This window comes from Pristis pectinata, chromosome 5 (assembly GCF_009764475.1).
Source record: "Pristis pectinata isolate sPriPec2 chromosome 5, sPriPec2.1.pri, whole genome shotgun sequence".
Taxonomy (NCBI): Eukaryota; Metazoa; Chordata; class Chondrichthyes; order Rhinopristiformes; family Pristidae; genus Pristis; species Pristis pectinata.
The window spans coordinates 1,894,516-2,016,411 of NC_067409.1; the positions used below are offsets into that span (position 1 = coordinate 1,894,516).

General features: G+C 54.5%; 3 protein-coding genes across 3 annotated transcripts in view; all 3 read left to right on the forward strand.

Annotated features, from left to right (window-relative positions):
• The window catches only part of LOC127570468 (tonsoku-like protein), a 41,599-nt gene extending 8,729 nt beyond the window's left edge, over positions 1 to 32,870 (forward strand). The window contains exons 7-22 of the mRNA XM_052016079.1: positions 1,119 to 1,171; positions 3,335 to 3,424; positions 6,644 to 6,733; positions 7,375 to 7,447; positions 8,222 to 8,385; positions 11,323 to 11,443; positions 12,203 to 12,840; positions 14,198 to 14,304; positions 14,843 to 14,999; positions 15,808 to 15,886; positions 23,019 to 23,326; positions 27,798 to 27,963; positions 28,573 to 28,748; positions 28,989 to 29,062; positions 30,154 to 30,287; positions 32,581 to 32,870. Of these exons, the coding sequence (XP_051872039.1) occupies positions 1,119 to 1,171; positions 3,335 to 3,424; positions 6,644 to 6,733; positions 7,375 to 7,447; positions 8,222 to 8,385; positions 11,323 to 11,443; positions 12,203 to 12,840; positions 14,198 to 14,304; positions 14,843 to 14,999; positions 15,808 to 15,886; positions 23,019 to 23,326; positions 27,798 to 27,963; positions 28,573 to 28,748; positions 28,989 to 29,062; positions 30,154 to 30,287; positions 32,581 to 32,651 (2,501 nt within the window). The 3' untranslated portion in view covers positions 32,652 to 32,870. The remainder of the gene's footprint in view (positions 1 to 1,118; positions 1,172 to 3,334; positions 3,425 to 6,643; positions 6,734 to 7,374; positions 7,448 to 8,221; positions 8,386 to 11,322; positions 11,444 to 12,202; positions 12,841 to 14,197; positions 14,305 to 14,842; positions 15,000 to 15,807; positions 15,887 to 23,018; positions 23,327 to 27,797; positions 27,964 to 28,572; positions 28,749 to 28,988; positions 29,063 to 30,153; positions 30,288 to 32,580) is intronic.
• Positions 32,871 to 42,701: 9,831 nt separating this feature from the next.
• On the forward strand, positions 42,702 to 90,759 carry tonsl (tonsoku-like, DNA repair protein). The gene is made up of 26 exons (XM_052016461.1): positions 42,702 to 42,843; positions 44,639 to 44,734; positions 46,369 to 46,511; positions 49,726 to 49,909; positions 51,675 to 51,804; positions 52,750 to 52,921; positions 55,305 to 55,419; positions 56,339 to 56,484; positions 58,251 to 58,403; positions 59,410 to 59,535; positions 61,940 to 62,120; positions 63,515 to 63,573; positions 67,270 to 67,359; positions 68,474 to 68,546; positions 69,910 to 70,073; positions 71,248 to 71,380; positions 72,227 to 73,215; positions 73,648 to 73,754; positions 77,087 to 77,243; positions 79,354 to 79,432; positions 83,761 to 84,068; positions 85,771 to 85,942; positions 88,872 to 89,047; positions 89,204 to 89,277; positions 89,821 to 89,954; positions 90,443 to 90,759. Exons 1-26 carry the CDS (start codon positions 42,819 to 42,821, stop codon positions 90,640 to 90,642), a joined length of 4,386 nt encoding a protein of 1,461 aa, XP_051872421.1. The 5' UTR covers positions 42,702 to 42,818; the 3' UTR covers positions 90,643 to 90,759.
• Positions 90,760 to 97,999: 7,240 nt separating this feature from the next.
• Positions 98,000 to 121,648, forward strand: LOC127570703 (probable flap endonuclease 1 homolog). The gene is given in 16 exon segments (XM_052016490.1): positions 98,000 to 98,238; positions 99,491 to 99,533; positions 99,536 to 99,577; positions 100,513 to 100,615; positions 102,802 to 103,057; positions 104,098 to 104,177; positions 105,161 to 105,206; positions 105,832 to 105,914; positions 110,136 to 110,272; positions 111,330 to 111,390; positions 114,009 to 114,035; positions 114,037 to 114,102; positions 114,104 to 114,142; positions 115,399 to 115,550; positions 120,336 to 120,480; positions 121,301 to 121,648. Coding segments are annotated over 16 exon segments (1,704 nt in total). The 5' UTR covers positions 98,000 to 98,156; the 3' UTR covers positions 121,643 to 121,648.
• Positions 121,649 to 121,896: the final 248 nt, after the last annotated feature.

Below are 121,896 nucleotides of genomic sequence, written 5' to 3' on the forward strand. Positions count from 1 at the left end.
GAAACCTCCAGATTCAAGGGGATCTGAGGGACGTGTTGCCCACGCGCGGGGCGGTGGGGACAAGGGACGTGTTGCCCACGCACGGTCCAGTGGGGACGAGGGACGTGTTGCCCACGCGTGGAGGACAAGGGATGTATTGCCCACGCGCGGTCCAGTGGGGACGAGGGACGTGTTGCTCATGCGCGGGCCGGTGGGGACGAGGGACGAGGGATGTGTTGCTCACGCGCGGGACAGTGAGGATACGGGGCATGTTCCTCACGCGCGGGGTGGTGGGGACGTGGCCTGAGGGACGTGTTATTCATATGTGGGGCAGTGGGGCCGAGGGGTGTTTTGCCCACACGGGGGGCGGTTGTCACACAGAGTCCGTCCCTGCCCTACTCCCTCCTGCCCTGGGTGTACACATCCCTCAGATCCCCTTTGAATCTGGGAGGTGATGATGTGGGGTTTGGGTACACAGGGTGTTGGGGACGTGGGTGCACAGGGTGCTGGGGACGTGGGTGCACAGGGTGTTGGGGACGTGGGTGCACAGGGTGGTGGGGACGTGGGTGCACAGGGTGGTGGGGACGTGGGTGCACAGGGTGGTGGGGACGTGGGTACACAGGGTGGTGGGTGCACAGGGTGCTGGGGACGTGGGTGCACAGGGTGCTGGGGACGTGGGTGCACAGGGTGCTGGGGACGTGGGTACACAGGGTGCTGGGGACGTGGGTGCACAGGGTGCTGGGGACGTGGGTGCACAGGGTGCTGGGGACGTGGGTGCACAGGGTGCTGGGGACGTGGGTACACAGGGTGCTGGGGACGTGGGTGCGCAGGGTGGTGGGGACGTGGGGCTGAGGGGAATGTTGCTCACACACGGGGTTGGGGACGTGGGGCTGAGGGGAGTGTTGTTCACACCCGGGGGTGGGGACGTGGGTACACGGGGGTGGCGACATGGGGCTGAGGAGAGTGTCGTTCACACACGGGGTTGGGGACGTGGGGCTGAGAGACATGTTCACACATGGGGTTGGGGACATGGGGCTGAGGGGAGTGTTGTTCACACCCGGGGGTGGGGACGTGGGACTTGCTGCCAGAGGATGTGGCTGAGGTAGCACAATTGCTAAGTCTATGCTCCTCCATTTCAGAGAAGGGGAAGGAAGTCCCAACATGCAGACCAGGGCAGGCTGTGAGCGTGCAGGTGAGGCAGATCCCAGCGCCGTGCCTGACTCTCCTACCCCCATTGTCCTTTCTGTCCTCACAGCCCCTGGGGACTCCTTGACCTCACAATCTGCCTCGTTGTGACCTTGCACCTTGCTGTCTGCCTGCACTACACTTTCTCTGTAGCTGTGACACTTTGCATTCTGTAGTGTTTTACCCTGTACTACCTCAGTGCACTGTGTAATGAATTGACCTGCACGATCGGTATGCAAGACAAGTTTTTCACTGGACCTCGGTACAAGAGACAATAATAAACCAATTCCACTGTCCAGGCCAGCATTTATTGCCCATCCCTGCTACCCCTGAGCAGGCAGGGATGAATGGCCTTCTGGAGTAGCTGCAGTCCTCCTGGTGCTGCTGGGGAGGGGGTTCCAGATTCAGACCCAGTGCCAGTGAAGGAACAGCAATACATTCCCAAGTCAGGACGGTCCGAGAGTTGGTGGGGAACCTGCAGGCGGTGGTGTTCCCTCCCCGACTTGCTCCCTCCTGGTGGGGTTGTGTGGGGGAGTGGGTGGGGGGCCAGCGGCGGAGGGAAGGAGGCGGGAGGGGTGGAGGGGGTCAGGTGACTGGGATGTCACGTGCGCTGGCGTCCCATGACAGTCTGCGTTTCCGAGGCAGGTGGGGCGGCTGCTGAAACCACATCCTGCCATCACACAGAGTCTGTCCCCGCCCCACTCCTTCCTGCCTTGGGTGTACGCGAGGTGAACGACCCCCTCTCCCACACACAAACCGGCTGCCGGCACCAACACGAGGAGGAGACGCACTCAGTGCAGGGGGAGCAGGCCAATGCGCACTCTGGGGCAGGAACTGTGATGGTGAGTACAGCCCACAGACTGACAGAGAGTCAGTCATACAGCACAGAAATACACCCTCCGGTCCATCTCATCCATGCCAACCAAGGTGCCTATCTACACTAGCCCCATCTCCCTCTAAACCCTTCCTATCCATGTACCTCTCCAAGTGACCAGTGGTGTTCTGCAGGGATCTGTTCTGGGACCCCCGGTCTTTGTGATTTTTATAAATGACTTGGATGAGGATGTGGAAGGGTGGGTTAGTAAGTTTGCAGATGACATGAAGGTCGGTGGTGTTGTGGATAGTGTAGAAGGTTGTTGTAGGTTACAACGGGACATTGATAGGATGCAGAGCTGGGCTGAGAAGTGGCAGATGGAGTTCAACCCGGACAAGTGTGAAGTGATTCACTTTGGGAGGTCGAATTTGAAGGCAGAATACAAGGTTAATGTCAGAACTCTCAGCAATGTGGAGGAACGGAGGGATCTTGGGGTCCACGTCCATAGATCCCTCAAGGTTGCTGCGCAGGTTGATAGGGTTGTTAAGAAGGTGTATGGAGTGTTGACCTTCATTAGTCGGGGTACTGAGTTCAAGAGCCGCGAGGTGATGTTGCTGCTCTATAAAACTCTGTTTAGACCACACTTGGAGTATTATGTTCAGTTCTGGCTGCCTCATTATAGGAAGGATGTGGAAGCTTTAGAGAGGGTGCAGAGATTTACCAGGATGCTGCCTGGATTGGAGAGCATGTCTTATGAGGATAGGTTGAGCGAGCTAGGGCTTCTCTCCTTGGAGCAAAGGATGATGATAGGTGACTTGATAGAGGTGTACAAGATGATAAGAGGCATAGATCGAGGAGACAGTGAGAGACTTTTTCCCAGGGTGACAATGGCTAACACAAGGGGGCATAATTTTAAGGTGATTGGAGGAAGGTATAAGGGGGATGTCAGGGGTAAGTTTTTTTTTGCACGGAGAGTGGTGGGTGCGTTGAATGCACTGCCGGCAGAGGTTGTGGGGGCAGATACATTGGGGACATTTAAGAGATTCTTAGATATACAAATGAATGATAGAGAAATGGAGGGCTATGTGGGAGGGAAGGGTTAGATAGATCTTAGAGCAGGATAAAATGTCAGTACAACATTGTTGGCTGTAGGGCCTGTACTATGCTGTAGTGTTCTATGTGTCTTTAAAGCACTAATTGTACCCGCCTCTTCCACTTCCTCTGGCAGCTTGTTCCATATCACCACCAGCGTCTGTGTTCTGTCTATATTTTCTGCTGCCTCAGGAAAGCAGCTGACACAATCAAAGACCCCACCCACCTCGGACATTCTCTCTTCTCCCCTCTCCCGTCAGGCAGAAGATAGAAAAGCTTGAGAACACGTACCACCAGGCTCAGGGACAGCTTCTATCCTGCTGTTATAAGACCATGAAACGGATCTCTCACACGGTAAAGGATGAGCTCTTGATCTTTCAATCTACCTTGTCGTGTACCTTGCACCTTATTGTCTGCCTGTACTGCACTTCCTCTGTAACTTTATTCTGCATTGTTTTCCTTTTGTACTATTTCAGTGTAGTTATGATCTGTCTGGATGGCATGTTTTTCACTGTACCTCGGTACATGTGACGTAGAGAACAGTACAGCATTGGACAGGCCATTCAGCCCACTGTGTTGTGCTGATCTTGAAGCCAATTTATGCTGTGTCCTCCTCCTGTGTATCACCCACATCCCTCCATTCCCCTCATATTCACGGGTCTATCTAAAAGCCTCTTAAGCTGCCTGCTTCAACTACCCCTGGCAACCCATTCCAGGCACCCACCACTCTCTGCGTAAAAAAAAAACTTGCCCCTCACGTTGCCTTTAAACTTTCCCCCTCTAACCTTAAAAGCACCTCCTCTGGTGTTTGACATTTGTACCCTGGGGAACAGACTTTGGCTGTCTACTCTATCTGTGCCTCTCAATTTTAAAAACCTCTATCAGGTCTACCCTCAGCCTCCGACCGTCCAGGGAGAACAACCCAAGTTTGTCTGACCTCTCCTTATAGCTCCTGCCCTCTAATCCAGGCAGCGTCCTGATGAACCTCTTCTGCACCCTCTCTGCAAGTGACAATAGACCAATTCCATTTCCAAAACTTACCCCTCGGGTCCCTTCTAAATCTCTCCTCTCTCACCTTAAGCCTGTGCCCCCAAGTTTTAGACTCCCCCACCCTGAGGAAAAGACTGCAACCATCTGCTTATCTGTGCTCCTCATGATTTATAAACCTCTGTCGGGTCACCCCTCAGCCTCCTACACCAGGGAAAACAGTCCCAGCCTCTCCTGATAACTCGAGCCCTCCAGTGCTCAAGAGACTGCAGATGTTGTTATTTAGAGCAAAGGGCAAACTACAGGAAGGACTGAATGGGTCAGGCAGCATCTGTGGAGGCAAAGGGTTGATTGATGCTTTCACCCTGAATTTCTGCACCGTCAGCAGTACGGTGACCGGAACTGCACACACACTACTCCAAGTGCAGTCTCACCAACTGTTCCATGATGCCCCAAGTCTTGTACTCGACGCCCCGACTGACAAAGGCAAGTGTGCCACCCTCCTTCACTCTCATCCTGTCTATCTGTGTCGCCACTTCCAGGGAACTATGTCCCTGTACCCCATGGTCTCTCTGATCAACAGCAGTCTCCAGGGCCCTGCCATTCACTGTGTAAGTCCTGCCTTAGTTTAACTTCCTAAAATGCAGCACTTTGCACTTGTCCGGGTTAAATTCCACCCGCCGTTCCTTTGCCACTTTCTCAAGTGATCTGGATCCTGCTGTACCCTATGACGACCGTCCACTATCCCACTGATTGTAGTGGGATCTGCACTTACTAATCATGCCGTCTACATTCTGATCCAAATCATGAATATTTACGACAAACAACAGAGTTAAATGTGCCTGCCTCAGTCACTTTCACTTTGGAAGGAAAAATAGAAGATCAGGTTATTATTTAAATGGTGAAAGATTGCAGCCTGCTGTTGTGCGGAGGGACTTGGGAGAGCTTGTCATTGAATCGCAAAAGGTTGGTTTGCAGGTGCGACAGGTTGTCAGCAATGCAAATGCAATGTTGGCCTTCATTGCTGGAGGGATTGAATTTAAGAGCAGGGAGGTTATGCTGCAACTGTACAGGGCGCTGGTGAGGCCGCACCTGGGGTACTGCCTGCAGTTCTGGTCTCCTTACTTGAGGAAGGATATACTGGCTTTGGTGCAGAGGAGGTTCACCAGGTTGATTCTGGAGATGAGGGGGTTAGCCTATGAGGAGAGAGTGAGTCGCCTGGGACTAGACTTCCTGGAATTCAGAAGAATGAGAGGGGATCTTATAGAAACATATAAAATTATGAAAGGGATCGATAAGATACAGGCAGGAAGATTGTTTCCACTGGTAGGTGAGACTAGAACTAGGGAACATAGCCTCAAGATTCAGGGGAGTAGATTTAGGACGGAGATGAGGAGAAACTGCTTTTCCCAGAGAGTAGTGAATCTGTGGAATTCTCTGCCCAGGGAAGAAGTAGAGGCTGCCTCATTTTTCATAGTCGGGGAATTAAGGTTTGTGGGGAAAAGGCAGGCAGGTGGATCTGAGTCCACGGCCAGATCAGCCATGATCTTATTGAATGGCGGAGCAGGATCGGCGGGCCTGATGGCCGCCTCCTGCTCCTATGTTCCTCTGGCAGCTCGTTCCAAGTATGCACCATCCTCTGTGTGAATTTAGATCTTTCCCCTCGCCTTTAAACTGTGTTGTCTAGTTCTTGATCCCCTTTCCCTTGGAAAAAGACTGTGTGCATTCACCCTGTCCCTGCCCCTCATGATTTTATACACCTACATAAGGTCATCCCTTTCTCCAGAATTATGTTGAAACTCATAGAATTACAGACACTGGTCCCAAAGTGCTCCTTGACTGACACCTCGGTCACCTGTCCGGCCCCGGTCACCTGTCCAGCCTCATTTCCGCACAGGAGATCCAGTGTTGCCTCTGTCTAGTAGGGCCATCTACATATTTTCTGGGACACACAGCAAATTCTGCCCCATTTAAGACAAGATTTCTTTATTAGTCACACGTACATTGAAACACACAGTGAAATGCATCCTTTGCGTAGAGTGTCGCCATGCCTTCAGCGCCAACATAGCACGCCCACACCTTCCTAACCCGTACGTCTTTGGAATGCGGGAGGAAACCGGAGCACACGGAGGAAACCCACGCAGACACGGGGAGAACGTACAAACTCCTTACAGACAGCGGCTGGAATTGAACCCGGGTCGCTGGCGCTGTAATAGTGTTACACTGACTGTTACACTACTGTGCCTGCCCCCTTAGTATTTAATGTGGGCTCTGCACTGTCAGCACGGGTGAGGGGTCAGCACACAGTACTGGGTGTTGCTGCCGTGGGTCAGTGTCAAGCCGGCTTTGTTCCCCCGGAACAGAGGAGGTGGTGAGCAGATCTGGGAGAGGGATTTGAAATCATAAGAGGTAGAGAGCGAGGGAAACCGTTCCCATTGGCGGAGGGGCTGTGAGGAGGGAGCACCGCACTGTGGGAGGGTCGGTATTGAGAGTCTGGGGTCAGGGGTCAGGCCTGGGGTCAGGGGTCAGGGTGAGCGCCCCAGCCCCACTCGGTCCGAACCTGACTGCGCGTCCCTTGTCCCACAGAAGTGGAAGCGAAATGCGAAGGGGGAGACCCCGCTGCACCGGGCCTGTATCAGGGGGGACACCCAGCAGGCACAGTCCCTCATCCAGCAGGTAGGGGCGCGGAGGGAGATCCGCACTGTGGGAGGGGTGGGGTGTGTGGGGAGGGTGGGGGTGTGTGGGGGAAGGGAGGATAGGGTGGGGGTGTTTGGGGGAGGGGAGGGTGGGGATGTGCGGGGGTGGGGTGGGGGAGGGGTGGGGGTGTGCGGAGGTGTGTGGGGGAGGGTGGGGGTGTTTGGGGGAGGGGAGGGTGGGGATGTGTGGGGGTGGGGTGGGGGAGGGGTGGGGGTGTGCGGAGGAGGGGTGTGTGGGGGAGGGTGGGGGTGTTTGGGGGAGGGGAGGGTGGGGATGTGCGGGAGTGGGGTGGGGGAGGGGTGGGGGTGTGCGGAGGAGGGGTGTGTGGGGGAGGGTGGGGGTGTTTGGGGGAGGGGAGGGTGGGGATGTGCGGGGGTGGGGTGGGGGAGGGGTGGGGGTGTGCGGAGGAGGGGTGTGTGGGGGAGGGTGGGGGTGTTTGGGGGAGGGGAGGGTGGGGATGTGCCGGGGTGGGGTGGGGAGGGGTGGTGGGGAGGGTGGGGGTGTGTGGGGAAAGGGAGGGTGGGAGTCTGTGGGGGAGGGGTAGGGGGGTGGGGGGGGGTGTTCTCCGGCTGGGTGGGGAACTCACCAGTCCCACACACGAGCTGCATCCCCGTCCCCAGGGCCACCCGCTGGCCGAGCGGGACAATGCTGGCTGGACCCCGCTGCACGAGGCCTGTAACCACGGCTGGCTGAGTAAGTGTCCCCCCCCCCATCCCCCGCCTGCCCTCCTCCCCTCCCCTCCCTTCCCTGCCCGCTCCTCCCTCCCTCCCCTCCCTCCCTCCCCCGACCTCTGCCTCTCTCTCTCCCCCCCCTCCCCTGCAGGGAATGGAGGGAACTGGACCATGTGCAGGAGGATGGGATTAGTTTATGCATCATGGTCAGCACAGACATGATGGGCCGAAGGGCCTGTCCTGCGCTGTAGATTTCTATGTTCTATATTGAATGGCGGCCGAGTGTCCTGCTCCGGCTGTTTCCTTGGGTTGTGGGTGTGCAGGTTGAGGGGAGACCCTCGCCTGTTGAGGGAGTGCCCGGTGAACCGTGTGGACCCGGGGGTTCAGGAGTAGGGGTGTGGGTCTGCAGAGGGAGGAAGTGGTGTGGGACCTGTATGAAACGGGACACCACTGGAGCGTCCCGTCCCGTCCCACTCACCGCACTTCAGGGAGGTCCTGAAGAAGATGCGGAGGGGACTTACTGGGGTGGTTCCCAGCATGAGGGAGCCCAGCTCCGCCGGAGAGGCCAGGATTATTCTCCCAGGGGCAGGGAAGGCTGAGGAGGGATTTGACAGAAGGGGTAGGTGGGTGACGGCCTGTGAGGCAGCTGGAAACAGTCACTCGGGGTTGGATCGGCCGTGGGGGTGGTGTAATTCACAGGGCTGGGGATGGGACCAAAGGGGGTAGGACAGGGTGGATGGGCAGAACAGCCAGAGGGAGGAGGGAGCTGGTAGCAGTAACTGAGCTCTGCTTCCAGAGATTGTGACCCTGCTGCTGGACAGCGGAGCAGCTATTAACAGCGAGGAGGACAGCCTGTGTGGCGGCACCACCGTCCTTCACGATGCCCTCACCAACGGCTGCCTGGACATCGCTCAGCTCCTCATCGACAGGGGGGCATTGACCAAAGACAGAGATAATAAGGTGAGACAACGGGCAGTAACTCACTGGTGGCAGGACATCGCACCACGCAACCGGTACAGGGACACTGCCAATTGGTTCATTAATGTCACACGTACCGAGGTACAGTGAATAGCTTGTGGGTGGGTGAGTGAGTGTGTGTAAGGGTACGTGTGTGTGTGTGTGTGTGAGTGAGCATTGAAATCGGTTGATTATTGTCAGGTGTACTGAGGTACAGTGAAAAACTTCTCTTGCACACCACTCGTACAGATCAATTCATTACACAGTGCATTGAGGTAGTACAGGGTAAAACAACAACAGAATACAGAGTAAAGTGTCACAGCTACAGGGAAGTGCAGTGCAGGTAGACAATAAGGTGCAACATCACACAAGGTAGATCATGAGGTCAGAGTCCATCTCATTGTATAAGGGAACCGTTCAATAGTCTTATCACAGTGGGGTAGAATCTGTCCTTGAGTCTGGTGGTACGTGCCCTCAGGCTCCTGTATCTTCTGCCTGATGGGAGAAGAGAGAATGACCTGGGTGGGTGGGGTCTTTGATTATGCTGGCTGCTTCACCAAGGCAGCGAGAGGTAAAGACAAGAGTCCAAGGAGGGGAGGCTGGTGTCCGTGATGCGCTGGGCTGTGTCCACAACTCTCTGCAGTTTCTTGCGGTCCTGGGCAGAGCAGCTGCCGTACCAAGCCGTGATACATCCAGATAGGATGCTTTCTATGGTGCATTGATAAAAATTGGTGAGTGTCAAAGGGGACATGCCAAATTTCTTTAGCCTCCTGAGGAAGTAGAGGCGCTGGTGAGCTTTCTTGGCCGTGGCATCTACTTAGTTGGACCAGAACAGGCTATTGGTGATGTTCATTCCTAGGAACTTGAAGCTCTCAGCCCTCTCAAGCTCAGCACCGTTGATGTAGACAGGTGCATGTACACCACCCCCTTTCCTGAAGTCAATGACCAGCTCTTTCATTTTGTTGACATTGAGGGAAAGGTTGTTGTCGTGACACCATTCCACTAAGCTCTCTATCTCCTACCTGTACTCCAACTCATCACTGTTTGAGATACAGCCTACAACGGTGGTATCATCTGCAAACTTGTAGATGGAGTTAGAGCAGAATCTGGCCACACAGTCGTGAGTGTATAGGGAGTAGAGTAGAGGGCTGAGGATGCAGCCTTGTGGGGCACCAGTGTTGAGAATAATCGTGCCGGAGGTATTGCTGCCTGTCCTCACTGATTGCCATCTGTTGGTCAAAAAATCAAGGATCCAGTTACAGAGTCCAAGGTCTCAGAGTCTGGTGATGAGTTTGCTTGGAATTATAGTATTGAAGGCAGAGCTGTAGTCAATAAACGATAGTCTAACGTAGGTGTCTTTACTGTCCAGATGCTCCAGAGCTGAGTGTAGGGCCAGGGAGATGGCACCCGCTGTAGACCTGTTTCGGCGGTAGGCGAACTGCAGTGGGTCGAGGTTGTCTGGGAGGCTGGAGTTGATGCGTGAAATGACCAGCCTCTCAAAGCACTTCATGATGGTGGATGTCAGAGCCATTGGTCGGTAGTCATTAAGGCACGTTGCCTTGCTTTACCGGGATCATAGTGGTCTCCTTAAAACATTCCATGCGTAAGTACATCAAGGTGGTAAAATGGAAAACAGAATGCAGAAAATAGTGTTACAGTTACAGAGAAAGTGCAGTGCAGGCAGACAATAAGGTGCAAGGGCCACGACCAGGTAGATTGAGAAAGCAGAAGTTCCCCCAAGTTCAAGTCTAATGTCGTAGGCATTGGTACCCAGCAGCAGCACTGTACTTTACAGACAGTGATTACATGAGCTTAAATTAACATAAATTGCATAGACACAATACACAAAATTAAACATAACGACATTAGTGCTAGCTGAGGGAATACAACCCGAGGTGGTGTTGGGGTGTTTCAGGTGGGTTCAGGAACCTGACGGCAGTGGGGAAGAAGCTGTTGTTGAACGGTGAGGTGTGGGTCTTCAGGCTCCTGTACCTCCTGCCTGATGGCAGCATCGAGAAGAGGGCACGGCTCGGCTGGTGGGAGTCCCTGATGATGGATGTCGCCTTCCTGAGACGTCGCCTCCTGTCGATGTCGACGGTGGGGAGAGCTGTACCCATGATGGAACCGGCTGAGTCCCACCGCTCTCTGTGTGGCTTCTTACGTTCCTGTGCACTGGAGATCCCACACCAGGCCATGATGCAACCAGTCAGGATGCTGTCCACTGCTCCTGCACCTGTGACGTGTGGGACAGGTGTACATGCTGGTGTCTGCGCCTGTGACGTGTGGGACCGGTGTACGTACTGGTGTCTGCGCCTGTGTTGGGACCGGTGGACGTGCTGGTGTCTGGGCCTGTGTTGGGACCGGTGGACGTGCTGGTATCTGGGCCTGTGTTGGGACCGGTGGACGTGCTGGTATCTGGGCCTGTGTTGGGGCCGGTGGACGTGCTGGTGTCTGGGCCTGTGTTGGGACCGGTGGACGTGCTGGTGTCTGGGCCTGTGTTGGGGCCGGTGGACGTGCTGGTGTCTGGGCCTGTGTTGGGACCGGTGGACGTGCTGGTGTCTGGGCCTGTGTTGGGGCCGGTGGACGTGCTGGTGTCTGGGCCTGTGTTGGGACCGGTGGACGTGCTGGTGTCTGGGCCTGTGTTGGGGCCGGTGGACGTGCTGGTGTCTGGGCCTGTGTTGGGGCCGGTGGACGTGCTGGTGTCTGGGCCTGTGTTGGGGCCGGTGGACGTGCTGGTGTCTGGGCCTGTGTTGGGGCCGGTGGACGTGCTGGTGTCTGGGCCTGTGTTGGGACCGGTGGACGTGCTGGTGTCTGGGCCTGTGTTGGGGCCGGTGGACGTGCTGGTGTCTGGGCCTGTGTTGGGGCCGGTGGACGTGCTGGTGTCTGGGCCTGTGTTGGGGCTACCTTTAACCACACCCCTCCTCTGTCCTGTCTCCACAGGGTCGCTGCCCAGCTGACTGTCTGAACACCTGGATGAAAGGTCTGAAGCACCAGCCAAGCCCAGAGCTGAAGCAGAGGGTATCACGGATGCTGACGCAGCTGCAGAACCCCGTCAATGCACGTGAGTCCCTCACACCGGTGTCCTGTGTCTGGGCGCACCTCGCTACCAGCCACTCCCTCCCGCCCCCTCCCGCGGCCCTCGGTCCCGCCCCAAGACTCTCGGTATGGGCTGGGCGTTGAGGTCTCTGGAATGTGATTCCCACTCCCGATATCCGAACTTGGGGAATGACTGCGTGTGTACGGGAGGTCTGGCCCTTCCCTTGTGATGTCCCCAGCGTTTGGGTTCCTGCGTAAAACCGCGGATTAACCCCGGCGTTCCTCACTGTAAACTTCCCTTATCCGGCTGCTGCTCTCCTGGTGCCTGCCCCCCAACCCCGACCTCCGCCCCTGCCCCCGACCTCCGCCCCTGCCCCCGACCTCTGCCCCTGCCCCCGACCTCTGCCCCTGCCCTGACCTCCGCCCCTGCCCCCGACCTCCGCCCCTGCCCTGACCTCTGCCCCTGCTCTGACCTCCACCCCCTGACCCCTGCCTCAACCCCGACCCCTGCCCCCGTTCCAGCCACCCCCAAGCCCCTGCTCCGACCCCCGCCCCCTGACCCCCACCTCGACCCCCCACCCCTGACCCCGGTCCCAGTCCCTGACCTCCTCCCCCCTTCCCCTAACACATCCCACCAACCGAGCCACCCACCGCCCCTGCCCCAGTCCCCACCCCCACCCCCAACCTCCACCCTGCCCCCCCCCCCCCAGTCCCCACCCCTGCCGCTCCACCACCCCCACCCCCAACCCCACCCCCAGTCCTGACTCCCTGTTCTCTGCCGCAGATTCCGAGCTGAGGATCAGTATCTCGGACGTGCGTTCCCTGGACCCGACCACCCCCCAGGCCGACCCCCAGGTCCCGGGGCCGAGTGGCTTGGGGTCCCGGAACGTGGCCTGGCGGGGGAGAGACAACTCGTTGTCCCGCAGACGCTCCTCCCAGCCGGGGGGCCGGCAGGACTGGAAGCGCATCAGGACCGAGAGTCGCAATTCCAGCATGGAGGACGACGAAAGCTTCGCGCCCTCCCCTGGTCCTTCGAGGACCAGGCAGGGCACCCAGGCCCGGACCTCGGCAACCGTTCGGACCCCTCCGCCGGCTGAGGGCAGAACGGCCTCCTCGAGAGGGAGGGTGGAGGCCAAGTCGCTGGCGGCGGCTCAGGCAGAGGAGCGGCCGGACCCCGGCAGAACCCCGGAGGGCGAGTGGCTGGAGGTGGACCGGATCGAGGAAAGACAGGCAAACAGGGGAGCCTTCCGTCCGCCGGAAGCCGCCTCCCGGATCAACGGGCAGCCCGGAGCAGCCACACCGAGAGAGGAGACCGCCGGCACCCCCCCACCCCATCCCTCCCGCTCACTGTTGGCGGATGGGGTGACGAGTCAGGACCTGGGCAGCAGCAGGACCTCGGTGTCCCCCCACCCCAACACACAGGTGAGCCCCTCCTCCCTGCCTGACCCACCTCCCCTCACCATGGGGCAGGCAGGCCCCCAGAAACTGCCCTGGTGGTCTGCTACACCCTGCCCAGTGACCCCAGACAAGCTCCAGGCAATGACGGTATCCAAGAGGTGCACTGGGGGCTGTCAGTCACATCGAGTGCACGGGTGCAATGAAAAACTTACTTGCTGCAGCATCACAGGCGCAGAGCGTCAGATACACAACAGTCGCCAGAAAAATGTAAACATAAACAATTTTTGCAAGAAAGAATACAAGTAGAATAAAAAAAAGAAAGTCCATTGCAGTGCAAAGTGGCCATAGTGTTGCTGTACTGAGGTAGTGATCAGGGTTGTGCCGGTTGGTTCAAGAAACAAATGGTTGAAGGGAAGTCGCTGTTCCTGAACCTGGTGGTGTGGGGACTTCAGGCTTCTGTACCTCCTGCCCGAAGGGAGCTGTGAGAAGATGGCACGGCCCGGATGGTGGGGATCTTTGATGATGGATGTTGCCTTCTTGAGGCAGCACCTCCTGTAGATACTCCCGATGGTGGGGAGGGATGTGCCCGTGATGTATTGGGCTGAGTCCACTACTCTCTGCACCTTCTTTACATTCCTGCGCCTTCGAATTGCCGTCCCAGACCCTGATGCAACCAGTCAGGATAACTTCAATAATACATCTGTAGAAGTTTGTTGGTGTTCGGTGACGAGCTGAACCTCCTTCACCTGTCAGGGTGGGTGGTAACATTTCATCCCTCTTTGTCTTCCGTTCGAAGCCTGCATAGAATGCATCAAAGGTACAGTGACAAGCTGCAGGGAAAAACTTTGTTTTGCATGCCATCCATCAGATCAATTTGTTACAGATCAATACTCAATTCAGTGCACTGAGGTAGTACAAGGGAAAACAATACAGAATGCAGGATAGTGTTACAGTTACAGAGAAGTTACAGTGCAGGCAGACAATAAGGAGGGAGGATGTCCTTGGTGGGTGGGGTCTTTGATTATTCCTGCCTCAACCACTTTTCTGGCAGCTCATTCCACAAACACACCAAACTTGCCCCCTGGGTCCCCTTTGAACCTTGCCCCTCTCACCTTAAACCCATACCCTCTAGTTTTAGACTCCCTACCCTGGGGAAAAGGCTGTGACCACTCACCCTCTCTCTGCCCCTCTGTCAGGTCCCCCCTCGGCCTCCCTCGCTCCAGGGGAACAGTCCTGGCCTGTCCAGTCCCGGTGGTGGGGAGGGTCTTGGGTCAGACCAGCTGCACGCTACACCAGGCCGGAGGGGACGAATAGCCGTGCCCGGGTAACACGCGGCTTGGCTCAGGCGTGCAATGTTACGGCGTGTGTCTGTATTCTGCAGGCCGGCGTGTCCCGTGCGGGCGGCTGGTGCAGCACTGCCTCGCCCGCGCTGATCCGCGTCAGGGTCCGTGTCAAGGACAAGCTCTTCCTGGTGCCAGTGCCTCACAGGTAGGGGGAAGTCCGTCCGCGCCATGGGCAGGGCGGGGGGCACAGGGGGTGCGGAGGGCACGGGCAGTTGTTCCAGGATCGGGGGGGGGGGGGGGGGGTGGCTGGTGGGGATCAGGGGTCGGGCAGAGGATGTGTCGGGGTCAGTAGGGATTGTGCCAGGACGGGACAGGGGTGATGCTGGGGTCAGGTAGTATCTTGGGGTCAGTCAGGGTTGCGCTGGGGTCAAAGCTAACATGGGGTCAGGGGTTGCGCCGGGTTCAGAGGTTACACTGGAGGTAGAAGGTTACACCAGGGTCAAGGGGTTGCGCCAGAGTTAAGGGTTGCACTGGGGTTGGGGTGGCTGTTCTGGGGTCAGAGGTTACGCCTGGGCCAAAGGGATTACACGGGGTCAGGAGTTGTGCTGGGGTCAGAGGTTATGCTGGGTTTGAGGGGTTACACAGGGTTGTGCTGAGGTCGAGGGATTACGTTGGGGTCCAGGGGTTACACTGGGGTCGGGTCACTGGGGTTGCCAGCTCTCAGCTCTCTCCTGCCGTTACAGACCCACGGACCCTCCCACCGTGTCCTGGCTGGCCTCCGAGGCAGCCACCCGCTACACACAGACCTGTGGCACCAGACCCCGGCTCTCCCTGACCAGCAACGGGGCCCTGCTCTCCCCCACCGACCCCCTCCTGCACGTCCTCCAGGACAACGAGGAGGTGAGCGGCTGGGACCCCTGGGGGGAGAGAGGGGTGGGTGTTGGGGGGAGAGAGGGGTGGGTGTTGGGTGGGGGAGAGAGGGGTGGGTGTTGGGGGGAGAGGGGTGGGTGTTGGGTGGGGGAGGGAGGGGTGGGTGTTGGGGAGAGAGGGGTGGGTGTTGGGGAGGGAGGGGTGGGTGTTGGGTGGGGAAGGGAGGTGGGTGTTGGGTGGGGGAGGGAGGGGTGGGTGTTGGGGAGAGGGGTGGGTGTTGGGGGGAGAGGGGTGGGTGTTGGGTGGGGGAGGTGGGTGTTGGGGGAGGGAGGGAGGGGTGGGTGTTGGGGAGAGAGGGGTGGTTGGGGGGAGAAAGGGGTGGGTGTTGGGGGATGGAGGGAGGGGTGGGTGTTGGGTGGGGGAGGGAGGGGTGGGTGTTGGGTGGGGGAGGGAGGGGTGGGTGTTGGGGGAGGGAGGGGTGGGTGTTGGGTAGGGGAGAAGGTTTGGGTTCTGAGAGGGGTGAGGTTGTGGGGTGGGGGTTGTGGGAGGGGTGAGGTTGTGGGGTGGGGGTTGTGGGAGGGGTGAGGTTGTGGGGTGGGGGTTGTGGGAGGGTGGGGTTGTGGGGTGGGGAAGGCACCAGGTGGACTGGCACGGGCTCCCTTCAGGAGGTTCTAAAGCAAATGTCCGGGCACAGTGTCGGTGCCAGTCATACAGGGCAGTGCCGGCTGCATTTAGTGGGCAGGTGGGGGTGGTTCACTGCCTCCTCTGGGTGGAGGGGGATCACTGCCTCACCCCTTCACTGGAGCGGATACACTAAGAGTGTGTGGATGTTTCCCAGGTTGAGGCAGAAGTCGTGTCCTGGGACCTTGATCCGATCTCCACCCGGTACAAGAACGCCTGTCGGAGCCTGGGACTGGGTAAGGACGTCGGCAGTGTCACTGCCAGACACGGGACTGGGAGCAGGAGCAGATCACTCACCCCTCAAACCTGCCCCGCCGTTCAATCTGACCCACACTGGCCTCAGCTCCTCTTCTGTCCCAATTCCCCTTCACCCTCAGTGACTCAATCTTTCAAATATTTATCTACCTCCACCTTAAATATATCTAGTGATCTGGCTTCCAGCACCCTCGGGGGCAGAGAATGCCAGGGATTCACTGCCCTCGGAGAGAAGCAGCAGTTTTGGGCCCCATATCTAAGGAAGGATGTGCTGGCCCTGGAGATGGTCCAGAGGAGGGTCACAAGAATGATCCAGGAATGAAAGGGTTAACCTACGAGGAGCGTTTGACGTCTCTGGGCCTGTACTCGATGGGAGTTCAGGAGGATGAGGGGGGATCTCATTGAAACCTACTGGATACTGAAAGGCCTGGACAGAGTGGACGTGGAGAGAATGTTTCCATCAGTGGGAGAGTCCGGGATCCGAGGGTATAACCTCAGAATAAAGGGACGTCCCTTTAGAACTGAGATGAGGAGGAATTTCTTCAGTCAGAGGGCGATGAATCTGTGGAATTTGTTGCCACAGACGGCTGTGGAGGCCGAGTCATTGGGTGTATTTAAGGCAGAGATTGATCGGTTCTCGACCGGTGGTGGGGGTTAAGGGCTACGGGGAGAAGTCAGGAGAATGGGGTAGAAAAAATCAGCCATGATTGAATGGCAGAGCAGACTCGATGGGCTGAATGGCCTAATTCTGCTCCTAAATCTTATGGTCTAATACATTTGTACACACCTAAGTTTTAAATGACCGGCCCTTATCTTGCACCTGCGTCCCCTGTTGATGACTCCCACTGGTGGAAACAGCCCGACGTCTCCCCTATCAAACTCCCTCAGGATCTTAAACATTCCAATAAGGTCACTGCTCATTCTTCTAAATGCCAAGGAGGACACACCCAGACTGTCTAGCCTTCTTGATGAGACAACTTGACAGGTAAATTGGATCCAAAGTTGGTTTGGTGATCGGAAGCAGAAGGTGGTGATTTTCTGACTGGAGGTTAGAGACCAGTGGTGTTCCACGGAGATCAGTGCTGCGGCCTCTGTGTCTGTGATATCTAGAACAGTACAGCACAGGAACAAGCCCTTCGGCCCACCATGTCTGTGCCAACCACGATGCCTCCGCGTGGTCTATATCCCTCCCCTCCCTGCCTGTTCATGTGTCTGACAGCTTCTTAAACACCTCTATCGTATCTGCCTCCACCCCCACCCCCGGTATCCACCGCTCTGTGTGTGTGGGGGGAAACATTGCCTTGCACATCTTTAAACTTACCCCCCTCACCTTAAATCTATGCCCTCTCGTATGTGATGTTTCCACCCTGGGGAAAGACTCTGCACTTTCTCTGTAACAGTAACACTATAATCTGCATTCAGTTTCCTTTCGTACTACTTCAGTGTAATTATGTACAGAACGATCTGTATGGGTGGCACAGAGACAACAGCTTTTCTCTGTGTGACGATGATGACGTGGTGATATCTTTATTAGTCACATGTACATCGAAACACACAGTGAAATGCATCTTTTGCATAGAGTGTTCTGGGGGCAGCCCACAAGTGTCGCCACGCTGCCGGCGCCAACATAGCACGCCCACAACTTCCTAACCCGTGCGCCTTTGGAATGTGGGAGGAAACCGGAGCACCCGGAGGAAACCCACGCAGACACGGGGAGAACGTACAAACCCCTTACAGACAGCGGCCGGAATTGAACCCGGGTCGCTGGCGCTGTAATAGCTTCACGCTAACCACTACACTACTGTGCCTGCCCCCTCCAGATAGGATGCATCCAGATAGGATGCTTTCTGTGGTGCATCTCATGAATATTTATAGTGTTGTTATGTTTACTTTGCACATGTGTGAGTTATGTATAATTTATGTTAATTTAAGTTTCGGTTAACTATGTTTGCCCTCATTTTGTAATGTGTGTGCTACTGCTGCAAACAGCTGGTGTTGCTGGCATTTGTACCCTGGGTTCATATCCCTATGACAACAATAAGCTTGGACCTGCAGGCCCACCAACCCCTGTGGTGGGGTGGGGTGAGGGCGGGGTGTTAAATATGCCTACAATATTATTGTGGTTAAACTACTGGGCCAGGGTTCTAGACCCCTGACCTTGGGACCTCAGTTCCAATCCCACAAGGACAGTGGGGAGTTTAAATTCATGGGATGAAATCCCGTGGTCTGGCTGGACAGAGTGCAGGAAAGATCTATGAGGATGTTGCCAAGACTAGAGGGCCTCTGTAGGGAGAGGTTGGCCAGGCTGGGTCAGCATAGGAGAATGAGGGGCGACCTTATAGAAGTGTTTAATATTATGAGAGGCAGAGATAAGGTGGACGGTAACAGTCTTTTCCCCAGGGTAGGGGAGTCCAGAACTAGGGGCATAGGTTTAGGGTGAGAGGGGAAAGATTTAAGAGGGACCTGAGGGGCAACTTTTTCACTCAGAGGGTGGTGAGTGTGTGGAACGAGCTGCCAGAGGAAGTGGGTGAGGCAGGTACAACAGTATCGAACACAGGAAATTGGGACTAGCTGGGTGGGCACCGTGGTCAGCATGGACTGGTTGGGCCGAAGGGCCTGTATCCCTGCTGTATTACCCTATGACCGGAATTGAAGCCGTTCTCGGTACCGGTGACCACGGAGTGACTGGATGGTGGTAAAAGCCTGCAGCTTCGCTGGGGTCCCTGCCTCCCCAGTCCAGTCCGTACGTAAGTCCAGACCCACTGGTGTGTCGGACTTTTCACTGCCCCTGGTGAGGGCCAGTAAACACTGGCACTGCCACTAACGGCTGTGCCCGGGAATTCCTCAATAAAGACCCAACTGAATGACCCATAATAATGAGGCCATTCGGCCCATTAGGTGCATGCCCCCTCCGCAGGGAGCAATCCCACCTGTCCCACTCCCCCTCTCCTTTCTTCCCTGCAGCCTGGTAACTCGTCCCTCACGCATGCCCAACAATCTCCTGCCACCCCCTACACACGGGGGGCAGTTTACACTGGAGCATCCGAGGGAAGCCCCCGCGGCCTGGTTTAGAGAGTATGCATTATGAGGAGAGACTAAGGGAGCTACTCGTTGGAGAGAAGGGGGATGAGGGGAGACATGATAGAGGTGTACAAGATATTGAGAGGAATAGATAGAGTGGACAGCCAGCGCCTCTTCCCCAGGGCACCAATGCTCAATACAAGAGGGCATGGCTTTAAAGTAATGGGTGGGAAGTTCAAGGGAGATATCAGAGGGAAGTTTTACACCCAGAGAGTGGTTGGGGCATGGAATGCGCTGCCTGGGGTGGTGGTGCAGGCAGGTACATTGGTCAAATTCAAGAGATTGCTGGATAAGCATATGGAGGAATTTAAAATAGGGGGATATGTGGGAGGAAGGGATTAGATAGTCTCAGGTGAGGTTTAAAGGTCGGCACAACATTGTGGGCCGAAGGGCCTTATTGTGCTGTACTGTTCTATGTTCTATCTCACAGGGAGAACTCCAGACAGACAGCGCCGGGAACTGCAGCACCACCTGCAATAGCTTTTCCTCCATCATGGGGTACCCAGGGCCAGGATACCCTCCACAAGGGCAGTCGGGGTGAACCCTGCCAACCCTGTAGGTCATGGTTCACTGAAAGTGGTGTCGCCAGGAGGCAGGGTGGTGAAGAAGGCATTTGGCACGCTGCCTTCATCAGTCAGGGCACTGAGTGTAGAAGCTGGGAGGTTATGTTGCAGTTGTACAGGACGCTGGTGAGGCTGCACTTGGAGTACTGTGTACAGTTTTGGTTGCCCTGCTGTGGGAAAAATGTCATTAAGCCACAAAGAAGATTTACAAGAAAGTTGCTGGGACTCCAGGGCCTGAGTTATAGAACCATAGAACACTACAGTGCAGAAAACAGGCCATTCGGCCCTTCTAGTCTGTGCCGAAACTTTATTCCGCTAGTCCCATTTACCTGCACCCAGTCCATAACCCTCCAGACCTCTCCTGTCCATGTATCTATCCAATTTATTCTTAAAATTTAAGAGTGAGCCCGCATTTACCACAGAGAGGGAGAGGTTGGGAAGGCTAGGACTTTATTCCTTGGAATTGGAATTGGTTTATCATTGTCACTTGTACCAAGGTACAGTGAAAAACTTGTCTTGCACACAGATCATACAGGGCAATTCATTACACAGTGCATTGAGGTAGTACAGGGTAAAACAGTAACAGAATACAGAGTAAAGTGTCACAGCTACAGAGAAAGTGCAGGCAGATAATAAGGTGCAAGGTAGACCGTAAGGTCAAGATTCCATCTTATTGTATTAGGGGACCATTCAATAGTCTTATAAAGGCGGGATAGAAGATGTCCTTGAGCCTGGTGATACGTGCTTTCAGGAGTGTAGAAGATTGAGGGGTGATCTTATAGAGGTGTATAAGACCATGGAGAACAGTTTTTCCCAGGGAAAGGGAATCTAAAACTACAGGGTTTCAGTATGAGGTGAGAGGGGATAGATTTAAAAAGGACTAGATGGGATTGAGTTTGTTAAATGTGTTCTGGAAAGTTTCCTTAATCAATATGCAGAGGTCCCAACTAGAGACAGCACGATACTGAATCTCCTCTTAGGGAACAAGACAGGGCACGTGACAGAGGTGTGTAGGGGAACACTTTGGATCTAGTGATTATAAATCCATTAGTTTTCAGGCTAATTCTGGAGAAGGATAGGACTGGTCCTCGGGTTGAGATTCTAAACTGGAGGAAGGCCAATGTTGATGGCATCAGGAGGGATTGGGCAGGTGTGCATTGGGATAGGCTGTTTTCTGGCAAAGAGATGCTTGGTAAGTGGGAGGCGTTCAAAAGTACGGAATCTGTATGTCCCTGTTGGAATAAAAGGCAAGGCTAACAGGTTTAGGAAACTTTGGTTATCAAGGGATAGTGAGGCCCTGGTGAAGAAAAGGGAGGTGCATATCAGGTACAGGCAGTTAGGATCAAATGAGGCACTTGAGGAGTATAAGAAATGCAAGAGAACACTGAAGAGGGAAATCAGGAGGGCCAAAAGAGACACAAGGTTGCTCTGGCAGACAGGGCGAAAGAGAATCCCAAGGGTTTCTACAGCTAAATTAAGAGCAAAGGATAGCAACGGACGAAATTGGCCCTCTTGATCAGCGTGGTCATTGATGCATGCGGCCAAAAGAAATGGGGGAGACCTTAGATGAATTTTTTGCATCTGTATTAATTCAAGAGACAGACACAGAACTAAGGAAAAAGAGTAGTGAGGTCATGGACCATATCCGGATTACGGAAGAGGAGGTACTGGCTGTTTTAAGGCGAATTAGGGTGGATAAATCCCCAGGGCCAGACAAGGTGTCCCCTCGGACCTTGTGGGAGGCTTGTGCAGAAATTGCAGGGGCTCTGGCAGAGATATTTAAAATGTCCTTAGCCATGGGTGAGGTGCCAGAGGACTGGAGGATAGCTAATGTTGTTCTGTTGTTTAAAAAAGGCTCTAAGAATAAGCCAGGAAATTATAGGGCTGTGAGCCTGACATCAGTTCTGGGTAAATTATAGGAGGGTATTCTGAGGGTCAGGATATATAAGTATTTGGAACAGGGCCTCATTAGGGATAATCAACACGGCTTTGTGCGTGGCAGGTCATGTCTAACCAATCTTATAGAGTTCTTCGAGGAAGTTACCAGGAAGGTTGATGAAGGGAAGGTGGTGGACGTTGTCTACATGGACTTTAGCAAGGCCTTTGACAAAGTCCCACATGGGAGGCTGCTCCACAAGGTTAAGTCGCTCGGCATTCAGGATGAAGTAGTCAATTGGATTCAACATTGGCTTAGCGGGAGAAGCCAGAGGTGGTAGCAGACGGCTGTCTCTCTGATTGGAGGCCTGTGACTAGTGGTGTGTCGCAGGGATCGGTGCTGGGTCTGTTGTTGTTTATCATCTATATTAATGATTCAGATGATAATGTGGTAAACTGGATCAGCAAATTTGCAGATGACACCAAGATCGGGGGTGTAGTGGACAGCGAGGAAGGCTGTCAAAGCTTGCAGCGTGATCTGCACCAGCTGGGAAAACGGGCTGAAAAATGGCAGATGGAGTTTAATGCAGACAAGTGTGAGGTGATGCACTTTGGGAGGACAAACCAGGGTAAGACTTGCACAGTGAGTGGTAGGGCTCTGAGGTGTGCGGTAGAACAGAGGGACCTGGGAATACAGATCCATAATTCCTTAAGTGGCATCACAGGTAGATCGGGTTGTAAAGAGAGCTTCTGGCACATTGGCCTTCATAAATCAGGGCATTGAGTACAGGAACTGGGTTGTTATGTTTGTTTACAAGACGTTGGTGAGATTGAACTTAGAGTGTTGTGTGCAGTTCTGGTCACCTACCTACAGGAAAAATATCAATAAGCTTGAAAGAGTGCAGAGAAAATTTACACGGATGTTGCCGGGACTTGATGACCTGAGTTACAGGGAAAGGTTGAATAGGTTAGGACTTTATTCCCTGGAGCGCAGGAGAATGAGGGGAGATCTTATAGAGGTATACAAAATTATGAGGGGTATAGATAGGGTGAATGCATGTAGGCTTTTTCCCCTCAGGTTGGGTGAGACTAGAACTTGAGGACATAGGTTTAGGGTGAAAGGTGAAATATTTAAGGGAAATCTGAGGGGAAACCTTCACTCAGAGGGTGGTGCGAGTGTGGAACGAGCTGCCAGCGGAAGTGGTGGATGGGGGTTCAGTTGCAACATTTAGGAGAGGTTTGGATAGGTACATGGATGGGAGGGGTTTGGAGGGATAGGGTCCGTGTGCAGGTAGATGGAACTAGGCAGAAAAGCAGATCGGCATAGTCTAGATGGGCCGAAGGGCCTGTTTCTGTGCTGTAGTCCTCTATGACCCAAGGGGCAAGAGAGTGGTCCGTATGTGGAACAAGGAAGTGGGTGGGGTGGGCACATTAACAACAGTTAAGAGGCACTTGTACAGGTCCATGGATAGGAAAGGTTTAGAGGGATTTGGGCCAAATGCGGGAAAATGGCTTAAGTGGCATGGACCAGTTGACCAAAGGGCCATTTCCCTGCTGTATTACTGACCTCCAACCTCTGTGCACCCCCCTGTAGCCGAGGACCCGTCAATCTCGAAGATCCTGCAGCTTCAGGAGGACCAGCCGACGGTGGACCTGTGCAGCCTGTCGCTGAGCCCCGAGCGCCTGATCCCCGTCCTGCGGGCTCTCCGGCTCCACACCGCCACCCGAGAGCTGCGGCTGTCCGCCAACCGCCTCACCGACTCCGCTGCCGAGGAGCTGCTGGAGAGCCTGCTGACCATGCCCAACCTGACCCTGCTCGACATCTCCTCCAATCAGATCACGGGCCAGGGACTAAGGAAGCTCAGCGAGGGAGCTCGGCGTCCTGGCGACACCCCCTTCCAGGTGAGCGACTGCTGGGTCCTCGCTGCCACCACATCACTTCAGGGGAAGTGGGGAGATAGAACACTGAACCTCAGCAGGAGGGGAGATAGGACCTAGGGGAGGACACTGAACCTTGGGAGAAGGGTAGGTAGGACCCAGGGGAGGACACTGAACCCCAGGAGGAGGGGAGATAGGACCCAGGGGAGGACACTGAACCATGGGGAAGAATTCTAGGAGGTGTTCTCTAGATCCGTGTGTTGGGAACCAGGGAAGGTACGGGCTGATTTAGATCGAGCCCTGTTCAGTGAGAAAGGGTTCACTGATGATCCGGGTGTGCAGAGTCCTGTGAGGAACCTGATGAATGGAGCAGTAGCTCATGTTGAGAGAGTCACTACATAGGCTGCATGTGTAGATCCTGGCAAAGTAACAGCACCGGAAATTGGTTCATGTGTGGCAACAGAGAAGGTCTGTGAGATCAGGGGAATAAACGCTAATATTCTGGGGCACGTTAATTATCGAGGTTGGGTGTTGGGTCTCTTGAAGAGCATTAAATGGGTAAGTCAGAGACACCAGAGACGGCAGATACTGGACTCTGGAGCAACACACAATCTGCTGGAGGAATTCAGCGGGTCGGTCGAGCAGTATCGCTGGAGGGGAATGGACAGTCGATGTTTTGGGACGAGACCAGATGAATCGAAACACCGACTGTCCATTGCCCTCCTCAGGTGCTGGTCAAAGATGGATAAGTCCCCAGAGCCGGATGGGATCTATCCCAGGTTATTGAGAGAGGGAGATTGCTGGGGCTTTGACAAAGGGCTTTGTGTCCTCTCCAGCCATAAGATACAGGAGCAGAATTCAGCCATTCGGCCCATTGAGTCACCTCCACCATTCAATCATGGCTGGCTTTTTTTCTAAGTTTCCGTTCTCCTGCCTTCTCTCTGTAACGCTTAACTCCCTGACTGATCAAGAACCTGTCAATCTCTGCCTTAAATACACCCAATGACTTGGTCTCCACAGCCGTCTGTGGCAATGAATTCCACAGATTCACCGCCCTCTGGCTGAAGAAATTCCTCCTCATCTCTGTTCTAAAGGGACGTCCCTTTATCCTGAGGCTGTGCCCTCGGATCCTGGACTCTCCCACTGATGGAAACATCCTCTCCACGTCCGCTCTATCCAGGCCTTTCAGTATCTGGGAGGTTTCAATGAGATCCCCTCATCCATCTGAACCCCATTGAGTACAGGCCTAGAGACATCAAACACTCCTCATACGTTAACCCTTTCATTCCTGGGATCATTCTTGTGAACCTCTCCAGGGCCAGCACATCCTTCCTTAGATACAGGGCCCAAAACTGCTCACACTACTCCAAATGCAGTCTGACCAACACCTTATAAAGCCTCAGCAGTACATTCTTGCTTTTATATTCAAGTCCTCTTGAAATGAATGCTGACATTGCATTTGCCTTCCTTACTACCGACTCAACCTGCAAGTTAACCTAAAGGGAACCCGCACTAGGACTCCCAAGTCCCTCTGCACCTCCGAATTATGAAATACTCCCATTTAGAAAATAGTCTACACCTTTACTCTTCCAACAAAGTGCATAACCCCGCACTTCCCTACGCTGTGTTCCATCTGCCACTTCTTTGCCCACTGTCCCAGCCTGTCCAAGTCCTTCTGCAGACTCCCTACCTCCGCGACACGACCTGCCCCTCCACCTATCTTGGTGTTGTCTGCAGACTTGGCCACAATGTCATCAGTTCCTTCATCCACTGGTGAGGTCCCAGCCAATGTTGTTTCTTTGTTTAAGAACAGCATTGGGGATAATCCAGGAAATTGTAGGCCGGTGAACCTCGCATCAGAGGTTACTGGGGAAGATTCTTCAGAACAGAATTTACTCACAAGCATGGACTTATTGTGGACAATCAGCATGGCTTTGTGAGGGGCAGGTCATGTCTTACAAATGATTGGGTTTTTTGAGGAGGTGACGAAGATAAAGATAGGATAGTGGACGCTATATATGGAAGTGGACTTTAGTAAAGCATTCGACAAGGTCCCTTATGGTCGGCTTATCCAGAAACTAGGTGGGGGGGGGGGGGTACAGGCTTAAGGTGAGAGGGGAAAGATTTAAAAGGTTCCTGAGGGGCAACTTCTTCACACAGAGGATGTTGTGTGTACGGAACGAGCTGCCAGAGGACATGGTTGAGGCAGGTACAACAACCGAATTTAAAAGATATTTGGATAAGTACGTGGATAGGAAAGGTTCAGGGGGATATGGGCCAAACGCGGGCAAATGGGACTGGCTCAGATGGGAATCTTGGTGGACGTGGACCTGTTGGTCCAAAGGGCCTGTTTGCTTGCTGTGTGACTCAATGACTCAATGTCAGGAGAAAGTATACAGTTAATGGCAGGATGCCTGGGAGCACTGATTATGGAGGGATCTTGGGGTGCAAGTCCGTAGTGCCCTAGAAGTAATGCCACGAGTAGATAGGGTGATATAGCAGGTGTACGGCAAATTGCTATCCACCATCAGGGCACTGAGTATAAAGGTCATATTACACGCTGCATAAAACTTTGGTCAGGCCACATTTGGAGTGTCGCTTGCAGTTGTGGTCGCCCCATTACAGGAAAGATGTGGAGGCTTTGAAGAGGGTGCGGCATGACTGCCACACATGAAACTCGTGGTAGTCCAATCCTCTGCCTATACAAGGTGAGACTACAGTAGACCCTTTGGTTATTTTGCTTAATTGTCCATGATGTTTTAGTGACCTAAGTACGTTGAACCTCCCCTCACCTCGAGCCCTTCACCAACCCAAGAAACTTCTCTTCAGAGCTGTGTATGTGGCCGTGCTCTCAACACATAATGTCTCTGTAGATGTTGCTGAGGTAGAGAAATAAACCACATTCTATTAGTTGTCAGACACACAGTCAAAGTTCACAGCTTGCACCTTCCGTAAGATAACATCTTTGACCTTCCCCTCCCCCATCCCCCCATGCATCTTCCTCTGAAGACAGTGTAAGGGCTGATGATCTCTCAGTTGCAAATATTGACATTTAATCTTAGAAAACTGTGATAGATTAAGGATGTGAAGGTTATGATACATCCGGGAAGGATGTGGAGGCCTTGGAGAGGGTGCTGAAGAGGTTCACCAGGATGCTGCCTGGATTGGAGGACATGAGCTATAAGGAGAAGTTGGACAAACTTGGTACAGCAGGTTTCTGCATTGTGTGACTTATTCTGTGTGGTTAAACAAATATTTTGCCTCTTCACAGAGGAAGACATGGAAAACCTCCAGAAAAAGTGGAGGGTGACCATAGAACATAGAACAACAGCACAGGACCAGGTCATCTGGCTCACTATATCTGTGCCGACCGTGATGTCTATCTAACTACTCCCGTCTCCCTGCACAAGGTCTATATCGCTCGATACCCTGCCTGTTCCTCTGTCTGTCTAAATGCTTTCATATCTGCTTTCACCACCACCCATGGCAGCACATTCCAGGCACCCACCACTCTCTGTGTAAAAAAACTTGTACTATAAACTTTTCTCCTTTCATCCTAAACCTATCCCTCTATTTCACATTTCCACCCTGGAGGAAAAGACCCCATCTATGCCTCTCATAGCAAGATGGCGACTCGTTGCAAGCTGCTCTCTACAGATCTACTCATTACCCTTGCTATAATCGTTCTACACTTTTAAATTTAAACTCTATGTCACTAACTATTACTAATAATGTTCTTTTAAATCTTCTGATCTACCTTGTTGTGACCTTGCACCTTATTGTACTGCACTTCCTCTGTAGCTGTGACACTTTACTCTGTACTGTTATTGTTTTTACCTGTACTACATCAATGCACTCTGTACTAACTCAATGTAACTGCACTGTGTAATGAATTGACCTGTACGATCGGTATGCAAGACAAGTTTTTCACTGTACCTCGGTACAAGTGACAATAATAAACCAATACCAATAATTCTATTACCATCACTCCAGAGAAAACAATGCAAGTCTGTCCAACCTCTCCTTATAGCTAATACTCTCTCATCAAGGTAACATCCTGGTAAACCTCTTCTGCACCCTCTCCAAAGCCTCCACATCCTCCCTGTAACGGGGTGACCAGAACCGCACACAGTTCTCCAGATGTGGCCTGACCACAGTTTTATACAGCTGCAACACCACCTCGACGACCCAATCTACTGGTGTTGCCATTTTCAGGGGGCTGTGGTCTCACATCCCCAGACCCCTCTGTACATCACTGCTCCAGAGGGTCCTGCCACTTACTGTAGCCCCAGACATTTGACCTCCCAAAGTGCAACACCTCGCACTTGTCCGGATTAAACTCCTGCCATTTCTTAGCCCACATTTCCAACTGGTCTGTATGCGGCTGAATCCTTCGACAACCGTCCTGACTGTCCACAGCTCTGTCAGTGTGTGTTGTCTGCAGGCCCACCGATCGGCTCACTGTTTCTGTCTCATTCCTTTCCGTGTGTTGCAGAGTCTGCAGGAGCTGAACCTGAGCCACAACCCACTGGGCGAGGGCAGCTCGCAGTCGGTGGCTGCGCTGATTGCTGCCTGTCCCGTGCTGAGCACACTCCGACTCCAGGGCTGCGGTCTGACCACTCGCTTCCCGCAGGACGCGGGGCTCAACGGGGCGCTCAGGGGTAAGGGAGCCGGTCGGGGTGATGCCAGGGTCCACACCCCACACCCGAATCACCGGGCACCCCACGGTCAAACAACTTCCTCCTGTGGTGTGACCCCCCCCCCCCACAGACGCCCCCACGGTGCAGTGACCCCCCCCCCACAGATGCCCCCACGGCACGGTGACCACACCCCTCACCCGAATCACCGGGCACCCTGCGGTCAAACTACTTCCTTCCGTGGTGACCACCCCCACAGCCCCTCCCACGGCACGACCCCCTCCCCACGGCCCCTCCCACAGCCCCTCCCACAGTGGTGGCCCCTCCCACAGTGCAATGACCCCTCCCATGGCCCCTGCTGCGGCATGGTGACCCCTCCCCCATACGGCCCCTCCCGCAGTGCAGTGACCCCTCCCACGGCCCCTCCTGCAGCCCCTCCCACGGTGCGGTGACCCCTCAAGCAACCCCTCCCATGGCTCCTCCCACGGTGCGGTGACCCCTCCTGCAACCCCTCCCACGGCTCCTCCCACGGCGCGGTGACCCCACCACATGGCCCCTCCCGCAGCACCCACCCCCACCGGGGCACGGCCCATCCCGCCCCTGTCTCAGCCTTTGCCCTCTCTCCTCCCCCAGGCTGCAGCAGGTTGGAGACCCTGGACGTGTCCGGGAACCCCCTGGGACCCCGGGGTGTACAGGCCCTGCTCCGCGCCCTCCAGCACCAGGGGCTGTCCCGGCTGGAGCTCAGCACCGTTGTCACCCACGCACAGGACGGGCCCCTCCTGGACCCACTGCTCACCTACCTGGGACAGGTGAGTGGTAGCTCACAGGCGATCCGTCTTCCCCTCCCCACCCCTGTCAATCCATCTCTCTCTTTCTTTCTCTCTTTCTCCCTCCCCCTCTTCCCCCCTCCCCTCTCCCCCTCTCTCCCCCCCCTCCCCTCTCCCCCCCTCTCTCTCCCCCCCTCCCCCCTCCCGTTGGTTACTGCTGTATCTCCAGATTCAAACCCTGTGTCAGTTCCATCAGCTCACACCCTCCCCTCCTCCCCACAGGGTGGCTGTGTGCTGACTCATCTCAGCCTGTCCAACAACGGTCTCACCAACGACAGCGTCACGGAACTCGCCAGGTACTTGTCTCCAACCTTTCACCGATCGGAATACCAGCCCGTTCCATCTCTGCCGCCTCTCTCGGGGGGAGATCTGTACACTGACCGGTGTCCCTCAGTCCCTCTCTCTCAGGGGGAGATCTGTACACTGACCGGTGTGTCTCAGTCCCTCTCTCTCAGGGGGAGATCTGTACACTGACCGGTGTCCCTCAGTCCCTCTCTCTCAGGGGGAGATCTGTACACTGACCGGTGTCCCTCAGTCCCTCTCTCTCAGGGGGAGATCTGTACACTGACCAGTGTCCCTCAGTCCCTCTCTCTCAGGGGGAGATCTGTACACTGACCGGTGTCCCTCAGTCCCTCTCTCTCAGGGGGAGATCTGTACACTGACCGGTGTCCCTCAGTCCTCTCTCAGGGGGAGATCTGTACACTGACCGGTGTGTCTCAGTCCTCCTCTCTCAGGGGGAGATCTGTACACTGACCGGTGTGTCTCAGTCCCTCTCTCTCAGGGGGAGATCTGTACACTGACCGGTGTGTCTCAGTCCCTCTCTCTCAGGGGGAGATCTGTACACTGACCGGTGTGTCTCAGTCCCTCTCTCTCAGGGGGAGATCTGTACACTGACCGGTGTGTCTCAGTCCCTCTCTCTCAGGGGGAGATCTGTACACTGACCGGTGTGTCTCAGTCCTCTTCTCTCAGGGGGAGATCTGTACACTGACCAGTGTCCCTCTCTCTCGGGAGGAGATCTGTACACTGACTGGTGTCCCTCAGTCGCTCTCTCTCGGGGAGATCTGTACACTGACTGGTGTCTCACAGTACCTCTCCCTCAGGGGGAGATCGACTGGTTCGACACCGGTATCTCTCAGTCCCTCTCCCTCGGGAAGATCTGTACACTGACCGGTGTCCCTCAGTCCCTCTCAGGGGGAGATCTGTACATTGACCGGTGTCCCTCTCTCTCAGGGGATATCTGTACACTGACTGGTGTCCCTCAGTCCCTCTCCCTCGGGGGGAGATCTGTACACTGACGGGGCGATTTGGGTGTCTGGGAGGGTGGTGGATGCCTGCTGCTGATGAGGGCTGGACTACTCTGACGGAGCTCCCTCCGGTTCCCCTGCAGCTGCCTGCCCTCCCTGCACTCGCTGGCATTCCTGGACCTCTCCCGGAACCCGGGCATCAGCTTTCCAGGGCTGCAGATGCTTCTGGAGGCCTTGGACCAGAGGGATTGTTGCCTGGAGCTCCTCGATTTATCAGGTCAGTGGGAAGGGCCAGCATCAGACTCACAGGGGGACAGGTGGGGTTCCTCAATGGTCAGCGCACGACCACCACACCCGCTGGGTCATCGAGCCTGCCTGAGCCAGTCACAAAGCAGTCTTGTCGCTGACTGGATGATTGGGAAGGCAGTGAGCATTTGCTCGGGGGTGAGAGGTGTCCCTGAGACTGGTTCTTTCAGATCTGCAGAAGCGGGCCCTTGTTACCGACTGGGGTTGTTCTCTCTGGAATGTCAGAGGCTGAGGGGAGACTCGATAGAGGTTTGTAAAGTTATGAGAGGCCGAGACAGGGTAGATAGTATTTTCCCCAGGGTGGAACTATCAAACACTGGAGGCCATTGGATTAAGGTGAGAGGTGGGAAGTTCAAAGGAGATGTGCAGGACCTGGCATGGGCTGCCAGGGGTGGGGGTGGAGGCAGATACGATAGAGGTGTTAATAGAGGCTGTTCGATAGGCACGTGAATGTGCAGGGAATAAAACCATAGAACTATACAGCACAATACAGGCCCTTCGGCCCACAATGTTGTGCCGACCTTCAAACCACACCTGAGACTAACTAACCCCTTCCTCCCACATATCCCTCTATTTTAAATTCCTCCATATGCTTATCTAACAATCTCTTGAACTTGACCAACGTATCAGCCTCCACCACCATCCCAGGCAGCGCATTCCATGCCCCAACCACACTCTGGGTGAAAAACCTCCCTCTGACATCTCCCTTGAACTTCCCACTCACTACCTTAAAGCCATGTCCTCTTGTATTGAGCATTGGTGCTCTGGGAAAGAGGCGCTGGCTGTCCACTCTATCTATTCCTCTTAATATTTTGTACACCTCTGTCATGTCTCCCCTCATCCTCCTCCTCTCCAAAAAGTAAAGCCCGAGCTCCCTTAGTCTCTCCTCATAATCCATACTCTCTAAACCAGGCAGCATCCTGGTAAATCTCCTCTGCACCCTCTTCAATGCCTCCACATCCTTCCTATAATGAGGCGACCAGAACTGGACACAGTGCTCCAAGTGGAAGGATGTGGACCATGTGCAGGCAGAAGAGATTTGGTTTAATTCAGCATCGTGTTCAGCACACACATGGTGGGCTGAAAGGCCTGTTCCTGGGCTGTACTGTTATGGCACCTTAACCCTTTAACTGCCGCTGCCCTGCAGTTATATTTTCTTCGGAGTCTATCCTGGCCCTCTGAGCATTCCCACCAATCCCACTCCTCCCAGATTCCAGCCCTGACCCACACACTGAGGGGGACTTCACAGCAGCCAGTTGACCCACCGACCCCGCACGCCTCTGGGTCGTGGGAGGGAACTGGAGCCCCCGGGGGAAACCCCCGCAGTCACAGGGAGAACGTGCAGACTCCACACAGACAGAGGTCAGGATCGAAGCCAGCGCTGCCCGAGCCTGTGGAACGTTGTCAGTCAGGCCCCCGTCACTGGGCCTGAGCTGCCAGATCCAGGCTCTGGGGTTCCAGGGTCAGCCTGCAGCCTTCAATCTCTTCCCCAGTTCATTCAGTGACTGCCCCATCACACCCTGTCTACCACCGTATTACACCATTCACCTACTTACGGTCAACAGCTTCAAATTACAACACGCTCATCCCTATCCTGAACACACTCGAGCCCTGTGGTGCCCACTGATCCCAGAAATCCCCCACTGTATCCATGGATACCGCGTGCTCCTTTTCCGGGGACACACGGGCATGGACGTAACCCTGGGAGGGGGGGCAGGCAATCCCCTCAGCTGCCCGTTGCCCGGACCCGTGGATGGCCACCTTGGCAAGGCCCAGGAGCAAACCGACCAGGAGTCCCCCCGATCACACCCCTCCTCCCCCGCACCGGGTGACTCCACCGGCCTGGGGCTGAAGTACAGCCAACACTTGAGGAGCAGCCCCTTCAGATACGCAGAGCGGCTGCGACCTCTCGCACTCCGTGTGTACGTGATACACCGACTGCTCCCGGCCACAGAAGCGGCAGGCGTCTGGGGAGCCCGTGAACCGACATGGGAATCCGTTACACGGCCCTGCCCTGGGCAGCACCCTCCACCCCATGCCCCCGGTCTAAAGGGGGAGGACTCCCACAGGAAGAAACCTCCACTGGGGACCCTCCCTCGTCAGGGCCAGGCTCTCTGGGTTCTCAACAGAGGGAAGGTATTGGGCAGGGGTCAGGGTGCGGTGAGGTGTGGAGGGACAGGGGGAGGTGGGATAGGGTTTGGAGGGAGGGAGAGGGTCCAGGGGACAGGAGGGAGAGAGGCTGAAGCAGATGAACTGTTTTGCAGGATGCTCCGTCCAGCAGGAGGACGTTAGTGACATGACGGTGAGGTGGTACCTGAGGGAACTCCGGCTGTGAGGAGTGGGCTGGGGCGTCGGGGGACCACAGGAAGGGGGGCAGCCTGGACCCCAGACACTGAACCCGCACACGTTTCACGCCACGACCATGAGGGATGAAGGGCTGGCACGGGAGAGGATCCTGTCACTTGGCTGGGATGTACACGACCTTCCCATCCATGTACGGGACTCTGGGAGGGGATGAACCTGCTTGGTGACCCAGTCGCTCACTGGGAAGGTGGGGAGGGGAGGGGAGGGGTGGGATTCCATTTGAGTGGGGAGTGGGACCCCACGGCGGTTCTAGTGGGGGTCAAAGGTCCCAGCACAGAAACAGACCCTTTGGCCCACTATATCCGTGCTATCCATCTTCACTAATGACAGTCTACAACTACAGGTCACAGGTTTACAGTGAGAGGAGGAAGGTTTAAGATATCTTTATTAGTCACATGTACATTGAAACACACAGTGAAATGCATCTTTTGCGTAGAGTGCTCTGGGGGCAGCCCGCAAGTGTCGCCACACTCCCAGCGCCAACCTCCCAGTGCCCACAACTTCCTAACCCGTACGTCTTTGGAATGTGGGAGGAAACCGGAGCACCCGGAGGAACCCACAGATACGGGGAGAACATCCAAACTCCTTACAGACAGCGGCGGGAATTGAACCCAGGTTGCTGACGCTGTAGTGGCGTTATGCTAACCGCTACGCTACCGTGCCTGCCCAAAGGGCACCTGAGGGGCAACTTCTTCACACAGGGTGGTCCATAGAGGGAGCGAGGTGGTATGGGTGGGTACAATTACAATGTTTAAAAGACACCTGGACAGGTACAAGGATCAGAAGGGTTTAGAAGAATATGGGCCAAACGCGGGCAAATGGGACTAGGTCAGGAGAGCACCTTGGTCAGCATGGATGAGTTGGGCCGAAGGGCCTGTTTCCATGCTGTGTGACTCTAGGACTCTAATCCCATTCCCCAGCACTGGCTCCATCCCCTTCTCTGCCTTGGTGATGCTAGTGCTTGGCCAGATACTTCAACATTGTGAGGGTCTCTGCCACCACCCCCTCAGGCAGTGCGTTCCTGATTCCAACCCCCCCTCTGGGGGAAAAACTCCCCCTCAATCCCCTCTAAACCTCTTGCTCTTCACAAACCTTTGCCCCTGGTTTTAGCCACCTCTGCCACAGGGAGAAGTATCTTATCTACCCTATGTGTGCCCCTTGTAATTTTGTACGCCTCCATCGGATGCCCCCTCAGCTGCCTCCGCTCCAGGGAGAACAGTCCCAGCCTGTCCACTCTCTGCTCCGACTGAAACGTTCCATCCCAGGCAACGTCCTGGGGAATCTTCTCTGCACCCTCTCCAGCCCAGCCATATCCTTCCTACTGTGTGGTGACCTGAACTGCACACGGTGCTCCCACTGTGGTCCAACCAACGTTTTATAAAGTTGCACCATAACCTCCCTGCTCTGATACTATCAGCCCCGGCCGATGAAGGTAAGTGCCTTCCTCACCACCCCTTTCTACTCGTGCTGCTGCATTCCCGAATCCTTGGACTTGTACACCCAAGGTCCCTCTGTTCCTCACTGCTCCCGAGGGCCCACCATTGATAGTCCTCCCAAACTTCATCACCTTGTACTTGACGGGATTAAATTCTGTCTGCCATTACCCTGCCCACTAACTAACTGATCAAAGTCATTCTGTAACCCAAGACTATCCTCCTCATGACACCAACAATGTTCAAGATTTCTGCAAACTTACTAATCTTATCTGCTACTGATCAAGAACCTGTCAATCTCTGTCTTAAATACACCCAATGACTTGGCCTCCACAGCCGTCTGTGGCAACGAATTCCACAGATTCACCGCCCTCTGGCTGAAGAAATTCCTCCTCATCTCAGTTCTAAAGGGACGTCCCTTTATTCTGAGGTTGTGCCCTCGGATCCTGGACTCTCCCACTGATGGAAACATCCTCTCCACGTCCGCTCTATCCAGGCCTTTCAGTATCCAGGAGGTTTCAATGAGATCCTCCCCCTCATCCTGAATTCCATCGCATCCAGGCCTAGAGACATCAAACGCTCCTCATACATTAACCCTTTAATTCCCAGGATCATCCTTGTAAACCTCCTCTCGACCCTCTCCAATGCCAGCACATCCTTCTTTAGATACGGGACCCAAAACTGCTCACAATACTCCACATGTGGTCTCACCAATGCCTTATAAATCCTCAGCATTACATCCTTGCTTTTATATTCTAGTCCTCTCGAAATGAATGCTAACATTGCATTTGCCTTCCTTACTACCGACTCAACCTGCAAGTTAACCTAAAGGGAACCCTGCACTAGGACTCCCGAGTCCCTCTGCACCTCTGATTTCCAATCACACCCAATCTCTGGATCTGGGCTGGGCTTTCAGCCAATCGGCTGCTGCTCCACACCACCTCCTGCTGGAGGATCTGTTCAGCATCTCTGCCCGTGCTCTCAATGCAGATGTTACCGGCTGTCTGTGCCCAGGCCAGCTCCTAGCTTCAGGCTACTTGCAATGTTTACATATGTACCTTTTTATAAATAAAGACTTTCAGTCACCGGCTGCCTGTGTGGTCTGAAGCCTCACACTGCCATCCTCTGTACAACACACATGCATTCAACACACACACTCACACAATGCGTGCGCATTGGAGACCGTGTTGATGTCTTGGCTGACCACTTTGTCTTACCCTTCAACAGTGGTGATCTGAGTGGTTGGTTCAAGTTTATTACCACGGGCATACACGGTGTAAATGCCATGAAAATGAGCTTTTTTGCAGCAGCAGCACAGCACGTTATAGACATGACACACAAATTACATAAATTAACATAAATTATACATACATGACAAAATAAACATTGCTTGGTTTACTATTGCCGCATGTATCGAGGTAGGTCTAAAACGAACATTGTTCTGCCAATTCATCACATCGGTGCATCGAGGGAGTATACGGGAAAACAATAACTGTCCTGATGGAGGATCTCAACCTGAAACGTTGACTGTTCATTTCCCTCCATAGATGCTGCCTGACCCGCTGAGTTCCTCCAGCACTTTCTGCGTTTTGCAAACAATAACAGAATGCAGAATAAAGTGTTACAGTTACAGAGAAAGCGCAGTGCAGGTAGACAATAAAGTGCAAGGTCGTAACGAGGTAGATTGTGAGGTTAAGAGTCCACCTTATCGCCCTAGGGGACCGTTCAATTGTCTTATAACAGCGGGGTAGAAGCTGTCCTTGAGCCTGGTGGTACGTGCTTTCAGGCTTTTGTATCTTCTGCCCGATGGGAGGGGGGAGAAGAGAGAATGTCCGGGGTGGGTGGGGTATTTGATTATGTTGGCTGCTTTCCCGAGGCAGCGGGAAGTATAGACAGAGTCTGGTTTCCGTGATGTGCTGAGCTGTGTCCACAACTCACTGCAGTTCCAGCGGTCCTGGGCGGAGCAGTTGCCGTCCCAAGCCGTGATGCATCTGGATAGGATGCTTTCTATGGTGAGGGTCAATGGGGACATGCCGAATTTCTTTAGCCTTCTGAGGAAGTAGAGGCACCAGTGCATTTTCTTATGGTGACATTGGTGCACACACTGGAGGTACCCCACAGGTCGATGATAAGTAGTGAAAGCAGGATGGAAAAAACACGACGATGCTGGAGGCACTCAACAGGCCAGGCAGCATCTGTGGAGAAAAGCAGGCGGTCAACGTCTTGGGTCAGGTCCCTTCGTCAGGACAGAAGATAGGAAAAGGGGAAGCCCAGTATATAGGAGGGAAAAGCAGAGCAGTGATAGGTGGACAGAAGAGGGGAGGTGGGGTGGGCACAGGGTGGTGATAGGTAGATGCAGGTAAGAGACAGTGATGGGCAGGTGCGGGGGAGGAGGGGAGAGCAGATCCACCAGGGGATGGGTCAGAGGGAAGGAGGCAGGCGGCAGGGGGGGAGGGGAGGAGAGGGGGAAAATAGATGAAAAAACAGAGGCTAGAAAAGGGAAGAAAAGAAGAGGCAACAGTTGGGGGGGGGGGGGGTGGGATGGGGTTTGGTTGACCTAAAGTGGGAGAGTTCAATGTTCATGCCGTTAGGCTGCAAGGTTCCAAGATGGAAGATGAGGAGCTGTTCCTCCAGTTTGCGCTCGGACTTCTCCCGGCAGTGGAGGAGGCCGAGGACTGACATATCAGTGAGAGTGTGGGAGGGGGAGTTGAAGTGACCGGCAACGGGGAGATGCAGATCGCGGTTACGGATGGAGCGCAGGTGTTCTGCGAAACGGTCACCTAGTCTGTGTTTGGTCTCACCAATGTAGAAGAGGTCCTGACCCGAAACGTTGACCGCCTGCTTTTCTCCACGGATGCTGCCCGGCCTGCTGAGTTCCTGCAGCTTCACCGTGGTTTTCATCTAGATTCCAGCATCTGCAGTCCTTTGTTCATCTAATGAAAGCACAAGTCGGCCATTCAGCCCGTCAGTCCTGCTCGCCCATTTAACAAGACCACAGCCAACCTTCTCCCTCAGCTCCTTCCCTTCCCCGCCCCCCCCCCACCAGATCCCCTCCCCACCCAGATACCTCTCCATCCCGGTTCTGAGTGAACTCAGTGACAGAGCCTCCACAGACTCTGGGGGGAGAATTCCAGAGATTCACCTGTACACCGCCCCCCACCCCTCCCCCTCCGGGTGAAGACATCTCTCCCCATCTCAGTCCTGAATGGCCGACCCCTCATTTCGAGACTGTGCCCCCTGGTCCCAGACCCCTGAGCCGGGGGGAGCTCCCTCCCTGCACCCGGCCTGTTGAACCCTGTAAGTTTCAGTGGGATCTCCCCTCCTTCTTCTACACTCTGGGGAACACAGTCCCTGTTGACTCAGCATCTCCTCGTGCGGCAAACCCGCCGTCCCTGGGACCAGTCCGGTCAATCCTCACCGCACTCCCCCTGTGGCAAATCTGTCTTTTGAATCCTGACTGGTTACGTCACGGTCTGGTACGGCAATTGCAATGCACAGGAACGCAGGAGGCTGCAGGGAGTAGTGGATGCAGCCAGGTCCATCACGGGCACAGCCCTCCCCACCATTGACAACATCTACAGAAGGTGCTGCTTCAAGAAGGTGGCATCTATCATCAAGGATCCCCACATCTGGGCCATGCAAGTCCATCCGTGCTTGGGGAAGGAGACCAGCACTGTCCACGACACCCCCGGTGCGGTCTCACCGAGGCCCTGTACAGCTGCGGTGGGACTTCCTTCCTCCTGTACTCAGACCCTCTGGTAACGACGGCCAATGCACCATTCACCTTCTGAATCACTTGCTACAGCCGCACGTTGGTCTTCAGAGTACAAGGACACATTTCAGAATCAAATTTATTATCACTGACGTAAATGATGTGAAATGTGTTGTTTTGCGGCAGCAGTACGGTGCAAAGACATAAAATTACTATAAATTACAAAAATAAATAAATAGTGCAAAAAGAAGGAATAACGAGGTTCATGGACCATTCAGAAATCCAGAGGTGCTGGAAATCTAAAATAAAAACAGAAAATACTGGAAACACTCAGCAGGTCAGGCAGCTTCTGTGGAGAGAGAAACAAGAGTCAACATTTCAGTTCGAAGGCCGTTTGTCAGAATGGGAGGGAGACAAAAGAAGCTCGTTAAACTGAGGCTCCACACAATCAACAACACCGATTTTCACGTCATCTGCAAACTGATTCTGTTTGTACACCACAATCTGCTGATTCAAGCTCCTTTCTATTGTACAGATGTCATGCGTTATTTAACAGCACTGCCCCACTGCCTTTCCCTTGGAGCTGGCCTCTCTCTGTGTTGGAACTGGAATATCCAGCTTCCAGTTGCAGTTAAGTCAAGCTTATAGTTATGTGCACAAGTGCGGTGAGGTACAGGTACAGTGAAAGACTTGTGCCTGTAGCAGCAGCACGGGCAGGTAGGTACAGAATCAGATTTATTACTGGTATTGGTTTATTATTGTCACTTGTACCAAGGTACAGTGAAAAACTTGTCTTGCATACCGATTGTACAGGTCAATTCATTACACAGTGCCATTACATTGAGTTAGTACAGAGTGCATTGATGTAGTACAGGTAAAAACAATAACAATACAGAGTAAAGTGTCACAGCTACAGAGAAAGTGCAGTGCAATAAGGTGCAAGGTCACAACAAGGTAGATGGTGAGGTCAGAGTCATTACTGAGATATATAATGTGAAATGTGTTGTTTCGAGCAGCAGTCCAGTGCAAGGAGATATAGTTACCACAAGTTACAAAAATAAATAATACCCAAAAAAAAGGAAAAATGAGGTAGTGTTCATGGGTTCATGGACAGTTCAGAAATCTGACGGCGGAGGGGAAGAAGCTGTTCCTGGATCGTTGGGTGTGGGTCTTCAGGCTCCTGTACCTCCTCCCTGATGGTAGTAACGAGAAAAGAGCATATCCTGGGTGGTGAGGGTCCTTAATGATGGATGCCGCCTTCTTGAGGCACCGCCTCTTGAAGATGGTGGGGAGGGTGTGTCCGTGATGGAGCTGGCTGAGTCTACAACCCTCTGCAGCCTCTTGCGATCCTGTGCATCGGAGCCTCTGTACCAGGCGGTGATGCAACCAGTCAGAATGCTCTCCACTGTACATCTATAGAAATTTGCAAGAGTCTTTCGTGACATACCGAATCTCCTCAAACTCCTAATGAAGTAGAGCTGCTGGCGTGCCTTCTTCGTGGTTGCATGTGTTCAGATGGGTTCAGTAATTCTATGTATACTTTATACTGTGTGTTCCAACCATACCCATCTACAACTATGTGTGCTGTAACCTCAGCCACTTTCAAATATAAAGTTAACAATGACCGACATCAATTCTCACACAAGGGAGCATTTCCAAACTTCTCTCCCAGCTCCTGGGCTCCCCAGCCACTGAAAGCAGTTGCTTGCTCCCTCCCTTCCCCTTCATAAGCCTTTAACCTCCCGCATTCCTGAAAATTCAACCCTCGAGTTAACAGGAGGCAGCCAGTGCCGACCACACCTGTGAGGACAGACCAGCTGAAGGTGGATTTCAGGGGTTTTCATAAACTCTTCCCACGGGTGAAAGGTTCTGGCAAGGACACAGAAGCACACCAGTTAGTCACTGTCCTTAGCCAATACTGAAGACAGCTTTCTCATTTAGTTCAATCTCTACTCGACATTTAACCCTTCAAGTCCTGGTAAATCTATGCTAGACAATGTGCAAGACCAATCTATCCTTCCTAAGTAAAGAGGTGATGTACTAGCCGGGGATGGGACCTGTTTCATTGGGGATGTGTGTGGGGGGAGAGGCAGTTGTGTCACTGCCCCAATAAACCTGTTCTTCCCCCCCCCAACTCACAAACAAATCATTCAAGTACAGGCGACCCCCCTTGTTACGGGGGCGGGGGGGGGGGGGTTGTGTTCCTGGAAATTGGTCCATATTATGAATCTGTGTCATCTGCTCATTCATCAAGAAACCCGCATTGAAGAAAAAACAAAGTTTGTGTTGATTTATTTAGTTCTTTTACATAAATGCCAGAAGAACAAATTTTATTCAGTATCTGTGTGCAGTCTGCTGGCCCAGCTGCAGGAAGGATGTCATTAAACTGGAAAGGGGGCAAAAAAGATCTCCAAGGATGTGGCCGGGGTTGGAGGGCTTGAGTTATAAGGCTGGCACTGTTTTTCCTGCAGTGAAGCAGGCTGAGGAGTGCCTTACAGAGGTTTATATAATCATGAGGGGCAGTAAATAAGGTGGACGGTCACAGTCTTTTCCCCAGGGTAGGGGAATTTAAAACTAGAGGGCACAGGTTAAAGGTGAGAGGGGAAAGATTTAAAGGGGGCCTGAGGGGCAACTTCTTCACGCAGAGGACGGTATCAACGTGGAACGAGCTGCCAGAGGAAGTGGTTGAAGCGGGTACATTAACAACATTTAAAAGGCACTCGGACAGGTACATAGATAGAACATAGAACACTACAGCACAGTACAGGCCCTTCGGCCCACAATGTTGTGCCGACATTTTATCCTGCTCCAAGATCTATCTAATCCTTCCCTCCCACATAACCCCCTATTTTTCTATCATTCATGTGGCTATCTAAGAGTCTCTTAAATGTCCCTAATGTATCTGGCCCCACAACCTCTGCCAGCAGAGCGTTCCACGCACCCACCACTCTCTGTGTAAAAAGACACCCCTGACATCCCCCCTTATACCTTCCTCCAATCACCTTAAAATTATGTCCCCTCGTGTTAGCCATTGTCGCCCTGGGAAAAATTCTCTGACTGTCCACTCAATCTATGCCTCTTATCATCTTGTACACCTCTATCAAATCACCTCTCATCCTCCTTCCCTCCAAAGAGAAGAGCCCTAGCTCGCTAACCTATCCTCATAAGACATAATCCCCAATCCAGGCAGCATCCTGGTAAATCTCCTCTGCACCCTCTCTAAAGCTTCCACATCCTTCCTATAATAAGGTGACCAGAACTGAACACAATACTCCAAGTGTGGTCTGACCAGAGTTCTATAGAGCTGTAACATCACCTCACAGCTGTTGAACTCAATACCCCAACTAATGAAGGCCAACACACCACACGCCTTCTTAACAACCCTTCCACATCCTCATCCAAGTCATTTATAAAAATCACAAAGAGCAGGGGTCCCAGAACAGATCCCTGCGAAACACCACTGGTCACCGACCTCCAGGCAGAATATGCTCCATCGACAACCACCCTCTGTCTTCTATGGGCGAGCCAATTCTGAATCCAGGTTTCCCTGGATCCCATGCCTCCTGACATTCTGAATGAGCCTTCCATGAGGAACCTTATCAAATGCCTTACTAAAATCCATGTACACCACATCCACTGCTCTACCTTCATCAGTGTGCTTTGTCACATCCTCAAAGACTTCAAATCAGGTTCATGAGGCACGACCTGCCCCTCACAAAGCCATGCTGACTGTCCCTAACCAGCCTATGCTTCTCTAAATGCCCATAAATCCTGCCTCTAAGAATCTTCTCCAGTAATTTGCCCACCACTGAAGTAAGACTCACTGGTCTGTAATTCCCAGGGTTATCCCTACTGCCTTTCTTAAACAAAGGAACAACATTTGCCACCCTCCAATCATCCAGCACTACTCCTGTGGCCAGTGAGGACGCAAAGATCATCGCCAAAGGCTCAGCAATCTCTTCCCTCGCTTCCCGTAATAACCTTGGATATATCCCATCTGGGCCCGGTGACTTATCTATCCTAATGTTTCTGAATAGTTCCAGCACATCCTCTATCCTGACATCGACATGCCCTAACGTATCAGCCTGTCGTACACCGTCCTCACAAATGTCAAGGTCTCTCTCTCTGGTGAATACTGAAGCAAAGTATTTATTAAGGACCTCCTCTACCTCTTCCGACTCCAGGCACATGGTTCCTCTTTTATCCCTGATCGGTCCTGCCCTCGCTCTAGTCATCCTCCTGTTCTTCACATACATGCAACGGTTTAGAGGAATATGGGCCAAATGCAGGTAAATGGGTGTAGGTTAGATGGGCATCTTGGTCGGCATGGACCGGTTGGGCCGAAGGGCCTGTCTCCGTGCTGTGTGGCTCCATGTCCCTCTATGTTTTGGAGCGGGATTTGTGAATTCTGTAAGGGCGGATTTCCGTAACCCGAAGGACCGTAACGCGGGGGCAGCCTGCCCACGTCAGTTCTTGAGCTGGCTCCGTTCGCTGGTCCCATCAGGATCACCGACCCCGCCGGCAGCGGGCGAGGAGAAGGGGCTGGGTGGTCCGGGGACCGGGCTCCGGGGGCCGGGGACCGAGGGGCCACCGGACGGAGCGACCGTCCCTCCGTCTCCCGGCTCCTTCAGCTGATCGGCCCTACAGGCTCCGCCCATTCCACGCTGCTAGCCAATCAGGTTCGAGATAGTACTTTCCAGCCAATGAGGTGTGAGGCAGGCGCAGCCTATCCGAAGCGTGGGCCTTTGAATCTCCTCCAATAAGGAGTGGTGGGCGGGATCTCTGTCACGGCCAATGAGACGCGTCGTCAGGTAGTGGGCGAGGCCCCCTGCCGCGTTTTCAAGGTTCAGCCAATGGGCTGGCGCGGATCGCACTCGGTCCACCAATAGGAGGGCGCGCTGATGAGCCGCTCAGCCAATGGGAGGTCCGGGCGGGAGCGCGGGTTTCGGCCTGGAGTCCGCGGCCTCGGATCTCGGGCTTCAGGCGGCCGAAGATGAGCGAAGGCCGGGAGGTGAAACGTGAGTGGGCGCGGCGCTCCCTCACCTCCCCGCCCCGCTCCCTCACCGGCGCGGAGCTCCCTCACCGGCTCTTCCTCCCCTTCCTGCTCCGCGCTCCCTCACCGGCCCTCCCACGGCGCGGCGCTCCCTCCCCGCCCCGCTCCCTCACCGGCCCTCCCTCCCTTTCCTGCTCCGCGCTCCCTCACCGGCCCTCCCCTTCCCGCTCCGCGCTCCCTCACCGGCCCTCCCTCTGCGCCGCGCTCCCTCAGCGGCGCTCCCTCACCGGCCCTCCCTCTGCGCCGCGCTCCCTCACCGGCCCTCCCTCTGCGCCGCGCTCCCTCAGCGGCGCTCCCTCACCGGCCCTCCCTCTGCGCCGCGCTCCCTCACCGGCCCTCCCTCTGCGCCGCGCTCCCTCAGCGGCGCTCCCTCACCGGCCCTCCCTCTGCGCCGCGCTCCCTCACCAGCCCTCCCTCTGCTCCGCGCTCCCTCACCAGCCCTCCCTCTGCGCCGCGCTCCCTCAGCGGCGCTCCCTCACCGGCCCTCCCTCTGCGCCGCGCTCCCTCACCAGCCCTCCCTCTGCGCCGCGCTCCCTCACCAGCCCTCCCTCTGCGCCGCGCTCCCTCAGCGGCGCTCCCTCACCGGCCCTCCCTCTGCGCCGCGCTCCCTCACCAGCCCTCCCTCTGCGCCGCGCTCCCTCAGCGGCGCTCCCTCACTAGCTGAGTCAGTCGTTCCTGGAGCGGTAATCCAGATGCCTGGGCTAATAATGTAGAGGTTCTCTTCACCTGGTTTCAGAGAAGTTGCCCACCAAGCTGTCAGGGTTACCTGGTTCACTCGTGTCCTCCAGGGCAGGAACCCCACCGTCCTTGTTTAATCGGGACCCTTCAGTGTCTCCAGTCTCTGTTGCGGGAGAGTCATGGTGGCTGCAAGGTAGAGGAGACGGTCTGGATACCCGGTGAAGTGTGGTGACTAAGGGTTGAGATGTTTCACTTGGAAAGGCAGAGACTAATCAGGCAGCCAACGTGGTTTTGTCAAGGGCGTATTCTGTCGGACCGCATTTGATTGAACTTTTTGAAGAGGTAACAAAGTGTATTGATGAGGGTGGGGTAGTAGATGTGATATACATGGACTTTAGTGAGCCTTTGACAAGGTCCCACATGGGAGAGTGATTCAAAAGGTTAGGGCCATGGGATCCAGGGCAAGTTGGCAAACCGGATCCAAAACTGGCTTGGCAGTAGGAGACAGAGGGCAATGGTAGTGGGTTACTTTTACCATTGGATGTCTGTGACTAGTGGTGTCCCACAAGGATTGGTGATGGGACCCTTGCTGTTTGTGATATTCGTGAAAATGATGTGGGTGTAGGAGGCACTGTCAGTAATTTCTCAGATGATGTGAAGGTTGACAGTTGTTGATAGTGTGGAGGGCACTCTTAGGCTGCAGGGTGAAAGCGATGTGTGGGTGAAATGGGCTGAGAAATGGCAGATGGAGTTTAATCCAGACAAGTGTGAGGTGATGCATTTTGGGAGCACTAATGAGGCTAGGACATACGCCATAAATGGAAGGGTCTTCGGGAGTATTGCCTGCACTGCACTTTTCTCTGTAACTAACACTTTATTCTGCATTCTGCTTTTCTTCTGCATTACCTCAATGTACCTATGTATGGAATGATCTGTCTGGATACCATGTAAACAAATATTTTCACCATACCTCGGCACATGTGACAATAATAAACCAATTACCACTGACTAGATTGTGGTATGGAGAGCCAGCATGAATGCTGGAGAGTGGTCTCCTGACTCTTGTGTGCCTCTGTTTACAGACCTGGAGAAGGCCAAGTTAAAAGCCCAGAAAAGCCACAACCTGAGGGAGGAAGCGAATCTGTGCAACCAGCTGGGCGAAGTGCTGGCCAAGCAAGGTGGGTCCTGGTGATGGGGCGGGTGATGGGGTAACAGAGGTGTAGGGTACGAGGGCCCAGTGTGCAACACCGAGGCTGCTGTGGAGGACAGAGGGGAGCTGGGGGTGGGCTGTTGGTGCAGGACTGGAGGTTTGGGAAGTTGAAGGGTTGTGCTGCCCCTGGCCTGGATTGTGATTTGAGTATGGAAACAGCATGGAAACAGGCCCTTTAGCCCAACTCATCTGTGCCGACCTCAGTGCCTTCCTGAGCCAGTCCCATTTGCCTGTGTTTGGCCCATATCCCTCTAAACCTTTCCTATCCATGTACCTGTCCAAATGTGTGTTAAACACTGTAATTGTACCTGCCCCTACTACTTCCTCTGGGAGCTCATTCCACATACCCACCACCCTCTGTGTGGAAAAACTTGCCCCTCGGTTCCCTTTAAATCTCTCGCCTCTCACCTTAAACCAAGACCTTCTAGTTTTAGACTCCCCTACCTTGGGGGAAAAAGTCTGTGTCCATCCACCCTATGACCCTGATGATTTTATAAACCTCTATAAGGTCACCTCTCAGGCTCCTTCACTCCAGGGAAAACAGTCCCAGCCTGTTCAACCCCTCCTTATAACTCAAGCCCTCTGGTCCCGGTAACATCCTTGTGAATTTTTTCTGCACTGTCTCTAGCTTAATCACGTCCTTCCTATAGCAGGGGCACCAGAACTGCACACAGTACTCCAACTGCTCCACTGCACTGCCATCTCATCCCCGCCCCTGAGCCACAGTTCTGGGACCTGGGGTGACTCCTGTGTCGTTCCCTGGTGATGACAAACTCTGAACAGTAGCTGCCGGAGGAAGGTGTGCTTGGACATGAGGTTAGGGACTTGAGAAGAGAGGCTGTGAGAGGGCGAAAGGAGACAGTGGCTCAAGGGTACATGTGGTGGGCCGAACTGTACTTTCTCCTTGCTCTGACACCATTTTGTTTGAGTGGAGTGGAGAATGCTTTGACTTGTGCTGTCAGGTGAATTGGCTACCATAAGATACAAGAGCAGAATTAGGCCATTCGGCTCATCGAGTCTGCTCCACCATTCAATTGCGGCTGATTTTTTTTTTAACCCCATTCTCCCACCTTCTCCCCATAACCCTTAACCCCTAAACCTCTTAACAATCAAGAACCTATCAATCTTTGTCTTAAATACACCCAATGACTTGGCCTCCACAGCCCTCTGTGGCACAAATTCCACAGATTCACCGCACTCTGGCTGAAGAAATTCCTCTTCAACTCAGTTCTAAAGGGATGTCCCTTTATTCTGAGGCTGTGCTCTTGGATCCGGGAATCTCCTACTGATGGAAACATCCTCCCCACATCCACTCTATCCAGGCCTTTCAGTATCTGGTGGGTTTCAATGAGATTCCCCCTCCCTCCCCATCCTCCTGAACTCCATCAGGGACATCAAACACCCCTCATACGTTAAGCCTTTCATTCCCGGGATCATTCTTGACCAGTCAGTCAGTGGAACTGGCTAATGTCGACTCTAAATAACAGGGTTCAAGAATCGTTAAGAACATGATCACATGTTGAACGGATCCATTGCTTGACTCTGCTGTCTCCAGCTCCCCCTAATGTTTCCCTCCTCCTCCATAATTCTTTCCCTCACCAGGCCAGTTCCAGAGGGCCATCGAGGAGCACAGGCAAGAGCTGCAGCTGTCAGAGGTGCTGAATGATGTGATCGGCTGTGCAATTGCCAACCGGAAGATCGGGGAATGCCTCGCAGAGTTGGGGAGCTACCCGGCTGCGCTGGAGGTACAGGGGGTGTGCTGTTTGTCACGGGCGGGCTGGGAGAAACGCCACACGGAACACAGGGAAAATGGAAAGTACTGGGAATCTCTCCGGAATGTCGGAGGCGGGGGGGAGACCTGATAGAAGTTTAAATAAAAAAAAAAGAGGTATAGACAGGATCCTTTTCCCAGGGTGGAAATGTCAAATACAAGAGGGCATGGGCTTAAGGTAAGGGGAAAGTTTAAAGGAGATGTGCAGGGCAATTTTGTTCTTTTACAGAGTGGTGGGTGCTTGGAACGAGCTGCCAGGGGTGGTGGTGGAGGCAGATACGATGATGCTGTTTGAGAGACTTTTAGATAGACTCATGAATCTGCAGAAAATGGAGCGATGTGGATCATGTGCAGGCAGAAGGGATTAGATTAATTCAGCATCGTGTTCAGCACAGACATGGTGACCTGAAGGGTCTGTTCCTGTGCTGTTCTGTGTCTCTCCTCAGCAGGTCGGGCAGCAGCTGTGGAGAGACACAGACAGGAATGGCTGGAAGTGCTGTGGTGTTGGGCACCACGACTAGGCCAGTGCCTCTGCTGCCAATTCCCATGGGTCACACATGTACAGGCACCCTGGGCCCTGTTCTCCTGGAAACCCATGCAGTCCACAACAACTCCCAATGCCTTTAGCAAACGGTCCCAAGATGGGCATGGGAACTTTGGGAAATGGGAATCGGCACTGAGTTCTGTGGCTGGTGCCTTGACCACCGATGGTTGACCACCCCTCGATTCACTTGGTCATTACCCAAGTGCTGCCTTTGCTGCAGTTTTTCCCTCCGGAACAGAAATGTTCCAATTGACAGAGGCAGGAGTCAGCTAGTCACCCCCAGTTCCTGCTCCAGCACTCAATAACAGAAAAGGTTCATAAGGATGTTGCTAGAACTGGAGGGCTTGTGTTACAAGGAGAGGCTGGATAGGCTGGGACTGTTTTCCCTGGAGTGAAGGAGGTCGAGGGGTTTACAAAATCATGTGTGTCATAGATAAGGTGAATGGTCACAGTTTTTTCCCAGGGTAGGGGAGTCTAAAACTAGAGGACATGGGTTTAAGGTGAGAGGGGAAAGATTTTGTAGCGGCTAGCTACACACTATGAAATGAAGATACAGAGTCGCTGGTCTCAAAATCAGAGGTCGAATGCAGACCCGGAGCGCAGTGCGCCTTTAATAGCTGAAAACTTCCCGTGCTGACATCACGTGCGGGTCACCTGACCTTCCCGCGCGCGGGCTTTCCCAGCCCAACGCTAGGGAAGAAGGAGGGCCCTGCGCCATCTTGGATCGGGGCCTCCGACGACGTTGCAATGTTGGGAGCCGGTTCGAATGCGGGTGCGGTGAGTCGCTACAATTTAAAGGGGACCTGAGGGCAAAATGGTTTGGATATATGGAGTGAGCTGTCAGAGAAAGTGGTAGAGGTGGGTACAATTTTATCATTTAAAAGACATTTGGATGGGTACATGGATAGGAAAGGTTTGGAGGGATATGGGCCAAGTGCAAGAAAACAGGATTAGCTTATACAGGCATCCTGGTTAACATGAAGGAGTTGGGCTGAAGGGCCTGTCTCTGTGAATAAGCTCGTGGCCACATGGGGATTGGTATTGGTTTATTATTGTCACTTGTACCGAGGTACAGTGAAAAGCTTGCCTTACAAACCAATCGTACAGGTCAATTCATTACACAGTGCAGTTACATTGAGTCAGTACAGAGTGCATTGATGTAGCACAGGTAAAAACGATAACAGTACAGAGTAAAGTGTTACAGCTACAGAGAAAGTGCAGTGCAATAAGGTGCAGGGTCATGACAAGGTAGATCGTGAGGTCATATTCCATCTCACTGTATAAGGGAACTGTTCAATAGTCTTATCACAGTGGGATAGAAGCTGTCCTTAAGTCTGGTGGTACGTGCCCTCAGGCTCCTGTATCCTCTACCTGATGGAAGAGGAGAGAAGAGAGAATGTCCCGGGGGGGTGGGGTCTTTGATTATGCTGGCTGCTTCACCAAGACAACGAGAGGTAAAGACAGTCCAAGGAGGGGAGGCTGGTGTCCGTAATGCTCTCGGCTGTGACCACAACTCTCTGCAGCTTCTTGCGGTCCTGGGCAGAGCAGTTGCTGTACAAAGCCGTGATACATCCAGATAGGATGCTTTCTATGGTTCATCAGTAAAAGTTGGTGAGAGTCAAAGGGGACAAACCAAATTTCTTCAGCCTCCTGAGGAAGTAGAGGCACTGGTGAGCTTCCTTGGCCGTGGCTTCTACATGATTTGACCATGACAGGTTGTTGGTGATGTTCACTCCCAGCAACTTGGAACTTGAAGTTCTCAGCCCTCTCAAGCTCAGCACCATTGATGTAGACAGGTGCATGTACACCACCCCCTTTCCTGAAGTCAATGACCAGCTCTTTTGTTTTGTTGACATTGAGGGAAAGGTTGTTGTCATGACACCATTCCACTAAGCTCGCTATCTCCTTCCTGTACTCCGACTCATCGCTGTTTGAGATACGGCCTACAACGGTGGTATCATCTGCAAACTTGTAGATGGAGTTAGAGCAGAATTTGGCCACACAGTCATGAGTGTGTAGGGAGTAGAGTAGAGGGCTGAGGATGCACCCTTGTGGGGCACCAGTGTTGAGAATAATCGTGCTGGAGGTATTGCTGCCTATCCTCACTGATTGCCATCTGTTTGTTAGAAAGTCAAGGATCCAGTTACAGAGGGAGGTGTTGAGCCCTAGGTCTCATAGTTTGGTGACAAGCTTGCTTGGGATTATTGTATTGAAGGCAGAGCTGTAGTCAATAAACAATAGTCTAACGTAGGTGTCTTTACTGTCCAGATGCTCCAGAGCTGAGTGTAGGGCCAGGGAGATGACATCTGCTGTAGACCTGTTTCGGCGATAGGTGAATTGCAATGGGTACAGGTTGTCAGGATGGTAGCCTCACGACCCTCTGTGTGAGTAACTGCTCCCTGAGTAGCCCACACCACCCAGCTCTCATTTCAAGGTTGTGCCCCATGTGGACCCCCCACCAGTAGGTGGTCTGAATTCCCCATCACAAATTGCTTCAACATTTCAAGAACGGTGGTCACACTGACCCTCCTTCCCCTCGAGGAGGGGAGCAGGAGAGTAGACCCATTGTGGGAGTGTTTGTGCTAGCCTCTGGTGTAATCCCATGGCCCTGACACACACATGAGATCTCCCCATTCCTCTCCAGCATCAGCGCAAGCACCTGCAATTGGCCTGTTCCGTGGCCAATGACGTAGAGGAGCAGCGAGCCTGGGCTACCATTGGCCGGACGTACCTCTTTATCTACGAAACCAACCAGTCAAGTGAGTCGCTGCAGGAGGCGGAGAATGCTTTCCGGAAAAGCCTGGCTATCGTCGACACCAAGCTGGAAGGTAGGATGTGGGAAGGTGGGAAATAGGTGTTCCTACTTCCTCCCCACACTCACCCCGTGGAGTGAGGTGGCTGACGAGATCGATGAACGAAGGGTTGTAATCCTATTTTAAGGATCTTATTACCTCTGACCAGGTCAGTCGACCATCCCATCCTCCTGCCACTGTTCCCCTCTCTCTCTTCTCAGTGTAGACCCAGGGCACTTGCCGTCAGCCCAGGATGTCCCGAAGTGGTTTCACACCTCAGTGTAGCCTTGCAGATGTTGTGATACTTCATCTGTCATGCCCCTGCTGCGGTGTGGCACTCCCAGCCATGCTGTGGCTTGGCATTTCATATCATTCATATTTCCTCATGGCAGAGGTGACATTCACCCCATCGAATCTATGCTAGCTCATAGGGCAATCCCATTCCCCACCAGTTTTCCCTAAGACCTAATCTCCCCATCAACTCCCCCTAGATTCTACCACACACACACACACACGACAATCTACAGCAGCCAATTAACCCACCGACCCGCGCATTGTTGGGATGTGGGAGGAAACCGGAGCACCCGGGGGAAACTCGTGCGGTCACAGGGAGAATGTGCAAACTCCACACAAACAGCACCAGAGGTCGGGATTGAACGCGGATTGCTGCAGCTGTGAACCATGAGCTCTACCAGTGTGAAGTGAGGAAACTCCCCACAGGGAACAGGACCACATGTTAACAAGGGGCAGTGTCAAGGGAGCAGCGAGCATATTGTCGGGCAAGCCCTGATCGACTTCCCCGACAGCCCTAATTGATGGAGAGTCTCTTCCTCAATGGCCACACCTCCCTCCTCTGAATCTCTGGAGACAGATCCAGAGTCGTGGCTGACCTCCTCTCTCCGCGGTCCACCCTCCCCCCCCCCCCCCCCCCCCCACTGGACTTAGGCAGCAACAGCACCACTGGGATCTGTCCAGGGATCAACTGCAACACTAACCTCCCTGCGCTGCAGGAACAGGACTATTCACTGATGCAGTGCAGGATGTGACCATTCACCTCATCTGTTTTGTTCGTGTTCGACCTAGCTCCTGCCCTTTGTCCTTTACTGAGTAAATCGGTCTCTGTCCATAGCAGGCTTCAGTCACTGTGCCTTCTCTGGACGTGGGTCAGTACAGCTCAGGAATAGGCCCTTCGGCCCACCATGTCTGTGCCAACCATGATGCTAAATTAAATTAATCCCATCTGATCCATGTGCCCCATTCCCTGCCTGTTCAAGTGTCTGTCTAAGTGCCTCTTAAATGTCTCTATCATATCCGCTTCCCTTGGCAGCCTGTTCCAGGAACCCACCACTCTGTTTTTATATATTAAAAAAAAACTTGCCTCACAAATCCCCCTCTCGCTTTAAATCTATGTCCTCTAGTATTTGCCACTTTCACCCAGGGAGAAACACTCTGACCGTTGACTCTATCTATTCCCCTCATAATTTGAAATACTTCTATCAGCCTCCAACACTCCAGAGAGAACAACCCAAGTTTGTCTGACCTCTGCTTATAGCTCATGCCCTCTGATCCAGGCAGCATCCTGGTGAACCTCTCCTGCACCCTCTCCAAAGCCCCCCACACCCTTCCTGTGACGGGACAACCAGAACTGTACGCAATATGCCAAATGGGCCCTGACTGAAGTTTTGTGCAGCTGCAACACGATTCCCAGCTGTTAGACTCAACATGCTGACCGATGAAGGCAAGTGTGTCGGACTCCTTCACTGCCATATCCACCTGTGTTGTCACTTGTTCTCTGTGGCAGGGCAAGTCTTCCAGCACGAGCTGAGCGAGATGCGCGCCAGGCTGTACCTCAACCTGGGCTTCCTCTTCGACATCATGAAGGACCCAGTCAGATGCAACCGCTACATCCGCAAGAGCATCTACATCGCTGAGTAAGTTCTGGGCATGGACCCTGGCACCAACTTAACCGGCCCCTTGTGTGTGCATCAGTGAAGGCTGCAGCCAGGCCCTCCCACCCCTCAGAGACCAGCTCAGGCTTTCTCTAATACACAGAAATAAGGGCTGGTTAACGCCGAGCTGTGTGACCAAACACATTGTACCTCCCGGCCCGCGACCCCCCTCTCCCCCTCCCCGTGGCCCAGCGAGGCAAGAGGCAGAGGAAACCCAGTGATGAGAGATGGGGAACCTGGGCCAAATGAGATGGGTCCAGGAGTTTGCCCAGCCCAGCTGATGGTGACCGTCCGTGTGTTGCTACCTTCACCCAGCTGTAACGAGACCCTCTCATCCATCCTGTCAGCCAGGAACACGTCCCCGAGGCAAAACTCTGCGATCCCGGAAATCTGAGCAGGTCAAACTCCCTTCACCCTCGAGCAGGTTTATGTCCCCTCCGGCTCCTGTTGTGCTTTAAAGAGCTCTTTTTTTTAAAAAAAATGTCCTCAGCAGGTCAGATGGCATCTGTGGAGAGAGGAGCAGGATCAATGCCTCACTTGGCCTTTCAACAGAATGTTTCCGCTGGGGGTGCCCAACCCACTGACTGTTCCCAGAACTAATGTTCTGCGACACGTTCTGTTTCCGATCCAGCCTGTTCCTGCACTCCCACAGATTGCCCTCCCTAGTCACTCATAAGGTGCCCGAATAATGCAGTGTGGCAGTGACCCCGAGCGAGCTCCTTCCCAGTCTGTGTGCCTGAGGGCACAGAGGAGCATCTCCACCCCTCCCTTCTGACGGATGGCGAGGCGCAAGTTTCACGCTCTGAGAGTGCCCTTGGAGCCTTCCTCCTGGTTCATTACTAGCCCATTACCACTGGGGTACGGCGCAGAAAGAGGCCACTCAGCCCATCCATCCCACCACTAACCTTGGCTCGTGTTGTCCTCCAGGCAGAACAAGTTGTACGAGGATCTGTACCGGGCCAACGTCAACCTGGGGAGCATCCACTGCCGCAACGGCGAGCACGCCAGGGCCGTCCGCTGGCTTGAGGCGGCCAAGGAGTGCGCCAGGAAGATGAAGGAGAAGTTCATGGAGAGCGAGTGTTTCAGCAGCATCGGGCAGGTGGGTGAGAGGGAGGGGACATGCGAGGGAGGCAAGGGCCAATGCCAGCCACCCCGGGGCCACTACACCCCGGACACAAGACTTTCCATCCCATCCCTACGTCATTTCAGAATCAGCTTTATGATCACTGACTTGTATGTCATGAAATCTGATGTAATTCAGCAGCAGAACACTGCAAAGATGTAAAAATTACTATAAATTACAAAATAAATAAATAAAATGTGCAAAGAAAAAAGGAATAATGAGGAAGTGTTCATGAACAGTTCAGAAATCTGACGGGTAGGGGAAGAAGCTGTTCCTGAATCGTTGGGTGTGGGTCTTCAGGCTCCTGTTCCTCCTCCCCGATGGTAGTAACGAGAAGAGGGCATGTCCTGGGTGGTGAGGGTCCTTAGTGATGGATGCTACCTTCATGAGGCACTGTCTCTTGAAGATGTCCTCGATGGTTGTTCCTGTGTGAATAGTTGCAGAACCAGCGCCAATCCCAGGCACTCACCTTGCCTATTTCTGTCTCTGCCCATTACCCTTCGGCCCAACATCCATGCTGACCAAGGTGTCTTCCTGTCTCCCATCACTCCGCTAAGTTTATGGCCAGGGTGGTCCACCTTCTATTCCACCAACTTTAGCCAATGACCCCGAATGGGCGACTTTATCTGTGAGTCTACACAAGCCACTTCCCCTTCCTCTGCTTGGCTCGGCAAGGGAAAAAAACATTCACCCAGTTTTGTCAGGTACGACCTCTTCACAAAGCCAGACTTGAAGATTTCCCCAAGTGTCAGTGTCTGTGGTGTCAGCTGTTCTGTCAGCTGCTGTGTTCTATGTTCTATGACAGGGGAAGGGGTGTAATCTTAACGTTAGAGCTAGGCCATTCAGGGTTAATGTAAAGAAGCTGTTCTCCTACAAAAAGAGTGATATCTGGACTACTTGCAGCTCCTACACCCCTGCACTCCACTTCTCCACTGCCCACCCGACAGAAGGCTCTTGAGTCATCGAGTCACACAGCAGAGTAACAGCCCCTTTGGCCCACCATGTCCATGCTGACCATCCACACTCCTCCCATTGCCCAGCACTCTGTCTGTACCCTTCTCTGCCCTGGGTGATTCAAGTGCTTGTCCAGATACTTAAACATTGCAAGGGTCTCTGCCTCCACCAGCCCCTCGGGCAGTGCATTCCAGATTCCAACCCCCCTCTGGGGGTGGAACAAATTCTTCCTCAGATCGCCTCCAATCCTCCTCCCCCCCTAAACTTGTGTTTTTGGCACTCCTGTTATGGGAAATAGTTTTGCTATCCATAACCCTCATACCTATCAGACCTCCCCTCAGCCTCCTCCGCTCCAGGGAAAACAAACCCAGCCCCTCCTCATGACGGAAACGTTCCATCCCAGGCAACGTCCTGGTGAATCTCTGTGCTCTCTCCAGTGTAATCACATCCTTCCTAAACTGTGGCCACACTACTGCAACTGTGGCCTCACCAATGTTTTATAAAGATGTATGATAACATCCACCCTTAGAGGCGAGAAGCTAATTGAAATATTCAAAGCCAAGTCAGAGCATAGAACATTACAGCACAGTACAGGCCCTTCGGCCCACAATGTTGTGCCGACATTTTATCCTGCTCTAACCCTTCCCTGCCACATAGCCCTCCATTTTTCTATCATTCATGTGGCTATCTAAGAGACTCTTCAATGTCCCTAATGTATCTGCCCCCACCACCTCTGCTGGCAGTGCGTTCCATGCCTCCACCACTCTCTGGGTAAAAAAAAACTTACCTCTGACATCCCCCCCCATACCTTTCTCCGGTCACCTTAAAATTATGCCCCCTTGTGTTAACCATTTTTGCCCTGGGAAAAGTCTCTGACTGTCCACTCGATCTATGCTTCTTGTCATCTTGTACACCGCTATCAAGTCACCTCTCATCCTCCTCTCCTCCAAAGAGAAAAGCCCCAGCTCGCTCAACCTATCCTCATAAGACATGCTCTCCAATCCAGGCAGCATCCTGGTAAATCTCCTCTGCACCCTCTCTAAGGCTTCCACATCCTTCCTATAATGAGGTGACCAGAACTGAACACATTACTCCCAAGTGTGGTCTAACCAGAGTTCTATAGAGCTGCAACATTACCTCGTGGCTCTTGAAGTCAATCCCCCGACTAATGAAGTTCAATACGCCATTGGTTGGTTTCTTTGGGTGAGTTGTGAATGGTACCGAATCAAGGTGAGCGGCTGGTTTAAAATGGAGATCAGCGTGAATGGACCAGTTCCACAGGGAGGGAATGTTTTGGTCTGGTTGATGTTAGAAGTGAGTGCCTTATGTGCTAGGTTATGCTTCAGAGTGTGGGGATAGAACTGTCCCAGGGAGGGAACATTAACCCATCACTCCCCTCTGCCAGGTCTTGCTGATCCTTGGGGACTTTGTGGCTGCCAAACGATCACTGAGGAAGGCGTTTAAGCTGGGATCTCAGCTTCAGTCAGAGCACGATACTGTGAGGAGGAACCTGAAGAATGGTGAGTGCCTTTGGTACCCTGCACTGGGGAGTAGTGTCGAGGGAAGCTGCAGACTCTCAGTGGCACCGGCAGCCTCTGCAAAGGATGTGACTCCAAGAGGAGCGGCAAAACCTGGGCACAATTTCCCCCCTGAGCTTTTCCAGCAGCTGTAGGCTCCTGTGGTCAGGTGTCAGGTTGTGGCTTGTGGAGACCACACTGACAAGGGGTTGCACTGTCAGAGGGAGTGACTCGCTGTTGGAGCAGCAGGACTGAGGTGGCTTTGTGCTGTTACAGCAGCAGTGCTTGGGATGGGGGGAAATAATACTGAGGGAACACCGTGCTGTGGGAGGAGCAGCTCTGAGGGAGCATCTCACTGTGGGAGGGACAGTACTGAGGGAGCACCGTGCTGTGGGAGGGGCAGTACTGAGGGAGCATCTCACTGTGGGAGGGGCAGTACTGAGGGAGTATCTCACTGTGGGGGGAGTATCTCACTGTGGGAGGGGCAGTACTGAGGGAGCGTCTCACTGTGGGGGGAGCGTCTCACTGTGGGAGGGGCAGTACTGAGTGTACTCTCCCGTCGAACTGATAATTTGATTGTGTAAATCCAAAGGTGCAGTTGTGGAGAATGTTGGGCAGTGAGGGATTGTGGTTTACATCTGGAGCGGTGGGCTGGAGCAGTTTTCTTCTTGGAAGGACTCTAATTTGCCAGGTGCTGGAGTCTGTGTTCTGAGCACTGTGGGAGGGTCAGTCCTGTGGGAGGAGTGGTACCGAGGGAGGGTCACACTGTGGAGGGGACGCGGTACTGAGGGAGGGCCGCACTCAGGGATGTGGCCCTTTGACAAAGACTTTGAGCTCAGACCACCTGTCCCTCCCCACCCTGGAGAACCAGGTTCCTGGGTCACCAGACCTCCCCCTAACCCTGTCCCTGCCCTCCCTGCAGCTGTGAAGGGTTGCCGACTGGAGGAGGCCCTATCGGAGCTGGGTGAGGAGCAGCAGCAGGACGCACTGGGCCTGTATGAACAGCTTGGCGATCTCTGCTGCAAGGTGGAGAGCTACCAGAAAGCCATCGACTACTACCGGATGCAGGTAACTGGGCGACCGGAGGGGTCCAGGTCATCTCGTGTCACCCTGGAGCAGGACCCCAGCACAGAGCACTCTGGGAGGCCGTTAGATCGGTGTAGCAGGCCATTTGGCCCATCAGATCATGGCCTGTTGTGTTGTGCCATGGGTAACAGGGAATCAGTGTCTGTACCGTAGTCTTGTGTCCTCCTCACTGCCTACACTGCCACCCAGCTATGTACCAGTGAACCTGGGTATATTCCACCTGATCCCTCATCCCAGTCGATGATACGGAAAACGAACACCAGTACCGATCTCTGTATACCCACTGTCACCCCCTCCCAACCCAGAAACAACTCGTTCACTCTAACTCTTCACTTCCATCCACTGACCAGTTTGGGCCATACACCACGAAAATGTCAAATACTGGAGAGTGTAGAATCAGTCAGGTTTATTATCACTGTCTTATATGACGTGAAATTTGTTGTTTTGCAGCAGCAGTACAGTGCAAGGCATAAAATTACTATAAATTACAAAATAAATGGTACAAAACACAGAAGAATAACGAGGTTGGGTTCATGGGCCAGAGATCTGATAGCGGAAGGGAAGAAGCTGTTCCTGAAATGTTGAGTGTGGGTCTTCAGGCTCCTGTACCTCCTCCCCAATGGTAGTAACAAGAAGAGGGCATGTCCCGGGTGGTGAGGGTCCTTCGTGATGGATGCCGCCTTCTTGAGGCACTCGTAAATCTCCGTTAGACATTCCCCTTCTTGAGTCAAGAAGGGAAAAGTTTAAAGGAGATTTACCAGGCAAGTTTTTTTTTACACCAAGAGTGGTAGGTGCCTGGAACAGGCTGCCAGGGGAAGTGGTGCAATATTTAAGAGGCATTTAGACGGACACATGAAGGGAGTTGAGAGATACAGACCACGTGCAGGCAGACGTGCAGTTTAAACTGGCATCATGATTGGCACAGACATCATGGGCTGTACTGTTATAGAGCCAGAACTATGCAGCACAGGCCCTTCGGCCCACTGTGTCTGTGCTAACCATCAACTACCCACTACACCAATCCCAGTACTCAGTCCGTACCTTTCTCTGCCTTGGCGATTCCAGTGCTCGTCCAGATACCTAAATATCATGAGAGTCTCTACCTCCACCACCCCTTAGGCAGCCTGTTCCAGATTCCAATCTCCCTCTGGGGGGCAGAGGTTTTTCCTCAGATTCCCTCTAAACCTCTTACCCATTGTCCTAAGCCTGTATGCTCTAGTTGTAGACACCTCTGCTGTGGGGAAAGTTTCCGACTATCCACCCTATCCGTGGCCCTCGTCATTTTGTACACCTGTCAGGTCCCCCCAACCTCCTCCACTCTATCCAGTCTCTCCTCATAACCGAAAGGCTCCATCCCAGGCAACGTGCTGGTGAATCTCCTCTGTACCCTCTCCAGGGATGTCACGTCCTTCCTGAAGTGTGGGACCAGACGGTACACGGTACAACAGCTGTGACTTGACCAGTGTCTTATAATTTTGTGCCACAACCTCCCTGCTCTTATATTCTCTGCGCCGGCTAATGAAGGTAAGTATCCTGCCCACCGCCTTCACCACCTTATCTACCTGTGCTGCCACCTTCAGAGATCCATGGACTTGCACATTAAGGTCCCTGTGTCTCGGAATACTTCCTAGAGCCTCACTATCCATTGACAATAAGTTTAAACTTGTATGTCCTACCCTCAGTAGTCATCCCAAAGAGCATCCTCTCTCTCTCGTTTACTCTCCATTCCTCTCCCCTCCCTCCATCAGCTCAGCCACGCAGAAGAGCTGCGGAAACCTGACCGGGAGCTGGCGGTTATTCACGTCTCACTGGCGGCCACGTTTGCCGACCTCGGTGACTACAAGTTGGCTCTGAAACACTACGAGGCTGAACTGGGTCTGCGGAAGGGAAACCCAAAGGAGGTGAGGTTCTGTGTCTGGTCAGCGGTGTCTCCAGCGATTCACGGCCCCTGCCGGGGCAGGCAGTCTCAGGGCTCCCCCCTGCCGGAGCAGACGGTATCTAGGGCTTCCCCCTGCTGGGGCAGACGGTTCCTGGGTTTCTTCCCCCCCCCCCCCCCCCCCCCCCCCCCCCCCCACTGGGGCAGGTGGTCTCAGGGATCCCCCTGCGGGGTGACGGTCTCAGGGCTGCCCACCTGCCAGGACAGGTGGAGTTGGCCACATAAAGTACAGTGTCTGAGCCCAAACTTCCGGTGGAAAGCTCCAGGGAAAGGCTTGCTCCAGGCTGCCCCCTGACCATCCACCGTGATCCAGCAGCTGCCCCCAGGCAGTGTGAAGGCTGCTCGTCTGGAGCTGGCTGTGGGCTCGGGTGTCCTCTGTTTACCTCAGCCTAACGCTCAGCACACAGATGTTGCCTGTAACGTCTCTTAAGTCTGTTCACTTCCCTGTCGCGTTCACGTGAGGAAGGGTCCTCGGTGGGACTCTGATGGCAATGAGGGTGAAGGGAGGTTTGTCTTTGCACTTTGTAATTGGTTTATTATTGTCACATGTACCAAGACAAGGTGAGAAGCTTTTGTTTGCGTGCCATCCAAACAGATCATTCCATGCATAAGTACATCGAGGTAGTAAAAAGGAAAATGGAGTGCAGAATATAGGGTTGCAGTTACAGACAGAGTGAGGTGCAGGTAGTCAAGTAACGTGCAGGAGCCACAACGAGGTAGATCGGGGCATTGAGACCTTTGACTCGTCACCCACCGTGGGGGATTGTCAGTGTTGTCACAATGGAGACACGAGACGGCAGACACTGGAATCTGGAGCAATGGACAATCTGCTGGAGGAACTCAGTGGGTCGAGCAGCACGGGTGTGGGGAGTGGGGGGAATTGCCGGCGTTTCAGGTCGAGCAGCACGGGTGTGGGGAGTGGGGGGAATTGCCGGCGTTTCGGGTCAAGCCCCTGTTGTCCTCTGTTACAGGAGTGCAAGACCTGGCTGAACATGGCACTGACCAAAGAAGAGTGTGGGCGACCCTATGCTGAGCTGGAGGCATGTTACCAGAAGGCACTGCAGTGCGCCAACCATGCTCAGCTCCCCCGACTGCAGGTAACCAGCGCTCGAGGAACAGGAGGCCCCAACCCTGGCTGTGTTATGGTCCACTCCTGCCCACCCAACACTGAGAGTGGGTGCAGCTTGTGTACCAGGACCCTCCCTGACACTCCTCCTCCCCTCGTTTAATTCTGGGCAGCGTTGGTGTTGTTTCCGCGGGATCCCAGGTCGTTCTTTATAGTTTTGTTTACTTACCTACCAGATACTGAAAGGCCTGGATTGAGTGGACCTGGAGAGGATGTTTCCATCAGTGGTCTGGGATCCGAGGGCACAGCCTCAGAATAAAGGGACGTCCCTTTAGAACTCAGATGAGGAGGAATTTCTTCAGCCAGAGGGTGGTGAATCTGTGGGATTCGTTGCCACACACGGCTGTGGAGGCCACATCATTGGGTGTATTTAAAGCAGAAGTTGATTGGTTCTTGATTAGTAAGGACGTCAAAGGTGACAGGGAGAAGGCAGGAGAATGGGGTTGACAGGGAAAAATAAGTCAGCCATGATCGAATGGGGGAAGAGAATCAATGGGCCGAATGGCTGGATTCTGCCCCTATGTCATAGTTTTTGTGGTGGAAGGCCAGCATTCGATTGTCCATCCATAACTTCCCCCTGGGAAGGTGGATGCAAGCTGCCCTGAGCCACTGTGGTCCTTCTGGTGAGGGAGCTCTCTCGGTGCTGTGTAGGGAGGGAGCCCCGTGACAATGAAGCAACGCTGATATATTTCCATGTCAGAATGGTGCGTGAGCTGGAGGGAAACTCCTGTACCTGCTGCCCTTGCAGGGAGAGGTGGTGGGTTCAGGAGGTGCTGTCAGAGTAGCCTGGCTGAGTAACTGCAGTACATTGTGTAGACGGTGCACACTGCAGCCACTGTGCGCCGGAGGTGGAGGGAGGGAGTGTTTGAGGGGTGTGGATGGGGTGCCGATCGAGTGGGCTGCTTTGACCTGGACAGTGTCGAGCTTCTCAAGAGTTGTTGGACCCACACTCACCCAGGCGAGTGGGGAGTGACCCATCACACTCCCGACTCATGCCTTGTAGATGGCAGACAGGCCTTGGGGTGTCGGGAGGTGAGTCCCTCACCATGGGATCCCCAGCCTCTGACCTGCTCTGGCAGCCACGGGATTTCTGGGCAGGTCTGTTTGAGTTTCTGGTCAATGGGGACCCTGAGATGTTGACGGCACAGCCATGTGAATGAAACTTACAATGTCTCAGCCTATATATCCAGTGAGAGCTAAATGGTTATGATATCTTTATAAGATATCTTTATTAGTCACATACACATCGAAACACGCAGTGAAATGCATCTTTTTGCGTAGAGTGCTCTGGGGGCCGCCCGCAAGTGTCACCATGCTTCCAGTGCCAACATAGCATGCCCACAACTTCCTAACCTGTACGTCTTTGGAATGTGGGAGGAAACAAGGTCATTGCATGGTCATAGTAGCTCATGTTCATGAAGCTGGGGGAGAGAGTGTGGCAGGGGAAAGACAAGAAGCTGTTCTCCCCCACGGTTATTTCCGTTCTCTGCTACTCGGACAGGAGGAGGGCACTTGGTCCCTTGAGCTGTGCTCCTGTACTCTCACCCCTCTAACACCCAGTTCTGTCCACAGGAACAGCCTGCAGTGTGAAGGGGTTTTCCATTGTGGCACAGAATGACCAAGTGAGACCCAAACCCCGGCTCTCTGCTCAACAACCATTACTGCACAATGGTCAGTCAGCCTGTGGAGATCAGGCTTGTTACAAGCAGAGGCTCGATAGGCTGGGTTTGTTCTTGCTGGAGTGTGGGAGGCTGAGTGGTGACCTTATAGAGGTTTATAAGATCATGAGGGGCGTAGATAAGGTGAAGTCACAGTCTTTTCCCCAGGGTAGGGGAGTCTAAAACTAGAGGGCACAGGTTTAAGGGGAAAGGAGAAATATTTAATAGGGACGTGAGGAGCAACTTTTCAAACAGGGTGGTGGGTATATGGAACGAACTGCCAGAGGAAGAGGTAGAACATACAATTACAGCGTTTAAAAGGCATTGGGACAGGTACATGGATAGGAAGGGCAGAGAGGGATATGGGCCAAACGCAGGCAAGTGGGACTGGTCAGCATGGATGAGTTGGGCTGAAGGACCTGTTTCTGTGCTGTATCACTCTATTAGAGGTGCATATAAACCAGAGGTCAATGTTAAGGATGGATAGTTTTACAGTTAAATGATTATATTGTCGTATTCAGTAATATTATGTAACGAGCAGTTCTCATTCAAGAGGCTGGGTGAGAGTGTGTGAGAGGGCAAGACCAGAAGCTGGCTGGGTCCCTACAGCTCCTTTCTGTGTGGGACCAGACGTGATTCCTTCCCACAGGCAGCTGCCTTGTTTGTGACATGCCGTTGTGTCAGGCCAGTGTGTGAAGTGACCCCCTCCTTCCACAGGCCCGGTCGATGAAGCTCCTTCACTCTGTGCAGCAGAGGAACAGGCACCCTGAGGCGGACATCACCCTGGCCCGGCTTCAGGAACTGTCGCAGGGCAGCGAGAGCGGAGACGAGAGCGAGGCGGATGAGGTGGAGAACAGTGAGCCCCTGGAGGACAGTGAGCTGGAGCTCTCCGAGAGTGGTACGTGTAGGTGGCCTGGTTCTGATGTGCGTACAGGACACCCCTCTCCTCTGGCTGGATTCTGGTTCTTTCCCAGTATGTGTGCATGGGATTGATTCACTGTACAGAAGGTGTGTAGGACAGGATGTGTTTCCCTTGTGTATTGGTACTGGTTTCTTATTGTCATGTTACGAGATACAGTGAGAAGGTGTGTTTTGTGTGCCCATCAGACAGGTCATTCCAAACATAAGTACATCAAGGTAGTAAAAAAAACCAGAATGCAGGATAAAGTGTTACAGAGAGAGTGCAGTGCAGGTAGACAAGTAAAGTGCAAGGGCCACAACAAGGCAGAGTGGCAGATCAAGAGTTCGTCTTTTAATGTATAAGAAGTCAGTTCAAGAATCTGATAACAGTGGGATAGAAGCTGTCCTTGAGCCTGGTGGTGCGTGTTCTCAGGCTTTTGTCTCTTCTACCTGATGGGAGAGGGGAGAAGAGAGAATGTCTGGGGTGGGTGGGGTCTTTAATTATGTTGCCTGCTTTCCCGAGGTGGTGGGAAGTGTAGACGGAGTCAGTGGAGGGGAGGCTCGATGGACTGGGCTGTGTTCACAACTCTGCAGTTTTTTGCAGTCTTGGGCAGAGCAGTTGCCATACCAAATCGTTATGCATCCAGATGGATGCATCTGTGAAGGACAAGTATTTTTATTCAGTGTGGAGTGATGGGATGTGGGCTCCACCTGCAGGGCCAGTGTTTATTGAAGCATCAGTGCCTTTCACAAGGTGGCAGTGACCTTGTGCTGAAGGTGTTCCCACAGCGCTACTAGATAAAGTGGGATTGGCAGTGCGGAGGGGATTTATCCGGATGTTGTTGGGGCCAGAGATGTGTTTCTGAGGAGAGCCTGTCCTCGTGTTGTTTCCTCTGGAACAAAGGAGACAGGAGACTCGTCTGAAGTGTGTAAAGTTTAGGAACCCAGGCAGGAGGACTTGGAAGACAAAAGAGTCTGCAGATGCTGGAATCTAGAACAGCAGACACAGTGCTGGAAGATGGAGACACAGAGACTGCAGATGCCGGAATCTAGAGCAACAAACGAGATGCTGGAGGAACTCAGCGGGTCAGGCAGCATCTGTGGAGGGAGATGGACAGTCGACGTTTCCGGTTGAGACCCTTCACCTGGATTGATATCAACACAAAACATTGACAGTCCATTTCCCTCCATAGATGCTGCCTGACCCACTGAGTTCCTCCAGCATCTAGAATGAGGTGAAACCCTACATCAGGACTGAGAAGGAACAGGAAAGATTTGGAGGTGGGACAGAGGCTGGTGGGTGATAGGTGGAGCCGAGTGGGGAGGGGATGGGATGACGGGCAGGTGGGGGAGGAGGACGGAGTGGATTTCTCAGCTGTGTTTTCTCTTTAGATGACAATGACCTGGAAGGTTATGATAAATCTGTCCCAGGACGGAGGAAGATAAATCGAGTGAGTAATTATAAAGCCTCCTCTGCCTTCTTGTGCAGCTGGTTCACTGGTTGACATACACACACACAAGAAATAGAAGCAGGAATAGGCCATTTGATCCCTTGAGTTTGCTACTCCTCAGTGCCATTTCCCTCCTATGCCTTGAGTCCCGACCTCTGTTTTGAATGAACTACCGATCCTCCAGAGCCCTCCGGGAAGAGAATTCTAAACGTATGCCACCATCTGAGTCAAGAAACTCTTATGGGGGGGAAAGGCAGATAGGTGGAGCTGAGTTCACGGCCAGATCGGCCATGATCTTATTGAGTGGCGGAGCAGGATCGACGGGCCAGATGGTCTACTCCTGCTGCTATTTCTTATGTTCTCATCCCAAACCTAAGTGGTCTACTCCTTATTCTGACATGGTGTCCCCTGGTCCTAGGCTCCTCAGTCAAAAGGAAACACCCAACTTGCATCCAACCTTGTGACCCCTGTAAGAAAATGTTGTTAGTTTCAACGAGATCTCTCCTCGTACGGCAAACCCCGCTGTTCCTGGAACCAGTAAGGTGAATCCTCACTGTTATCAGCCATGAATCACTGCCTGTGAGCCCCTCGCAGTGGGTGGCAGATACCCATTGCCCTGGACTCCCGAGCTGCCCTGTCCCTGGGGAGGACAACTCCAAGTGAATGTTCCAACCTTCTTGGTGTTGTAAATAATTCCAGCTCGTCCACATATGAATAATGAGATGTAAATTCTCCTCTTTGGTTTCGAATCTCTGAGGCCACGTCCCTCCTTGCCTCTCGTCACCTCCAGCTCTGCAACACAGCAGACTCCCTGCATAATTCTGGCCTCCTCGCCGTCCCCAAATTGTCATCCCCATTGTCAACGGAGTATCTGTATGTGGAGGTTAGGAACAGGAAGGGGTTGATAACTTTACTGGGTGTTTTTTATAGGCCGTCCAATAGTGACAAGGTTATTGAGGAGCAGATAGGGAAGCAGATCCTAGAAAGGTGTGATGGGGGATTTTAATTTCCCAAACATCGATTGGCATCTCCAGACAGTGAGGGGTTTAGACGGGGTGGAGTTTGTTAGGTGTGTTCAGGAAGGGTTCTTGACATAGTATGTAGATAGACCTACAAGAGGAGAGGCTGTGCTTGATTTGGTATTGGGAAATGAACCTGGTCAGGTGTCAGATCTCTCAGTGGGTGAGCATTTTGGAGATAGTGATAATAATTCTATCTCCTTTACGTTAGCACTGGAGAGGGATAGGAACAGACAGACTAGAAAGACATTTACTTGAAGTAAAGGGAATTATGAGGCTCTCAGGCAGGAAATTGGAAGATTAAATTGGGAACAGATGTTCTCAGGGAAAAGTACAGAAGAAATATGGCAAATATTCAGGGAGTATTTGTGTGGAGCTCTGCATAGACATGTTCCAATGAGACAGGGGAGTCATGATAGGATACAGGAACCGTGATGTACGAAGGCTATAATAAATCTAGTCAAAAGGAAAAGAAAAGCTTACAAAAGGTACAGAGAGCTAGGTAATGTTAGAGATCTGGAGGAGTACAAGGCTAAAAGGAAGGAACAAGAAAGAGATTAGGAGAGCCAGAAGGGGACATGAGAAGGCCTTGGCGGGCAGGATTAAGGAAAACCCCAAGGTGTTCTACAAGTATGTGAAGAGTAAGAGGATGAGATGCGAAAGGATAGGGCCTATCAAGTGCAGCAGTGGGAAAGTGTGTATGGATCCGGAAGAAATAGCAGAGATACTTAATGAATACTTTACGTCAGTATTCACTATGGAAAAGGATCTGGGGGATTGTAGTGGGGACTTGCAGCGACCTGAAAAGCTTGAGCATGTAGATATTAAGAAAGAGGTGGTGCTGAAACCTTTGGAAAGCATCAAGTTAGATAAGTTGCCGGGACCGGATGAGATGTACCCCAGGTTGCTGTGGGAGGCGAGGGAGGAGATTGCGGAGCCTCTGACGATGATCTTTGCGTCGTCGATGGAGACAGGAGAGGTTCCAGAAGATTGGAGGGTTGTGAGTGTTGTTCCCTTATTCAAGAAAGGGAGTAGGGATAGCCCAGGGAAATATAGACCGGTGAGTCTTACCTCAGTGGTTGGTAAGCTGATGGAAAAGATCCTGAGAGGCAGGATTTATGAACGTTTGGAGAGGTATAATATGATTAGGAATAGTCAGCATGGCTTTGTCAAGGGCAGGTCCTGCCTTACGAGCCTGATTGAATTTTTTGAGGATGTGACTAAGCACATCGATGAAGGGAGAGTAGTAGATGTAGTGTATATGGATTTCAGCAAGGCGTTTGATAAGGTACCCCATACAAGGCTTATGGAGAAGGTGAGGAGACATGGGATCCAAGGGGACATTGCAGTGTGGATCCAGAACTGGCTGGCCCACAGAAGGCAAGGAGTGGTTGTTGAAGGGTCGTATTCTGAGTGGAGGTCGGTGACCAGTGGTGTACCTCAGGGATCTGTACTGGGACCCTTACTCTTTGTGATTTTTATAAACGACCTGGATGAGGAAGTGGAGGGGTGGGTTAGTAAGTTTGCGGATGACACGAAGGTTGGGGGTGTTGTGGATAGTTTGGAGGGCTGTCAGAGGTTACAGAGGGACATAGGTAGGATGCAGAGTTGGGCTGAGAAGTGGCAGATGCAGTTCAACCCAGATAAGTGTGAAGTGGTTCATTTTGGTAGGTCAAATATGTTGGCGGAATATAGTCTTAATGGTAGGACTCTCGGTAGTGTGGAGGATCAGAGGGATCCTGGGGTCCGAGTCCATAGGACGCTCAAAGCGGCTGCGCAGGTTGACTCTGTGGTTAAGAAGGTATATGGTGTCTTGTCCTTCATCAATCGGGGAATTGAATTTAGGAGCCGAGAGGTATTGTTGCAGCTATATAGGACCCTGGTCAGACCCCACTTGGAGTACTGTGCTCAGTTCTGGTTGCCTCACTACAGGAAGGATGTGGAAGCCATAGAGAGGGTGCAGAGGAGATTTACAAGGATGCTGCCTGGGATGCGGAGCATGCCTTATGAAAGCAGGCTGAGGGAACTCGGCCTTTTGTCCTTGGAGAGACGGAGGATGAGGCGGGACCTGATAGAGGTGTATAAGATGATGAGAGGTATTGATAGGGTAGATAGTCAGAGGCTTTTCCCCAGGGCTGAATTGGTGGCCACAAGAGGACATAGGTTTAAGGTGCTGGGGAGTAGATATAGAGGAGATGTCAGGGGTAAGTTTTTTTACTCAGAGAGTGGTGAGTGCGTGGAATGGGCTGCCAGAAACGGTGGTGGAGGCGGATACGATAGGGTCTTTCAAAAGACTTAGATAGGTACATGGAGCAGAGTAAAGTAGAGGGCTATGTGTAGGCCTAGTAATTTCTAGGGAAGGGACATGTTCGGCACAGCTTTGTGGGCCGAAGGGCCTGAATTGTGCTGTAGTTTTTCTATGTTTATAATACAATCACTGCACCCTCAGCCCTGAATTCCCCCCAAAACCCGTCTTTCCACCCCACTTAAAACCCAGCTCATTGAGTATTTTTTTGCTCGAACGTCTTTGGAAAGCTTTGTTACATTAAATATACGTTGATGTTATTTAGTGTCATATATTACAGCAGCTCTAAACTCTGTGTTATGATGCTTCTGAGAGTGTCTGATCAACGTGTCCGTTCCTGCTGACAGCTGACGGGTGTGTTGTTGTCCGCAGTGGAACCGCAGGAACGAGAAGGGGGAGACGGTGTTACACCGAGCCTGCATCGAGGGGAACCTGAAACACGTCCAGTGTCTGGTGGAGAAGGTGAAGTACTGGGGTTGTTGGTTCTCTGGTGGGTGGGCTTTCAGTCCTGGGTGTTTGGGCCAGGGAAGCTGTGATGCAATGGCCCCTTGTATCAGGGATCAGATCTGGGCACGGTACCGGCCCCTCAGTCTGCACCAGCCACACTGAAGCCAGCTCCCTGTCCTCCTGCAGACCACTGGAAGTAGCCAGCAGGCCAGACAGCAGCCGCAGAGGAATGGTTGGCGCTTCAGCCTGGTGACCTTTCATCAGATTGGGCTGGGTTAGGTGGGTGGTGGAGGTCGAGGGGTCCAGCCAAGAATGAGGGGAGGGGGGTGCGATGGGTGTTGGGAGTCCAAGAACAAAGTTTTTTCACTGTACCTCTGTATATGTGGCAGTAATAAACCAATAAAGCCTGGGTGGCAGGGGCAGAGTACTGGTGTCAGGGCAAGGGGAGCCAGAGATTGGGGTGTGTTGGGCAGAAGCGGGTGGTTATCAGTACTGGTTTATTATTGTCACGTGGACCGAGGTGCAGTGAAAGGCTTTTGTCTGCGTGCCATCCAGACAGATCATTCTGTACATACATAAGTACATCGAGGTAGTACAAAGGAAAACAGAATTAAATTAAAGATGGACCCTTGACCTCATAATCTACCTCGTTATGGCCTTGCACCTTACTGTCTGCCTGTACTGCACTTGCTCTGTAACTCTTAACACTACATTCTGCATTCTGTTATTTTACCCTGTACTACCTCAATGCACTGATGTGATGAAATGATCTGTATGGATGGCATGCAAAACACAGTTTTTCACTGTACCTCAGTACACGTGACAATAATAAACCAATAATTTACATAAGTACATCAAGGTAGTACAGAACGCAGAATGTAGTGCTGCAGTTATAGAAACAGTGCAGTGCAGGTAGACAAATAAAGTGCAAGGGCGGGGCTGGGGTAAGAGTGGTCCTGGGTGTCCCAGAGGGTGTGAATTTCCCTTCCCTCACTCTCCGGCTCCCTGATGGGGTCCAGATGGGCAGTCGGCGTGTAACGGAGAGGAATGGCTCACACACTTGGGACTGTCGGCACTGAAGATGTCTGTCTTGTGTTTCCCATTACTCACTGATCTTCTCCTGTTCCAGGGGCACCCCTTGAACCCCCGAGATTACTGTGGCTGGACACCGCTCCATGAGGCATGTAACCACGGGCACCTAGGTGAGTCTCAACTAACACTGGGCAAGATCCCTCGCTCTGTGGTCACAGAGTCGTCCAGCATGGAAACAGCCCATTCGGCCCATCTCGTCCACACCACCCAATGGGCACCCATCTGTATTAATCCCACCTCCCAGTGCTTAGTCCACAGCCCCCTTTCTATATTGGGGCAATTCGTGCTCGTCTAGACACTTTTAAGTTCATTCGAGGGATGTAGGCTGAGCCAGCAATTAACTGCCCATCCCTAACTGCCCCTGAGAAGGTGGTGGTGAAGCTGCCTTCGTGAACTGCTGCAGTCCTTGCAGTGTGGGTCACTTCCTAAATGCTGTCAGTGACTCTGCTTCCAGCACTCTCTCAGGCAGTGCGTTCCAGGTACTCACCACTCTCTGGGTGAAGAAGAACCTCCTCTAAATCCTTTACCCTAAACATATGTCTTCTATCTCTGATAAGGGGAAAAGTTTCCTGCAGCCAACCCTATCTATTCTGATTATGTACCTCAATCATGTCCCCTCTTAACCCCCTCTGCCCCAGGGAGAACAGACCCAGTGTCTCCCCATAACTCAACTGCTCTGTCCCAGGCAACGTCCCAGTGTATCTCCTGGATTCATCTTCACAGTCGTTCTGTGGGCACAGCAGACCTCGGAGAGGGGGTGGGTGCATGAATCATGTGCCAGGTGATGACGGGGGGTGAGAGACGGCTGGGGGCAGGGGTACTATGGGCAGCAGGAGCACACAATCCGATAGTCAGATCGTGAGTCAAACTGGAGGGAACTGAGAGTGGAGCAGGAACATTATCGAATAGAGGAGGACATTTGGCCCATCAAGCCCATGCCTGCTGTAATGACACCAGGTCATAAAGTGGTGCAGCAGGGGAACAGGCCCTTTGGCCCATTGAGTCTGCACCGGCCATCAACCACCCATTTACACTAATCCCATTTCATTCTCCCCATATTCCCACAACTCCCGCAGATTCGACCCCTCACCTCTACACTGGGGGTAATTTACAGCGGGCAATTAACCCACCGACCCCGCACACCGTTGGGATGTGGGAGGAAACCGGAGCACCCGGGGGAATCCCACAGTCACAGGGAGAACGTGCAAACTCCACACACAGCACCCGAGGTCAGGATCGAACCCAGGTCTCCGGAGCCGTGAGGCCGACCTCTGTTTCAGCTGCACCACTGGGCCACCAGTGGGATTCAGGGGGTGGAGAGAGATTCCAGCTGGAGGGGAAGTGGGAGAGGGACAGGGGGAAAGTTCTTGTGTATGAGTGTGGCTGGGCTTGGAGAGCGAGAGCGAGTGTGGGGGTTGGCAGGGCGAGGGCTGGCACTCCTGCAGCTGATGCTGGACTGTGCGTGTTTCCCAGAGATCGTCCGATTCCTCCTGGATCACCGGGCGAACATCAACGACGCGGGAGGGCCGCACTGTGAGGGGATCACCCCACTGCATGATGCCATTGCCTGTGGCAACTTCAATGTCGCAGAGCTGCTGATCGAGAAGGGAGCGTCGGTGACGGTCCGGAACGCCCAGGTCAGTGAGGGAGAGGGTCTGGAACATCGGGGTCGGTGAGGGAGAGGGTCCAGAACATTGGGGTTGGTGAGGGACAGGGTCGGGAATGCCGGGGTCGGTGTGGGAGAGGGTCGGGAATGCCGGGGTCGGTGTGGGAGAGGGTCGGGAATGCCGGGGTTGGTGTGGGAGAGGGTCAGGAACGCCGGGGTCGGTGTGGGAGGTCAGGAACGCTGGGGTCGGGAACGTGGTCGGTGAGGGAGGGGGTATGGGGGAGGTGGAGGTTGAACAATGGGTGGGGTGGACGATGCTGGAGGAGATGTCGGAGGGTATCCGGGTGGGCAGGGGGGAGCTGGGAGGTGAAGTGTCAAACTCCCATCAGGAGAGGCTCCAGCCTGGTCTGTTCCTGGCGCCAGGAATCCCTGAAGGCCAGCTTGGTGGGTTCACAGTGTTGTCCCGGTTTCTCCATTCTCCCTTGCCTTTGATCTCCAGTTATTAGAACATCGAACTGTCTTGTACACAGAACACGGCCCAGCATGTCTGTGGCAAACACGATGTCGAATTAAACCCTTCTGCCTGCACGTGGTCCACATCCCTCCATTCCCTGCGTATTCATGTGTCAGTCTAACAACCTCTTCACCACCACTATCGTATCGACCTCCATCCCCACCCCTGGCAGCCGTTCCAGGCACCCACCACTCTCTGTGTGTATGAAAAAATAAAATAAAACTTGCCCCACACATCTCCTTTAAACTTCCCCCCTTTCACCTTAAATGCATGCCCTTTAGTGTTAGACATTTCGACCCTGGAAAAAAGATACCAACTGTCTACCCTATCTATGCCTTGCTTAATCTTATAAACCTCTATCAGGTCTCCCCTCAGCCTCCGCCGCTCCAGAGAAAACAACCCAAGTTCGTCCAACCTCTCCTTATAGCTCACGCCCTCTAATCAAGGCAGCATCCTGGTGAACCTCTCCTACACCCTCTCCAAAGCTCCCACATCATTCCTGTAACGGGGCGACCAGAACTGCACACAATGTTCGGCCTGACCGCTAAGTTATTGTGGGACTAGTGAGGGAATTCGGGAAAAGTGACAGTTGTGCTGTGCACCCACCTCCGGTGTCACCCCTGTGTCTCTGCCACTCCCCTGGGTGTGAGCGTTTCCCTCACTGGGTGCCGTTCTTCTCTTTGATCCTCAGGGCCAGACGCCCCTCGAGGGTCTGCGTGAGTGGGAGCATGTCTACCGCAGACACCTCGACCAGGAGACCAGGCAGCAGTGCAGACGCCTGGAGAGGCTGCTGACGGGAGCCCTCGCCAGAGGCGAGCCTCAGCGTAAGTTCACGGCCTCACCTCGTACGGCTCCAGCCCTGACTGGTGGGCTTGACTCCCTCTCCGTCACGTTGGTGTGGGCAGTGCTCGGTCCAGGGAATTGATGAGGGTGAATGACCACTTACTGGGGACCAACTCACTGCAGAAAGGTCACAAAGATAAGGGAATCCATCAGCAGTGTATGTCCATCCCTCAACTCGTCACTGTTGGGACCTTCTAACCCCTGGTGTCTCTGTCCAATGAGTATGATCATGTGACAGGACGGTGTGGAGGGAGCTTCACTCCATGTCTAACCCCGGGAGTGTGTGATGGGACGATACAGAGGGAGCTTCACCCTGTGTCTGACCCCGGGAGTGTGTGATGGGACGGTGCGGAGGGAGCTTCACCCTGTGTCTGACCCCGGGAGTGTGTGATGGGACGGTGCGGAGGGAGCTTCACCCTGTGTCTGACCCCGGGAGTGTGTGATGGGACGGTGCGGAGGGAGCTTCACCCTGTGTCTGACCCCGGGAGTGTGTGATGGGACGGTGCGGAGGGAGCTTCACCCTGTGTCTGACCCCGGGAGTGTGTGATGGGACGGTGCGGAGGGAGCTTCACCCTGTGTCTGACCCCGGGAGTGTGTGATGGGACGGTGCGGAGGGAGCTTCACCCTGTGTCTGACCCCGGGAGTGTGTGATGGGACGGTGCGGAGGGAGCTTCACCCTGTGTCTGACCCCGGGAGTGTGTGATGGGACGGTGCGGAGGGAGCTTCACCCTGTGTCTGACCCCGGGAGTGTGTGATGGGACGGTGTGGAGGGAGCTTCACTCTGAATGTGTGGGAGATTTTGATCTGGTTTACTGCTTCCCCCACAGGCACCCAGCCCGTGCAGGACTTCCGAAAGAGCGATCTGTTTGACTCGGAGAGCTCTCAGTGGAGCAAGCCACTGGTGTCCCAGCCTGCTGCCCAGGGAGCAGGCAGCACAAGGTGCAGGGAGGAGCCACGAGGGGCAGGGAGAGTCAGATCGGGCTTGAGCATGGACACACTGACCCATCACCGCGGCACCCCAGGGCACCAGCAGTGGGGGGCTGAGGAGAAACCCCGTCACGCAGGGACCCCCCTGGCCTGCAGCACCCAGGTGACCACTCGAAACCGAGTGGGTCGGTCAGCCGTCAGCGAGGAGGGGTCCTCGTCGGAGGAGGAGGAGGAGGATCCCATGGAGCGGTTCCGCCCAGTGAGGATGCGACAGAGGGCAGCGGGTCAGAGGTCACCGGGTGACCCTGGAGCTGCTGAGGGCGACCGGGCCGTCGATAGGGAAGAGGCGAGCGTCTGGGGTGCGGCTGGTCTGGAGCGGGAGAGGGACCCTGACGTTCCAGGTGCCACGGCGTGCACCTACCAGGCGGCGATGAGGGGCTTGGGGAGCGCCAAGTCTCGGCTCCTGTCCCAGGCCGCGGCAGAGCCGACCCCCGTCCCAGCGGCCTCTGTCCCCAGGTCCGCACTGATCCCCGAGGCCGAGTACCCGGGGGAGGACTGGCTGGAGGACGACCTGGGCACTACCCGGCGGAGGAAGAGGCCGCGGGAGCACGGCAGGGCAGCTGGAGCCCCCGCCCCGGTGGAGTCAGACTCTGCCAGCGGAGACGAGCTCTCCGGGGATCGGCCCGCATCACCTGCAGCCCCGGGCTCCGGCGACAGACCTGCCCTGCAGAGGAAGAGGCCGCGGCAGATGCGGATGACCCGGATTGTGGAGAGGACGGTGGTCGGGAGAACGGGAAGATTCGCCAGCAGTGCAGGGGCCTCCTCGGGCACGTCTGCCGGACGCACCCCTGAGCTCAGCTGTACAGCAGCGGCCCCTCCCAGCTCCTCGGTAACACACGTGTCTGCTCTCCTTGATCCCCTCCCTCCGCACCATCCCCACCCTTCCTGCAGCCTCCCCCACCCCCGACAGGGTGCTCTGTCACTATCTTCTCCGTTAGACTCCTCCCGCCTGCCACAGTAACTCAGAGGTTACCAGGTCACCGATCTCTGACCCACCGACCTGCCCCAGTAATTCAGTAGTTACCGGGTCTTCAGTCACTGACCTGCCCCAGTAATTCAGTAGTTACCAGGTCTCCGGTCTGACCCACTGACCTGCTCCAGTAATTCAGTAGTTACCGGGTCTCCGGTCACTGACCCACTGACCTGCCCCAGTAATTCAGTAGTTACCAGGTCTCCGGTCACTGACCCACCGACCTGCTCCAGTAACTCAGTAGTTACCAGGTCTCCGATCACTAACCCTCCGATCTCGGTCTCTCCCTAGAGTTCAGCTCCATCGGTTCCACAGTCTGTCAACACGCCAGTGCCTCCATCCATCAGAGTGAGGGTCAAGGTCCAAGAGAGCACCTTCCTGATCCCAGTACCACACAGGTATGTAGATGGATTATTGTGCGGCGTTCAGGAGGGGCTGGGGACCCACAGATAGGAGAGAGATCATAGTTAACTGAACTGGACCCTCTCGCGGTCAATGAACAGACAAATCCACAAGGTGCTCGGCGCGTACTCCCAGGAGAGAGGACCGCTTGGGACATAAATCTGGAAAGGTTTTTGGGGAATAGATGTTTCTACGAGGGATGAAAGGAGATGCCACCAACAAACCCAGCTGTGTGCTTAGGGGAACAGGGAGCCTGCTCCCGGGGGATTGGGGAAATGGGAGGTAATGGGGAACTCGCACCCGGAGGTATTGGGGTAGGGTGGGAATGGGGAGCACACTCCCAGAGGGATTGGGGAGGGATGGGAGGGAATGGAGAGCTCACTCCCAGGAGAAACAGCGATGTGCTTTCGGAGCAGTGGGATGATAGATAGGGTGGTTAAGAAGGCTTATGGAATGCTTGCTTTCATTAATCAAGGTATTGAGTACAGGAGTCAAGAAATAATGATGCATCTCTACAGAACTCTGGTTAGGCAGCATTTAGAGTATTGTGTGCAATTCTGGTCACCTCACTATAGGAAGGATGTTGAGGCTTTAGAGAGGGTGCAGAGGAGGTTTACCAGGATGCTGCCTGTTTAGAGGGCATGTGCTATCAGGAGAGGCTGGACAAACCTGGGCTCTTTTCTCTGGAGCGGCAGTGTATCTGTTGGAAGTGTATAAAATTATGAGGAGCATAGATAGGGTGGACAAGCAATATCTTTTTCCCATTACTGAGAGATCCAATACCAGAGGGCATGCATTCAAGGTGAGAGGGGGGGTAGGTTCAGAACAGATGTGAGGGGTATTTTTTTTTTACTGAGAGTGGTGAATGCCTGGAATGCGTTGCCTGATAGGGTGGTGGAGGCAAATTCATTGGGGGCTTTTAAGAGGGGCTTGGATGGGCACATGAATGAGAGGAAAATGGAGGGATATGGGCAATCTGTAGGTAGGAGGGATTAGCTATGTCGGCACAACGTTGTGGGCTGAAGGGCCTGTTCTGTGCTGTACTGTTCTATGATGAGAGGGGAAATGAAGGGCCTGGGGGAGTTGGAGAGCAGGAAGCAGAGACCAAGCACAAGGCTGCCCTTTAATGATTTTATGGGGACATGATCCCAGCTGGGAAGGACTCATTCGACAGCACGGTGCTCCCTCAGTGCCACCCCTCCCACAGGACCTTTTACACTCCAACCCCCTCGATGTAGAGGCCAGCGTGTCCTGGAGCTGTACCACACTGACACAGGCCCAGCACATCAAGCTTCTCTGCATCTGGCAGTGATCAGTGGACGTGGAACCCTGTACATCCTTGACTTCCACTGCTGGCTTTTGGCCATTGAGAGTCACACAACACGGAAACAGGCCCTTTGGCCCAACCTGTCTGTGCCAACCAAGGTGCCCACTTAAGCCAGTCCCATTTGCCCGCATTTGGCCCATATCCCTATAAACCTCTGCATATCCATGTACCTGTCCAAATGTCTTTTAAATGTTATTGTACCCGCCTCTACCACCTCCTCTGGCAGCTTGTTCCACATACCCACCACCCTCTGCCTGAAGAAGTTGTCCCTTTAAATCTTTCCCCTCTCACCTTAAACCTGTGCCCTCTAGTTTTAGACTCCTCTACCCTGGGGAAAGAGACTGTGACCGTACACCTTATCTATACCCCTCATGATTTTTATATATGTACCTCAGTAAGGTCACTTCCACAGATGCTGCCTGACCAGCTGAGTATTTCCAGCATCGTCTGTGTTATGTAAGCTGGAACTGGACTGTGATTATCTTCCCCCACAGGAAAGTCCCCAGTGTTAGAGCGAGTCCTGTTATCCTTCCCCATCTGGGCCCTGCAGTTAACCCTGTGACTGGCCCCTCAGTAATGGAGTCACAGAGAGAGACAGCATGGAAACAGGCCCTTCAGCCCATCAACCACCCATTTATACTAATCCCATTTTATTCTCCCCACATTCCCACTTGCCCTGCCCCCCCCCCCCCCCCCCAGATTCCACCCCTCGCCTACACACTAGGGACAATTTACAGCAGGCAGTTAACCCACCAACCTGCACGTCTTTGGGATGTAGGAGGAAACCGGAGCACTCGGGGGAAACATGCATTCACAGGGAGAATGTGCAAACTCCACAGACAGTGGCAGAGGTTGGGATCGAACCCAGGTCTCTAGAGCTGTGAGGCAGTGGCTCTACCCACTGCACCACTGTTGCTGCTCCTAAATCTCCTATCCTGAAACTGCACACAGCTCTTGCAGGACTCAACAGGCTGGATGCAGGGACCATGATTTCCCCTGGCCGAGGAGTCTAGGACCAGGGTCACGGTTTCGGAATAACGGATAGCCGTTCAGGTCTGAGATGGGGAGAAACTTCAGAGAGTGGCGAATCTTTGGAATTCTCTCCCCCAGTGGGTTGTGGAGGCTCAGTCACTGAGTTCAATCAGAGGTCGCTAGATTTCTGGATATTAAAGAGATTTTCCTAGTGCACCTGTCTCCCTCTTCCTAGTACAGAAAACATGGAGCTAAGGTAGAGTGGCCATGCTCCCGATGAAAGATGGGCGGGTTCCTGCTCCAAATACCTGCTTCTAAATTTGCAAGCAAACCGATTATGTTTCAAACCATCTGCACAACAACCTTGGGCAGTGGGTTAGGCACTGAGAGAGTCACAGAGTCGTACATCATGGAAACAGGCCCTTCGTCCCAACTGGTCCATGCCGACCAAGATACCCCATCCAAACTAGTCCCATTTGGCCCATAACCTTCTAAACATTTCTAATCCATGTACCTGTCCAACTGTCTTTTAAAAGTTGTTATTGTACCTGCCCCAACCACTTCCTCTGGCAGCTCGTTCCACATAGGAACTTTTTGTTTTACACAAAGGGTGGTATCTATTAGATCTCTCCCCTCTCATCTTAAAACTATGCCCTCTAGTTCTTGATTCCCCAACACTGGGGAAAAAGACCGAGTGCATTCACTCTATCTATACCCTACGTGATTTTATACACCTCGATAAGGTCACCCCTCTTTCTCCTACGCTCCAAGGAATAAAGTCCCAGCCTGTCCAACCTCTCCCTATAACTCAGTCCCTCAATGACATGATGCTCCTGTAGCCAGTGGATCAGGGCTCCATGTGTACAAAGGTCCTGTGCTGGGGAGGTAGGATGGAGAGCAGCGGATACCTGTCCCAGCTCCTTCAGAAGGCAGAGCAGTGGGGGGCACAAGCCTGTGGAAGGTGTAGAATCGGCTGTCAGATCTCTCTGACCTGGGATGGGAGTGTAACCTGTCCCCTCTCCTCTGCAGCAACAGTGAGGTACACACGGTGTCGTGGCTGGCAGACCAAGCGACCCAGCGCTACTACCAGTCATGTGGGCTACGGCCCAAGCTCACCCTGAAAAAGGAAGGAGCGCTGCTTGACCCACAGGATCCCATCATCCATGTTCTGCAGAGCAATGAGGAGGTAAGGTCCAGGATCTCATCTCAACAGAGTGAAGCTCCCTCCACACTGTCCCATCACACGCTCCCGGGGTCAGATGCAGAGTGAAGCTCCCTCCACACTGTCCCATCACACGCTCCCGGGGTCAGATGCAGAGTGAAGCTCCCTCCACACTGTCCCATCACACACTCCCGGGGTCAGGCACAGAGTGAAGCTCCCTCCACACCGTCCCATCACACTCGCAAGGCAGGGACAGCACATTTAAAGTACAGAATAGCCAGGCCTGGATCTCCCTCTATGGTCCCTTTCCCTCTATTTATTACTGACTGGCAGCATGGCATCGATCATCACTCTGTTTCTTCACTCTAACACTCTCCACCCCCTCCAAACCTGCAGCACTCCCCTACCCACAGCCCAACCCAACATTGTCACCAACCCTACTGACCAGGACATGCTTGTAGTTCTACCTCACGGGCACCAGTCAGCTCTCACTCATACATCTCCCTCTGGACCACCAACCCACCACCGAACATCATTACCTCCCAGTCACTGACGTCTAATCCTTAGGAGATCTTCCCTCTGCAGCCTTAAGCCCCACTTCTGCCCAAGATCCACAGGCAGGACAGTCTGGCCTGACCATTGTTTAGACACTCTTGCCCTGCAGAAGTTATTTCTTCCTGTCGTGACTCCATCCCTTCTCCCCTGGTCTAATCCCTCCCACTTATAACCCTGACACTTCTCTCTTTGATAGTTTGAGGGCCCTTCACCTTTTCCTTGAACCAGGTCCCAAGCAGTCCCCTCCCCTCCACCGCTCTCTTTCCCCTGCCTACACCCATCCTCCCGTTGAGCAACGTCTGTAAGTTGGAGGAAGTAAATGCAGGTGAAGGGAGCCAATGGGGGCCAAGCCAAGCCCATCTCTTTGTGGTCTACATGGAACCATTCTGGGTCCAGTCTTACTCTGGTCCTTTCCTCAACTCTTTCTCTGCTACTTCGGAGACTGCATTGGTGCTGCTTCCTGCACTCATACAGAACTGGAACATTTCATTACTTTTCCTGCCAGTTTCTGCACTGCTCGCAGCCTCATGCTCCGTGTCTGACTCTTCCCTTCCCTCACCCTTTAGACAGACCGGCTGCGGTTTACAGGCCTTCACACCACCCTCTCAGCTGGCAACATTGCCTTTTGTACCATTCGGTCTCCCTCCACCTCCACTCTGTAACTGGTAATTGGTTTGTTACTGTCACGTGTACCGAGATACAGTGAGAAGCTTTTGCGTGCCATCCAGACAGATCATTCCGTACATAAATACATTGAGGTAGTACAGAAGGAAAACAGAATGAAGAACATGGTGTTACAGTTACAGGGAAAGTGCAGTGCAGGCAGATAAATAAAGTGCAAGGGCCACAACGAGGTAGGTTGGGAGATCAAGAGGTCATCTTCATCGTATAAGAGTCTTATAACAGCGGAATAGAAGCTGTCCTTGAGCCTGGTGGTACGTGTTCTCAAGCTTTTGTATATTCTGCCCAATGGGAGGGGGGAGAAGGGAGAATGCCCGGGGTGGGTGGGGTCTTTGATTATGTTGGCTGCTTTCCTGAGGCAGTGGGAAGTGTAGACGGAGTCTGGTTTCCATGATGTCCACAGCTCTCTGCAATTTCTCGCGGTCGTGGGCAGAGCAGTTGCCATACCAAGCCGTGAAGCATCCAGGTACAATGCTTTCAATGGGGCATCAATAAAAATCACAGACACTCCCTAGGGTCTCTGCAACTTGACGCATTTAACTTCTAACTTTACCCACCTGAAACATTAACTCTGTCTCTCCCTCCGCACCTTCTACCTTGGCTGCTGGGTATTTCCACCGGCTATTCCTTTGCCCACTTCCCCATTTGCTCTAGATCTTGCTGTAACCTTAGGCAACCGCCTTCGCTGTCCACCACACCACCAATGTTGGTGTCACCCACAAACTCATCGAAGGTTGTGGAGCTTCCCGGGGTTGCTGGTTCTTGGTGCCATGTCTGACTGCAGGGAGGGGTGGATGGACCTGTTCCTTGGGCAGTGCACATCCAGTGCACTCAGTGTGCATTGCTGAGGTTGAACCAATGGTCTCACCCACTCTCGTACACTGTGATTGGTTTTCAGGTGCTGGCTGACGTGGTGTCCTGGGACCTGCCTCCCCTTGCCGACAGATACAGGAAAGCCTGTCAGAGCCTGGGACTGGGTAAGGAGAGTCATCAGCTGAATGACTTCACCACTTGTAGATCTTCAAGCTCTTCTCAGAATCTCCTGCAGTCCTCTGTGATTACTGCAGTCCTACAGCATGGAAACAGGCCCTTTGGCCTAACTCGTCCATGCCAACTGTGTTGCCCAGCGAGCTCGTCCCATTTGCCTGCATTTGGCCCAGAGCCCTCTAAACCTCTCCTATCCATGTACTTATCTAGATGGCTTTCAAATGTTGCTAATGTGCCCGCCTCAGCCACTGTTTCTGGCAGCTCATTCCAAATACGCACCACCCTCTGCGTGAAGAAGCTGTCCCTGATGTCCCTTTTAAATCTCTCCACTGATCTTAAACCTATGCCCTCTTGTTTTTACCAGCCCCTCCCGGGGAAAAAGACTATGCTTTCACCCTGTCTATGCCCCTCATGACCTTGTGTACCTCTGTCAGGTCATCCCTCCATCTCCTACATTCCAGGGAATAAAGTCCCTCTCCTCCTCCACAATCCCATCGTTTTATTCCCCTGCCAGATAGGAGTAGGCTACTCAGCCACTCAATCTGATCATGGCTGATCTCTGCCGGCCTCCTGTTCCAGTTCCCCATAGCGGTCTATTCCTGATCCTTATACAAAATATCTCCTTCCTCCTTAAATCCCCCCATGATCTAGTCTCCACAATCCCTAGGGTAGAAAATTCCAGGGATTCACTATCTCTGTGAGAAGTGCCTACACACCTCCATTTTATAGAACACTACAGCACAGTACAGACCCTTCGGACCACGATGTTGTACCGACATTTTATCCTGCTCTAAGATCCATCTAACCCTTCCCTCCCACATAGCCCTCCATTTCTCTATCATTCATGTGTCTGTCTAAGAGTCTCTTAAATGTCCCTAATGTATCTGCCCCCACAACCTCTGCCGGCAGTACGTTCCACGCACCCACCACTCTATGTAAAAAAAATAAATAAATAAATTTATCCCTGACATCCCCCTTATACCTTCCTCCAATCACCTTAAAATTATGCCCCCTCGTGTTAGCCATTGTCGCCCTGACTGTCCACTCGCTCTATGCCTCATCATCTTGTACACCTCTATCAAGTCGCCTCTCATCCTCCTCCTCTCCAAGAGAAAAGCCCTAACTCACTCAACCTATCCTCATAAGACATGGTCTCCAATCCAGGCAGCATCCTGGTAAATCTCCTCTGCACCCTCTCTAAAGCTTCCACATCCTTCCTATAACAAGGTGACCAGAACTGAACACAATACTCCGTGTGGTCTAACCAGAGTTCTATAGAGCTGCAACATTACCTCGCGGCTCTTGAACTCAATACCCTGACTAATGAAGGCCCACACACCATACGCCACCTTAACCACCCTATCAACCTGCGCAGCAACTTTGAATGATCTATGGACATGGACCCCAAGATCCTTCTGTCCCTACATACCAAGAGTCCTGCCATTAACCTTGTATTCTGCCTTCAAATGCGATCTTCCAACATGTATCACTTCACACTTTTCCAGGTTGAACTCCATCTGCCGCTTCTCAGCCCAGGTCTGCATTTTATCAATATCCTGTTATAATCTACAGCAACCTTCTACACTATCCACAACACCACCAACCTTTGTATCATCAGCAACCTTACTAACTCAGCCTTCCACATCCTCATCCAAGTAATTTATAAAAATCACAAAGAGCCGGGTCCCAGAACAGATCCCTGTGGAACACCACTGGTCACTGACCTCTAGGCAGAATACGCTCCATGTACCACCACCCTCTGTCTTCTATGAGCGATCCAATTCTGAATCCACACAGCCAAGTTTCCCTGGATCCCATATCTCCTGACCTTCTGAATGATCCTTCCATGAGGAACCTTACTAAAATCCATGTACACCACATGCACTGCTCTACCTTCATCAATGTGCTTTGTCACATCCTCAAAGAATTCAATCAGGCTCGTGAGGCACGTCCTGCCCCTCACAAAGCTATGCTGACTGTCCATAATCAGCCTATGCTTCTCCAAATGCCCATAAATCCTGTCTCTCAGAATCTTCTCCATTAATTTGCCCACCTCTGAAGTAAGACTCATTGGTCTGTAATTCCCAGGGTTATCCCTACTCCCTTTCTTAAACAAAGGAACAACATCTGACACCCTCCAATCATCTGGCACTACTCCTCTGGCCAGTGAGGATGCAAAGATCATTGCCATAATCTCTTCCCTCGCTTCCCTTAATAACCTTGGATATATCCTGTCTGGCCCCAGTGACTTATCTATCCTAATGTTTTTCAGAAGTTCCAACACATCCTCTTTCCTCACGTCAACATGCCCTAGCATATCAGCCTGTCGTACACCATCCTCACAAACGTCAAGGTCTCTCTCACTGATGAATACTGTAGCAAAGTATTTGTTACAGACCTCCCCTACCTCAGAGGCACATGTTTCCTCCTCTATCCCTAGTTGATCCAACCCTCACTCTAGTCATCCTCCTGTTCTTCATGTACGAGTAGAACGCCTTGGGGTTTTCCTTGATCCTACTCACCAAGACCTTCTCATGCCCCCTTCTAGCTCTCTTTAAGTCCATTCTTAAGTTCCCTCCTGGCTACCTTGTAACTCTCCAGAGCCCTGTCTGATCCTTGCTTTCTAAACCTTAGGTAAGCTTCTTTCTTCCTCTTGACAAGATATTCTACATCTCGTGTCAACCACGGTTCCTTCACTCTACCATCCTTACCTGCCTCAATGGGACAAACCTATCCAGAACCTCATGCAAGTACTCCCTAAACAACCTCCATATTTCTGCTGTGCACTTCCCCAAGAACATCTGTTCCCAATTTACACTCCCAAGTTCCTGCCTAATTCCCCTCCCCTAGTTAAATACTTTCCCATATCATCTGCTCCTATCCCTCTCAAGGCTATGCTAAAGTCAAGGAGTTTTAAATGACCACCCCCTAATCTTATAACTCTGTCCCCTCATTCAAGACTCTTCCACTGGTGGAAACTTCTCCACATCTCCCCTGTCATCTCCCCTCAGGATCTGATATGTTTCAATAAATCTTATTATCTTCTAAACTCCAGATAACATAGATCTAACTTTTCGCCTGGGAGTTATCCTGGTGAATCTCTTTGGGATTGTCCCCACTGCTACTGTATCCTCTCAAATAAGATGACCAGCCTGTGCATGGTGTGACCTCAACAACACCCCATCCAATTGTAATAAACCGTGACCTGCATCTCCCCGTTGCCAGTCACCAACTCCCCCTCCCACACTATCACTGATATGGGTCAGTCCTCGGCCTCCTCCACTGCCAGCAGAATTCCAATTGTAAACTGGAGGAACAGCACCTCATTTTCCATCCTGGAACCTTGCAGCCTAATGGCATGAACATTGAATTCTCCCACTTTGGTTAATCCCCACCCCCTTCCCCACAACATCCCCCCCACCATGCATCTTCTCTTCTTCCCTTTCCTAGTGTCTTTTTGTCTACCTTTTTTCCCCTCTCTCTCCTTACCTCTGACCCACCCCCTGGTGGATCTGCTCTCCCCTCCTCCCCCGCATCTACCTATCACCACCCTGTGCCCACCCCGCCTCCCCTCTTTTGTCCACCTATCACTGCTCTGCTTTTCCCTCCTATATATTGGGCTTCCCCTTTTCCTACCTTCAGTCCTGAGGAAGGGTCCTGACCCAAAACGTTGACCGCCTGCTTTTCTCCACAGATGTTGCCTGGCCTGCTGAGCTCCTCCAGCATCATTATGTTTTTCATCTAGATTCCAGCATCTGCAGTCCTTTGTTTCTCCTGTAATAAAACTTTCCCATTTCTAAGCTCCAACCCCCTTGCCATAAAGGCCAAGGTGCCATCGGCCTTCCTCACTACTTGCTGGGCCTGATTCACGCACAAGCACACTGCGATCCCTCTGTACTTTTTCAGTTTTTCATTGTACCTGTACCTCACCGGACGTGCACGTGACAATAAACCTGACTACTGCGCTCGTTTGCTGTCCCCCTCTGCTTCAGATAATCTGCCTTGGGATTCCTCCTACCGAAGGGCATGACCTCACATTCCCCAACATTAAACAACATTTGCCGTACTTTTGCCCACTCAGTCCATCTATATCCTGTTACAAACGACCCCATGGCAACATGCCCTATCACCTGTTGTCATGGTATCACCTGCCCACTTCTCCAGTAACATGTCGGGGCCTGGGTTCTGGAATTCCCTTCCTAAATGCCAGCAGGTCCATGTCCGGTACATGGGGTGAACAGGAAAGTGCATTGACCATTGGTTGCATCCGAGGCGCCATGTAAATGCAGTGGTTGTTGATGTTTCTGTCTCCCTCCAGCTGAGGACGGCCTGGTGTTGAGGGCATGCGAGGCGCAGCAGAACAGCACGTACTTCCGCCTGTGCAGCCTGTCGCTGAGCCCCGAGCGCCTGACCCCCGTCCTGCGGGCTCTCCGGCTCCACACCGCCACCCGGGAGCTGCGGCTGTCCGCCAACCGCCTCACCGACTCCGCCGCCGAGGAGCTGCTGGGGACCCTTTTGACCATGCCCAACCTGACCGTGCTCGACATCTCCTCCAATCAGATCACAGGCCAAGGACTGAGGAAGCTCAGCGAGGGAGCTCGGCGTCCTGGCGACGCCCCCTTCCAGGTGAGCGACTGCTGGGTCCTCGCTGCCACCACGTTACTCCAGGGGAGGGGAGTTAGGACCCAAGGGAGGACACTGAACCCCAGGGGGAGAGGAGGGGGGACCCAGGGGAGGACACTGAACAGGAGGGGGGACCCGGGGAGGACACTGAACCACGGGTGTGCGAGGGGAGATAGGACCCAGCGATGGACTCTGAACCCCATGAGGAGGAGAGGGGGAACCTAGGGGAGGACACTGACCCTTGGGGGGTGAGTATTGAATAGGACCCAGGGAAGGCCATTACTTTTTATCTGCCCCACCATTTCATGGAATCATAATAGGATCATAGCTGGTCATCCAGATCCCACCCTCCGTTCCTGCTGTCTCCTGTATCCCACGATCCCTCCAGCCAGATGTAAGAGCAGTGTCCAACTTCTCCTTAGATATGTTGTGTTTATATATGTGTGTTCAAGGGGCATTTAGGCAGGCACGTGAACATGCAGGGATTGGAGGGATACAGACTGTGTGCAGGTAGATAAATACCAGAGGGCGTGCATTTAAGGTGGGGGGGGTGGGGAGTTTAAAGGAGATGTGGTGAAAGTTTTTTTACACAGAGAGTGGTGGGAGCCTGGAACAGGCTGCCAGGGGTGGTGGTGGAAGCAGATACATTTAAGAGGCTGTTAGACAGACACATGAATATGCAGGGAATGGAGGGATATGGATCATGTGCAGGCAGGAGAGATTTAGTTTAATTTGGCATCGTGTTCGGCACAGACATGGTGGACTGAAGGGCCTGTTTCTGTGCTGCACTGTTCTGTGTTCTATATTTAATGATTTGGTGCCAACTGCTTTCTGTGGTAGAGAAATCCAAAGGTTCATCACCCTCTGGGAGAAGAGATTTGTGCTGATCTCACTGCTTACGTGGCTGACCCTTATCCCTAGACTCTGACCCTTGGTCCTGGACTCCCCAGCCACTGGGAACTTCTTGCCTGTATGTGATCTGTCCAGTCCTGTTGGATGTGGCACTGACGAGTGTTCTGTACTGGCCCACTAGTAATGTGTCAACATGACCATCCTTGTCCAAGCTGTGGGCACGGGGAGTGAAGAAAGACCTGTTGTAGGATTGGGCAGTGTGTGCAGTGATCGGTAGCTGAGTACAATGTTCGCAAACCTCAAGTGTAGAAGGGAAAGTGTTTTCCCCAACACTTGGGAAAAGGAACTGCTCCCTTATCTGGGACTGAGGAGTGAGGGTTGGGGGGGAGATTAGAACAGGGCTGGACTCTGGGTACTGTGGGGGGGCGCGGATGAACGATTAACATGGTTAGCACTGGTCTGTCAGTAACTCCAGCTGTACACCTGTGATATCACAGCAGACTTCTTCATCTCTGGCCATTGGTCACTGGCGTAATGTAGAGGACGCTGCCAGTACACACAGCAAGATCCCACAGGGCCATGTGATAAGAAGCAGCTAATCTGCCTTTAGTTACGTTGGCGCACAGTGTGATGCTCCCTCCCTGCTGCTCCTCCCACAGTGAGACACTCCCTCAATACCGCCGCTCCCTGCCCCCCGGCACTCCCTCCCGTGGCGCCCACCCCCCCCGGCGCTCCCTCTGCCCCTCCCACGGTGCTCCCTCCCTGCTGCTCTTCCTGCGGCGCTCCCCGAGGTCTGGCCAAGATGTCGAGAGTTGCTTACGGTGACGTTGAACGGTCTCTCCCTGTATTGCAGAGTCTGCAGGAGCTGAACCTGAATCTCAACCCCCTGGGTGAAGGCAGCTCGCAGTCGGTGGCTGAGCTGATTGCTGCCTGTCCCGTGCTGCGCACACTCCGACTCCAGGGCTGCGGTCTGACCGCTCGCTTCCTGCAGCACCATCGCCTCCAGCTGGCAGACGCCATGAGAGGTGAGGGGGGGATTGTCCCAGGTGTGTGTGCACACCTTGCTGGTGCGGCTGTGTGTGTGTGTGCACACCTTGCTGGTGCGGCTGTGTGTGTGTGTGCACGCCTTGCTGGTGCGGCTGTGTGTGCGCGCCTTGCTGGTGCGGCTGTGTGTGCGCGCCTTGCTGGTGCGGCTGTGTGTGCGCGCCTTGCTGGTGCGGCTGTGTGAGCGCGCCTTGCTGGTGCGGCTGTGTGAGCGCGCGCGCGCCTTGCTGGTGCGGCGCTGTGTGAGCGCGCGCGCGCCTTGCTGGTGCGGCGCTGTGTGAGCGCGCGCGCGCCTTGCTGGTGCGGCGCTGTGTGAGCGCGCCGCGGCGCCGTGCTGGTGCGGCGCTGTGTGAGCGCGCGCGCGCCTTGCTGGTGCGGCGCTGTGTGAGCGCGCGCGCGCCTTGCTGGTGCGGCGCTGTGTGAGCGCGCGCGCGCCGTGCTGGTGCGGCGCTGTGTGCGCGCGCGCGCCTTGCTGGTGCGGCCGTGTGTGTGCGCGCGCGCGCCGTGCTGGTGCGGCGCTGTGTGTGCGCGCGAGCGCGCCGTGCTGGTGCGGCCGTGTGTGTGCGCGCGCGCGCCGTGCTGGTGCGGCGCGGAGTGTGGTGCGCAGCGGCAGGCGCCGTGCTGGTGCGGCGCTGTGTGTGCTCGCCGCGGCGCCTTGCTGTGCGGCCGTGTGTGTGCGCGCGCGCGCCGTGCTGGTGCGGCCGTTGTGTGTTGCTACACACTAGCGATTGTTGGGTGTATCTGTGGAACGCTGACTGAAATGTTAAACTGTTGATGACACCAGATCATTGCCCAGCAGTTGGTAAAACACAACTGAAGAAGCGCACCTCATAGTCCACCTGGGCAGCTACAACCATTGAATTCTCCAACATCAGGCAACCCGCTCGCCCTCCATCCCTTTTCTCTCTCCTCCTGATCCACCCAGTTCCTCCTCCTCCCCCCCAGCCCCCCTCACTTTCCCCTCCCCACCCATTCCATCTGCCTATCACCCACACCCCCCTCCCACTGAGTCCCCCCACCTCACCTCCCTTGTTTGGTTCCATGCTCCACCTTCCTCTCCTGTCAGAACAGAGTGGAGACACAGAGGAGGGTCTCAACCCGAAACGTCAACTGTCCATTTCCCTCCTCTCCTACCAGAGCCCTCTGCCACTATTCCCACCCTTCCCTCCTCCCTCTGCCCATCACCCCCCCTCACCTGGATCCACCTATCGCTTGCCGGCTCTTGCCCCAACCCTTCCCCTCATATCTTTCAGTCCGGATGAAGGGTCTCGACCCGAAACGTTGACTGTTCATTTCCCTCCACGGATGCTGCCTGACCCTGTTCCTCCAGCATCTTGTGTGTTGCTCCAGATTCTGGTGTCTCCATCAGGTAAAAGCCTCCCCACACATTCACAGGGGCTGCTTATCCAGGTGGTGTGAGGCTCTTGAGCTACAGCTCTGCTCTCTGGTGCTCCCAAAGGGTTTTGGGGAGGACATTGGAGGATGTGGGGGGACTGCAGGACCCAGTGGTGAGAGTGCAGAAGGTGACTGAGGAGGTGGAGCGGTAGGGAGAGGGTGGTGAAGCACTGTGATTTCAGGTTTGGAAGGCGACAGTGTCAGATGGCAGGCAAAAGCTCACCAGTGCCCCTACTTCATCGAAAGGCTAAGGAAATTCAGCATGTCCCCGATGACCCTCACCAATTATTACAGATGCACCATAGAAAGCATCCTCTCCGGATGCATCACAGTTTGGTACAGCAACTGCTCTGCCCAGGACCGCAAGAAACCGCGGAAAGTTGTGGACACAGCTCAGAGCGTCACGGACACCAGCCTACTGACTCTGTCTACACTTCCTGCTGCCTCGGGAAAGCAGCCGGCATAGTCAAGGACAGCTCCCACCCTGGACATTCTCTCTGCTCCCCCCTCCCATCGGGCAGAAGATACAAAAGCTTCAGAACACGTACCACCAGGCTCAAGGACAGCTTCTATCCCGCTGTTATCAGACTCTTGAACAGACCTTTCGTATGATAAAGATGAACTCCTCACCTCTGAATCTACCTCGTCATGGCCCTTGCACCTTATTGTCTACCTGCACTGCACTTTCTCTGTAACACTTTGTTCTGCATTCTTTTTTCCTTTTTATTACTTGATGTACTTGTGTGTGGAATGATCTGTCTGGATGGCATGCAAACAACAGCTTCTGACTGTGTGTCAGTACATGTGACAATAATGAACCAACTACCAATGAGCACTGGGAAGGTCGGGTAGTGGTGTTGGTATATGATTGTCATAAATGCAGTGAAAAACCTTGGGCAGTGTTCGAGTGCGGAGCAATTTGAAAACGAGAGAGATCATTTTAAAATCAATGAGTTGCTGAACTGGGAGCCAGTGAGTGTTACCGAGCACCAAGGCGATCGGCAGTGATTCAGGCACCAGAGTCTTGGGTGACCCCAAGGGTGCTGAGTGCGTGTGTGTGTGCCTGCGTCCACAGGGTTGCCTGCATCACTGATTGTGGATGGTACCGTGTTCTGCATTCCTTCAGCAGTAAGGAGAGTGACGGACCGGTGCTGCCACAGGGCTGTGTTCAACCTCGGGACCTCCCAGCCCTCCTGTCAGGGTGCCAGAGGTGTACACCCAGCTTCTGCAAGCTGCAGTACTGACACAAAATGGTGTAAGCAGTCAGGCAACATCTGCGGACCGAGAAATGGTTACCGTTCAGTTCTAACTTCACTGGAACCGGGGAAGAGAGAGGCGGTGGAGACACGAGGCTCCAGGTGAAGGGTCTTGACCCCAAACCTCGACTGTCCATTTCCCTCCACAGATGCTGCCTAACCCCCTGAGTTCCTCCTGCAGTCTGTGCATTGAGAACGGAAGTGGTCTTGAGCTGTCCTTGTTGCTTCCCTCGGTGACACCGGCTCCTGTTTCCCGCAGGTGCCCTGCATCTGAAGACGCTGTGCCTGTCTCACAATCCTCTGGGTGCTGTGGGGGTGGAGCTGGTCCTCCAGAGCCTGCCTCACCGCACCCTCACCCACCTGGAGCTGGCGGCAGTGGGTGGAGCCCGCAGTGACATGCTGCGTGTCGAGCACCTCGTCAGGTACCTGTCACAGGTGAGTGGAGAGCCAGTCCCAGGAGCAGTGCCCTCGCAGCAGCACACCTTCTGAAACAAGCAGTACCTTGTCACGGCTGGTGAGCGATTAATGGACTTATCTTCGTCCTTCTCTTCCCGTCCCAACACCAACCCTCTCCCCCACACCTCCCCCCAGGACGGATGCTCTCTGACCCACCTGAACCTCTCTGCTAATCGTTTGACGGACGATTCTCTCCGGGATCTCTCCAGGTAACCTTCCCGTTCAGTTCTGGGTACGGATTGGTTATGGGGGAGGTTGGGCAGGCTCGGACCTTATTCCTTGGAGCGTGGAGACTAAGGGGTGACCTTGTAGAGGGGTATAAGATCATGAGGGGAACAGATAGAGTGAATGCACACCCTTTTCCCCAGGGTTGGGGAATCAAGAACTAGAGGGCACAGGTTTGTGGTGAGAGGGGAGAGAGTTAATGGGAACATGAGGGGCAACTCCTTCACCCAGAGGATGGTTAGTATATAGAACGAGCTGCCAGAGGAAATGGTTGAGGTGGGTACATTAACATTTCAAAGGCACTTGGACAGGTCCATAGATAGGAAAGGTTTAGAGGGCTATGGGTCAAACGCAGGCAAATGGGACTGGCTTAGATGGACATCTTGGTCAGCATGGACCAGTTGGGCCAAAGGGCCTGTTTCTGTGCTGATAATTCTGGGGAATACTGGTGCCGAGTGTGGAAGTTTGGAAACACTGGGTTTGGAGGCAGGAAGAAGGATAACCCTGCCACTGTGCTGCTCCTGCAGATGTCTGCTGCTCTGTCGCTCTCTGGTGTCACTGGACCTGTCGGCCAACGCGGGACTGACCACCGGAGGGGTGGAGCTGCTGCTGGGAGCTGTGCGCGAGAGGAGCGGTGGGATGCACTTCCTCAGTGTGGCAGGTAGGCTGGAGCGCAGTGTACAGGGCACGGCAGGGCCCAGAAGCTTTGTGGTACAGAGGGATGTCCTTCCCATGGCTCATACATCTACCCCTCCTCGTCCTCCACCCACCTCCCTCTATGTCCCTCCACACCCCCTGCTCCCCTCAGCCAGCTATCTGGGGTGATGCGGTGAGTGATTCCCTGTGGTCCCGGTGCTGAGCCAGGAAACAGACTCATGGTCCAAGTCAAGTCCACCATGGGACAGGGGTGAAGGGGCCAGGGTCAGGGTTGAGATGGTTGGGGCCAGGTGTTGGGCGAGTTGGAAGGTCGGGATGAGGTGGCCAGGGTCAAAGGTGGAGGGTCGGGGTGAGGAAGAAGGTGTTGAGGTGGCCACGGTCAGGGGTCAAGGTGAGGTAGAAGGTCAGGGTTGAGGTGGTCAGGGGTGAAGGGTCGGGGTGCGTCGCTCCTGGAGGACACCCTCTAACCGGTCTTTTCTCCCTCCCTCCCAGGTGCCCCCGTCCACGGGTCCACCCCCGCGGAGGAGATTGCCCCCAAGCTGGGTGAGTTGTGCCTCTGCAGCACCCGGCTCAACAAGTGTGAGAGGGAGAGGCTGGCGGAGGGCTGGCGATGTGCCCTGGGAGGGCAGCTGCAAACTGTCTGTCGTCTCCACAAGTGTCTGCTGAAAGCAGTGCCCAGTGGTCAACGTTAACCCAGCCCAGCTCCTGAACTCTGCCCCACCCACCCTCCGCCTGTGTATATGTAACTACAACCTTTTTTAACCACTGCTGCTTTTGTACATTGTGTATTAAACCAGGTGTCACGACTGATCCATGTACCGTGAGCTTCACTCTGTGTGTGTGTGTGTGTGTGTGTGTGTGTGTGTGTGCGCGCACGCGCGCACTGTGCCTGCCCCCAGCTGCCAGCCCCCATCAGATGTAACACTGAGACACCAGAGATGGCAGATACTGGGATCTGGAGCAACACACAATCTGAAGGAGCAACTTAGCAGGTCGAGCACCGTCTGTGGGGGGAGAGGAATTGTCAACGTTTTGGGGCGAAATTCTAGTTTCCGGGTCCCCAGGGTCCCAATGCAGGGTTTTGACCTGAAATTTCGACAGACATCACGGGAATAGACCATTTGGCCCTAACGTCAATGCTGCCCTTTTTATTTGCCCACCTACAGTAATCCATTTGCCCTCATTAGCTCCGTCTCAATGCCTGTTAAACACGGTGACTGTATCCGATTCCGCCCCCTCCTCTGGTAGCCCGTTCCACATATCACCCACTGCGTAAATAAAACTTGCCCCTCAGATCCCCTTTAATACTCCTCCCTCTCACCTTGAACCTGTCCCCTTCTAGTTTTGATAACTCTACCACGGGAAAAAGATGTTGACTGACTACCCCATCTGTGCCCCTTTTTATACACTTTTTGGCTGGGACTGTTTACCCTGGCGTGAAGGAGGCTGAGGGGTGACCTTATAGAGGTTTATAAATTCATGAGGGGCGTAGACAGGGTGGATGGTCACAGTCTTTTCCCCAGGGAAGGGGAGTCCAAAATAGAGGGCATAGGTTTAGGGTGAGGGGAAAGATTTAAAGGGGCAAGAAACAATCTGCTGTGGGGACTCAGCGGGTCAAGCAGTATCTGTTGGGGGAGAGGAATTGTCGACATTTCGGGTCGACACCCTTCATCTGGACTGAAAGGTGGAGGGGATGGGGGGGGATAGCTGGCCTAGAGGGGTAAGGGAAGAGGTGCGGCAAGAGCTGGCTGGTGATAGGTGGATCCGGGATATAGGCAGACAGGGGAGGGGAGGGTGGGAGGTGACAGATGACGGACCTGGTGGGAGAGGAAGGTGGAGCAGGGAATGGAGGGAGGGAGGGGAACCAGAGGGAGGGGTGCATGGGTGATGGGGAAAGAGGGAAGGTGATGGGGGTGGATGGATCAGGAGGAGAGAGAAAAGGGACAGAGGGGGAGCGGTTATCGGAGGTTGGAGAATTCAATGACAGGTTGTGGACTGCCCAGGTGGAAGGAGATGTGTGTAGCCTCACCCTGGCAGTGGAGCAGGCCGAGGTAGGTAATGGATGGATCTTGGAGGGTTGAAGGAAGATGGAGACAGAGATGGGAGGGTGATCAGCAGGAACACAAAGTGCTGCAGGACACCAGGGACGGCAGATGCCGGGATCTGGAGCAACACACAGTCTGCTGGAGGAACTCAGTGGGTCAGGCAGCATCTGTGGGGGAGAGAGGAATTCTCGACGTTTTCAGGTCAAAACCTGCAGGGATTTGCCTGTGCTTGGCCCATATCCCTCTAAACCTTTCCTGTCCATGTACCTGTTCAAATGTTTTTTTTTAAGCATTGTAATTGTACCCGCCTCTACCTGTGGCACCGTTCCACAGACCCACCACCCTCTGTGTAAAAAAAACTTACCCATTAAGATCACCCCTCAGCCTCCTACACTCCAGGGACAAAAGTCCCAGCCTATTCAGTCTCTCCTTATAACTCAAGCTCTCCAGTCCTGGGAACATTCTTGTGAATCTTTTCTGCACCCCCACCATCCCCCCACCCCCAGATTAATCACATCCTTCCTATAGCTGAGCCACCAGAACTGCACATAGTACTCCAAGTGCAGCTGAACCAATGTCTTGTACACTTGTAACTTGACGTCCCAACTCTTCTGCTCAGTATCCTGACCCCTGAAGGTAAGTGTGCCATATGCTTTTTTCACCACCCTGTCTACCTTTGTTACCACTTTGAGGAAACCAGATCCCCATAGGCCCAGGTCTCTCTGTTCTACAACACCCCCCAGGGCCCTACTGTGTATGGCCTGCCCTGGTTTAACTTCCCAAAATGACTCGCTTTGGGTGTTGTACACTCTGCCTCACTGGGATGTCCTGAGCAGACCAGAATGTACAAATGAAAGAACAAGTGGGGAGAGGAACTGCAGTACAGTTGGCCAGTCCTGGTACTAACAGGACAAAAGAGCAAGTTGTCGGAAGGCGTTGAATTCCATACTAAATCCCACAGGCTGCGACGTGCCCAGACGGGAGAGGAGGCGTTGTCCCTTGGTTACGTTGGCTCTCACTGTAACAGGTGGTCGCAGAGTGGGATGGAGAATTAAAGTGTCAGGCAACCCGAAACTTGGGGTGACTCCTGTGGAGGGAGTGCAAGTGTCCGCAAAGTGGTCGCCCAGTCTGTGTTTGGCTTCTCTAGTGTGGAGACCACACTGATCACGGAGTGCAGTGCACTGGGTGGGTGGAAGTGAATCGCTGCTTCACCTGCAGGGACCGTTTGGGTCTTTGAACGGTGGGGAGGGAGGGGTTGCGTGACAAGGTGCTGTGGGTCGGGTAGTCATGGCTGGGGATGGAAGAGTGGACCAGAGAGTCACAAAGTCAACACAGCAAACGACCTGCTGGAGGAACTCAGCGGGTCGAGCAGCATCTGCGGGGGGGAGGAATTGCTGACGTTTCGCTTTGTCAACCAAGACCCTGCATCAGGACTAGTGTTGGTGTGACAGGGGGTGGGGGGGGACTGTTACCGAGGGGGTTCCACAGCCCCTTGCCTTTTGGGTCATTGATCCAGATCAGAATGTAGAGGGTGTGTCAAGAAGTTTTCAGGAGGGAGCACTTCAGACTAAAGGAGGGGTGTCGGTGGCCCGGTCAATGGGGCAGATGCAGATCCCGCCACTCCCCGCAGGTTCATGTGTCTACCTAAAAGCTGCTTAAACGCCACTAGCGTATCTGCCTCCACCACCACCCCTGGCAGCCTGTTCCAGGCGCTCACCACTCTGTGTAAAAAAAAAACTTACCCCTCTCACCTTAAACCTATGCCTTCTAGTATTTGATGCTCTAGTTGTCCATCCTGCCCATTCAGATGGCCTGCACTCTTCCCCCTCCCTCTCTCACCCTCCCTCCAGTATCCACTCACCCTCTCTCTCAACCCTACTCTCCCCTCCTACCTCTGTCAACCCCCACTTTGCTCTCTCCTCCCCCCTCCCTGCCCCCCTCAAGTAAGTAGAGAGAATAAGGCCCCTCAAAGACCAAAGAGGACATCTCTGTGGAGCCGCAGAGGTTAGCGAGGTCCTCAATGAGTATTACTCCTCCGTTTTTACTGTGGAGAAAGACATGAAGACTTTGGAACTTGAGATAGTTAATGGGGAGGTCTTGGGGACAGTCTGCATTACAGTAGAGGAGGTGCTGTACATCTTAAAATGTGTGAAAGTCAGATCTCCGGGGCTTGACCAGGTTTATCCAAGGACACAGTGGGAAGCTGAAGAAATTGCGGAACCCCTGGCTGAGGTGTATGCGTCATCGAGAGCAACAGGCGAGGTGCCAGAAGACTGGAGGGTGGCAAATGTTGGGCCTTTATTTAAGAAGGGTGGCAAAGAAAAACCTGGGAACCATAGGACAGTCAGCCAAACATCTGTGGTAGGTAAGTTACTGGAGGGGATTCTGAGGGATAAGATACACATACTTCTGGAAAGACAGGGGTTGATTAGGGGTTGTCAGTATGGCTTTGTGGTCATATCTTATGAACATGATTGAGTTTTTTGATGAAGTAACCAAGCAAGGCAGTAGATGTGGTTTGCATGGACTTCAGTGAGGCCTTTGATAAGGTTCCACATGGTAGGCTGCTCTGGAAGGTTAGATCGCATGGAATCCATTGGAGAGCTGGCTAATTGAATACACAACTGGCTCGATGGCAGGAAGCAGAGGGTGACAGTGGAAAGTTGTTTCTCGGACTGGAGGCCGGAGACCAGTGGTGCTCCCCAGGGCTCGGTGCTGGGCCCATTGCTGTTTGTCATCCATATCAGTGATTTGGATGAGAATGCACGAGGCACGGTTAGTAAGTCTGCAGATGACACTAAAGTAGGTGGTCTAGTGGACAGTGAAGGTTATCAAAAATTACAGGGGATCTTGATCAGCTGAGTAAGTGGGCCGAGGAATGGCAGATGGAGTTTAATTCGGATAAGTGCAAGGTGTTGTGTTTTGGAAAGTCAAATCCAGGTAGGACTTTCACAGTGAATGGCAGGGCCCTGGGGAGTGTTGTAGTACGGAAGGACCTTGGAGTACAAGTACATGGTTCACTGAAAGTGGAGTCACAGGTAGACAGGGTGGTGAAGAAGGCTTTTGGCACACTGGCCCTCATTAATCAGGGCATTGAGCCTTAAAGTTGGGAGGTCATGGTGCCGTTGTACAGGATGCTGGTGAGGCCGCACTTGGAGTATGGTGGTCGGTTTTGGTTGCCCGGCTATAGGAAGGATGTTATTAAACTGGAAAGAGTGCAGAAACGATTTATAAGGAGGTTGTCAGTACTTGAGGGACTGAGGTGTGGAGAGAGAGGTTGGACAGGCTAGGACTTCATCCTTGGAGCATAGGAGATGGAGAGGTCAATTTATAGAGGTGTATAAAATCATGAGGGGCACAAACAGGGTCTTTTCCCCAGGGTTGGGGAATCAAGAACAAGACCGCACAGGTTGAAGGTGAGAGGGGAGAGATTTAATGGGAAGGTGTGTATTGTGGAGGGTCGTGGCTGTCACATGACAGCACTGCCCACTACCTGGTCAGAAGACACACCACTGCCACTCATAGTTTAGCCCTGCCCCACCCATCAGTGCACACCTGGCCATTGGCCCCTTTAAGTACCTTTGTACTTGGCCTTGGGCCATTGGCCTTTGTAATTGATTAGTCCTTGCTGACACCGAGCCATTGGCCCCCTGTAAATTACCTGGGCTGGACCCCCCAGCCCTCTCTTGTTACCAAGCTCTGAGACCGAGGACTCAACACGTCCCTCTGTAAATGGATCCTTGACTTTCTAACAAACAGATGGCAATCAGTGAGGATAGGCAGCAATACCTCTGGCAAGATTATTCTCAACACTGGTGCCCCACAAGGCTGCGTCCTCAGCCGTCTACTCTACTCCCTACACACTCATGACTGTGTGGCCAGATTCTGCTCTAACTCCATCTACAAGTTTGCAGATGATACCACCGTTGTAGGCTGTATCTCAAACAGCGATGAGTCGGAGTACAGGAAGGAGATAGCGAGCTTAGTGACATGGTGTCATGACAACAACCTTTCCCTCAATGTCAACAAAACAAGGGAGCTGGTCATTGACTTCAGGAAAGGGGGCAGTGTACACACACCTGTCTACATCAATGGTGCTGAGGTCGAGAGGGTTGAGAGCTTCAAGTTGCCGGGAGTGAACATCACCAACAGCCTGTCCTGGTCAAATCATGTAGAAGCCACGGCTGAGAAAGCTCACCAGCGCCTCTACTTCCTCAGGAGGCTAAATAAATGTGGTTTGTCCCCTTTGACTCTCACCAACTTTTACCAATGAACCATAGAAAGCATCCTATCTGGATGTATCACGGCTTGGTACGGCAACTGCTCTGCCCAGGACCGCAAGAAACTGCAGAGAGTTGTGGACACAGCCCAGCGCGTCACGGACACCAGCCTCCCCTCCTTAGACTCTGTCTTTACCTCTCGTTGTCTTGGTGTAGCAGCCAGCATAATCAAAGACCCCACCCACCCGGGACATTCTATCTCCTCTTCCATCAGTAGAAGATACAGGAGCCTGAGGGCACATACCACCAGACTTAAGGACAGCTTCTACCCCACTGTGATAAGACTATTGAAATGTTCCCCTATACAATAAGATGGACTCTGACCTCACGGTCTACCTTGTTGTGACCTTGCACCTTATTGCACTGCACTTTCTCTGTAGCTGTGACACTTTACTCTGTACTGTTATTGTTTTTACCTGTACTACATCAATGCACTCTGTACTGACTCAATGTAACTGCACTGTGTAATGAATTGATCTGTACAATCGGTATGCAAGACAAGTTTTTCACTGCACCTCAGTACAAGTGACGATAATAAACCAATACCAATACTATAAAGGGCGCCACATGTGCTCGGCTCGCTCTCTTTGCCATCTTCGAGGGACCACCCTGCTTCACTCCAGGCCGAATACCATGGAATGGTGCTGGAGAAATCGTTGGTGAGGTGTGCACTGTTAAAGGGTTGGGAGCGTTTTAGTTAGTGTCCCTAGTAGCACAGAGCCGTGCCTGCACTGAGTCAAGGGGTGGCGGGTATTGTATTGCTTTTCCTTGATAGTATATACCTAGCTCGTTTTGTGTGTGTGTGTTTTACTCCGGTGCGATTTTCCCGTGCTCACTATAAACTGTGTGTGTTATCCCCGTTACCATTTTCCCCCGCTCGTTTTTTGTAAATAAAATCATTTACTACCAGACTGTGTTCAGAGTCCTTGCTTTTGAGACCCATCGAATCGGTTTGCTCACTCACAACAATGTGAGGGACAACTTTTTCACCCAGAGGGGGGTCAGTCTATGGAAGGAGCTGCCAGAGGAAGTGATTGAGGCAGGTACATTAACAACATTTCAAAGGCACTTGGACAGGTCCACGGATGGGGAAGGTTTCGAGGGATCTGGGCCAATCGCGGGCAAATGGGACTGGCTGAGATCGAATCTTGGTCGGTACGGATGAGCTGGGCTGAAGGGGCCTGTTTTGATGCTGTGTGACTCTCCCTCCCTCCTTCCTCACCCTCTCTCACCCTCCTTCCCTCCCCTACCCCTTCCTCCCTCTGCCTTCTTACCCCTCCCATTCCCACTCCCTCACCACCCCCTACCCCTCCTGTCCCCTCCTCACCTCCCCCGCACCTCCCCTTCCCCCTCTTCTCTCCTCCCCCGCACCTCCCCCCACCCCCTCCTCCCCTCCCCCTCCCCCTCCTCCCCACACCTCCCCCCACACCCTCCTCCCCCTCCCCCTCCCCCTCCTCCCCACACCTCCCCCCACACCCTCCTCCCCCTCCCCTTTTCCCCCCTTCCCCCTCCCCCTCCTCCCCACACCTCCTCCCACCCCCTCCTCCCCCTCCCCCCTCCCCCTCCCCCTCCCCCCCCTCCCCCTCCCCCTCCCCCCCCTCCTCCCTCTCCCCCTCCTCCTCCCCCCCTCCTCCCCCTCCCCTCCCCCTCCCCCCTCCCCCCCCTCCCCCTCCTCCCCCTCCCTCCCCCTCCCCCTCCCCCTCTCCCCTCCCTCCCTCCCCTGTTCCCCTTTGTTCACACTCCCGGACCGCTCTCTCTCCTCTCTCGGCGGCGCACCGACCGCAGCTCCCGGCCGCCGCTCTCAGCCCGCGGGCCGGGGCCGGGGCCGCCGACACCGGGGGTGGGGACGGGGGGCCGGGACGGGACGGTCCGGGACAAGCGATGGGCATCAGCCGCCTGTCGGAGCTGATCCGGGAGCGGGCGGCCGAGGCGGTCACCAGCAAAACCATCCACGCGTATGAGGGTGAGGGGGGGGGGGGGCACCTCTCCTGGTGGGGGAGTGAGGATTGGGGGAGAGAGGGGAGGGGAGAGGGAGGGGAGGGGATGGGGAGGGAGGGGATGGGGTGGGGAGGGAGGGGAGGGGATGGGAGGGAGGGGAGGGGATGGGGAGGGAGGGAATGGGGAGAGGGAGGGGGATGGGTGGGGAGGGAGGGGGGGGAGGGAGGGATGGGGAGGGAGGGAATTGGGAGAGGGGAGGGGATGGGGTGGGGAGGGGGAGGGGAGGGGATGGGGAGAGGGAGGGGATGGGGAGGGAGGGGATGGGAGAGGGAGGGGAGGGGATGGGGTGGGGAGGGAGGGGAGGGGATGGGGAGGGAGGGGATGGGGAGGGAGGGGCGGGATGGGGAGGGGGGGAGAGGGGAGGGGATGGGGTGGGGAGGGAGGGGAGGGGAGGGGGAGGGGAGGGGATGGGGAGAGGGAGGGGATGGGGAGGGGAGGGGAGGGGGATTGGGGAGAGGGAGGGGATGGGGTGGGGAGGGAGGGGATGGGGTGGGGAGGGGAGGGGAGGGGATGGGGAGAGGGAGGGGATGGGGAGGGAGGGGATGGGGAAGAGGGAGGGGAGGGGATGGGGAGGGAGGGGATGGGGAGAGGGAGGGGATGGGTGGGGAGAGAGGGGAGGGAGGGGATGGGGTGGGGAGGGAGGGGAGGGGAGGGGATGGGGTGGGCATCTCCCCCTGGTGGGGTGTAGGAGGCACGGTGGCAGATGAGGGAGATGGGCAGTGGGGAGACTGGGGGCTGTGTACATCGGCACAGGGGGCTGCAGTGAGGGAGACAAAACTGGGGGCAGAGGGAGGAGGAGACCAGGAGCAGCCATTCAGCCCCTCAGACCCAGTCACCGAGACTATGGCTGACCTTCTGCCTCAAGACCCACCCCCCCCCATCCCCCTCTCCCTGGATCTCCCCCCCCCCCACAGAAACCCTCTCCCCGAGTAGTCAGTGACCCCTCTGTCCCCTCTCCCTACCCCCGCACGAATGGAGGGCTCGGCTCCCTCAGGATGAGAAAGGGGAGGGTGTTGGACACCGGGTTTTCTCCCTCCATCAACCCTCCGTCCTCTCCCTTCCCTCCAGCCGTTCCCGGGGATTCAGTGGGTTCGGGGATCCGGTGGGTCCAGGAATCCAGCATTCCCGGGGTTTTCAGTCGGTCCAGGGATTCGGTGGGTCCTGGGGATCCGGTGGGTCTGGACACGGTGCTGATTCGGCTGTGGTTGGTTCCCCAGGCCGGGTGATGGCGCTGGACGCGGCGGTGGTGATGAACCAGTTTCCGCATGGCTCGGCCACGACCGGCGCTACCTGCACCACCTCAGGTGGGAGTCACAGAGGTACCGGGGCAGCATCCCCTCCTCCTACCTCCTCCCTCCCTCCACCTCCCCACCCTTCAACTCCTCCCTCCCACCTCCGTTCCTTACACCTCCTCCACTCCCCTCCACCTCCCTCCCTCCCCCACCTCCTCCCTCCACCTCCCTCCACAGCTTCACCCTGTGTCTGACCCCGGGAGTGTGTGATGGGACGGTGTGGAGGGAGCTTCACCCTGTGTCTGACCCGGGAGTGTGTGATGGGACGGTGTGGAGGGAGTTTCACCCTGTGTCTGACCCCGGGAGTGTGTGATGGGACGGTGTGGAGGCAGCTTCACCCTGTGTCTGACCCCGGGAGTGTGTGATGGGGACGGTGTGAAGGGAGCTTCACCCTGTGTCTGACCCCGGGAGTGTGTGATGGGACGGTGTGGAGGCAGCTTCACTGTATGTCTGACCCCGGGAGTGTGTGATGGGATGGTGTGGAGGCAGCTTCACTGTATGTCTGACCCCGGGAGTGTGTGACGGGACGGTGCGGAGGGAGCTTCACCCTGTGTCTGACCCTGGGAGCGTGTGACGGGACAGTGCGGAGGGAGCTTCACCCTGTGTCTGACCCCGGGAGCGTGTGACGGGACGGTGCGGAGGAGCTTCACTGTATGTCTGAACCCCGGGAGCGTGTGACGGGACGGTGCGGAGGTAGCTTCACTGTGTGTCTGACCCCGGGAGCGTGTGACGGGACGGTGCGGAGGGAGCTTCACTGTGTGTCTGACCCCAGGAGCGTGTGACGGGACGGTGCGGAGGGAGCTTCACTGTCTGTCTGACCCCGGGAGCGTGTGATGGGACGGTGCGGAGGTAGCTTCACTGTGTGTCTGACCCCGGGAGTGTGTGACGGGACAGTATATACCCTGAGCTGGTTCCTACACTTATTGCGGTGTTGCATTCCCTTACAGCCAGATTGTGGGGGTGTTTTACCGAACAGCCAGCCTGCTGGAGAAGGGGATTAAACCCGTCTTCGTCTTCGACGGCCCCGCTCCCAGGATGAAGTCCCGGGTGGTGAGTTCAGTCCCAGCTGCTGCCTCACTCAGCTCTGGTCACCCAGGTGCTCAGGGTTGTGGTGATCGTGCCTGTACTGGGTCGTAGGGTCACAGCACGCAAACAGGCCCTTCGGCCCAACGCGTCCGTGCCGACCGAGATTCCCATCTGAGCTAATCCCATTTGCCCACCTTTGGCCCATGTCCCTCAAAACCTTTCCCATCCATGGACCAGTCCAAATGTCTTTTAAATCTTGTTAATGTTAAGATTTCTTTATTAGTCACTGTACATCGAAACACACAGTGAAATGCACCTTTTGCGTTGAGTGTTCTGTGGGCAGTCCGCAAGTGTCGCCACGCTTCCGGCGCCAACATAACATGCCCACAACTTCCTAACCCGTACGTCTTTGGAATGTGGGAGGAAACCGGAGCACCCGGAGGAAACCCACGCAATCACGGGGAGAACGTACAAACTCCTTACAGACAGCGGCCAGAATTGAACCCGGGTCGCTGGTGCTGTAATAGCGTTACACTAACTGCTGCACTACCGTGCCTGCCCACGTATATAGTTGCATGGAGGTTAAAGCCTGAGAGGCGAGAGATTTAATAGGAACCTGAGGGGCAACTTTTTCACCCAGAGGGTGGTCAGTATGTGGAACGAGCTGCCAGAGGAAGTGGGTGAGGCAGGTTGGTGTTGGCGCCGGAAGCGTGGCGACACTTGTGGGCTGCCCCCAGAACACTCTATGCAAAAGATGCATTTTACTGTGTGTTTCGACGTACATGTGACTAATAAAGATCTTGTCTTATCACCTTAAACCTGTGCCCTCTGGTTCTTGATTCCCCAACCCTGGGAAACAGACTGAGTGCATTCACCCTGTCGATGTCCCCCGGTATTTGACATTTTTACCCTGGGAAACAGATTCTGTCTACCCTGGAACCACTGGTGAGGGAGCTCCCACAGTGCCGGTGGGGAGGGAGCCCCCACAGTGCCAGAGGGGAGGGAGCTCCAGGATTCAGACCCAGTGACGGTGAAGGAACGGCGAGATATTTCCCAGTCAGGATGGTCCGTGAGTTGGAGGGGAACCTGCAGGTGGTGGTGACCCCCTGCCCCTGCTGCCCTTGTCTATGGGGGGAGAGGCGGTGGGTTCGGGAGGGGCTGTCGGAATAGCCTGGGCGAGTAACCATGGGGCGTTGTGTAGATGGTGCACCCTGCAGCCACTGTGCGTCACAGGTGGAGGGAGGGAGTGTTTAGGGGGGTGGGTGGGGTGCCGATCGAGCGGCTGCTTTGTCCTGGGTGGTGTTGAGCTTCTTGAGAGTTGTTGGACCCACACTCACCCAGGCGAGTGGGGAGTGACCCAGGCGAGTGGGGAGTGTTCTGTCACTCGTGCCTTGTAGATGGCGGACAGGCCTTGGGGTGTCGGGAGGTGAGGCCCTCACCGTGGGATCCCCAGCCTCTGACCTGCTCCGGCAGCCACAGGATTTCTGGGGCGGTCCGTTTAGTGGGTGTTTTGACTCCTTCTCATTGGAGATGGTCATCAGCTGGTCCTCTCTGATGTGCCAACCGATCCCTATCCCAATCCCAATCCCAGCACCTCTCACCAACCCACGCCCGGCTGTGGTCTGGGTCTGGCCGCTGCCATTCGAGCCACTGAGCAGAGGTGGCGAGGTGTGACCGGGGTCCCAGTGGTGGGGATGTTTGTTTGGGACAGGATGCTGGTGTGGCTTCACCACTCCCCTCAGGGTTTGGTGGTGGGGAGTCCCGAGTCCGGGGGGTGTACAGGAAGGGAGGGGCCACTGATGCCTGGTCAACACGAGGTCAGGATCTGACGTTGAAGGTGGTGGGTGCTGTCATTGTCAACTAGGGCGTGGGCTGCCAGGGGAGGAGATGGTTGGACCTTATGAAACAGGACACCACTGGAGTGTCCCGTCCCGTCACCGCACTTTAGGAAGGATGGGGGATCCCGGGGAGTGTGCGGATGGTTCCCCCATGGCACGAGGGACCCCAGCTCGAGTGGAGACACCGGGGTTGTTGTCCCGGGGGCAGGATCAGGGCGGGGATGGAGAGAAGGTGTTCCCATCGGTGGGTGGGGGAGCAGGGATCTCACGGAATGCTCAGACTGAGCCATGTTTGGTGGAGGTGAAAGTTCAGCCGTGGCCCGTGTGTGTCACGCACTGAACATGGCTGCTGTTGTGTCTTCCTGTCCACAGCTGCGCAAGAGGCACGGATGGAGACCGGTCCCGCAGAGTGAGGAACACGCGTGTGGACCGGTCCCGCAGAGTGAGGAACACGCATGTGGACCAGTCCCACAGAGTGAGGAACATGCATGTACACAGGTCCCAGAGAGGCAGGAACATGTATGTAGACCTGTCCTGGACAGTGAGGAACACGCGTGGAGACCGGTCCCGGAGAGCGAGGGACACGCGTGTGGACCGATCCCTGACAGCCAGGAGCTGAGATGTAAAGGTGAGCAGACGGTGCCGTGTTGCGTGTTGACCTCCTCCCCTGGGGTCTGTCCCATGGAGCACGGACCCCGGGTTCTCCATGTGGGAAGGTGGATTGGGAAGCAGCCAGAGCGAGTGGGCAGGGAGATCGGGGACCCTCAGCCCTGGCAGCTCAGCTCAGACCCATCTGCACACCCACCCCCCGGGTCTGCTCCCCACCCTCCCCACCCCGTCCTGCGGCTGCTTCAACCGACCCCCCCACCCCAGTCACCCTGTCCCTACTCCCCACTGACCCCCTCCCCCGACCAACACCGTCCCCACCCCCCCACCCCGTCCCCGTCTGCTTCAATCAACCCCCCTCCGCACTCCTCACCGACCGCCCTCCCTACTGATCCCCCCACCCCACTCCCTACCGCCCTTCCCACCGACCCCACCCCACTGATTTCCCCGTCCCACTCCCACCGACCCCCGTCCCTGCCTGCTTCAACCATCCCTCCTCCCCCACTGACCCCTTCCCACGAACCCCCACCCCACTCCCCAACACCCCACTTGACCCCCCTCTCCGTTCTCCACCTGCCCTCCCACTGTCGTGGATTTGTACAGCATGGAAACAGGCTGTTCGGCCCCATCGAATCTGTGCTGACCATCAACCACCCGTTCATGATCCCATTCCATCCCCCCCCCCCCCCCAGACTCCCCCAGATTCTGCCCCTCACCCACACACTGGGGGGGCAATTTACAGCAGCCAATTACCCTGCCGACCCCCCTCCCCACAAACCCGCATGTCATTGGGACGCGGGACGGAACCGGAGCCCCCGGGGAGCCCCGCGGTCATGGGGAGAACGTGCAAACTCCACACCAACAGCGCCAGGGGTCGGGATCGAACCCGGGTCTGTAGAGCTGGGAGGCAGTAGCACTACCCACTGCACTGTGACCCCCGCACCCACCCCACCTGCCCGTCCCCAGCAGCAGTTGACTTCAGGGGCAGGAGGAGGACATTTGGCCCCTCGAACTGCGTACGGCCGCGACTGACCCTCCGCCTTTGTCTCGTTGGCCTCACAGGGATGGAGGAGGCGTCTCCCGAGGACTGGGGAGCCGAGGATGGTGCCTCACTGGAGGAGGGGATCAGCAAACGCCCCAGGGTAAGGGAGAGGGTCAGGGGGCCGCCCACACACATTGTGCTGAACGGGTCTCCACGCCTGGGTTAATGAGCATTCTGCAGCCCCTCCGGGGGCTTCATAATCGTATGTGACCCCTTCCCTCACGTAACAGGCCCTTCGGCCCACCATGTCTGTGCCAAACACGATGCCAAATTTAAATCCCTTCTCTCTGCACATGATCCAGACCTCTCCATTGTCCACACATCCATGTGTTTGTGTAACCGTCTCTTAAACCCCTCTGTCATATCTGCCTCCACCCCCCACCCCTGGCAGCCCGTTCCAGGCACCCACTACTCTCCCCCACACATCTCCTCTAAACTTGCCCCCTCTCACTTTAAATACATGTCCTCTAATATTTGACATTTCGACCCTGGGAGAAAGATCCTGGCTGTCCACTCTTATCTATACCCCTCATAATTTTATAAACCTCCATCAGGTCTCCCCTCAGCCTCTGCCGCTCCAGAGAAGACAACCCAAGTTTGTCCAACCTCTCCCTATAGCTCATGCCCTCTAATCCAGGCAGCATCCTGGTGAACCTCTCCTGCACCATCTCCAAAGCTCCCACGTCCTTCCCGTAATGGGGCGACCAGAACTTCACACAGTGCTCCACGAGCGGCCTAATTGGAGTTTTGCAAAGATGCATCGTGACTTCCTGACTCTTGAACTCATGAACACACCGGCAGGTGGGATTACGGAAAATCCCAGAGCAGTTTGAACGTACAGGCGAACCGGGAAAAGACTCGAGCCGTTTAGGGACCAAAGGGCCAGAGGATGTGGGTGAGGTCTTCAATGAAAACTTCCCGTCTGTTCCCAGAGGTGGACGTTACGTTTGGGGAATGCAGGGCTGGGGGTGGTGGGATTCTGGGAATGGGGTGTGGGGACTGTTACCGATGTGGGAGGGACTGGGGGAGAGGTCCCTCCCCCTGCCTGTGTACACCACTGATGCCTGAACTTCTCCCCGACAGGGAAGAGAGCAGAGCCGAGGGCAGTCGAAGGATCAAAACCCAACAGGTAGGAGACCACCTGGACTCAGAATCACCCCGGTCAATTCAAACCTGTGTCGGCTCTTTACAAATGGAATCCCCAACTAACCCCACTGCCCTGCTCCCTCCCCACAGCCCCGTGTCAGTCCCCACACTGATCCCACTGCCCTGCTCCCTCCCCACAGCCCCGTGTCAGTCCCCACACTGATCCCACAAGCCCAGTCCCTCCCCACAGCCCCGTGTCAGTCCCCGCACTGATCCCACTGCCCTGCTCCCTCCCCACAGCCCCGTGTCAGTCCCCGCACTGATCCCACAAGCCCGCTCCCTCCCCACAGCCCCGTGTCAGTCCCCGCACTGATCCCACAAGCCCAGTCCCTCCCCACAGCCCTGTGTCAGTCCCCACACTGATCCCACAAGCCCAGTCCCTCCCCACAGCCCCGTGTCAGTCCCCGCACTGATCCCACAAGCCCAGTCCCTCCCCACAGCCCTTCCACCCACCCCGTTGACCACCCAGTGTCTGTGGGTGCAGTGAGAGGTGAGCACTGATTGGACGATGTGGCGGGCAGTTTCCCCGCAGATTCCTGACCGGGCGGGCAGCCCCCTCCAGGTCTTCGGACAGTAATCACAGGATGTTCCGTTCTCCCCTCCTGCAGCAGGTCAGACAGAACGTGTGGAGAGGACCGGCCGCAGGGACTGTCAGCGTCTGCTCACGCTCCTGGGGGTCCCGTTCATTGAGGTACGTCCAGGAGTGGGGACGGGACACGGGGCTGGTGTGGGGGCTGGGGAAGGGGCTGTTAAATACGGTCAGTGCGGTGGGCTGGGCACAGGTGGGTGTGGGAAGGCACCGGGAGCATTCGGTGTCTCACCTGCATCTGTTGTCAACCACAGAGTCTGACGGGTAAGGCATGTGAACTGTGAGCGTTGATCAGCACGTGGGAACCCAGATCCAAACGTGGCTTGGCGGTGGGGGCAGGGCGATGGTGGGGGGCAGGGCGATGGTGGAGGCAGGGCGATGGTGGGGGGCAGGGCGATGGTGGGGGGCAGGGCGATGGTGGGGGGCAGGGCGATGGTGGGGGGCTGTCTCCGTGCCTGCCACATGGTGTCCCACAGTGGGTCACTGCTGGGACCCTTGCTGTTTGTTTTACACGTGAATGACTTGGATGTGGGTGTTGGATGAACTCAGCAGGTCAGGCAGCATCTACGGAGGGAAATAAACAGTCGACATTTTGGGGTCAAGACTCCAAGTGTCGGCTGTTCACTTCCCTCCACAGATGCTGCCCGACCCGCTGAGTTCCTCCAGCATTTTGTGTGTTGCTCCAGATTCCGGCATCTGCAGAATCTCTTGTGTCTTCACATGGATGTTGGTGGCAAGATCAGTAAGTTGGCAGATGGCATGAGAGTGCAGGGTGGTCTGACGTACAGGGTGGCCTGACGTACAGAGAGATGTGTTGGTGAAGTGGGCTGAGAAATGGCAGATGCAGTTTAATCCAGATAAATGTGAGGTGGTGCGTTTTGGGATTACGAATGAGGCTGAGACAGACACTGAGAATGGTCGGGTCCGAGGGAGTAGAACATGGAGCGCAGAACACGGGACATTACAGCACAGGAACAGGCCATTCGGCCCACCATGTCTGTGCCCAACACGCTGCCAAATTAAATTAAGTCCCTTCTGCCTGCACGTGATCCACATCCCTCCCATTCCCTGCACATTCATGTGTCTAACAGCCTCTTAGACACCACTATTGACATGTCCCACACCACCGGGTTCAGGAACAGCGACTTCCCTTCAGCCATTCGGTTCCTGAACCAACCGGCACAACCCTGATCACTGCCTCAGTACAGCAACACTGGGGCCACTTTGCACTACAGTGGACTTTGTTATCTTTTGTTCTAATTGTGTTCTTTCTTGAATAATTGAGTATAATTTATGTTTTTCTTGTGAATGTTGTGTCTCTGATACTCCGTACCTGTGCTGCCGCTGTTTTTATTGCGCCCGTGCGCGCATGGACTTGTGCATCTGACAGTGCACTCAACTTTGACTCTCGTATCTGTCTCCACCCCCACCCCTGGCAGCCTGTTCCAGGCACCCACCAATCTCTGTGTAAAAAACCTGTCCCACACATCTCCTTTGAACTTACCCCCTCTCACCTTAAATGCATGCCCTCTTGTAGATAGAGATCCCGGCTGTCCACTCTAGCTTTGCCTTTCATAAGTTTATAAACCTCTATCGGGTCTCCCTTCAGCCTCTGCCGCTCCAGAGAAAACAACCCAAGTTTGTCCAACTTCTCCTTATAGCTCATGTCCTCTAATCCTGGCAGCATCCTGGTGACCCTCTTCTACACCCTCTCCAAGGTACTGAGGAACAGAGAGACCTCTGTGTATGAGGGTGGGAAACACACACCATGAATGGTGGGGAGTGTGGAGGGACAGAGGGACCTCGATGTACAAGTCCGAGGCTCCCTGATGGTAGCAGCACCGGGAGATGAGGTGGTGAAGAATGCCTCTGGACTGAAGAGGTCTGGAGCTGAGGGGTCTTGGTGAAAACAACACTGGTCGGTGGGAGGAGGGGCCGGTGAGTGAGTGCACCGTGAACACAAGGGTAACGGGACCTTTGCTTGTTAGTTGGGACAGAGAGCAGGGAGTTGTGCTGCTAAACACAGTTCTGTTCAGCACGTTACAGGGAGCCATGACTTCACTGGACGGTGTGGGGAGGGGATACATCGGGGTGTCCGGACTGGGATCTGTGAGGGAAGGTTGAAGGTTGAGCAGTTTCTGTCTGGGACGGGGGTGGAGGGGAGACTGAACTCAGGTGTAAAATTGAGAGAGTGAGACAGGGGAAATGAGAAGAAGTCCACAGCCCCCGGGAAGTGCCCACACAGGTACATAGAACATAGACCAGTACAGCACAGTACAGGCCCTTCGGCCCACAATGTTGTGCTGACCTGTATAAACCTCCTCCATGATCAATCTAACCTTCCCTCCTGCACAGCCCATAACCCTCCATTTTTCTTACATCCATGTTCCTATCTAAGAGCCTTTTAAATGCCCCTGTTGTATCAGCCTCTCCCACCACCCCCAGCAGTGTGTTCCAGGCACCCACCACTCTGTGTAAAGAACCTACCTCTGACATCTCCCCTAAACTTCCCTCCTCTGACCTTAAATGGATGTCCTCTGGTATCGGCCTTTGCCGCCCTGGGAAAAAGTCTCTGACTGTGCACTCTGTCTATGCCTCTTATCATCTTGTACACCTCTATCAAGTCGCCTCTCATCCTCCTCCTCTCCGAAGAGAAAAGCCCCAGTTCTCTCAATCTTTCCTCGTAAGACATGCTCTCCAATCCAGGCAGCATCCTGGTAAATCTCCTCTGCACCCTCTCTAAAGCTTCCACATCCTTCCTATAATGAGGTGACCAGAACGGAACACAATACTCCGATAATGGTCTAACCAGAGTTTTATAGAACTGCAACATCACCTCGTGGCTCTTGAACTCAATCCCCTGACTAAGGAAGGCCAGCACAGGGTGGTAAAGAAGGCGTATGGCATGTATTGGTCGGGGCATTGAGTATTGGACTGAGGAAGCCATGTTGCAGATGTGTGAATCTTTGGTCAGGCCGCACATGGAGTATTGTGTGCAGTTCTGTTGCCCCGTTACGGGAAGGATGTGGAGGCTTTGGAGAGGGGGCAGAAGAGATTCACCAGGATGCTGCCTCGATGAGAGGGCATGAGCTATAAGGAGAGGTTGGACAAACTTGGGTTGTTTTCTCCAGAGCAGCAGAGGCTGAGGGGAGACCTGATGGAGGTTTATAAAGCTATGAGAGGCACAGATAGAGTAGACAGCCGGGATCTTTGACCCAGGGTTGAAATGTCAAGTACTAGAGGACATGCATTTAAGGTGAGAGTGGGGAAGTTCAAAGGAGATGTGTGGGGCAAGTTTTTTTACACAGAGAGTGGTGGCTGCCAGGGCTGGGGGTGGAGGCAGGTACGATAGAGGGGTTTAAATTCTCTACACAGAGATTTAAAATAATTGATCCAAGGATTAGGGGGAGACTTCAAAACGTTTTCCCCAGAGAGTGGGGTCTAGAGCTCACCTCCCATTCAGGCAGAGACCCTCCCCACACATCAACAGGAAAATGGGGTTTGGCCCGACTCGTCCATGCCGACTGTGTTGCCCAGCGAGCTGGTCCCATCTGCCCACGTTTGGCCCAGAGCCCTCTAAACCTCTCCTATCCACATACTATCCAGATGGCTTTTAAACGCTGTTAATGTGCCCGCCTCAACCACTGTTTCTGGCAGCTCGTTCCAAATAAGCACCACCCTCTGCGTGAAGAAGCTGCCCCGATATCCCTTTCAAATCTCTCACCTCTGACCTTAAACCTCTGCCCTCTTGTCTTTCGCACCCCCTCCCGTCTATGCCCCTCATGATCTTATACACCTCTGTCAGGTCACCCCTCCATCTCCTGCTCTCCAGGGAATAAAGTCCCAGTCTGCGCGGCCCCCAGTCCAGAGGTCCTCCAGTCCAGAGGCCCCCAGTCCAGAGGTCCTCCGGGGAAACAGGCCCTTCGGCCCACCCCATCCGTGCTGCCAGCAGCCACCTATTCACACTGAACCATGTATTCTCCCCACATTCCCATCCACTCCCCCAGAATCTACCCCTCACCCACACACAATTGACAGCGGAGAATTAACCCACCAAAGTAGGATTGGCGTTGAGTGTAGGCTTGCGTTAAATGAGATAGCACGGATAGGTTGGGCTGAAGGGCCTGTTTCCATGCTGCTTCTCTCTCAGCCCTCGGGGTATTTAATGAGGAGGGAGATAAGATGGAGGGGTTGAGGGACAGGAGATGTGGTCGGGGGCAGGTCAGCTGTGATCATGTGACAGGGTGGGATAGGATGGATGGGCCATGTGGCCCAGCGCGGTGTGTGCCAGTCCCTCACCCTGGGACGGTCCCGCTCCCGCAGGCCCCCGGAGAGGCAGAGGCCACGTGTGCGGCCCTGGTGAAGGCGGGAAAGGTGCACTGCACGGCCACCGAGGACATGGACGCACTTCCCTTCGGATGCACCCGGCTCGTCCGCAACGTTAGCGCCAGGAGGGACGCGTGAGTCTCCGACTGACCAACTGGTGTGGAGGGAACTTCACTCCGAGTCTGAGACCGGGAGTGTGTGATGGGACGGTGTGTGTTGGAGGGGGACTGGAGTGTGGGGGGTGGGTGGGTTGGTGGTCGAGGGGAGAGGTGGGGGGAGGGAGGTGTGGGGGAGAGGGTGGTGAGGTCGGGAGGGAGGGGAAGGAGGCGTGTGGGGAGGAGGGAGGGGTTGGAGGGAGGGGGAGAGGGAGGAGGTGGAGGGGAGGGAGGGAGGGGGAGAAGGAGGGGTGGGGGGCGAGGGGGAGGAGGGGAGGAGGAGGGAGGTGTGGGGGAGGGGGGACAGTAGGAGCAGGGTGTGTGGGGGGTTTGGGGGAGGAGGTAGGGGAGGGGGTGTGTGGGGGAGGGGGAGGGGGTGTGTGGGGGGGAGCGAGGTGTGGGGGGAGCAGCAGGGGGGAGCAGGGTGTGGGTGGGAGGGGTGGTGTGGGGGAGGGGGAACAGCGGGGTGTGGGGGAAGAGTGGGGGGAGTGGGGTGTTGGGGGGAGGAGTGGGGGGAGCGGGGTGTTTGGGGGGGAGGCAGTGGGGGGACGCGGGTGTTGGGGGGAGGAGTGGGGGGAGCAGGGTGTTGGGGGGGAGGAGTGGGGGGAGCGGGGTGTTGGGGGAGGAGTGGGGTGGAGCGGGGTGTTGGGGGGAGGAGTGGGGGGAGCAGGGTGTTGGGGGAGGAGGAGTGGGGGGAGCGGGGTGTTGGGGGGAGGAGTGGGGGAGCCGGGTTGTTGGGGGAGGAGTGGGGGGAGCAGGGTGTTGGGGGAGGAGTGGGGGGGAGCGAGGTGGGGGGAGGCAGGGGGAGCAGGGTGTTGGGGGGAGGAGTGGGTGGAGCAGGGTGTTGGGGGGGTAGGAGTGGGGGGAGCGGGGTGTTCAGGGGGTAGGAGTGGGGGGAGCGAGGGTGGGGGGAGGCAGGGGTGAAGCAGGTGTTGGGGGTAGGAGTGGGGGGGAGCGGGGTGTTGGGGGGGGAAGGAAGTGGGGGGGGGGAGCGAGGTGTGGGGGCTGCTCTCACGTTACCCTCTCCCTTCCCCAGGAGGGTGGAGGAGTTCTCGCTGCCTGACATCCTGAAAGCCCTGAAGCTGACGCAGGAACAGGTCTGTGAGTGGGGGCCGTCCCCGAGCGCCCCACCCCGCACTGCACTGGGGACAGTCATGGAGTTGTAGAGTCACACAGCACAGAAGCAGACCCTTCGGCCCAACCAGTCCGTGCCGACCAAGATGCCCATCTGAGCCTGCCCCATTGCCGGAGTTCGGCCCATCCATGGACCTGCCTCTACCACTGCCTCTGGCAGCTCGATCGGGTGGGGACCCCAGGAGGGAGAGGAGGGCTGTTCCTCAGACCGGAGGCCTGTGACCAGTGATGTGCCGCAGGGATCGGCGCTGGGCCCGCTGATGTTACCCATCTGTGTTAACGATTGGGTTGAGAATGTCAGTGGTCGGTACGTTTGTGGATAAATTGGTGGTAAAGTGAGGAAGGTTCCATCCGGTTACATCGGGGTCGTGATCAGCTGAGCCGGTGGGCCGAGGAACGGCAGATGGAGTTTAATTTAGATAAATGCAAGGTGTTGCACTTTGGTGAGGCGGCCAGGACAGGACATAGACAGGGGATGGGCAGGGCCCTGTTGTAGAACGGGCAGACCCAGGGGTGTAGGGACGTAGTTCCCTCAATGTGGCGACACAGGAGGACAGGGTTGGGATGAAGGAATTTGGGATGTCAGCTGCAGTCAGACTGGACATTGGTAAGGCCACATTTGGAGTACTGGGCACAGTTCTTGTCTACATGGACTTTAGCAAGGCCTCTGACAAGGTCCCGCACGCTAGGCTGGAATGGAAGGGTGTCATTAAACTGGAGAGGGAGCGAAAGAGATTCAGGAGGATGTGACTGGGACTGGAGGCCTTGAGTTACCAGGAGAGGCCGGACAGGATGGGACTGTTTTCCCTGGAGCGAAGGAGGCTGAGGGGTGACCTTATGGAGGTTTATATACTCATCAGGGTCACAGACTTTTCCCCAGGGAATCTTGTATCCAACTGGCCAGCTCACCCTGGGTCCCATGTGATCTAACCTTCCGGAACAGCCTACCATGTGGGGCCTTGTCAAAGACCTTGCTGAAGTCCGTGTGGACAATGTCAACCTTGTCTATCTGGCTCCCTGAGAGTGGCCGCACAGGCTGGGTGGTGAAGAAGGCGTACGGCCTCCTTGCCTTTATTAGTCGAGGCTTTGAGTTCAAGATTCGGGAAGTTATGTTGCAGCTTTATAAAACTCTAGTTAGGCTGCATCTAGAGCACTGCATTCAGTTCTGGTCGACCTGTTACAGGAAGGGTGTGGGGGCTTTGGAGAGGGTGCAGAGGAGGTTCACCAGGATGCTGCCCGGATTAGAGGGCATGAGCTATGAGGAAAGGTTGGACAAACTTGGGTTGTTTTCTCTGGAGTGGTGGAGGCTGAGGGGAGACCTGATGGAGGTTTATAAGATTATGAGGGGCACAGATACAGGGTCTTTTTCCCAGGGTCGAAATGTCTAATACCAGAGGGCGTGCATTTAAGGTGAGAGGGGGAAAGTTTAAAGCGGGTGTGTGGGGCAAGTTCTTTTACACAGAGAGCGGTGGGTGCCTGGAACGGGCTGCCAGGGGTGGTGGTGGAGGCAGGTACGATAGGGACGTTTAAGAGACACATTGATAGGCACATGGATGTGCCGAGAGTGGAGGGATGTGGACCACGTGCTGGCAGAAGGGATGAGGTGTCATCAGCTGAATTAGTTCGACACAACATGGTGGGCCGAAGGGCCTGTTCCTGTGCTGTACTGTTCTGTGTTCTGTGTTGTTCTTGGTTACCTCTTCCAAAATCTCCACCAAGCTTGGGACATGATTTCCCACACACAAAGCCACACTGGCGATCCCCAATCAGACCTTGCCTTTCCGAGTCCCATCTCTCCGAACCCCTCCGGTAACTTACCCACCACAGGCATGAGGCTCACTGGCCTGTAGTTCCCTGGCTTCCCCTTGCAGCCGTTCTGAAAGGCCCCACCACGAGGCACCCTGCAGCCTCCCCACACCTCACCCCACGGCCATCGATGATCTGCGAGGGTCGCTGCAACTTCCCCACCCCCAGTAAGGGGGACGCACACCAGGCCCGGGGGATTCATCGACCTCTACGTTTTGAAGGGCTGCAGCCCGTCCTCCTGCGTCATGTTCCAGGTCCCCTCACGTCCATGTTGTTCACCACAGTACCTGCAGACGAGAATTGCGCGGCTCCTGTGGCCTCGGTGAATGCCGAGGGCCCCCGTTCCCTCCTGATGTTACTCGCTTATCCTGCTCCTCGTGGAATCTCATCGGATCCTACCCCACCTTCTCTGCCAAACCTGCCTCGTCCCCCTTCTTGCCCTCCTGATTCCCTCTGTAGGTCCTGCCCACTGAAGCCCCCGCCCACTGCACCGGAGGGGGGTCTTAGGCCCCGCCCACCACACTGGGGCAGTGCCTGAGGCCCCGCCCACCACACTGGGCAGTGCCTGAGGCCCCGCCCACCGCACTGGGGCTGCTGTTTCTGCCCAGGGGTGGGAAGAGGTTGGGTGGGGGGCGGGTAGGGGTGAAGATGCCACAGTGAGGGTGGGTCAGGAGTCCAGCTCGAGGGGAGTACCTGGCCCCTCCCAGGGAGGTGGGAGGGTGGAAGCTGGTAGGACAGTTGACCTCAGGATGCGACCTATGACCCCTGTTGCCAGTTCGTGGACCTCTGCATCCTGATGGGTGTGTGACTACTGTGAGAAGATCAAGGGGGTGGGGGTGAAGCGAGTGCTGCCCCTCATCCAGGCGCACAAAAACCATCGAGGGCGTCGTGCAGAACCTCGACCGGCTGGTAGGTGGTGGGGGCAGGGCTCACCGCCCCAACATCAGCCCTCCGTCCCTCAACCCCTCCGTCCCTCACCCCTCCGTCCCTCACCCCTCCATCCCTCCATCCCTCACCCCTCCATCCCTCACCCCTCCGTCCCTCACCCCTCCCACCCCTCCCACTTCACCCCTCCGTCCCTCACCCCTCCGTCCCTCACCCCTCCATCCCTCCGTCCCTCACCCCTCCACCCCTCCATCCCTCACCCCTCCCCTTCACCCCTCCCCACCCCTCCCTCACCCCTCCATCCCTCACCCCTCCATCCCTCCGTCCCTCACCCCTCCGTCCCTCCACCCCTCCATCCCTCCGTCCCTCACCCCTCCGTCCCTCACCCCTCCCTCACCCCTCCATCCCTCCGTCCCTCACCCCTCCGTCCCTCACCCCTCCCTCACCCCTCCATCCCTCACCCCTCCGTCCCTCACCCCTCCCCTTCACCCCTCCCCACCCCTCCCTCAACCCTCCATCCCTCACCCCTCCGTCCCTCACCCCTTCACCCCTCCATCCCTCACCCTTCACCCCTCACCCTGTCACCACCCTCCTCACCCTCCACCTTCACCCTCCTCTTCCTTCACCCTTCACACTGAGGGATGGGGGGGAGGGTGTGTGAGGGGAGTGGGTGTGTGAGGGGGAGGGTGTGAAGAGGAGGGTGAGGGGGTGTGTGAGGGGGAGTGTGTGAGGGGGTGTGTGAGGGTGTGTGTGTGAGGGGGAGGGTGTGAAGAGGAGGGTGAGGGGGTGTGTGAGGGGGAGTGTGTGAGGGGGTGTGTGAGGGGGTGTGAGGGGGAGTGTGTGAGGGGGGAGTGTGTGTGCGGGGGGGTGTGTGAGGGGGAGTGTGTGAGGGGGTGTGTGAGGGGGAGTGTGTGAGGGCGTGTGTGAGGGGGTGTGAGGGAGTGTGTGAGGGGGTGTGTGGGGGTGTGTGTGAGGGGGGTGTGTGAGGGGGAGGGTGGGGGGGTGTGAGGGGGGAGTGTGTGAGAGTGTGTGTGAGGGGGGGGTGTGAGGGGGAGGGTGGGGGGGTGTGTGAGGGGGTGTGAGGGGGAGTGTGTGAGGGGGTGTGTGAGGGGGTGTGTGCGGGGGTGTGTGAGGGGGGTGTGTGAGGGGGAGGGTGAGGGGGGTGTGTGTGGGGGGGTATGTGCTGTGGTGAGGGGGGAGGGTGCGGTGTCCGGGTGGGTCATGTGCCGAGGGGCCGGTCTCCCGTCCCCCGTCCCTCAGACGGTGTCCTGTTGCGGCAGAAGTTCCCGGCTCCGGACGACTGGCCGTTCCAGGAGGCGAGGAGCCTGTTCCTGCAGCCGGAGGTGGTGGACCCTCAGGAGGTGGTGCTGGAGTGGGGGGAGCCCGACGAGGAGGGGCTGGTGCAACTGCTAGTGCACGAGAAGAAGGCCAAGTAGGTGCTGTTCCCCTACCGTCTGCCCCTCATCCCCCCCCCAGTCCCCCATCTCCCCTCCATCCCCCCACCGTCCCTCTGCTGCCCTGTCTCCCCCCGTCCCCCCACTGGAGTGACGGATCGCAGTGCGGTTCTGTTCTTCATCGAGGGACAAACTTCCCGGTGGGTTTAACACTCTGAACAGTTTATTAACCGGCACCAGCCCGGCTCGCTTTCCCGTTCCCCATGTGACCCCTTGCATTCCCTACTGGGAACTGTAGTTCTTTATTATAACTACATAACAACACATCTTCCCCCTTTACAGAAAAATAAACACAACACTTTGTCCTTATAAACCTGCCAAGAACCCTCGTCCACTCAGCAGCTGTCAGTCAGGCTCTGAGGTGGTTTTATGGTCCCTTTTGGTCTGGACGTGTTTCCGCAGGTGAGTTGCTTTCATGTGCTGCGTTGGTGTTTTCCTGGGAGCTCTGGTCCACGTGTTCATTTTCTCCATCTGCCGGCCCCTTTGGTGTACTGACAGGGGACGGGTCACAGCCATGGGTTGGAGCTTGTGGTCGTAGATCCACGCGGTTCCTCCTCAGACGTGTCTCTCGCTCCGTCTGGATCTGGTATGAATGTGGATTTATTTCCTCTTGTACAACTCCTTGCACGGACCATGTGCCAGAATCATGATCTTGGATTCGCACTTGATCCCCAGGCTTCAGGACTGGTCGGCTTTTCGCTGTCTTGTGATTCCGTTTCTGATTTTCTTTCCCTTCCTCTTCAGCCTGTTTGACCCTGTTTGCTCCTTCAGGTGTCAACAGGTTTTCATGTGTTGGAAGGTTAGTGCATATGCGTCGACCCGTCAGCATCTGGGCTGGTGAAAGGCCGTTCTGCAGTGGTGCACTTCTGTAAATCATTAGACTTCTGTGGAAGTCCTCTCGTCCATCTTGCGCTTTCTTCATGAGACCCTTCACCACCTTAACTGAACCCCCTGCTAGGCCATTAGATTTTGGGTGAAGTGGGCTTGAGGTTATATGTTGAAACCCCCAAACATTGGCAAATGAGTCAAATTCACAGCTCGAAAATTGTGGACCATTGTCTGATACTACTGCACATGGAACCCCATGCCTCGCAAACACAGCTTTCAGGAACATTGATTGCAGTGTCGCAACCTCTGGGTAATTGGAAAAGTATTTTGTTACAACAATATGGCTCTTCCCATTACTGTCAAACAAATCCACTCCAACTTTGGAATACGGCCTGTCTGGTGCAGGGTGTGGTGTAAGTGGTTCTTCTGCTGCTTTGGTCTGTAGGTAAGGCATATTTCACATGAAGCAGTGGTCCGGCTGATGTCTTGCTTCATTCTTGGCCAGTACATCACTTCACGTGCTCTACGTTTACATTTTTCCTCCCCAAGATGCCCTTCGTGTATCTTCTGGAGCATCTCCTTGCGTAGTGACACTGGAATCACAAACCTGTTCCCTTTGAGGACCATATCCCTCACTACTGACAGTTCAGCTCTGCATGCCCAATAATCCCGAATACACATTGGACGGACAGTCATCCTTTGCTGCCGGCCATCCTTCCCGTATTGTATCATTGAGTACTTTCAATCTGTCTCTGCTGCTTTCCTAATCTGCTCTGTTCTATCCAGAGATACTGGAAGAGAGGTGACTATCATGTCAGCATAGGCCTGTATATCTGCATTAACCTGTTGGTCACTCTTTTCTGTCTTGTCGGCTGCTCGAGACAGGGCATCAGCAGCAAACATACATTTTCCCGGTGTGTAGATCATCTTCACATCACATTTCTGCAGCCTTATCAACATGCGCTGTATCCTCATGGCACAGTCATTCAGTGGTTTAGACATAATTGAGACCAATGGTTTATGGTCTGTCTCCACTTCAATAGCTTGCCCATAGATGTACTGATGGAACCTTTCACATGCATATGTAGTGGTGAGAAGCTCTTTCTCTATCTGTGTATAGTTGGCTTCCACACTTGTTAAAGCCCTTGATGCACAGGCCACAGGTTGCCATGTGCCATCGTGCTACTGCAGTAGTACTGATCCAAGGCCGTGCCAGGACGCATCAGCTGATATCCTGATACACCTATCCGAATCATAAAACTTCAGCACGGGCTCTTCGGTTAGGACCCTTTTCAATGTCTGAAAATGCTCATGAGACCAAACCCATTCATTTTGTATCTCAAGGAGTGACCTTAGTGGTGCTGACACTGTTGACAGTCGAGGGATGAACTTCACCAGGTAAGTCACCATCCCTCAGAAACGTCTCACCTCCTCTTTGTTTTGGGGCCTCTCCATGTTTTCAACGGCTGATGTCTTTCTTCGGTCAGGCTTCACTCCCTCTTCAGATATGGCATTTCCGATGAAGATCAGCGTCTTAACACCAAACTCACCTTTCTCTTTATTTAATTTCAAATTGACATTCCTTGTCACGTCAAGCACTTGTCCCAGTCAAGTATCATGTTCCTCCTTGGTAGACCCTCGGACGATGATGTCATCCATCATGGTCTCGACACCAGGTATGCCCTCAAAAATCACGTAGATGGTTTTATGGTAGACTTCTGGTGCAGACAGGATCCCATATGGCAGCCGAAGGTAGCAATATCTTCCCTGTGGTGTGTGAAAAGTGCACAGTCTCATACTTGCTTCATCAAACCTCATCTGCCAAAACCCAGACGATGCGTCTAGCTTGTTAAACCATTTGGCACCTGAAAACCGGGACGTGATCTCGTCCCGTGTTGGCAATTTAAAATGCTCTCTCTTGATGGTTTTATTGAGATCTCTTGGATCTAGACATATCCGCAATGCTCCATTTTTCTTTTGCACAATGACCAGTGAACTCACCCAATCTGTTGGTTCTTCAATTTTCTGTATGACATTCATCCGTTCCATGTGTGCTAGTTCTTGTTTAAGTTTATCTCTAAGTTGAAACGGAACTTTCCTGCATGCATGAACAGGAGCCACTGCCTCATCTATGTGAATTTTGTGTACACCAGATAAGCATCCGAGCCCCTCAAAGACATCTGCATACTCTTCCATGAGTGTTGTGTGGTCATCTTTGGTATGTGAAGCTACTATGAAAACTCTTCTCACTAGGTTGAGCTTTTCACATGCACTCAGACCTAATATTGGCTGTACTCTTCTACAATCAGTAGCTGTGATTTTAAGTGCTGCCCCTTGTGCACCATACAGCCCCCTTTTACTGGAACTTTCTCTCCAGTGTAGCCTGTCACTTTTAACTTCCCAGGGTAAATCTTACTCTTTACTGTGAGAGTCTTATAATCATCCGTGGATAACAGATTCACCTGCGCTCTGTGTCAAGCTTGAATGGAATTACTGTCTCATTCACAGTTGCTGGAACAATCCATTCTGTTTTACCAGCAGCCACAGTCTGTACAGAATCCACAAAGAATTCCTCCATTTTCTCATCAACTGTGTGCACCTTTCTCTTGTTAGCCCCAGCTTTGCAGCACCTTGCAAAGTGATTCTTCTTCCCACAGCTATTGCAGGACTTCCCATAAGCGGGACACATCTTTGGACTGTGTCTACCTCCACATCTGCTGCATTTGCTGTTTGAGCCTTCCTCTTTGCTGTTGCTTTTGGAAATGCCTTGTGTGCTGCTTCTCTGTTTTCACAGCATGCACTGTTGTGTCTGCCCTGTGCAGCTCCTTAGCCTGTGCTCGTGTGGTTTCTGCTGACCTACACACAGTCACCGCCTTTTCCAGGGTCAAATCTTTTTCACACAACAGTCTTTCTCTGAGTCCATTATCTGGATTTCCACAAACTATTCTGTCTTTAACCAGTGAGTTTCTCAAATCTCCAAATTCACAGGACTTAATCAGTGTGTGTTAAGTAGATGTTAAGTAGCTGCTCAGCTAAGTATTGGCCGAAGCTAACACCTTGTTTCTGGTCACAGGAAAAAAAATTATATCTCTCAAGTGTGATGTTTTTACTTGGGATAAAATACTCCTCAAATTTTTTCATCAAAGTGCCCAACTCAAAGGCTGGCTCATCAATTTGAAAGCTGTTATAGACGTCCAAAGCATCTTTGCCAATCACGTGAAGATAAATAGACGCTTTCAATTGTTCATCGCTCCCTCCCGCTCCACTAGCATCTAAATATATGTTGAATCGCTGTTTGAAGCGTTTCCAATCATCGGTTAGATTGTCAGTAAACCGCATAGGGGTGGGAGGACTGAGCTTATCCATGACGGGAACTCTCGGCCTCTCACCCGAATCTCTCTCGGCAAATCCGGTGACTGTTGAACTTCAGGAACAATGTGCTCTCTCACCCTGCGGGCCGGCTTCTTCTCCGTCTTATCACAGCTTTTCTGTCGTACTCACTGAGCCTCTGTCTCAATTGCACACAGTATTCATCTGTTCTCCCTGTTCAGACCTCACTCCAACTTCTGACACCATGTTATGTTTGTTCTTCATCAAGAGACAAACTTCGCCTGGGTTTAACACCTGAACATTTTATTAACCAACACCAGCCTGGCTCACTGTCCCGCTCCTTTTACAGCCACTTCCTCCTCCCCCATGTGACCCCTTGCATTGCCTACTGGGGACTGTAGTTCTTTATTATAACTACATAATAACCCCCCCCCCCCCCCCGGAGTGACAGAGCGCGGTGCAGTTCCCCCCCCCCAACCAGTGCTCCCCCCAGTGATGGGGCCGGTGCCCTCCCCAGGGAGAAGCGTGTGCAGAGTTGGACGCTCCCCCTGGATCCCTCCCCCCCCCTCCCAGTGACGGAGATTTCCCCCCCCCCCCCCCACCAGGGAGAAGCGGGTGCGGAGCCGGATCCGGAGCCTGCGGGAGTCGCTGCGGGACGTGGAACGCCGGAGCCGGATGTTCACCAGCGAGCAACAGCGGCGGCTTGATGACTTCTACTGCCGGGTGAAGGGGCTCCGGTACCGCCGGCAGGTGGGGGGGGGGCACTGGGGCTGTGGGGGGTGTGGGAGGGTCTCCCTGCTGTGGGGGGGTGGGGGCTGTCTCCACTATGGGAGGGTGGAGGGGTGGGCGTCTCTCCTCTGGGAGGGGTAGGGGGTCCGTGGGAGGGGTGGGGTGGTCTCCCTGCTGTGGGGAACGGGGTTGGGGTGTTGTGGGGAGGGGTGCTGAGGGAGGGGCTGTACACAGCAGGCAGAGCCGCTGCCTCCCAGCCCCACAGACCCAGGTTCGATCCCGACCTCCAGCACTGTCTGTGCGGAGTTTGCACATTCTCCCCGAGACCACGGGGGTCTCCCTCGGGGGCTCCGGGTCCCTCCCACATCCCAACGATGTGCGGGGTCGGTGGGTTAACTGGCCGCTGTAATTGTCCACAGTGTGTGGGTGAGGGGCAGAATCTGACAGGAGGGGCGGGGGGCGGTCGATGGGAGTGTGGGGGAGGTGAGTCACAGTAGAATTAATGGCAGGGTGTGTGGGATAGGTGCAAGACGATGGGCTGAATAGACTCCTTCAGTGTGTTGGTGAATCTATGCCGTGCGGAGGGAGTGGCCGTTCCTGGTACAGCTGCATCATTGACACCTCTCCCTCTGTCCCTCCCTCCCCCCTCACTCCCTCCCCCTCTCTCCTCCCTCCCCTCCCTCTCCCCACCCCCCCACTTCAAATCTCTCCCTTCCTTTCCTCACTACCCCTCTCCAATCCCTCTCTCCCTCCTCCCCCACCTCACTGCCCTCCCTCCTCCCCATCCCTTATCTCTCCCCCGTCTCTCTCCCCTCCCTTCTCTCCCCCCCCCCCCCCACAGGGAGACCAGCCCCACTTCCAGCTCTCCAAGAAGAAACGTCGTACTGCCCACCGAAATCTCTCCCGACTCCCCCTTCGCCGCCGGCTCGCTGCCCCTCCCCGAGACCCCCTCCCTGGGACCCGTTCACCTGCCCCCTCCCTCCCCTCCTCCGGAGCCACAGAACCTTACGGAGCCCCTGCCACTGGCCTAACCCCTGCAGTTGGGCCCCTCCCTCGGGCCCCTCCCTCCCTCCCTCCACCCCCACCGTCCCCTGGGGCGTTGGCCATGGGTGGGGGATACCCCAGGCCTGAGGTTGGTCCCTCACTGGGCTGGGATCTCGTGCTGCCTGTCCCAGTCGAATAGCCCGCTCTCCTCCCCACCCCTCCCTTATGGGGGGGGTGGGGGCAGCTGGTCTCCCCCTTCCCCACACAATCCTTGGCCCCACCATCCGTGAGGGGGGGCGACTCCGGACTCCTCCCTCTTGCCCCCCCCCACCCACAGGCGTCGGCCATGGCCCCTCAGTCCTGTCCCACTTCCGTAACCCCTCACCCAAGCCCCCATCGTCCTCTCCTCCCCACTCCCCCCTCTCCCCTCCTCATCCCCCTCAAACCAGGGGT

Bases quoted from the DNA above. Each gene is read 5' to 3' on its own strand.
- tonsl (XM_052016461.1), top strand. From the start codon at position 42,819: ATGAGCGAAGGCCGGGAGGTGAAAC. The intron at 51,805-52,749 runs GTAAGTTCTGGG...GTTGTCCTCCAG, and splicing joins AAGAGCATCTACATCGCTGA to GCAGAACAAGTTGTACGAGG. The intron at 70,074-71,247 runs GTCAGTGAGGGA...TTTGATCCTCAG, and splicing joins TGACGGTCCGGAACGCCCAG to GGCCAGACGCCCCTCGAGGG.